The 110,952-nt window shown below is 45.6% G+C and overlaps 1 protein-coding gene across 11 annotated transcripts; it reads right to left on the bottom strand.

Annotated features, from left to right (window-relative positions):
* Positions 1 to 10,830: 10,830 nt before the first annotated feature.
* On the bottom strand, positions 10,831 to 91,699 carry LOC141154049 (death-associated protein kinase 2-like). Of its 11 annotated transcripts, none has more exons than XM_073639458.1 (16): positions 91,452 to 91,699; positions 40,703 to 40,791; positions 40,511 to 40,604; positions 40,277 to 40,361; positions 34,317 to 34,388; positions 27,684 to 27,820; positions 22,983 to 23,204; positions 19,083 to 19,221; positions 16,824 to 16,953; positions 16,084 to 16,132; positions 15,889 to 15,915; positions 15,551 to 15,703; positions 15,099 to 15,144; positions 14,678 to 14,767; positions 14,502 to 14,585; positions 10,831 to 11,841 (listed from the first exon to the last, which is right to left on the bottom strand). In XM_073639458.1, exons 5-16 carry the CDS (start codon positions 34,347 to 34,349, stop codon positions 11,761 to 11,763), a joined length of 1,191 nt encoding a protein of 396 aa, XP_073495559.1. In that variant the 5' UTR covers positions 34,350 to 34,388; positions 40,277 to 40,361; positions 40,511 to 40,604; positions 40,703 to 40,791; positions 91,452 to 91,699; the 3' UTR covers positions 10,831 to 11,760. The 11 variants fall into 11 exon arrangements, with proteins under 11 accessions (XP_073495559.1, XP_073495560.1, XP_073495561.1 ...); XM_073639459.1 differs by having other exon boundaries at positions 40,511 to 40,629; XM_073639460.1 differs by lacking the exon at positions 91,452 to 91,699 and adding an exon at positions 91,147 to 91,379.
* Between the last annotated feature and the right edge of the window lie 19,253 nt (positions 91,700 to 110,952).

Consider the following 110,952-nt stretch of genomic DNA (forward strand, 5'->3'; position numbering starts at 1 on the left):
ATATACCACCTAGTAATAGGCATTTCTCTTGTGCTCCACTTGAACAGCACTTTCTAACTCGAGATCCACTGAGATTTATTTACACATGTGCCTGCTATTTGTATTTTTTGAATCATGTAACATCTTCATAGATAACCCCATGTGGACCTAATGGGTTACCGCTCTGATTATGTGTATTCCCCACCATTGACCTGCTATTTTTAATAACCTGTTTTTTCTTTTATCATGTATGTATAATAAAATTGATGTTTTAGACACACTCAATTTGTCATCTCTTATGACTTCTTTGAGGGTATATTACTCCGTTCTTTTGTAGGCTTCACAACCATACCTGTACCTCTAGACTTCCATCCATCCCATACCCGCATTCACCCTGTGTTGATATCTCACTACACTGCAGTACATCTCCTATACCCATCTCACAGCGTTCCATTGAGTCCCCTGTCAGTCACTGGGGTGCACATTGAGGCACCTCCATTCTCCTGCTGCTATCCCCTGATGAACCCCAAATTGAGGACCTGCAATGACTATTTAGTATCTTATATACATTTTTTTGTTGTGGGCCAGTTGTTTACCCTATTTCTCTCTAAGTTACGAGTGTCATCTGTGTCCATCATGCTTTCACCCTTATATTTCACATGACTAATGGGAAGGGGGATGTGGTGTCACTTATAGTGGGATTAGTTCACTGTTTCGGTCTATCCCCCTTAGCCTTGGTAATCCCTAAGCACTGCAGGACTTTTGTAGGGATTTATAGGGCCAGCCGACGAGGAGCAGGGGTACTAAGAAAAATTAGGGTTTTTACCTCCGCTGTCAGGCAGGGACTCTATTAGGGCCAGAATAAGACCCCAAGAGATAAATCGCTGACTACTCATACATACACTCTCTCTTTCATGTCTTATAAGGTTAATAACTTTTGAGTATACTATTATCAAGTGACACCGCATTGTAGTTATTGTTCATATAGGCAGATGTATATATAGGGTTAAGTAGGGACCAACAAGGTCAGCCTACACGGAGCGGGGGTACCAATCTCGTTCATCAATTAGGGTGCCAACCCCCGCACTCAGGTAGGGGGAAAAATAGGGTCCTGTTAGGGACCCAGTAATTCACCTTATCGCCCCCACTGACCTACTATTGATTTTTTATTTATTTTTCTTTGTTAGTTCATCTGTGTGGTGGTATATGAGTATTTTAAAGGGTGTTTTTCTTATGTTTTGGGTTTACTTGTATATGGGCGCCTTCAAACTATCTATTTCAGTTTGTTTTTTTTATCCATCTCCAGCTGCACCTTAAAATCCACTTCGATACCATACTGTACGTCTAGACTTACATCCATCCCATACCTGCATTCACCCTGTGTTGATATCTCACTACACTGTAGTACATCTCCTATACCCATCTCACACCAGAACCTAAACACCCATATCCAACCTCTACCTACCCTTCAAAACCTATAGTATGCCCATCCTAAACTTGTACCTAATATCCCATATCGATCTTGTATCTACATCTCAAGGCCTACTGGATACTCATCCCATACCTGTACCTAAAAACCCACATCCACCCTGTACCTCGAGAACTACAGGTATATCTTTTCCCAACCTGCACCTCAAGACCTTACATCCATCCCCAACTTGGACAACGAGACCCACATTGTAACGCTGGTGGGTTTGGATCCACTGCGCCACAGGCCGGGCTTACCCCAGAGGGGCGTTACTAGGTGCCTACCGGGTCTTCGCTAGAGCCTGTGATGGTGAGGATAGGCTGGGCCTTCGGTCGACACCAGGTACCACTCCAGGGCAGTTCCTGGGACTGCAGCAGCTGACCAGAGGGTCAGAGGCACAGGTACGATGTACAGGAGAGAGAAGACAAAGACATAGTCAGACGGTCCAAGGTCGGGGCAAACAGAACAGGATCAGTAGATGTAGCCGAGGTCAGGAACAGAGAGGTCAGACAGGATGGGTATACGAGCCAGGTCAATAATGGGAGAAACACTAACTACACACACACAAACAGGACACTAGCAGAGGAACTGACTAGGAACCAACATTTGGACAAGGAGAGCCTGTTGGCATGGGATAGGCCAGAGAACCTACTCTCTTCAGGACACAGCAGGGTTGATTTCCTGCAGAGACCGGCCACGTCCCCTAAAGCCAAATGGAAACACATTCAGATGCAGCACTCCTCAGCACTGCTGCAAGAGGCAAAACTCAGCAAGCCGGCCTGACACGAGGAGAAGCCATGTGGTGACCAAGGTGAGTGGGGCGATGCGGAGTAGGCATGCGGGTTCTTTCACATGCACCTCAAGACCCATATGCATCCCGTGCCTATGTAAGGAGATGGACATACGGCCCACGGTCCCCCTTGACGACATGCATATTGCTGTGATGTGTATTGTGACATGCGTTGTTAGTAATTGATTGTATTTTGCCCGACAGTAGGAACAGATAGGCTTAACGGTTGGGACTAGCCCAGAGTGGGAAGGGCAGGGGCAGATAGTTTCCTGTCAGGAGGTCAGATAGGGCCCAGCGTGTAACAGAAACAGACCTAAGGTCCGACTAGTCAGCAGAGCCACGTGACATGGCAGTGGATAGCGAGATCCAGAGTACAGAAAGGGAAAATGACAGGACAGAGTGATGCACAGAAGACGGGTCCTGCCCGAGTTCGCAAGACAGAGAGGTAATGAGCCTGGATGGAACAGGGAATGTGAAAGGAAGAGAGTGCCCCAGGCGGTAGTTCCAAAGCATCAGCAAGCAAAGAAATTAAGTAACGGCCATAGTGGCAAACTAATTTCCCTAAGGGAAAGGAGTTGAAGTATAGGACTCTCACTTACTGGACTGTAGTACCGGGCTGGATTGTGGTGAAAGCAGAGGAACTTGGAGGCAGAAACAAGTAAGCCTGGAAGAGGTAGAGAGATCATGTGTGAAAATGCTCAATGGTGTAAAAGAAACGTTTGTGACATTATGCAACAGCTATCTATTGTACATAATCCCCAACAAATTGATGCTCAGTAAAAAACTGTTTATTGTTGGCAGGTGGTCTCACTCATTGAACTTGACTCCATCTGGTCCTGGCCAGCCAAGTCACCAGCATCATGCGGCCTGCAAGGGTATAGCACCCCCTTAGACATAAGCCACACACCCAGCAAGGACTCCCATCATCATGTAGCATGACGCAGCGTGACAGACAAGCATCTTGCCCACGTCTACCGCCCAGTGCCACGTTACACCTGTGTAGGGGGTCAGCCCATACATGACATTAAATGACACTGTGACTTTAAAAGACCATGCTCCCCTCTGATTATTGTTCTTGGACTAGTCGCCTCCCCCCCTGTTGTTTTGGTGCGTGCTGTTGAAGGGAGAAGAACCAGGAAGTGAGGAGACCTCGTGTGTCTGAGGTAACAGACAGGACGTTTGCCAGTGTCCTGATAAGGAGAGACAATAAGAGGAACTCATGTTCTCTGGGGAAAAGATAAAGACTGGACTATTGCAAGATTGGTTTCTTAGGACTGTGTCCAAAAGTAAAGAGCCGCATCACTCCTCCAGAACAGCTTCCCTGAAGATTGGTGGCCTGAGGTAACAGATAATACAGAGTGTCAGCCATCCCTCGGCATTGAGAGGGGAATAAGACTTGTCTGACTGGAAGAGAAAAAGAGACCAAACCTATAGGAGAAAGAACTCAAGCACAACTCATCCGGCTCAGCTACAACAGAACCAAGCAGCAGCTGCCTATCTATTCCTGAACTGCACAATTGTGAGTGGAACACCAGTGTTGTACTGTGTGAGGGTGTAGCTCAGTTTTCTCTTTAGTTAGGACGGTGTAGTAGCGTGGCCCGATTAGTGGAAAAGCCAGATAGTGAATTAGCCAAGAGTAGTTTGTAAACCTGATTTATACTGTTTGTATTGTACTGTTATTGCCATAGCTGGAGCATAGTTTTTTTTTACACTTCAGCAATTTCTCCTTATATTCATGTTATTAACATCATTGTTATAAAAACTGTTATTTCTATCTTCCGGCATACATCCTCTCTTACTTAATAAAGCCGGTGTTTTGTTTCTGCCTCCTCGTCTGCTGTGCCATACTTGAATCCTGCCTTGCGGTGTTCTTTTGACACCGCTACACCTGCACCTCAAGAGCTACAACTGCACCTCAAGAGCTACACCCATCCCAATCTGGATATCTAAACTGCACCAGCGCATAACGCTACTGTACTTCAAGACCTGCATCTAACCTGTACCTTCATCAATCTCATACCAATAATCTCAAGACCTCAACCTGGACCTCAAAACCTACTTGTATCCAGCACCTGCACTCATCTTGTGCCTACACCTTAATCCTCAACCTGGACCTCATAACGCACCTCCTTCCTGTTCCTACACCTACCCTAAAACTACACTTCCAACTCACATCCATCGTGTACCTGCCCCCTCCATTCTACAACTGTACCTCAAGATCTGCACTTATTCCAAATGGTCAGAGTGCCCATACTGATCCCTGTGTTCACCACAGAAGATGTCTACAATGGGCACATGAGTATCAGAACTAAACCATGGAGCAATAGAAGAAGGCGTCCTGGTCTGATGAATAACGTAATCAATCATGCATTTGAAGGGCTGGGCACAAGGTGGAACTTACCTTGGGAATAGATGGCACAAGGATGCTATAAAGGAAGAAGGTAGAAAAAGCGGGATGAGGCAATGTTCTGCAGGGAAACCTCAGGTCCTGGCATTGTGTGGATGTGACACGTACCACCTACCTAACATTGTACAGACCAATTACCCCCTTACCTGGCAGCGGGATTATAATGACAGCACTTCTTCAGGATAATAGTCTGTCAGGAATGGTCAGAGGAATGTGACACAGAGATCAAGGTGATGACTTGTCTCCAAACTCTCAGATCTCTGTCCGAACATCCATTGGTCTTGCTGGAAAAATGTTCCTATGCAAGGCGGCCGCACTGAGCTACTTTACTAACTTAATGCATCTTGGTGCCCAATGCCGCAGGACACCTTTAATGGTAGCCAAACCGCAATTAGTGCCACACAGTATTACACAGCTGGGTCTATAGTCATGGCCAATTGTCATGTCTCTATACATATTATAAGTTTGTACATCCATCTCGCAGCACTGCACTCCACTCTGGGTAAAAAAACTCTACACACAATAGTGCTAGCACCATCACACATGGAACGTACAATAGTGATATCACACACAATAGTGATATCACACACAGTCAGGACCGCCATCAGGGCATTACTGCCCTTACTGGCGTATGGGGCCCGGTGAACAAAGAGGTTCTTCTGCTCACCGGGCCCCAGTGACAGGATTCTGCTGGTTCAGTTACTGTGAATGTGCGTCCTCGTACGCACGCTCAATTGAAATCTATTGCCGTGCAGGAAGTTTCGTGCGGCAATAGTTACCAGCCACCAGCAATCACAGGCCGGCAGCTGACGTCAGAGCGCACATTGCTGGCCTATGATATCACTGTCATGCGCCAGTGACCGTGGGAGATCTCGGGTAAGAATTTTTTTTTTTTGTAAAGCTGCATTATGGGGGCAGGATCGAGAGACATGGGGGACGAATGGAGAGACATGGGGGGCAGAATGGAGACACATGGGGGGCAGAGTGGAAACATAAGGCGCAGAATGGAAAGACATTGGGGGCAGAATGGAGACATGGGGGCAGGATGGAGACATTGGGGGCAGGATGGAGACATGGAGGCAAGATGGAGACAATGGGGACAGGACGGAGAGATATTGGGGGCAGGATGGAGACAATGAGGGCAGGATGGAGACATTGGGGCAGAATGGAGACATGGGGGCAGGATGGAGACATTGGGGGCAGAAAGGAGACATGGGGACAGGATGTAGACAATGGGGACAGGATGGAGAGACATTGGGGGCAGAATGGAGACAATGGGGGCAGGATGGAGACATTGGGGCAGAATGGAGACATTGGGAGCAGAATGGAGACAAATTGAGACATGGAGCAGGATGGAGACAAAGGGGGCAGGGTGGAGAGACATGGGGGCATGATGGAGAGACATTGACAGCAGGATGGAGACAAATGGAGACATGGGGCAGGATGGAGACTATGGGGGCAGGATGGAAACAAATGGGGGCAGAATGGAAACAAATGGAGACATGGGGGCAGGATGGAGAGGCATGGGTGGCAGGATGGAGACATTGGGGGCAGGATGGATACAAATTGAGACATAGGGCAGGATGAAAACAATGGGGGCAGGATGGAGATATTGGGGGCAGGATGGGGACATGGGGGCAGAATGGAGACATTGGGGGCAGAATGGAGACAATGGGGACAGGATGGAGACATGGGGGCAGAATGGAGACATGGGGGCAGAATGGAGACATGGGGGCAGGATGGAGGCATGGGGGCAGGATGGAGACATTGGGGCAGAATGGAGACATTGGGGGCAGAATGGAGACATTGGGGGCAGAATGGAGACAAATTGAGACAGGGAGCAGGATGGAGACAAATTGAGACAATGGGGGCAGGATGGAGAGACATGGGGGGGATGGAGAGTCATGGGGGCATGATCGAGAGACATTAGCAGCAGGATGGAGACATTGGCGGCAGGACGGAGACAAATGGAGACATGGACCAGGATGGAGAGGCATGGGTGGCAGGATGGAGACATTGGGGGCAGGATGGATACAAATTGAGACATGGGGCAGGATGGAAACAATGGGGGCAGGATGGAGACATGGGGGCAGAATGGAGACATCGGGGGCAGAATGGAGACAATGGGGGCAGAATGAAGAGACATGGGGGGCAGGATGGAGAGACATGGGGGCATGATGGAGACATTGGCAGCAGGATGGAGACAATGGCGGCAGGATGGAGACAAATGGAGACATGGGGCAGATGGAGACAATGGGGGCAGAATGGAGACAAATGGGGGCAGAAAGGAGACAAATAGAGACATGGAGCAGGATGGAGAGACATGAGGGGCTGGATGGAGACATTGGGGGCAGGATGGATACAAATTGAGACATGGGGCAGGATGGAAACAATGGGGGCAGGATGGAGACATTGGGGGCAGGATGGAGACATTGGGGGCAGAATAGAGACATTGGGGGCAGAATGGAGACATATGGAGACAAGGGGGCAGGATGGAGACATGGGGGCAGAATGGAGACACGGGGGCAGGATGGAGAGACATGGGGCAGCATGCGGACATTGGAGGCAGAATGGATACAAATTGAGACATGGGGCAGGATGGAGACATTGGAGGCAGGATGGAGACATGGGGGCAAAATGGAGACAAATGGAGACATAGGGGCAGGGTGGAGACAATGGGGCAGAATGGAGACAAATGGAGACATGGGGGGCAAGATGGAGACATTAGGGGCAGAATGGAGACATGGGGCAGGATGGAGACAAAATGGGGCAGGGTGGAGGCAATGGGGGCAGGATGGAGACATGGGGCAGGATGGAGACAAATGGAGACATGGGGGCAGGATGAAGACAAATGGAGACATGGGGGCAGAATAGAGTCAAATGGGCACAGGATGGAGACAAAGGGAGCAGGATGGAGACAATGGGGGCAGGATGGAGACATTGGGGGCAGGATGTGGGACATTATTACTGTAGGGGCTAATTATGGAGACAATGAGGGCAGGATGGAGACATGGGGGCAGGATGTGGGATATTATTACTGTAGCTGCTAATTAAAGGAAATTATTACTGCTGTGATGTATTTTATTTTTGAGGATACTGTTTTCAGTGTCGGAGGTCCTGTTATTGTGCAGGGTGGCACTATGTCGCTTTTTTTTTTCTTCATATGGTGTAGTGTAGAAGTTGGGGAAAAATTGAGGAACGTGCTCTGTAAGCGGTGCTCTAGATCACTGTGTTATTTTATGCAGAGATGGGTCCTGGCTGGAAGAAGTGATGGTGGTCTGTGCTGGATGAACAAGAAAAGCAAAGATGAAGGCCTCCACCTAGAGACATCACCGGTGAGTCAGTGTTACCTGTACACTGACACTATACACTGTATACTATGTACAGAGCTCCTGTGTATAATGTCACAGATGATCACTGTATTACATGTATATTATATATTATATACAGAGCTCTTGTGTATAAAGTCACTGGTGATCACTGTATTACCTGTACACTGACACTATATACAGAGCTCCTGTGTATAATGTCACTAGTGAGTCAGTGTGCTACCAGCACACTGACACTATATACTATGTACAGAGCTTCTGTGTATTATGGCACTTATGGTAATACTAGTATTGTGGGGGTTTTTTTATTAATGATCAGTATGGTAGTATTCGGTCACTATGTAGTGGTAATATGTGGTCTGGTCATGGTGTGACAGTATTTGTCCCTTGTATGTGGTATTATTCGGTCACTATGTGGTGGTAATATGCGGTCCGGTCATGGTGTGACGGTATTTGTCCCTTGTATGTGGTATTATTCGATCACTATGTGGTGTTAATATGTGGTCTGGTCATGGTGTGGTGGTATTTGTTCCCTGTATGTGGTATTATTCGGTCACTATGTGGTGGTAATATGTGGTCCAGCCATGGTGTGACGGTATTTGTCCCTTGTACGTGATATTATCGGTCATTTTAAAAAATGTATGTGACACATTCCCTTAAATAAAAATAAATAAAAATATACCTAAAAAGATTATTGGGTATTATAAGAAATGTTTAATAGGTTAGAGTAGAGTAGGGACCGGCCAGAAGAGTCTACCTTGTCCTGGTGGCGGCTTAAAAAAACCTTTTGGCTAAAACAAAAGCTACTGGCTATGTATGTGATATGGTGCTCGATGGGAACTGTCACTGTGTGCAGAAGTGGAGTTTTTCCAAGAGTGGGACTGTGGAAGGTTTGAGAAGTGGAGGCAGAGCTGGGGTGGAGCCTGGGCGGAGTCTCAAGGGGGCCCACAAATTTTGTCAGTATGGGGCCCCGAGATTCCTAGTGGCAGCCTGATCACACACAGTAGCTCTTTACCTACCATAGGTCAGATGAGGTGAGCAGAGTAGATGTGATATTTTGTGTATACAGCCATATGTAAACTTTTGGTGATCTGCAAATTACAGAACCTGAACCACATTCACACAGATATATAGAGATGTCCATACTCCATACATAGAATCCTAGAATGTTAGAGTTGGAAGGGACCTCCAGGATCATCGTGTCCAATCCCCTGTTCAATGCAGGATTCACTAAACCATCTCAGACAGAGGTCTGTCCAGCCTTTGTATGAAGACGTCCATTGGAGGAGAACTCACCACCTCTCGGGGCCGCCTGTTCCACTCATTGATCACCTCACTGTCAAAAAGTTTTTTTCTGATTTCTAATCTGTGTCTCCTCCCTTTCAGTTTCATCCCATTGCTTCTCGTGTTTCCATGTGCAAATGAGAGTAAGGATGACCCTCTACACTGTGACAGCCCTTCAGATATTTGCAGACAGCTATTAAGTCTCCTTTTAATCTTTTTTATAAGCTAAATATTCTCAGATCCTTTAACCGTTCCTCGTAAGGACATAGTTTACAGTCCGCTCACTATTCTGGTCTATCTTCTCTGAACTTGCTCTAGTTCTTAGATTTTTTTTTTTAAATGTGGTGCCCAGAACTGGACACAGTATTCCAGATGAGGTCTGACCAAGCAGGAATAGAGGGATAATTACTTCATGTGATCTAAACTCTATGCTTCTTTTAATACATCCCAGAATTGTGTTTGCCTTTTTTGCTGCTGCATCACACTGTTGACTCATGTGCAGTCTGTGATCTATTAGTATACCTAAGTCTTTTTCACACGTGCTGTTGCTTCGTTCTATTCCTCCCATTCTGTAGATGTCATTTTTGCTTTTCTTGCCCAGATGTAGAATCTTGTATTTCTCCTTGTTAAATACCATTCTGTTAGTCGCTGCCCATTGTTACATTGTCACATTTTACATTGTGTATTATGGGGATGGGGGCCCCCTGACATCTCTGATATGGGGCGCTCTCTCCAGGACTGCGCTTTATGGAAAACCTTCCCTGCTAGCATTATCACATACTTAGACAACTCTCTGATCCCCATCTAATCAGCACCCTTAAAACACTCATCTCCTTAAATGCTCTGTGCTGATGAGGAAACCAACTCTCCTCCATTAATCTATCACTCCTCCGCTGTTGCCCCTTTTACTCGCAGGCCTATCATCTCCATATATGTGGGCAGCTCATAGCTCACAGGATCAATACCCCCATCTCATGAAATACTCTGTGCTGCTGGGTCATCTTGGAACTTCCGTTATCAGTCTGTGACCTCTATAGTAAAGCAAGTATCTGATAGCTGCGCCCTCGTATGGCTTTTTTTCTGGAATTTCCCACAACAAGATTAATGGTAGAATTAAACACCCAAAGCATTCTGTCTTTAAGTCTCCCTCTTGTGGTGACGCTTCATTACTACATGCCCTGGTAAAAAGAACTTTTGCAGTCACTTTTGAATTTCTTTAATGCAAAACAGCAACTTTGCAATGCCGTTTTGAGGATACAGCTACCTCCCTGGTTACAGCTGCAACCCCTCTGTGTACTCTGATGTCTTACTCCACTCCACGTGCAAGAAAAGGGAGCAGGAGGAGTGTAGGAAGCAGGGTTATTATTAACCATCAAAGCACATAAGTCTGCATAGAACCTGCATACACAAAATGGTAAGTAGATGAAAGGGTAGCTGAAGTCTACAAAAGAAATCATCGGATCCAGAAGTGATCGGTAACAGTTTCAGGATCCAGATCCCTTCCAATGAAAAGGGCCCCAAAAAGGGCAGGATAGGCCCCAAAAAGGGCAGGATATAGGGGCCCAAGGACAAGTTTTCAGATTTCTTTCCTTTAATACAAAAGTCAGATGAGTAGATGAGACAAACTCCAAAAAATAGAACTTTATACCATGATTCATAGACTTCACACATAAAGGGGTCCCCCGCTTTTTCCACAGCAGCGTCATATGGGCGCATTTCTGCGTCAGTTTGGGTAATTAGGCCCATATTACGCCCACGTGGGGCACCGCTCATATAAAGTTCTTTTGTGTTTCAAATATTTTTTTTCAAGATCTCTGCTTGCTGTCAGTGAATGGAAGACTATGTCCTGCCCATACAGCTGAAGCTTTGCTACATTGTATCAGTCCTTTGTGAGTATTACTTCCATCCCGACAGTTTGTTATATTGTATCGGTATCATTAATACTTGTCACTGCTGAGACTTTGCTACAATTAAGTCCTTAAGCACAAGAGTCCCCGTTCACTGAGAGCAAGCAGTGATCTTGCAAACTTTAAAGAAAGAGATGAGAAATAGATTAAAAAGTTGATTTAAATCGGAGGACCCCTTTAAAAACACACACTACTATTCAGAATAGCAGAAACCACACAAGGTGACGGCAGCACGATACCACGGGCTTATAGTCGAAGGACATGTCTAAAATTCTGGAAGAGGTGTTAAATATGCCCCCTCCTATAAACGTGCAGCTTTGTATAATAGTAATAACTAAGGAGAAAAAAAACTCGGTAACATAATATTTGCATATCAAGGCGACACTGCCGTGGAGCGATGACGTCCGTGCCGTGCAATGGGCAGCAAAGGGTTAAGCCATGCCACATGCAGGCAGATCAGATGGCGCCAGGGGGGCCACCCGTGCCTCCTCCTAGCGATTCAACCGCATCTCCAGGTTCTCAGGGGTCTCCTTCAGTTTGCATCGTCAGACGACCATCCGTGGACACATGGACCATTCGCTCTTCGTCCATTCGGCTCAGGAGCAGCTGCTAAGGCGTCTACGTAGGAGAGTGACCGGCTTCGTCTTCTCATCCTCCTGGTCGCTTTCGCACTGCCTCTGAAAGGGTCAAAGTTAGAATGAGGTTTGATCACAGTTTAGGCCAAAAAATGTCCAAGTTGGAAATACCCCTTTAAGAGCCAAGTTTCTAGGTCACATGTCTGACAGCGAGCTGGAGACCCCCACTTCCTGTAGAGTGATAGAAGAGCCACCCCCACTTCCTGTAGAGCGATAGAAGAGCCACCCCCACTTCCTGTAGAGCGATAGAAGAGCCACCCCCACTTCCTGTAGAGCAATAAAAGAGCCGCCCCCACTTCCTATGGAAAAACAAAAGACCTACCCCACTTAATGTAGAGAAACAAAGACAAAAGCCCACTTCCTGTAGAGAAACAAATACCTGTTCCCACTTCCTGCTGAGAGACAAAGACCCATTTCCTGTGAGAGACAAAATCCTGCCTCCTGCTATGTAGAGAAACAAAGAACCACACCCAACTCCTGTAGAGAGCAAGACCAGTCCCCACTTCCTGTAGAGACACAAAGACTGACCCTCACTTCCTATAGTTGGACGAAAAAAACACTCCCCCTTCCTGTAAAGATGCAAAGACCCCTCCCTCCCACATACTGTAGAAAGAAAGACCCTCCCATTTTCTATAGAGAAACAAAACCACCCCACATGCTGTACAGAGCAAGACCCATCCTCTCTTGCTATAGAGAAACAAAGACTGACCCCCACCTTCCTAGAGGTTCAAAGATCCACTTCCTGTAAAGATGCAAAGACTTGAAGTCACTTGATGTAGAGAATCAAAGACACGTCCCTACTTTCTGTATATACAAAGACATAAAGACCCCCACTTCCTTTAGAGAAATAAAGAAAGTCTCCCACTTCCTGTTGAAAAACAAAGAAACACTCCCACTTCCTGTAGAGAGACAAAGACTCGCCTCCACTTCCTGTAAAGTGATAAAGACCTGCCTCCACTTCCTGTAAAGAGACAAAGACTGGCCTTCACTTCCTGTAAAGAGACAAAGACCTGCCCCCACTTTCTGTAAAGAGACAAAGACTAGCCTCCACTTCCTGTAAAGAGACAAAGACCGGCCTCCACTTCCTGTAAAGAGACAAAGACTAGCCTCCACTTCCTGTAGAGAGAGAAAGACCCACCCCCACATTCACAGAGAGGCAAAGACCCCCGGCCTGCCGCTCATTCTGGAATAATAATCCTCACTAAGTGGAACTTAGAAATCGGAGTGAATATGTCATCTACATTGTAGATGACATATTCACTCCGATTTCTAAGTTCCGCTGCGTTCGGTGCGTTCCACAGCCTCAGCTTTCGTCTCACGCGCTGCTGCGCTCACTCCACCGGATATGACATCACCGGAAGTGGCCTGCGTTCCACTAGGTGAGTGTGGGTTCCACTAGGTGAGCGTGCGTTCCACTAGGTGAGCCTGCGTTCCACTAGGTGAGCCTGCGTTCCACTAGGTGAGCGTGCGTTCCACTAGGTGAGTGTGCGTTCCACTAGGTGAGTGTGGGTTCCACTAGGTGAGCGTGCGTTCCACTAGGTGAGCGTGCATTTCACTAGGTGAGCGTGCGTTCCACTAGGTGAGCGTGCGTTCCACTAGGTGAGTGTGCGTTTCACTAGGTGAGCGTGCGTTCCACTAGGTGAGCGTGCGTTCCACTAGGTGAGCGTGCATTTCACTAGGTGAGCGTGCGTTCCACTAGGTGAGCCTGCGTTCCACTAGGTGAGTGTGCGTTCCACACACTACCGCATGCCATTGTCCGGAGTGTTATTTACTGTTATGCATTAAGCTGATGGGTTTGACATTATTGGCAATTAGAAGTGGACTCATATCCACCTGATCATTGGAATCTTAGCTTCGTTTATAAACTCCTCCTCTGGGCTATAGCACTGCTTCACCAGTGAAGACAGCTATGCTTTATCATGTTGAGACAGCTTAGCCTTTATGGTGCTACACAATAGGGTCCCCTGATGACTCCGAAAAGGAAGAAACGCGTCGGGACTACAGGGCAAGCACAGGGCTACTAGAGCAGTCTAGATGTGGACTGTCCTTGTTAGGGCAGGAGTAAAGGGGTACAGGGATAGTGCAGTCCATGTAGGGTAATAATAGGGGCAGAAAAATACGCCTCCCCTGGACTATTGCCTATCTACCGGTTTCCCCTTCAGGAAATATTTCGTCCTTATTTCCCGACTGTGACGTGCACTACTCCACCTATTGGGTTGAGGACGTTCCATTACTTTTATTCAACTGTCTAAATGTTATTCTATATGGTTGATAAACATTTTCCATGAATGATGTCATTGTCATATGAACGCATATGAGGTACGTTTTATCAATCATTCTAAGCCGTCTTTTCTTGTTACGAGCAGGATCATCACTCTGATAACTTTCTCCACTTTCTTGTTGGACGTTGCACAGAGACCCGGTTTCATTTAGGTAATATTTAATGATCCTCTCTGATCAGGGTCTGGTACGCCACCCGGGTGACGGGCTTTACTCTCTTACTTAGTTGTTAAGGGAGTATTTGCACATTGTCTCCATTATAATTGTCTTACAAAAATATTTTAAATTTATCTATTAAAAGTTATATTTTATATAGTTAATGCCCTGGCTGTAATTTCTTGATGACTGGGTATGAGATATATATGTGAAAACAAATCTTAATATTGCTACTTATAAGATGTTAGGACGCCATCATCACTTACCAACTCCTCCTCGGGTTTGGCAGGATTACACAGCAGCTTCATTCTACAGAGTCGGTTACAGGCTGAAACCATGTTATACGAGAGCTGGGGAAACGGAGGAATAACATCCAGTAAACCTATAGTCGGACATATAACCGACCACAAACTCCCCCATGCTCATGGTCTAAACTCCTCACCTTCCACTTCCGCCGTGCGTTAAACTTTTTAAAATTCTTTATATTAATGGACGATCGACTCCTGTTGGCCGCCTGCTTTCTGGTCAGTGGCTGTATACAGAATTACATTCATAGTGAGTGTATATACATTGGATAAATTGTACAGGGCTAGACTGCCACCTGCTGGCTGCATGCAGAACAACAGTTCCAATAAAATATATATGTAAAAACTAAAAGAGTTTTTTTTTTATTTTTAAAGTAGTACCAAAATATAATAAATCAGTCATTTTCTTTTTTTTTTGTGGTCTAGTTGTTTTTCATTTTTTTATTCAGTCACACATACTTTTTAACCCTTTATTAAACCCTTGCAGTACCCTCTTGTTTCCAGAAGGTGTCAGAATTGAACCAAAAATTTTAAAAAGGAGACAGAAAATTCACTAACCTTAATCCAGGGGTGAATGAGACATTCCACCGCCGTCATCCTGTCCCTATAAAAGAGGGAGATTATTCTTCATTTGATGCCTGTGCCTTTGAGATCTGCATACAGTAGTACTTGCTGTACAGGGGTGGTCCAATGCTTAAAGCCCCCATCTCCTTCCAATAAGACACATGTACTTTCAAAAATATGGCGAAAGTATCAGAAAATGTAAAAAAAAAAAAGTTGCAAGGTTTTGCACAAACAAAATGTCCACCAAAAATGGAAACTTTTTTTTTTTTACTGCCACTAATCTGATCAAGTGTTTTTTAAGGACCGCCCCCGAGGAGCCCCATTTTTGAATGCAGCATGCAGAAGCCCCGCCCATTTCCAAGTGTAGATCACATGATCATCTCAGCAATATCAGGACTGTTGGCAAATATGGCACCGGAAGCACCAGCAGCTCCATGTTGGCCTACCTGGGCTCTTTGAGTAGCAGCTGCTGGATGAATTCTTTGGCCATATCACTGGTGTCTCTGAAATAGCGGTCATCAAATTCGTAGTTGCCCGACACCACGTTTGTCAGCGTTTCTGAGTCCGTTTCACCTTGAAATGGCGACAAACCGCTGAGTCTGCCATAAAGAAAACGTTACCGCATTAAAGGCCCCCTATGAAGCTCTTAAAGGGGTCTGCCCAGCATAGGGTTGTGGCAATAATAATAAGGGGTGGAAAATGGTTCTGAAAATTTTACAGCCACATGTAATTCTATTTTCCCACAATTTAGGCTACAAATATATACTTGTGACAGTGTACTTACAGTATATATGTAATCACTCCAATACTCCTGGAAAACAAGAGCGCATAAAACAGGTAAGAAAACATTCTAGAAAAATACCTAAAAAATCATTTCAAATTTAAGTCCCTACACTCAGATCATTACGACTTGGGTTTGATACCTGCTGAGATACTGGCATGCTTTGCAGAATATATAGGTCAGGGGTTTAAAACTTACCACATATCAGTCGGTGGTCCTAGGGGTTCATAGTTTATGACTTCCGGTGCTGAAAAAAAAAAAAAAAAAAAAAACTATACAAAACTCATTGGAATTATTTCCTCCTTGGAGTGGTGGTCACAATTATGTTTCCTCATACTCGAATATAAACCATAAAGAACAATGGTCTCTATCAGTAAAACGAAGCTGAACACAAGAGGCGACCTGCTCTATCATTTAATATTAGAAAAAGAAAATGGAAAGAGCAGCTCCAATCAGATTTCATCTACATAGTCCCGCCCCCGAGGAGCACTTGGAAACCTACATTTCTAATACGGTTGATTGTGTCATGTAGAATACCGTCATATATTAGATGTACAATGAAAAGTTATATTGTGGTACCGTATTAGCCAAAAAAATAGATGTGAATACTGTTATGCCCAAAAATGACAACAGTATTCTCGGAGTGATACCTTTATTGGCGAACCAGAAAAAATATATGTGCTCTGAAAGCTTGCATATATATGTATATATATATATATATATATATATATATATATATATATATATTTTTTTTTTTTTTTTTCTTTTTTTTTCTTTCTGGTTAGCCAATAAAGGTATCACACCAAGAATATTTACGTCATATATTAGAATAATTGATCTGAGCTCCTCCACTATTAAATGATAGCAGCGCAGGCTGAAGAATAACCACTATTCTCTTACGTGGGTAATATATACATATGGAGACCACTGTAAATTACCAATATATTGAGGAGTCCCGCACAGGCTCTTAAATACTGCTCCTTCTTCAATTTTCTGGGCTAATCCAAAGTCAATTATTTTGATCTTCGGGTGTGGCACTTCTTTCTCTAGCAGCATAATGTTTTCAGGCTAAAAGGGAGATTGATCCAATTAGGATATATGGAAAATAGAGTCCTGGACTAAAAGGTTTTCAAAGGATGTTAATAAAAAAAAAATGTATATATACGCTGTATATATATATATATATATGTATATATGAAGAGCACATAAGGAGAATAAAGACGATAAAGGGGCCACTAGATTAGAAAAGATTATAGCAAAATAAATAATCAGTCACACAATGAGGGTAAGTAAAGATACAATAGGAAAAGCTTAAAAACAACCCACTCCACATGGCAATCTCCATAGTAAGTCCTATATTATACACAAATGAATCATTAATTACAGACATATAGGAACAAGGAAGATGTCACCATGGGGGAAAAAATCAATAGGTAACATCTCTGTAAAAATTTCCCAAAATGTTATATTGTAATGCCCTTATGACATGGATGGAGTGTTTAATCACTCAATCGCTCTTGCATATACATATTCCCCAGAGCGTTCTCTGTATACATACCAGGGAAGGAAGACCCACGTCACGAGGCAGTCAAAGGGCAGTCAGGAATAGGTGGACCTATTTGGAGAGCGCACACGTGGAGCGGGATGCCCCGACGCGCGTTTCGGTCACCCTTTTATATATATCTATATATATATAGATATATATATATATACTGTATGTGGCACACTTGCAATAGAAAATCTATGTGTTATATTTATGTATGATATATTTTAATAATTTTAATATAACACTGTCCCTTTAAGAGAAAAAAAGTATTTGCTGATCAAAGCTATTGAATTTCTTATTGGCAAAAATCATTCTAGCAAACAGCAGGAAATAAATGATGACAACTGGAAAAAAATTTGATGATTTTATCGCTTTGATTTGGACCCACTTTAGTGAACATATCACATGCTCCGCCATTTAAAGGGACAGCGCCATTTATCACATTTCAGTCCTTAAACTAATGGCAAGTTAAAGAGACCTCCATTTATCTGCAATCTATGTATTGTATACAGGTTCAGGTTCCTTTAAAAACTACCAGTTTACTAAGGGACAGGACATAGTGAGTGTGATCCTGTGATTGGACGAAGCAATTACAGTCAGAGGGGAGGTATGAAGAACTAACCCCGCCCATGAGGAGCATAGTGCTGCCCAGAAACAGGCAGTTGTGACACTTATATGCTCAGCCACCACGCTGTCAGATGGAGCAGCACACTGCATACTTGGCAACTGTCCTGATTTACCCAAGATAGCCTCATGAACCGGTGCCCCCAAAGGGGAGGAGCTTAGTAAAACCACACCCCCAAAGTGTCTTGATGGCATCCTTGGCTGTGTTGAGTATTCTTTTGGGAAAAGGCATAAATGGCCTTATTTTTCTGGTATAGGTGACAGTGGTCTGGTGTGTCTACTTGTGCGCCATTGACTTTGGGACCCACGCTCTCAGGATCGCTGGGAGTACCAAAGGTCACACCCACAAGGATCCTATTACTTCTTACAGCTGCATTTACTACAATAGGATCCGATCCGGTCACCCCCACAAGGATCCCATTACTTCTTACAGCTGCATTTACTACAATAGGATCCGATTCGGTCACACCCACAAGGATCCCATTACTTCTTACAGCTGCATTTACTACAATAGGATCCGATCCGGTCACACCCACAAGGATCCCATTACTTCTTACAGCTGCATTTACTACAATAGGATCCGATCCGGTCACACCCACAAGGATCCTATTACTTCTTACAGTTGCATTTACTACAATAGGATCTGATCCGGTCACACCCACAAGGATCCCATTACTTCTTACAGCTGCATTTACTACAATAGGATCCGATCCGGTCACACCCACAAGGATCCTATTACTTCTTACAGTTGCATTTACTACAATAGGATCTGATCCGGTCACACCCACAAGGATCCTATTACTTCTTACAGCTGCATTTACTACAATAGGATCCGATCCGGTGAGGATATGATTATCAGCAGCACAAATCTCTCTGATAGTTTGCTACAATGTATCAGTACAGCCTTCAGCTCAAGGAGGAATAAGCCCAGAGAGCCCCTTTAAAACGTTTTGGGAATAAAACACTAGAAAACAGAAATTCAAAAAATAGAGGAAATACTGGTGGCAAGTGGCTAAGGAGAGGTCACCTTCAGGTCAAAGTGTGCGATGCTCCTGGAGTGCATGTAAGCGACGCCCTTTAGGATCTGCTCCAGGAACACGATGGCGTCCTCCTCCGACAGCGCTTCCTTCTCAGCGATGAAGTCAAACAGTTCCCCCCCTCTGATCCTGCAAATAGGGGACACCAGGGAGGGGGTGAGACCTTAACGTGCATCGCTCCATGAGGGAGGGAGATGGCGATTTTCATGGAAACTGACAGTTTTTCATGATTTTTTTTTCATTACAAGCAGTGGTGTGTACGGACCACCCAAAGCGCAGGCAGCTGAGTAAACAAGGAGCCGCCCACCTGTGCTCACCCCACGGCCGCACAGCGGAGAGCTCCAGTATAACACAGTATAATCGGCATCAGGCTCCACAGCTGGAGTGTAATAATATGGGAGACAAGTAGACAGATCCATGGAGAACACAGACACAACAGGCCGGCCTGTGGGACGCCAAGGGATTAGGGCACATTGCTTCCTGACAAGATGTCAAGAACAGGATCATCGGCCATGTAATGGGTGATACGTAGAGTTCTATCATCCATCGCTCTATCAGCTAGTTCTGTCTGTTACATAGAGTTCTACAATCTATAGATCTCTATCAGCTAGTTCTGTCTGACGTGTAAAGTGCTACAATCTATGGATCTTTAACAGCTAGTTCTGTCTGATACGTAGAGTGCTACAATCCACAGATCTCTATCAGCTAGTTCTGTCTGTTATGTAGAGTTCTATAATCCATCAATCAGCTAGTTCTGTCTGACGTGTAGCGTTCTACAATCTATGGATCTTTATCAGCTAGTTCTGTCTGGTACGTAGAGTTCTATAATCCATCAATCAGCTAGTTCTGTCTGATGTGTAGAGTTCTACAATCTATGGATCTCTATCAGCTAGTTTTGTCTGGTATGTAGAGTTCTACAATCTATGGATCTCTATCAGTTAGTTCTGTCTGGTACGTAGAGTTCTATCATCTATAGATCTTTATCAGTTAGTTCTGTCTGGTACGTAGAGTTCTATCATCTATAGATCTTTATCAGTTAGTTCTGTCTGGTATGTAGAGTTCTATCATCTATAGATCTTTATCAGCTAGTTCTGTCTGGTACGTAGAGTTCTATCATCTATAGATCTTTATCAGCTAGTTCTGTCTGGTACGTAGAGTTCTATCATCTATAGATCTTTATCAGCTAGTTCTGTCTGGTACGTAGAGTTCTATCATCTATAGATCTTTGTCAGCTAGTTCTGTCTGGTACGTAGAGTTCTATCATCTATAGATCTTTATCAGCTAGTTCTGTCTGGTACGTAGAGTTCTATCATCTATAGATCTTTCTTTATCAGTTAGTTCTGTCTGGTACGTAGAGTTCTATCATCTATAGATCTTTCTTAATCAGCTAGTTCTGTCTGGTACGTAGAGTTCTATCATCTATAGATCTTTCTTTATCAGTTAGTTCTGTCTGGTACGTAGAGTTCTATCATCTATAGATCTTTCTTTATCAGCTAGTTCTGTCTGGTACGTAGAGTTCTATCATCTATAGATCTTTCTTTATCAGTTAGTTCTGTCTGGTACGTAGAGTTCTATCATCTATAGATCTTTATCAGCTAGTTCTGTCTGGTACGTAGAGTTCTATCATCTATAGATCTTTCTTTATCAGCTAGTTCTGTCTGGTACGTAGAGTTCTATCATCTATAGATCTTTATCAGCTAGTTCTGTCTGGTACGTAGAGTTCTATCATCTATAGATCTTTATCAGCTAGTTCTGTCTGGTACGTAGAGTTCTATCATCTATAGATCTTTATCAGCTAGTTCTGTCTGGTATGTAGAGTTCTATCATCTATAGATCTTTATCAGTTAGTTCTGTCTGGTACGTAGAGTTCTATCATCTATAGAGCTTTCTTTATCAGTTAGTTCTGTCTGGTACGTAGAGTTCTATCATCTATAGATCTTTATCAGCTAGTTCTGTCTGGTACGTAGAGTTCTATCATCTATAGATCTTTATCAGCTAGTTCTGTCTGGTACGTAGAGTTCTATCATCTATAGATCTTTATCAGCTAGTTCTGTCTGGTATGTAGAGTTCTATCATCTATAGATCTTTATCAGTTAGTTCTGTCTGGTACGTAAAGTTCTATCATCTATAGAGCTTTCTTTATCAGCTAGTTCTGTCTGGTACGTAGAGTTCTATCATCTAAGATCTTTCTTTATCAGCTAGTTCTGTCTGGTACGTAGAGTTCTATCATCTATAGAGCTTTCTTTATCAGTTAGTTCTGTCTGGTACGTAGAGTTCTATCATCTATAGATCTTTATCAGCTAGTTCTGTCTGGTACGTAGAGTTCTATCATCTATAGATCTTTCTTTATCAGCTAGTTCTGTCTGGTACGTAGAGTTCTATCATCTATAGATCTTTCTTTATCAGCTAGTTCTGTCTGGTACGTAGAGTTCTATCATCTATAGATCTTTCTTTATCAGTTAGTTCTGTCTGGTACGTAGAGTTCTATCATCTATAGATCTTTCTTTATCAGCTAGTTCTGTCTGGTACGTAGAGTTCTATCATCTATAGATCTTTATCAGTTAGTTCTGTCTGGTACGTAGAGTTCTATCATCTATAGATCTTTATCAGTTAGTTCTGTCTGGTACGTAGAGTTCTATCATCTATAGATCTTTATCAGTTAGTTCTGTCTGGTACGTAGAGTTCTATCATCTATAGATCTTTATCAGTTAGTTCTGTCTGGTACGTAGAGTTCTATCATCTATAGATCTTTATCAGTTAGTTCTGTCTGGTACGTAGAGTTCTATCATCTATAGATCTTTATCAGTTAGTTCTGTCTGGTACGTAGAGTTCTATCATCTATAGATCTTTATCAGTTAGTTCTGTCTGGTACGTAGAGTTCTATCATCTATAGATCTTTATCAGTTAGTTCTGTCTGGTACGTAGAGTTCTATCATCTATAGATCTTTATCAGCTAGTTCTGTCTGGTACGTAGAGTTCTATCATCTAAGATCTTTCTTTATCAGCTAGTTCTGTCTGGTACGTAGAGTTCTATCATCTATAGAGCTTTCTTTATCAGTTAGTTCTGTCTGGTACGTAGAGTTCTATCATCTATAGATCTTTATCAGTTAGTTCTGTCTGGTACGTAGAGTTCTATCATCTATAGATCTTTATCAGTTAGTTCTGTCTGGTACGTAGAGTTCTATCATCTATAGATCTTTATCAGTTAGTTCTGTCTGGTACGTAGAGTTCTATCATCTATAGATCTTTATCAGTTAGTTCTGTCTGGTACGTAGAGTTCTATCATCTATAGATCTTTATCAGTTAGTTCTGTCTGGTACGTAGAGTTCTATCATCTATAGATCTTTATCAGTTAGTTCTGTCTGGTACGTAGAGTTCTATCATCTATAGATCTTTATCAGCTAGTTCTGTCTGGTACGTAGAGTTCTATCATCTAAGATCTTTCTTTATCAGCTAGTTCTGTCTGGTACGTAGAGTTCTATCATCTATAGAGCTTTCTTTATCAGTTAGTTCTGTCTGGTACGTAGAGTTCTATCATCTATAGATCTTTATCAGTTAGTTCTGTCTGGTACGTAAAGTTCTATCATCTATAGATCTTTCTTTATCAGTTAGTTCTGTCTGGTACGTAGAGTTCTATCATCTATAGATCTTTCTTTATCAGCTAGTTCTGTCTGGTACGTAGAGTTCTATCATCTATAGATCTTTCTTTATCAGTTAGTTCTGTCTGGTACGTAGAGTTCTATCATCTATAGATCTTTCTTTATCAGCTAGTTCTGTCTGGTACGTAGAGTTCTATCATCTATAGATCTTTATCAGTTAGTTCTGTCTGGTACGTAGAGTTCTATCATCTATAGATCTTTCTTTATCAGTTAGTTCTGGCTGGTACGTACAGTTCCAGGATCAGCACCATTTCTGCTTTGCTGGCGAAGACATCGTGCAGCCTCATGATACTTGGGTGCTCCAGCTGCTGTAGGATGAACACTTCTCTCTCCACCTGCTCGCGGTCCAGCCCCAGTCGGCTTCCTTTGCACTTGCGCGTCTTGATGAACTTCCCGGCATAGAAGGTTCCCGTACTCTTCTCTCTGCATTTCTTCACCTCTCCAAAGTGACCGCTGAAAGACCAAGAGGACTGTATCATGGACTGAGCAATGGGGCGTATCTAATCCTATCATGTGTGACGCTCTCAGCTGAGCCGTGTATCTAAGCCTGCACTGCATACGGCACGATGCACACATGAATACGTCAGGGCCGGATTTATGGGGCAGGTCTTTTCCTTCAGCAGGAAGAACCCGGGGACATGTCCTGCAATCGTGTGATTGAAGGGGCTCATACAGGACATTAGGAAGAGACAAACATTTCCTGTTTATAGGACATTACTGATAGAAGCTCCGCACAGAACACAAAACATATCAGTCCCGCTCAGATACACAAATCTGTCACGGCTGTACGGTAGCAGCCTGACCCTGACCTTACAATGGGACCAGAAAGTCTCCACAAGGCCCTTACCGGTCAGACAACATCATTTACTTTGGGTCAGTTTGGTCCATAAGAGGATCCAACTAATGGGCAATCACAACAGTATCTGTGAGGTTCAGCAGAGGGCGCTGTATGGCAGTATTATCTGCACATTGTATAGCGGTATTATTGGAGCTCTCTATTCAGTACAATGGTGTCATTTGAACACTCTGTATGGTTGTATTACTTGCATAGTATAAGTTGTATATTAGTATTAACTGGGTGCTGTACGGTGGTATTATTTGAGCACTGTATGGTATCATCATTTTGATGATATATAGTATTTGAGCACTGTAGGTAGTACAGTAGTATTATTTGGGCACTCTGTGGTTGTATTATATGCACACTATGTTGTATGATGGTATTGTTTTGGTACAGTTTGGTTGTGTTTTTTTCAGAATATATTTTGTATGATGATATTATTTGGTCGTATTATACATATATATATATAATATTTGAACGCAGTGTGGTGGTGTTATTTGAGCACTTTTCGGCTTCACTATTTTGGTGATATATGGTATTAAAAACTATGTAGTATGATGGTATTATTTGGGCACTATATGGTATTATTTTGATGATATATAGTATTTGAGCACTGTAGGTAGTACGGTAGTATTATTTGGGCACTCTGTGGTTGTATTATATGCACAATATGTTGTAAGATGGTATTGTTTTGGTACAGTTTGGTTGTGTTATTTCCATAATATATTTTGTATGATGGTATTATTTGGGCACTCTGGGCTATAATATTTGAACACAGTATGGTGGTGTTATTTTGGTGATATAGTATTATTTATTATTATAGCGCCATTTATTCCATGGCGCTTTACATGTGATAGGGATATACATAGCAAAAACATTTACATAATCTTAACAAAATGAGTCAGCGACTGGTACAGGAGGAGCGAGGACCCTGCCCGCGAGGGCTCACAGTCTACAAGGGATGGGTGAGGATACAGTAGGTGGGGGTAGAGGAGGTCACGCAGTAATGTGGTGGGGCGGTGGTTACTGCAGGTTGTAGGCTTGTCGGATGAGGTGGGTCTTCAGGTTCCTTTTGAAGGTTTCCACGGTAGGCGAGAGTCTGATATGTTGGGGTAGAGAGATCCAGAGTAGGGGGGAAGCGCGGGAGAAATCTTGTATGCAATTATGGGAAGAGGAGATAAGAGTGGAGTAGAGAAGGAGATCTTGTGAGGATCGGAGGTTGCGTGCAGGTAAGTACCGGGAGACTAGATCACAGATGTATGGAGGAGACAGGTTGTGGATGGCTTTCTATGTCATGGTTAGGGTTTTGAACTTAAGTCTCTGGGCAATGGGGAGCCAGTGAAGGGATTGACAGAGGGGAGAGGCCGGGGAATAGCGGGGGGACAGGTGGATTAGTTGGCAGCAGAGTTTAGGATGGATTGGAGGGGAGCGAGAGTGTTAGAAGGGAGGCCACAGAGCAGGAGGTTGCAGTATTCGAGGCGGGAGATGATGAGGGCGTGCACTAGTGTTTTTGCAGAGTCTTTGCTGAGGAATGAACGGATCTGGGAGATATTTTTGAGTTGGAGTCAGCAGGAAGTGGAAAGGGCTTGGATATGTGATTTGAAGGACATATCAGAGTCCAGGGTTACCCCGAGGCAGCGAGCTTGTGAGACTGGGGAGAGTGAATAGCCATTGACGTTGATGGATAGGTCACATGGGGGGGATGAATGAGATGGTGGAAAGACGATGAGTTCTGTTTTATCCATGTTAGAAATCTGGCAGAGAAGAAGGATGAGATGGCGGACAGACATTGTGGGATTTTGGTTAGTAGGGAAGAGATATCGGGTCCAGCGAGGTAGATCTGTGTGTCATCAGCATTGATGTGATACTGAAAGCCGTGAGACTCTATGAGCTGTCCGAGGCCAAAGGTGTAGATGGAGAAGAGCAGGGGTCCTAGAACTGAACCTTGGGGGACACCGAGAGATAGGGGGCGAGATGAGGAGGTGGTGCGTGAGTGAATGTCCTGTCGGTTAGGTATGAGGAGATCCAAGATAGGGCAAAGTCCGTGATGCCAAGAGATGAGAGAATCTGTAGTAAGAGGGAATGGTCCACTGTGTCGAAGGCAGATGACAGGTCCAGAAGGAGGAGGATGGAGTAGTGTCGCTTGGATTTGGCGGTTAGAAGGTCGTTGGTGACTTTGGTCAGGGCAGTTTCAGTCGAGTGATGCGGTCGGAAGCCAGATTGTAGGCGGTCGAAGAGGGAACATGAGGAGCGGTGGGAGGACAGTTCAAGGTGGATATATGGTATTCAGTTTTGAACACTTTGTGCTGTACGATCATATTATTTGTGCACTAAGTGGTTGTGTTATTTGAATACTGTATATATTTTCATTCATTTGGCGATATAGGGCATTATTATTTAAGCACTTTATGTAGTACAATATATTTGGGCACTGTATGGTTGTATTTGAGAACTGTGTGTTGTATATCGGTATTTTATTTGAGCACTGACTGATTATAATATTTGAGCACTGTATGGTTTTATTATTGAGGTGATATGGTATCATTTAAACACAACATGTAGTATGATAGTAGTATTTGGGCACCGTATGGTTATATTATTTGCACACTGTGTGATGTTTGATGGTATTATTTGGACACCCTGTGGATATATTATTTGAGCATTGTCCAGTCTTATTTGGGGATATATGGTATTATTTGAAGATTGTACATAGTGCTGAAATAATACCACTATGCTATGTATTATTTGCACATTGTCGTATGACGGCATTATTTGTATACTGTGTTATTTTATTATTTGAGAACTGTATGGTGGTGGCTTTTACGTAATGTATGGCTTTATTATTTTGGGGGCATATGGAATTATTAATTAGCAAAGTATAATACTTATTAAATGACCCCTAAAAAAATCTTATACGCATACACTCTAGATTTTGATTATTTTACTGATCCTTCGTGTTTTTCCACGCCGCTTTATATTCTCTTTCATCAGCGTAAAATCACCAAAACATACCTTAAACCTTTATATTTTCCCATGGTGTAATAATAATAAGCACCATGGCTATTAACCAGCCTATGTCCTCAGTCATCGCCTGTCTTTTCGGGTGTTTTAGTGTGAGTTACACGTTTCATGGCTTTCCCCCTCCCCATTACGCACCAAGTTCAGTTTGAGTTTCTGAATAATTGATCAGTTTATACATAATTTAGGGATTCTAGCGCGTAACGAATGTTAAAAAATCAAAGGCCCCAAGAGAATGATGTGATACAGAGCAAAGTAGTGAGCGGATCCTCTGTTCTAAGGGCGGCAAACCGAAATAAGCTCTACTAGAAACTGCCCCGGGGTGAGAATCCGAGGAATAAAACCTGCGGGAGCTCATGCATGTGACAAAGATGCACTGGAATAAATCGGAAGACCTCCTATTCCGGGGAATGGGGGTTGTTTTGCATTGAAAAAAAATGGCACCAGGTGGTAAGACAACAACAGCAACAGCTGGACATTCAAGCCCTGCCCCCCAGGATCACCCAGGAGAAACCACCTAAAACACCACACCTACTTTTCAGTGTGGGTTTTTTGAAGCCCACCTCTGCAAAATTAGGACTCTTAAGAGAGTTGCAAGTGTGATGATGTTTCCCTCTAAGTGCAGCCACACTCTCCTCCCTGACCCCTCCCGAATCGGCACTAGGTAAAAACGTAGGGCAGTAATCAGGTCTTTCTCAATTTCTATTTTCCTCAGTATTGTATGGAGTCCTACTCAGACAACCATGACTCTCACTCCATTCTTTATGGCCATGACTTGGCCACTAATCTGGCTTCACACCTCTTGGCAGCATTATCCACCAAACCACCATGGGATAAATGCTCGCTTGCCCCACCCTACATGAGCCGCGTGGCCACAATTTATCCATCATGTACTCTCAAACAGCTGCCATACCTATTTGTAGAGGCACAGAACCCTCTACAAATAGGTATGGCACCCATGGTGGTTTCTCCTAGTCGCCAACCCAACTATCACATCCGAACAGTAATGTAAAGCAACATTGGCGACCACTACAAACGGCCACAACTCCAGTGCCTATATGGCCTAGACTGCTTACCTGCCCAACTTCTCCAGAAGCTCATAGAGGTCCTCCACATTCTCATGCTTAAACGAGGTCATGTTTGGATTAAAAACTTCGTCTTCAAGGTTTACAAGTTCTTCATCGTCTCCTGAAAACCGTACTTCTTCCGAGGACTGGGAGAAAGAAAGGAGAGGATCATCTACTAAGTGTTACCGTAGCTATAAGAGAAGAATCGGGGTCCTCATATTGTCTTCGTTAACTCGTTGGCATTGAGACAATTCTAGCGTCAGATGACCAAAACACGTGATCTACTCAGATCCTCGCTCTGTACACGTCGCTGAGAAACTGAGGTATTTTATACTGATTTTCTACCAACTGCTAAGAACATTACAACATTTATTTTTAACTCTTTTTAGATCTAGTTCTTCTCAGCATCTGTGGGACATCTTCCAAATTACCACCAGTACCACATAGATAGATGCATCTTACCCTGGTTCCTTTGTTGGTGGTGGATGGGTAGGTTTTATAGATATTAAGGTCCTGGGTAGCAGGCAAATTAGGGAAACTGACACCTCAATAATTGCTTTTTTTGGACAGTTATTCTTGTATTTTTTCCCCTGGTGGTCTAGAGTAGTAGAATGGGTTCTCTTTACACTCCTTTGTGATCTAGAGTAGTGTATGAGATTTATACTATATTCCCTGGCTGGTGGTCTAGAGTAGTGTATGAGATTTATACTATATTCCCTGGCTGGTGGTCTAGAGTAGTGTATGAGATTTATACTATATTCCCTGGCTGGTGGTCTAGAGTAGTGTATGAGATTTATACTATATTCCCTGGCTGGTGGTCTAGAGTAGTGTATGAGATTTATACTATATTCCCTGGCTGGTGGTCTAGAGTAGTGTATGAGATTTATACTATATTCCCTGGCTGGTGGTCTAGAGTAGTGTATGAGGGATTATTTTACATTCACTCATTTAGAGAAGAGCAGAGTTGTACTTTATACCCCCTGCTAACCTAGAGTACTGGAGGATTATATTTTACATTCCCTGGTGGTCTAGAGTAGTGGAGGATTATATTTTACAATCCCTGGTGGTCTAGAGTAGTGGAGGATTTTATTTTACATTCCCTGGTGGTCTAGAGTAGTAGAGGATTATATTTTACATTCCCTGGTGGTCTAGAGTACTGGATGATTTTGTTTTACATTCCCTGGTGGTCTAGAGTAGTAGAGGATTATATTTTACATTCCCTGGTGGTCTAGAGTAGTAGAGGATTATATTTTACATTCCCTGGTGGTCTAGAGTAGTAGAGGATTATATTTTACATTCCCTGGTGGTCTAGAGTAGTGGAGGATTATATTTTACATTCCCTGGTGGTCTAGAGTAATAGAGGATTATATTTTACATTCCCTGGTGGTCTAGAGTAGTAGAGGATTATATTTTACATTCCCTGGTGGTCTAGAGTAGTGGAGGATTATATTTTACATTCCCTGGTGGTCTAGAGTAGTAGAGGATTATATTTTACATTCCCTGGTGGTCTAGAGTAGTGGAGGATTTTATTTTACATTCCCTGGTGGTCTAGAGTAGTGGAGGATTATATTTTACATTCCCTGGTGGTCTAGAGTAGTGGAGGATTATATTTTACATTCCCTGGTGGTCTAGAGTAGTGGAGAATTATATTTTACATTCCCTGGTGGTCTAGAGTAGTGGAGGATTTTATTTTACATTCCCTGGTGGTCTAGAGTAGTGGAGGATTATATTTTACATTCCCTGGTGGTCTAGAGTAGTGGAGGATTTAATTTTACATTCCCTGGTGGTCTAGAGTAGTGGAGGATTATATTTTACATTCCCTGGTGGTCTAGAGTAGTGGAGGATTTTATTTTACATTCCCTGGTGGTCTAGAGTAGTGGAGGATTATATTTTACATTCCCTGGTGGTCTAGAGTAGTGGAGGATTATATTTTACATTCCCTGGTGGTCTAGAGTAGTAGAGGATTATATTTTACATTCCCTGGTGGTCTAGAGTAGTGGAGGATTTTATTTTACATTCCCTGGTGGTCTAGAGTAGTGGAGGATTATATTTTACATTCCCTGGTGGTCTAGAGTAGTGGAGGATTATATTTTACATTCCCTGGTGGTCTAGAGTAGTGGAGAATTATATTTTACATTCCCTGGTGGTCTAGAGTAGTGGAGGATTTTATTTTACATTCCCTGGTGGTCTAGAGTAGTGGAGGATTATATTTTACATTCCCTGGTGGTCTAGAGTAGTGGAGGATTTAATTTTACATTCCCTGGTGGTCTAGAGTAGTGGAGGATTATATTTTACATTCCCTGGTGGTCTAGAGTAGTGGAGGATTTTATTTTACATTCCCTGGTGGTCTAGAGTAGTGGAGTGGTTTATTTTACTTTCCATAGTAGTCTACAGCAGTGTTGATGGTGTAACTTTCAGCTGCAACCAGCTCAGCCACATTTACAAGACGTTGGGCTCAATGGACCAAGCCAAAGTCAAGAGAATTCAGCTGCTATCTTAGTAAAGCCGATGTACTAGACCTCCCTATCAGAGGGTTGGTGGGAGCAAGATCCTTTATTGGATCGGGGCTGCGTTTTCTTTTTTTTATGTGCCATGAGGCCCCCGTTCTTCTGTATGTACATTCAAGATTAATCACGAATAACGCTAATAATTAAAAATGACAGAAGTTTTCCCACACTTGGAACAAGCTGGTAATTGTGCCGTGTCCTGGACATATACACTGAGAACGGGTGATATCTAGCTAGATGTCATGGAGAAGCTAAAACGACATTTTCAAAAAAGTCATAAAAATTTCCAAAGAAGATATATACTCGTAATGTAAAAGAAAATCTACAGCATCCCTCATCCAAATAATATAATACCCAATAATTAATTCTTCTAGTGTCCCGCCCCCGAAGAGTAATAATTAATTCCTCTAGTGTCCCGCCTCCAAAGAGCAATAATTAATTCCTCTAGCGTCCCGCCCCCGAAGAGCAATAATTAATTCCTCTAGCGTCCCGCCCCCAAAGAGCAATAATTAATTCCTCTAGCGTCCCGCCCCCAAAGAGCAATAATTAATTCCTCTAGTGTCTCGCCCCCGAAGAGCAATAATTCCTCTAGTGTCCCGCCCCCGAAGAGCAATAATTAATCCCTCTAGTGTCACGCCCCCGAAGAGCAATAATTAATTCCTCTAGCGTCCCGCCCCCGAAGAGCAATAATTAATTCCTCTAGTGTCCCGCCCCCGAAGAGCAATAATTAATTCCTCTAGTGTTCCGCCCCCGAAGAGCAATAATTAATCCCTCTAGTGTCACGCCCCCGAAGAGCAATAATTAATTCCTCCAGTGTCCCGACCCCGAAGAGCAATAATTAGTTCTTCCAGTGTCCCGCCCCCGAAGAGCAATAATTAATTCTAGTGTCCCGCCCCCGAAGAGCAATAATTAATCCCTCTAGTGTCCCGCCCCCGAAGAGCAATTAATTCCTCTAGTGTCCCGCCCCCAAAGAGCAGTAATTAATCCCTCTAGTGTCCCGCCCCCGAAGAGCAATAATTAATTCCTCTAGTGTCCCGCCCCCGAAGAGCAATAATTAATTCCTCTAGTGTCCCGCCCCCAAAGAGCAGTAATTAATCCCTCTAGTGTCCCGCCCCCGAAGAGCAATAATTAATTCCTCTAGTGTCCCGCCCCCGAAGAGTAATAATTAATTCCTCTAGTGTCCCGCCCCCGAAGAGCAATAATTAATTCCTCTAGTGTCCCGCCCCCAAAGAGCAGTAATTAATCCCTCTAGTGTCCCGCCCCCGAAGAGCAATAATTAATTCCTCTAGTGTCCCGCCCCCGAAGAGCAATAATTAATTCCTCTAGTGTCCCGCCCCCGAAGAGCAATAATTAATTCCTCTAGTGTCCCGCCCCCGAAGAGCAATAATTAATTCCTCTAGTGTCCCGCCCCCGAAGAGCAATAATGAATTCCTCTAGTGTCCCGCCCCCGAAGAGCAATAATGAATTCCTCTAGTGTCCCGCCCCCGAAGAGCAATAATTAATTCCTCTAGTGTCCCGCCCCCGAAGAGCAATAATTAATTCTAGTGTCCCGCCCCCGAAGAGCAATAATTAATTCCTCTAGTGTCCCGCCCCCGAAGAGCAATAATTAATTTCTCTAGTGTCCCGCCCCCGAAGAGCAATAATTAATTCCTCTAGTGTCCCGCCCACGAAGAGCAATAATTAATTCCTCTAGTGTCCCGCCCCCGAAGAGCAATAATTAATTCCTCTAGTGTCCCGCCCCCGAAGAGCAATAATTAATTCCTCTAGTGTCCCGCCCCCGAAGAGCAATAATTAATTCCTCTAGTGTCCCGCCTCTGAAGAGCAATAATTAATTCCTCTAGTGTCCCGCTCACGAAGAGCAATAATTAATTTTTCCAGTGTCCCGCCCCCGAAGAGCAATAATTAATTTCTCTAGTGTCCCACCCCCGAAGAGCAGTAATTAATTCCTCTAGTGTCCCGCCCCCGAAGAGCGTATATGAAAGATATTTATTGATTGCACCTTGTATTAGAAGTATTATTTCTGTTCTCTGCCCTATTATTTTTTAGGATATCAGCCCTTAGATCTATTCCATGTGTGATCCAGAAATCAGTGAAACAGATATATATGAAGAATTTGTGCAGCATGCATATGGCAAATGACGGTGTGCGCTGACTGATCAGATGGCAATCACGCCAATAATGTGGAGAAGCCAAGCTGAACATACAAGGTGTAAGACTGAGGCCATGCAGAAAACCCATACATTACACCTTACTTATGATGTACCAGTTTTAGTTGCGTCAGGTTTTCTTCTCTAGTTATGGTTAAAGGTAAACCCAGTATTTTGCATTGGGGATCCCGGGTACTAGCTGGAGAGCCATAATACTAGGGGGAGTAAGGTTCTCATAGGTAAAAGTTTAGCCTTCCCAAATTTCATAAGCTGTTAACTTCCAGTATGTGGTGAACTTGTACCTACTCATAGAAGCCTACATGAGAAGGAAGATCTGCAGAAAAGAGGGACAGCAGCTGTCTGAACAACTGATGGAGGAGGATTTAAGACCACCACAAACTCCCATTTAGCAGCGAACCTTAGCTGGAGGCACCGATCCTAGCTTGGCGTAAAGGCCCAAAGCAAAACAAAGAGCATCCAGCGCTTCCGGCTAAGAAAAGCCAATGGCCAAACTAATATTGGTCAAGCATATGACATACCTTTCTCAGGATGGGTGGGAATATGAGCCATCATTGGATGGGGGGGGCTATCTTTTTTTTTGTGTGTGCCATGGAGCCCCCCATTTTTCTATATATACAGGTGCTTAAATGGCACAAGGGAGGTTTACAAACTCCTTTCGGGAGCTGCCTAACAAGTGAATTTGTGGTGAAGTTGTACTAAAGGCCTACAAGAGCAGGAAGAGCTACAGAGAAGAGGGACAGCAGCTGCCTGAACCACTAATGGAGGAGAAGGATTTCAGACCACCACAGAGTCCTTTTTATCAGTGAAGCGAAGCTGGAGTCACCAATCATAGCTGGGTGTAAAGGCCCAAACCAAAACCTAGAGCATCCAGTGCTTCTGGCTTAGAAAGCCAATGGCTACATGGATTTTGGTCAAGAGTCCAACTTACCATTCCTAGGATAGGTGGCACGGCACATGAGCCATCATTGGATGGGGGAAGTCTTTTTTCCTCTGTGTGTGCCACGGGGCCCCCGTTTTCTATATACACAGATGCTTAGATGGCACCTGGGAGGTTTACAAACGCCTCTCGGGAGCTCTACTCGTTTTACCAGGAGCCTCCCAGATATATCATTTGCCCAAGAGCCACCATACACATTCATGTTCAACCCGAACGAATGCACATGTGTTCTTAATAGGGACAGAAAAACAATGAAAACATCTCAGGGGCCCGAATATTTCACCTCTCTGATCTGGACCACAGGCCCGCTCTCGAGACAGATGGAGGTCAGTGTGGTGAGACATTTTTTGATAGAGGGACAAAACTTCTAATTTTTTGTATTTTTTTATATTTGACCTTGATGAATGAATCAGTTTCCGCGCTCTCTCTCTCTCTCTCGGTTTGACGCTTTGCTTTATCAGTAATCCTGTGTGATGGATGACGTGGGAGAGATGCAGATAAGTTCAAAGCCAATGGTAGAAAATGTGGCTCTGTGGGTGGAAATCTGAAACCACAACTCAATGTAAAAATGAACGTCTTTGACTCCAGGTTATATCCCTGGAAGGTAAACCATCAGGACACGCAGAATCAAGCCACAGAGGAATGTAAGGCTGACGGCCCCACGGAAAGCCTAGAAACTCTCACACAAATGGAGACATCACAATCTATGAGGAAACCATCACTCACAAGGCCCAAGAATAAACCCGTCAACCCTCCTGGGACTTGGGGCCACCGAAAAACCTCTGCATGTTAAAGTTATATAAATGTATGATGTGACAAAGCAGCGAACAGATCATGTGGCAATCAGTCATAGCAAGCGGAAATACTGTGATTAGAGCAAGAAAACCAATGTAATGCCCACAGGGACACACCTGCCCCCGGATTAAAGAAAGCAGAGCCATGATCAGCCGTTCCCAGCCAATGATTATGATCAGCAATGCCCAGCCACCTATAGCATCAGAGGATTTGCTCCATGAAGGAACAATCTCACCTTTGGCCCTCCTGAAGGGCCCCTTTCCCCCATACTGGCAAGATATGGTATCCTGCCAATCTGTGCCAACAGCTGAAAATACAAAACATTAATAGTTAGCCTGAAATTCCAGGAAAAATACTTGGGATGTATTATAGTAGTTATATTCTTGTACATAGGGTCAGTATTATAGTAGATATATTCTTGCACATAGGGAGCAGTATTATAGTAGATATATTCTTGTACATAGGGGGCAGTATTATAGAAGTTATATTCTTGTGCATAGGGGCAGTATTATAGTAGTTATATTCTTGTACATAGGGGGCAGTATTATAGTAGTTATATTCTTCTACATAGGGGCAGTATTATAGTAGTTATATTCCTGTACAAAGGGAGCAGTATTATAGTAGTTATATTCTTGTACATAGGGGGCAGTATTATAGTAGTTACATTCCTGCACATAGGGGGCAGTATTATAGTAGTTATATTCTTGTACATAGGAGCAGTATTATAGTAGTTATATTCTTGTACTTAGGGTCAGTATTATAGTAGATATATTCTTGTACATAGGGGGCAGTATTATAGAAGTTATATTCTTGTGCATAGGGGCAGTATTATAGTAGTTATATTCTTGTACATAGGGGGCAGTATTATAGTAGTTATATTCTTCTACATAGGGGCAGTATTATAGTAGTTATATTACTGTACAAAGGGAGCAGTATTATAGTAGTTATATTCTTGTACATAGGGGGCAGTATTATAGTAGTTACATTCCTGCACATAGGGAGCAGTATTATAGTAGTTATATTCTTGTACATAGGAGCAGTATTATAGTAGTTATATTCTTGTACTTAGGGTCAGTATTATAGTAGATATATTCTTGTACATAGGGTCAGTATTATAGTAGATATATTCTTGTACATAGGGGGCAGTATTATAGTAGTTATATTCTTGTGCATAGGGGCAGTATTATAGTAGTTATATTCTTGTACATAGGGGGCAGTATTATAGTAGTTATATTCTTGTACATGGGGCAGTATTATAGTAGTTATATTCTTCTACATAGGGGCAGTATTATAGTAGTTATATTCTTGTACATAGGGAGCAGTATTATAGTAGTTATATTCTTGTACATAGGGGGCAGTATTATAGTAGTTATATTCTTGTACATAGGAGCAGTATTATAGTAGTTATATTCTTGTACATAGGGTCAGTATTATAGTAGATATATTCTTGTACATAGGGGGCAGTATTATAGTAGTTATATTCTTGTACATAGGGGCAGTATTATAGTAGTTATATTCTTGTACATAGGGGGCAGTATTATAGTAGTTATATTCTTGTACATAGGGAGCAGTATTATAGTAGTTATATTCTTGTACATAGGGAGCAGCATTATAGTAGTTATATTCTTGTACATAGGAGCAGTATTATAGTAGTTATATTCTTGTACATGGGGCAGTATTATAGTAGTTATATTCTTCTACATAGGGGCAGTATTATAGTAGTTATATTCTTTTACATAGGGAGCAGTATTATAGTAGTTATATTCTTGTACATAGGGGCAGTATTATAGTAGTTATATTCTTGTACATAGGGGCAGTATTATAGTAGTTATATTCTTGTATATGGGAGCAGTATTATAGTAGTTATATTTGTGTATATAGGGGGCAGTATTATAGTAGTTATATTCTTGTACATGGGGCAGTATTACAGTAGTTATATTCTTGTACATAGGGGGCAGTATTATAGTAGTTATATTCTTGTACATAGGGAGCAGTATTATAGTAGTTATATTCTTGTACATAGGGAGCAGTATTATAGTAGTTATATTCTTGTATATGGGAGCAGTATTATATTAGTTGTATTCTTGTACATAGGGGGCAGTATTATAGTAGTTATATTCTTGTACATAGGGAGCAGTATTATAGTAGTTATATTCTTGTACATAGGGAGCAGTATTATAGTAGTTATATTCTTGTACATAGGAGCAGTATTGTAGTAGTTATATTCTTGTATATGGGAGCAGTATTATAGTAGTTATATTCTTGTACATAGGGGGCAGTATTATAGTAGTTATATTCTTGTACATAGGGAGCAGTATTATAGTAGTTATATTCTTGTACATAGGGAGCAGTATTATAGTAGTTATATTCTTGTACATAGGGGGCAGTATTATAGTAGTTATATTCTTGCATATGGGAGCAGTATTATAGTAGTTATATTCTTGTACATAGGGGGCAGTATTATAGTAGTTATATTCTTGTACATAGGGAGCAGTATTATAGTAGTTATATTCTTGTACATAGGAGCAGTATTGTAGTAGTTATATTCTTGTACATAGGAGCAGTATTGTAGTAGTTATATTCTTGTATATAGGGGGCAGTATTATAGTAGTTATATTCTTGTACATAGGGAGCAGTATTATAGTAGTTATATTCTTGTACATAGGGAGCAGTATTATAGTAGTTATATTCTTGTACATAGGAGCAGTATTGTAGTAGTTATATTCTTGTACATAGGGGCAGTATTATAGTAGTTATATTCTTGTACATAGGGGCAGTATTATAGTAGTTATATTCTTGTACATAGGGAGCAGTATTATAGTAGTTATATTCTTGTACATGGGGCAGTATTAGAGTAGTTATATTCTTGTATATAAGAGCAGTATTATAGTAGTTATATTCTTGCACATGGGGCAGTATTATAGTAGTTATATTCTTGTACATGGGGCAGTATTATAGCAGTTATATTCTTGTACATAGTGGGCAGTATTATAGTAGTTATATTCTTGTACATAGGAGGCAGTATTATAGTAGTTATATTCTTGTACATAGGAGCAGTATTATAGTAGTTATATTCTTGTACATAGGGGCAGTATTATAGTAGTTATATTCTTGTACATAGGGGGCAGTATTATAGTAGTTATATTCTTGTACATAGTGGGCAGTATTATAGTAGTTATATTCTTGTACATAGGAGGCAGTATTATAGTAGTTATATTCTTGTACATAGGAGCAGTATTATAGTAGTTATATTCTTGTACATAGGGGCAGTATTATAGTAGTTATATTCTTGTACATAGTGGGCAGTATTATAGTAGTTATATTCTTGTACATAGGAGGCAGTATTATAGTAGTTATATTCTTGTACATAGGAGCAGTATTATAGTAGTTATATTCTTGTACATAGGGGGCAGTATTATAGTAGTTATATTCTTGTACATAGGGGCAGTATTATAGCAGTTATATTCTTGTATATAGGGGCAGTATTATAGCAGTTATATTCTTGTATATAGGGGCAGTATTATAGTAGTTATATTCATGTACATAGGAGAAGTATTATAGCAGTTATATTCTTGTATATAGGGGCAGTATTATAGTAGTTATATTCATGTACATAGGAGAAGTATTATAGTAGTTATATTCTTGTATATAGGAGCAGTATTATAGTAGTTATATTCTTGTACATAAGGGGCAGTATTATAGTAGTTATATTCTTGTACATAGGAGCAGTATTATAGTAGTTATATTCTTGTACATAGGAGCAGTATTATAGTAGCTATATTCTTGTACATAGGGGGCAGTATTATAGTAGTTATATTCTTGTACATAGGAGCAGTATTATAGTAGTTATATTCTTGTACATAGGAGCAGTATTATAGTAGTTATATTCTTGTACATAGGGAGCAGTATTATAGTAGTTATATTCATGTACATAGGAGGCAGTATTATAGTAGTTATATTCTTGTACATAGGGGCAGTATTATAGTAGTTATATTCTTGTACATAGGGGCAGTATTATAGTAGTTATATTCTTGTACATAGGGGCAGTATTATAGTAGTTATATTCTTGTACATAGGAGCAGTATTATAGTAGTTATATTCTTGTACATAGGAGCAGTATTATAGTTGTTATATTCTTGTACATAGGGGGCAGTATTATAGTAGTTATATTCTTGTACATAGGAGCAGTATTATAGTAGTTGTATTCTTGTATATAGGGGCAGTATTATAGTAGTTATATTCATGTACATAGGAGAAGTATTATAGTAGTTATATTCTTGTATATAGGAGCAGTATTATAGTAGTTATATTCTTGTACATAGGGGGCAGTATTATAGTAGTTATATTCTTGTACATAGGAGCAGTATTATAGTAGTTATATTCTTGTACATAGGAGCAGTATTATAGTAGCTATATTCTTGTACATAGGGGGCAGTATTATAGTAGTTATATTCTTGTACATAGGAGCAGTATTATAGTAGTTATATTCTTGTACATAGGAGCAGTATTATAGTAGTTATATTCTTGTACATAGGGAGCAGTATTATAGTAGTTATATTCATGTACATAGGAGGCAGTATTATAGTAGTTATATTCTTGTACATAGGGGCAGTATTATAGTAGTTATATTCTTGTACATAGGGGGGCAGTATTATAGTAGTTATATTCTTGTTCATAGGGGGGCAGTATTATAGTAGTTATATTCATGTACATAGGAGAAGTATTATAGTAGTTATATTCTTGTATATAGGAGCAGTATTATAGTAGTTATATTCTTGTACATAAGGGGCAGTATTATAGTAGTTATATTCTTGTACATAGGAGCAGTATTATAGTAGTTATATTCTTGTACATAGGAGCAGTATTATAGTAGCTATATTCTTGTACATAGGGGGCAGTATTATAGTAGTTATATTCTTGTACATAGGAGCAGTATTATAGTAGTTATATTCTTGTACATAGGAGCAGTATTATAGTAGTTATATTCTTGTACATAGGGAGCAGTATTATAGTAGTTATATTCATGTACATAGGAGGCAGTATTATAGTAGTTATATTCTTGTACATAGGGGCAGTATTATAGTAGTTATATTCTTGTACATAGGGGCAGTATTATAGTAGTTATATTCTTGTACATAGGGGCAGTATTATAGTAGTTATATTCTTGTACATAGGAGCAGTATTATAGTAGTTATATTCTTGTACATAGGAGCAGTATTATAGTTGTTATATTCTTGTACATAGGGGGCAGTATTATAGTAGTTATATTCTTGTACATAGGAGCAGTATTATAGTAGTTGTATTCTTGTATATAGGGGCAGTATTATAGTAGTTATATTCATGTACATAGGAGAAGTATTATAGTAGTTATATTCTTGTATATAGGAGCAGTATTATAGTAGTTATATTCTTGTACATAGGGGGCAGTATTATAGTAGTTATATTCTTGTACATAGGAGCAGTATTATAGTAGTTATATTCTTGTACATAGGAGCAGTATTATAGTAGCTATATTCTTGTACATAGGGGGCAGTATTATAGTAGTTATATTCTTGTACATAGGAGCAGTATTATAGTAGTTATATTCTTGTACATAGGAGCAGTATTATAGTAGTTATATTCTTGTACATAGGGAGCAGTATTATAGTAGTTATATTCTTGTACATAGGAGCAGTATTATAGTAGTTATATTCTTGTACATAGGGAGCAGTATTATAGTAGTTATATTCATGTACATAGGAGGCAGTATTATAGTAGTTATATTCTTGTACATAGGGGCAGTATTATAGTAGTTATATTCTTGTACATAGGGGCAGTATTATAGTAGTTATATTCTTGTACATAGGGGGCAGTATTATAGTAGTTATATTCTTGTACATAGGGGACAGTATTATAGTAGTTATATTCTTGTACATAGGGGGCAGTATTATAGTAGTTATATTCTTGTACATAGGGAGCAGTATTATAGTAGTTACCGTATATTAGTAGGAACAAAAGCAAAACGTCGCTAGATTCAGGAGGACAGCGGCATTTACACCAGGTAAAAACAATTACATATTTATGAGAACTCCTCCTGACCACGATCTTCAGGAAATCAGGGAAGAACAATGGACGGTTATCAGCTACATATAACACAATATAGAAAAGAACAAATATGACACAACCTGAACCACGCTCGGCTCAGCAATCACTTACACCTTCACGATCTCTTCAATCTTTAAAACATGACGTCTGACAACCTTCTTCTCCTAATGTCGGTTTTCGTCATCAAACCCAAGATCTGGAAAGAAAAAGACCTCTTCAGTCAGGAGAGAAACCTTCAGAGACTGGGCAGAGGTGACCGCTGGGTGCGGGAACAAAAGTTTACAGCAAAAAAGCAATGACCTATTTTTTTCTTTATAATAGATAAAGATGATTGAGGAATAATACCGTATAATTATAAGATGATAATAGACTTCCGGGAGAGGAGATTATATGGAAGGACAGGGCTGGGAACAGGCCGGGGGTATGACAGGTACGGTTTCTACAGGTGGAAAGGAAGAAAGAGCCTAAGAACAAAAGAGGAAAGAGCCGCGAGCCCGGGCGGCGGGGACAAAGACTGAACATATGGAATCAGGTCACCTTCTCTTGGTATCCGTAGAACAATGGAAGTCACCTACTCCAGACCAGGTAGCAGCAAATTGAGCTTCAGATCCACAGACCAAGATGTTCTGTAATGAGAAAAGGCACATCAGCTGCTGCAGAACCTCTTTGTTTAAGACAAAAAAAAAATGTTCCCTGCTTTATTTTTTTTTCCGTTTTTTTTTTTTTCTTTTACTTATTTGGCATGTCCTCATCTTTTTTTTTTTCCACAAAGCAGTTCTGCTGCAGCAGGGCCACAGAAATGTTTAATACACACTGCAGAGAAATCAAGAACTGCATAGCACAGGAGAAGGAACTTTCTGTAAAAGTTTTGAGCTATATTTGTCCAGTTCTGAGGGTGGGCACGTAATCGCATCCTACTTATATTACCTGACTGTGAGGAAATGGTAAAAGATCCGACAGGATGATCAAAGCAAAAGGATGATGGAATAATGATCTGGAAATCATAGGAGTGTTGTGTCATATGCAATAAATATGTGATTATTTTTACCTGGTGTAAATGCCGCCGTTCTCCTGAATCCGGCGATGTTTTCCTTTTCCTCCTGCTCCTCTCTGTTCCTGAGATATGGCCTTGTCATCCCTGTATGTGAATCTAGTCTTGTTAGCCAAGTAGGCGAGGCCCATAAGGACACGCCCACAAAAGAGTTAGAGTTCTGCCCCCACTTGGCTAACAAGACTAGAGTTTTACACATGGATTACAAGGCCATATTTCAGGAATGGAGAGGCGCAGAAACAAAAGAAAAACATCACCGGATTCAGGAGAACAGCAGCATTTACACCAGGTAAAAATAATTACATATTTATGGCAAGTGACAAATTTACAAACAATTTTTATAATCTTGTAATTTAGTTGATAGCTGTATTGTGATAGGGAAGAAGGACTGGAGAACAGATAGTGATTACTCCGAGATCATTCCAGTGACCTCCTTCTCTCACAGTGACGCGCGTCAGTGCCCCCCTCTTATCTAGGCACCGCCATCAGGAGTCAGAGTCTGTGAAGAGGAGCATCTTGTCTCCAATACATGGACACTTGACTCCCTCTTTGCTCACCCAAGGGAGCTGGAATAGGTCCAAAACTGGCACTTCAGAGAACAAAGCTCAGTGTAAAAATACATTGTAAGTCCGCGAAGCCTGGCGGAAACCTAGTGCACTATGGCATGTGTGCCAAGCCTAGGATCCTCCTTTCACCTCCTTACATATACAAGGGGGCAAGGTGCACCCCTAATACACCAGGACACAAACTGACTTCTGTGCAGAGGCACACGTACATGATGTAATGAATAATTTCATCCAAATTGTTCATTTTTCTTGCCGTCAGCTTCATTGAATTGATTAAACAGTCGATGTCTAACACAGCGAGGACCTGCCCTATGTGGAGCAGGTTCAGCTCCTGAGACCACACCATACTTTCACGTAGTAGGACACCTTGGAGCATAAGGGGTTAACGTATACCTTTAAGACCTGTACGTGCCATTTTTGAGTATCAGGGTAATAAACCCCAATCTATTGCTAAAACAAAGTGGCAGAAGGTTTGCTCGGCAGCACTTATAGACACTGGATTGTCTACAGCAGGGGTGGGAAACCTTTCTTCTGCCAGGGGCCATTTGGATATGTACGCCATCACTCAGGGGGCCACACAAAATTATCAACTTGAAAATGATCCTGCTATATGTGGATAAACATTTAATAACTTTCTTCCCTAATGTGACGGCTGTAGCTGCTTCTCTTTGGTGAGGTGTGATGTTACGTGGTATGGATGATGTTGCTACTTGTAACTGCTTTTCCAGATTTGTGTCGGTCTGGAGCGCAGGTGACTCTGAGAAGTTTTGTAAAGAACTCGCAGCAGTAAGTCGTACCCAACACAGATGTATATTACACTGCAGGTCTCGTCACAGGGGGAAATTCATCACTGCTCACGTTACATATATAGAACTCAAGCTGCAAGGGGTCTGCAGTATATACATCACATAGGAGACACCGAGACTACAGTATATACATCACATAGGGGACACCGAGACTGCTGTATATACATCACATAGGGGACACCGAGACTACTGTATACACATCACATAGGAGACACCGAGACTACAGTATATACATCACATAGGGGACACCGAGACTGCTGTATATACATCACATAGGGGACACCGAGACTACTGTATACACATCACATAGGAGACACCGAGACTACTGTATATACATCACATACCGAGACTGTTGTATATACATCACATAGGGGATACAGAGACTACTGTGTATACATCACATAGGAGACACCGAGACTGCCCTATATACATCACATAGGAGACACCGAGACTACTGTATACACATCACATAGGAGACACCGAGACTACAGTATATACATCACATAGGGGACACCGAGACTGCTGTATATACATCACATAGGGGGCACCGAGACTACAGTATACACATCACACAGGGGACACCGAGACTACTGTATATACATCACACAGGGGACACCGAGACTACTGTATATACATCACATAGGGGGCACCGAGACTACTGTATATACATCACATAGGGGACACCGAGGCTACAGTATATACATCACATGGGGGACACAGACTACAGTATATACATCACATAGGTGACACCGAGACTGCTGTATATAAATCACATAGGGGACACAGAGACTGCTGTATATACATCACATAGGGGACACCAGGACTGCGGCATAGACATCACAGGAGACATGGGGTTGCAGCATGTACATCACAGGAGACATTGGGGCTGCAGTATAATCATCAGAGGAGACATTGGGCTGCAGTATAATCATCACAGGAGACGCTGGGGCTGCAGTACAGACATCACAGGAGAGGCTGGGGCTGCAGTACAGTAATCACAGGAGACGCTGGGCCTGTGGTATTGACATCACAGGAGACGCTGGGGCTGCAGTACAGACATCACAGGAGAGGCTGGGGCTGCAGTACAGTCATCACAGGAGACGCTGGGGCTGCAGTATAGACATCACAGGAGACGCTGGGGCTGCAGTACAGTCATCACAGGAGACGCTGGGGCTGTGGTATAGACATCACAGGAGACGCTGGGGCTGCAGTATAGACATCACAGGAGACGCTGGGGCTGCAGTATAATCATCACAGGAGATGCTGGGTCTGTGGTATAGACATCACAGGAGACGGTGGGGCTGCAGTATAGACATCACAGGAGACGCTGGGGCTGCGGTATAGACATCACAGGAGACACTGGGGCTGCGGTATAGTCATCACAGGAGACACTGGGGCTGCAGTATAGACATCACAGGAGACATTGGGGCTGCAGTATAGACATCACAGGAGATGCTGGGGCTGCAGTATAGATGAAGCACCCTGAGGATTCGGCTGCTACAGGGGTATTGCACCTCAAGCCAGAGGTGTGATATTCCACTCCCGGGTAAGGATGGAGTGTGGAACTGAGCTCAGTAGGCTGCATGCACTACATACATCCCATTTCCGGGGGACAGATCAATGGTACTCCCACTAGGTATATGTGCAGGTACGACAGTGTCTGTCCCTGGCTGGAGTGGGAAGGGGGTGGAACATCCCAGTAGTGTAGGGGCAGATAGGGGGAGCAGTCTGGGTAATGCTAGGAGCTCATTGGGTGCTGGTCACCTGAGCTCACACATAGAGGGAGTATATAAGGTGGGAACCATCTTAGATCAGGGTCAGACAGGCAGACAGTTACCAGTCAGTCTTTTGTAGAGGGTCAAGCAGTCCTGAAAGAAGAGAGAGAGGAGAAGAAAAGGACCCAGAGGGGAAGAAGAGGGAACCCCAAGAGCCCAAATACAACCAGAAGGGTGAAGGGTTGGCACAAGGGTACCGGATCCCAAGCTGGTGGAGGGCACTAATCCTCAGCCAGAGACCGGAGGTTGTGGGCAGGATCTGCCACGACCCCCCACTAAATCCACTGCGAAGGCACACCGAGTATAGGGTCAGGGAACCCAGAGACAAGGGTTTTACCAACAAGAGGCCCGAGGGAGCCGGACATAAGTGGATCCCGGGTGGGGAAGGCCAGAGAAAAGGAACGTCAGAAAGGGAGCTCAGGATCACGCTCCAAAATTACCTGGGGGTTGGCCGAGTCCAGGACCTGGTGGACGCAGCACGGCTCGGGCGGTCACTCAAGGCCGGAGTGACCAGCACAACAGCAGTAAGTAAAAACCCTGAACTGCACAGCCCGACTCTGAGTCTTATTACCATCCTCACTGCACCACCACAACCACCACCCTCTACAACTGACCCCCTGAGGCTATACCCCTCCCGTTGGGGGTTATACTACCAGAAGCTGCACACATACCACCAGCCTCAGCGGACCCTGCTGCAGCGGCGGCCGTATTGACCGCAAATCAACGGGTGGCGTAGTCGACACTAAAGAACATCCAGCAACATCTGTAGGACTGCCACACACTGAGCTTGACACCCTGGGCACGGACCGGGTCACCGCCACTCGGAGACTACAACCCCCATCTGATCCGGCTCCGGGTATCCCCCAAACAACACTGGCCCAGGGGGCGCGTCAACTTTGGCGTAGTCGGCAGGATTACGTGCCTGCAACAACCGGGTACTGCGTGCCTGAAGAAAAGTTCACCGTTACCTCAAAAAGAAGTCTCCCGCCGGTTCCGGAGGGTCCCCGCCAACGGACCCCATCACAGGTCGTTTCCCGCCGGTTGTCCGCCATTTGCAGCTTTTTCCCGCCATCCATGGAGTTTCCCGCCACTGGGAGACGATTCCCGCCATTTCCAAAGATTTCCCGCCTTGGAAGAGCGGACGCCATTATGGGCGTGCCAGAGGGTGGCAAAAGGCCACCTCCCATCGTGGGCCAGGTCGAAGAATGGCGCCAAAAGCGGAAACCGCGCCCACCAACAGAGACTGTGATGCTGGAAGTGTCCATCAGCGTGAGAGAACTGCCCCTGGAACTGACAATCACAAAGTTGCCCCGGGACCACCCTCAATTTGGGCGGAGACAGAACAAAAGAGAGAAGATGGGTGCAGCCTGGAGGAGTCTGGAGAGAGCGCACCCGGACACAAGAAGTCTGGAGAGGAGTCCAGAGAAAGCGTACCCGGAGATGGAGGGAGAGACAGGCAGCACCGACCCAGTGGTCAGGAGCCTGCTGCAAGCAACAACCCCACTAGGCTTAGTGGAGATCCTAGCACAGCTCCCCCGAGACCGGGAGTGTGCACAGACTGCGCTGGAGGGCCTCGCACGGAGGATGGCCCAGGTGCAGCAAGACACGCTGACGGAGTGGAGCCGTGAGATGGCCCAGCAGACCGGAACCCGTCAGCGGAGCACGCCACCCGAGACGAGGAGACAGACCGCCTCTGAGGATGGTGCAGGAGGAGTGAAGGCCGGAGACGGCGCCGAGGAGGGAGCTGAACGGACGGAGGCAGGTAAAGGGGACGTCTCTACCCCGAGCCGAGAAACCGTGTACCTGTCCCAGCTCCCCGTCGCAGAGCCCGAAATTCCCCCTGCCGTGCCCGTCGCTGCATCGTCACCGTGCCGGACTAGGCCTCAAGCAGAAGCCGCGGCCGCGACCCCTGTGACGTCACACGCCTCGACCCTGAGCGCGACCAAACAGGAAATACCATCGGCCTGGTCGCAAGGTCTAGTACCTCCGGGCGCCGCAATTCCAACAGCGCCCCCTACCTCCGCGGAGCCACCGGCCTGGTCGCAGGGCCGAGTACCCCTGGGCGCCGCCGTCCTTACGGTGCCCTTTACCTTTAGGGTGCCCCAAGCCTGGTCGCAAGGCCTGGTCAACCCGGGCGCCGCTACCATCAACGCGCCCTCAACATCTCGAGTGCCGCACCTGGGCGAAGATCTATTTGCCCAGCACACGTGCCCGGATGGGCAGCCCTTTGTATGGCCCCAGGAGCACTACCAACTGTAACTCCAAAGAGCAAGGCCCCTGTGCGAGCCCCTGATTCCGGCTCCGAAGCCCGTCAGGAGAACCCCGCTCCCGCTAGAAGAAGCACAATTCAAGTGGGACCCCACCGGAGAAGACCTCATGGGGTTCACTCAAGAAACGCGGGCAGCCGCAGCAGAGCGAGTGGAGTGCTGCCGCCAGCAGTTGGCAGCCTTCGAGCAAGAGCGGAAAGAGAGGCGGATCCGTGAGCAGCGGCTGCAGGAACAGAGCGCAGGGCAGAAGAGCCGGACCAGGAGGAACCCCCGTGCAGCTCATGGTCCCCGTACCACCGGGACTGTGATTAAATTCAACCTGCAGCATGGGTGGGGCTTCATAAGAGACCATCATACCCCCGGCGACGTCTTTGTCACCCGCAGAGACGTAGAGAGCCATCTGCCGGAGGGACACAGAGGTCGTGACCTGTACGTAGGGGACGAGGTCACGTTCACCCGGCACAAGTGTGCCAAAGGACCCTACGCCCTCCATGTGCATCGCCTGACGGAGGAGGAGCTGCGGTGTGAGGAGGAGCAGGAGGACCCGGACGGGTCTGAATCCAAAGAAGGAGCAGGAGGACGCCGTCGTTAAAGTACGGTAAAGAGACTGTAAATAGTTACCCATCGGGGTACAGTGAACTGTTGCTGCTTTAAATATGTCCCCGTTGGGACAAGTGTGAACTGTTAACCCGTGTGTCCCTTAATCCCACTGACCGAGGACTGAGAGCGGTCATTCCTTCCTTATACCTGGCCGAGGACTGAGAGCGGCCACTTTCCCCCTGTATATAGTTGCGCTTTCTAAGGCGCCCCCTACTGGTTTTATAAGGAAACCGTTTTTCTACAAGAGACTGTCGCACTTTACCCGGTCACAAGTCGCACCGTGGCCGGAGGAGCAAGAGTGTTAATATATATATAATGTTTTATATGTTATTGTTGTTATGAAAATTTGTATGTTTGATGTTTTTATTCTCTTGCAGCCCGAGGACGTGCTGTGATTTACCAGGGGGGAATGTAGCACCCTGAGGATTCGGCTGCTACAGGGGTATTGCACCTCAAGCCAGAGGTGTGATATTCCACTCCCGGGTAAGGATGGAGTGTGGAACTGAGCTCAGTAGGCTGCATGCACTACATACATCCCATTTCCGGGGGACAGATCAATGGTACTCCCACTAGGTATATGTGCAGGTACGACAGTGTCTGTCCCTGGCTGGAGTGGGAAGGGGGTGGAACATCCCAGTAGTGTAGGGGCAGATAGGGGGAGCAGTCTGGGTAATGCTAGGAGCTCATTGGGTGCTGGTCACCTGAGCTCACACATAGAGGGAGTATATAAGGTGGGAACCATCTTAGATCAGGGTCAGACAGGCAGACAGTTACCAGTCAGTCTTTTGTAGAGGGTCAAGCAGTCCTGAAAGAAGAGAGAGAGGAGAAGAAAAGGACCCAGAGGGGAAGAAGAGGGAACCCCAAGAGCCCAAATACAACCAGAAGGGTGAAGGGTTGGCACAAGGGTACCGGATCCCAAGCTGGTGGAGGGCACTAATCCTCAGCCAGAGACCGGAGGTTGTGGGCAGGATCTGCCACGACCCCCCACTAAATCCACTGCGAAGGCACACCGAGTATAGGGTCAGGGAACCCAGAGACAAGGGTTTTACCAACAAGAGGCCCGAGGGAGCCGGACATAAGTGGATCCCTGGTGGGGAAGGCCAGAGAAAAGGAACGTCAGAAAGGGAGCTCAGGATCACGCTCCAGAATTACCTGGGGGTTGGCCTAGTCCAGGACCTGGTGGACGCAGCACGGCTCGGGCGGTCACTCAAGGCCGGAGTGACCAGCACAACAGCAGTAAGTAAAAACCCTGAACTGCACAGCCCGACTCTGAGTCTTATTACCATCCTCACTGCACCACCACAACCACCACCCTCTACAACTGACCCCCTGAGGCTATACCCCTCCCGTTGGGGGTTATACTACCAGAAGCTGCACACATACCACCAGCCTCAGTGGACCCTGCTGCAGCGGCGGCCGTATTGACCGCAAATCAACGGGTGGCGTAGTCGACACTAAAGAACATCCAGCAACATCTGTAGGACTGCCACACACTGAGCTTGACACCCTGGGCACGGACCGGGTCACCGCCACTCGGAGACTACAACCCCCATCTGATCCGGCTCCGGGTATCCCCCAAACAACACTGGCCCAGGGGGCGCGTCATAGACATCACAGGAGATGCTGGGGCTGCAGTATAGACATCACAGGAGAGGCTGGGGCTGCAGTATAATCATCACAGGAGACGCTGGGGCTGCAGTATAGACATCACAGGAGACGCTGGGGCTGCAGTATAGACATCACAGGAGACACTGGGGCTGTAGTATAGACATCACAGGAGAGGCTGGGGCTGCAGTACAGACATCACAGGAGACACTGGGGCTGCAGTATAGACATCACAGGAGAGGCTGGGGCTGCAGTACAGACATCACAGGAGAGGCTGGGGCTGCAGTACAGACATCACAGGAGAGGCTGGGGCTGCAGTATAGTCATCACAGGAGACGCTGGGGCTGCAGTACAGACATCACAGGAGACGCTGGAGCTGCAGTATAGACATCACAGGAGACGCTGGGGCTGCAGTATAGACATCACAGGAGACGCTGGAGCTGCAGTATAGACATCACAGGACAGGCTGGGGCTGCAGTACAGACATCACAGGAGAGGCTGGGGCTGCAGTATAGACATCACAGGAGACGCTGGGGCTGCAGTATAGACATCACAGGAGAGGCTGGGGCTGCAATACACACATCACAGGAGATGCTGGGGCTGCAGTACAGACATCACAGGAGACACTGGGGCTGTGGTATAGACATCACAGGAGACAATGGGGCTGCAGAACAGACATCACAGGAGACACTGGGGCTGCAGTATAGTCATCACAGGAGACGCTGGGGCTGCGGTATAGTTATCACAGGAGATGCTGGGGCTGCATTATAGACATCACAGGAGACACTGGGGCTGTGGTATAGACATCACAGGAGACGCTGGGGCTGCAGTACAGACATCACAGGAGACACTGGGGCTGCGGTATAGTCATCACAGGAGACGCTGGGGCTGCATTATAGACATCACAGGAGACGCTGGGGCTGCAATACAGACATCACAGGAGACACTGGGGCTGTGGTATAGACATCACAGGAGACGCTGGGGCTGCAGTACAGACATCACAGGAGACACTGGGGCTGCGGTATAATCATCAGAGGAGACATTGGGCTGCAGTATAATCATCACAGGAGACGCTGGGGCTGCAGTACAGTCATCACAGGAGACGCTGGGGCTGCAGTATAGTCATCACAGGAGACGCTGGGGCTGCAGTATAGACATCACAGGAGACGCTGGAGCTGCAGTATAGACATCACAGGACAGGCTGGGGCCGCAGTACAGACATCACAGGAGAGGCTGGGGCTGCAGTATAGACATCACAGGAGACGCTGGGGCTGCAGTATAGACATCACAGGAGAGGCTGGGGCTGCAATACACACATCACAGGAGATGCTGGGGCTGCAGTACAGACATCACAGGAGACACTGGGGCTGTGGTATAGACATCACAGGAGACAATGGGGCTGCAGTACAGACATCACAGGAGACGCTGGGGCTGCGGTATAGTTATCACAGGAGATGCTGGGGCTGCATTATAGACATCACAGGAGACACTGGGGCTGTGGTATAGACATCACAGGAGACGCTGGGGCTGCAGTACAGACATCACAGGAGACACTGGGGCTGCGGTATAGTTGTAGCACCCTGAGGATTCGGCTGCTACAGGGGTATTACACCTCAAGCCAGAGGTGTGGTATTCCACTCCCGGGTAAGGATGGAGTGTGGAACTGAGCTCAGTTAGCTGCATGCACTACACACATCCCATTTCCGAGGAACAGACCGACGGTACTCCCACCAGTTTATGTGCAGGTACGACAGTGTCTGTTCCTGGCTGGAGTGGGAGGGGGGTGGAACATCCCAGTAGTGTAGGGGCAGATAGGGGGAGCAGCCTGGGTAAAGCTAGGAGCTCATTGGGTGCTGGTCACCTGAGCTCACACATAGAGGGAGTATATAAGGTGGGAACCATCTTAGATCAGGGTCAGTCTGTCAGAGTTTAGTCAGAGGAGCAGAGCAGAGAAGCTCAGCCAGAAGGGCTGACAGGGAGTTGTGGTTCCGGCTGGGCCCAGCTCCAAGGCCAAGAGAGAGAGAGGAGTCAGAAGGACCCAGAGAAAACAAGCAGGAACCCCAAGACCCCAGAATACAAACAACAGGGTGAAGGGTTGGCACCTAGGGTACCGGATCCCAAGCTGGCAGAGAGAAAAGCACACCTTAGCCAGAGACCGGAGGTCGTGGGCAGGATCTGCCACGACCCTCACCAAATCCACCAGGAAGGCAGACCAAGTATAGGGTCAGGGAACCCAGAGGAGGTGTACCCACCAAGAGACCCGAGGGAGCCGGACATAGGTGGATCCCTGGTGAGAACGGCCAGAAGAGAGGGAAAGTCAGACAGGAGCTCAGGACCACGCTCCAGAACTGCCTGGGGGTTAGCCGAGTCCAGGACCTGGTGGACGCAGCACGGCTCGGGTGGTCGCTTCAGGCCAGAGTGACCATAAGAACACCCGTAAGTAAAAACCCCTGAACTGCACAGCCCGACTCTGAGTCTTCTTGCTGATTCATCCTGCACCTTCACAACCACCATCCTCTACATCTGACCCCCTGAGGCTATACCCCTCCCGTTGGGGGTTATACTACCAAAGCTGCACACATACCAACAGCCTCAGCGGACCCTGCTGCAGCAGCGGCCGTATTGACCGCAAATCAACGGGTGGCGTAGTTGACACGAAAGAACATCCAGCAACATCTTAGGACTGCCACACACTGAGCTTGACACCCTGGGCACGGACCGGGTCACCGCCACTCGGAGACTACAACCCCCATCTGATCCGGCTCCGGGTAATCCCCTAACAGCACTGGCCCAGGGGGCGCGTCAACTTTGGCGTAGTCGGCAGGATAACGTGCCCGCAACAACCGGGTACTGCGTGCCTGAAGAAAAGTTCACCGTTACCTCAAAAAGAAGTCTCCCGCCGGTTCCGGAGGGTCCCCGCCAACGGACGCCATCACAGGTCGTTTCCCGCCGGTTGTCCGCCATTTGCAGCTTTTTCCCGCCATCCATGGAGTTTCCCGCCACTGGGAGACGATTCCCGCCATTTCCAAAGATTTCCCGCCTTGGAAGAGCGGACGCCATTATGGGCGTGCCAGAGGGTGGCAAGAGGCCACCTCCCATCGTGGGCCAGGTCGAAGAATGGCGCCAAAAGCGGAAACCGCCCCCACCAACAGAGACTGTGATGCTGGAAGTGTCCATCAGCGTAAGAGAACTGCCCCTGGAACTGAAGTTGCCCCGGGACCACCTTCGATGTGGGCGGAGACAGAAGAAGAGAGCAAAGATGGGTGTCGCTTGGAGCAGTCTGGAGAGAGCACACCCGGAGACAAGAAGCCTGGAGCAGAGTCCAGAAAGAGCCTACCCGGAGATGGAGGGAGAGCCAGGCAGCACCGACCCAGTGGTCAGGAGCCTGATGCGGGCCGCCACTCCAGGCAGCACCGACCCAGTGGTCAGGAGCCTGTTGCCGGTCGCCACTCCAGAAGGCCTGCTGGAGACAACGAGAGGAGAGCAGAGCAGCACCGACCCGTTGGTCAGGAGCCTGCTAGAAGCAACGACCCCACTAGGCTTAGTGGAGGTCCTGGCACAGCTCCCCCGAGATCGGGAGTGTGCACAGACTGCGCTGGAGGGCCTCGCACGGAGGATGGCCCGGGTGCAGCGAGAGACGTTAGCGGAGTGGAGCCGAGAGATGGCCCAGCAGACAAGAACCCGTCAGCGGAGCACGCCACCCGAGACGAGGAGACAGACCGCCTCTGAGGATGGCGCAGGAGGACTGAAGGCCGGAGACGGCGCCGAGAAGGGAGCCGAACGAGAGGAGGCAGGTAAAGGGGACGTCTCTACCCCAAACCGGGAAACCGCGCATCTGCCCCAGCTCCCCGTCGCAGAGCCCGAAGTACCCCCTGCCGTGCCCGTAACCGCAACGTCACCGCCACAGACTAGGCCTCAACCGGAAGCCGCAGTCGCGACCCCTGTGACGTCACACGCCTCGACCCCGAGCGTGACCAAGCAGGAAGAACTACCAGCCTGGTCGCAGGGCCTAGTACCCCCGGGCGCCGCAATACCAACAGCGCCCCCTACCTCCGCGGAGCCACCGGCCTGGTCGCAGGGCCAAGTAGCCCAGGGCGCCGCCGTCCTTACGGTGCCCTTCACTTTCCAGGTGCCCCAGGCCTGGCCGCAAGGCCTGGGCAACCCGGGCGCCACCACCACCGCGCCCATAAAACCAAGAGTGCCGCATCTGGGAGAAGATCTGTTCGCCCAACATACGTGCCCGGATGGGCAGCCCTTCATATGGCCACCGGAGTTTCACCATCCTCGACTCCGGAAAGAGAGACCCCTAGACGAACCCCTGATCCCGGCTCCAAAGCCCATAAAGAGGATCTCGCCCCCGCTAGAGGAGGCACAGTTTGAGTGGGACCCCACCGGAGAAGATCTCATGGGGTTCACTCAGGAGACTCGGGCAGCCGCAGCGGAGCGTGCAGAGTGCTGCCGCCAGCAGCTCGAGGTCTTTGAGAGGGAGCGGAGAGAGAGGCGGGTCCGGGAACAACAAGCCCAAATAAGGAGCGCGGAGCAGAAGAGCCGGACCAGGAGAAACCCCCGTGCAGCGCATGGTCCCCGTACCATCGGGACTGTGATAAAGTTCAATCTGCAGCATGGGTGGGGTTTCATCAGGGATCACCGCACCCCAGGCGACGTCTTCGTGACCAGGAGAGACGTTGAGTCCCACCTACCGGAGGGACACAGAGGTCGTGACCTGTATTTAGGGGACGAGGTCACCTTCACCCGGCACAAGTGTGCCAAAGGACCCTACGCCCTCCATGTGCATCGCCTGACGGAGGAGGAGCTGCAGTGTGAGGAGGAGCAAGAGGACCCGGACGGGTCTGAAACTGAAACCAACCAACAAGAAAGAGCAGGAGGACGCCGTCGTTGAAGTACGGTAGACAGAGACTGTATAAAGTTGCCCGTCGGGGTACCAAGAACTGTTACTTATTTAAAATATAGTCCCCGTTGGGACCAGCAGATTGAACTGAAACCCGTGTGTCCCTAATCCCACTGACCGAGGACTGAGAGCGGCCATATTTCCCTTGTATATAGTTGCGCTTCCTAAAGCGCCCCCTACCGGTTTTATAGGGAACTGTTTTATTCCAAGAGAGACTGTCGCACTTTACCCGGTCACAAGTTGCACCGTGACCGGAGGAACCAGGAACAAGAATGTTATTTATGAAAAGTTTTATATGAAAAGTTTATTGCTGATGATATCTATATGATGTTTTCTATGTTGATGTTTATGAAAAAAAAAATTGTATGTTTGGATGTTTTTTATATCTTACAGCCCGAGGACGTGCTGTGATTTACCAGGGGGGAATGTAGCACCCTGAGGATTCGGCTGCTACAGGGGTATTACACCTCAAGCCAGAGGTGTGGTATTCCACTCCCGGGTAAGGATGGAGTGTGGAACTGAGCTCAGTTAGCTGCATGCACTACACACATCCCATTTCCGAGGAACAGACCGACGGTACTCCCACCAGTTTATGTGCAGGTACGACAGTGTCTGTTCCTGGCTGGAGTGGGAGGGGGGTGGAACATCCCAGTAGTGTAGGGGCAGATAGGGGGAGCAGCCTGGGTAAAGCTAGGAGCTCATTGGGTGCTGGTCACCTGAGCTCACACATAGAGGGAGTATATAAGGTGGGAACCATCTTAGATCAGGGTCAGTCTGTCAGAGTTTAGTCAGAGGAGCAGAGCAGAGAAGCTCAGCCAGAAGGGCTGACAGGGAGTTGTGGTTCCGGCTGGGCCCAGCTCCAAGGCCAAGAGAGAGAGAGGAGTCAGAAGGACCCAGAGAAAACAAGCAGGAACCCCAAGACCCCAGAATACAAACAACAGGGTGAAGGGTTGGCACCTAGGGTACCGGATCCCAGCTGAGGCTGGTGGTGTGTGTGCAGCTTCGGGTAGTATAACCCCCAACGGGAGGGGTATAGCCTCAGGGGACCCTGCTGCAGCGGCGGCCGTAGTGACCGCAAATCAACGGGTGGCGTAGTCGACACTAAAGAACATCCAGTAACATCTGTAGGACTGCCACACACTGAGTTTGACACCCTGGGCACGGACCGGGTCACCGCCACTCGGAGACTACAACCCCCATTTGATCCGGCTCCGGGTATCCCCCAAACAACACTGGCCCAGGGGGCGCGTCATAGTCATCACAGGAGACGCTGGGGCTGCATTATAGACATCACAGGAGACGCTGGGGCTGCAATACAGACATCACAGGAGACACTGGGGCTGTGGTATAGACATCACAGGAGACGCTGGGGCTGCAGTACAGACATCACAGGAGACACTGGGGCTGCGGTATAGTCATCACAGGAGACGCTGGGGCAGCATTATAGACATCACAGGAGACGCTGGGGCTGCAGTATAGTCATCACAGGAGACGCTGGGGCTGCAGTACAGACATCACAGGAGAGGCCGGGGCTGCATTATAGACATCACAGGAGATGCTGGGGCTGCATTATAGACATCACAGGAGACACTGGGGCTGCAATACAGACATCACAGGAGACACTGGGGCTGTGGTATAGACATCACAGGAGACGCTGGGGCAGCAGTATAGACATCACAGGAGACACTGGGGCTGTGGTATAGACATCACAGGAGACGCTGGGGCAACAGTATAGACATCACAGGAGACACTGGGGCTGTGGTATAGACATCACTGGAGACGCTGGGGCTGCAGTATAGACATCACATGAGACGCTGGGGCTGCAGTATAGACATCACAGGAGACGCTGGGGCTGCAGTATAGACATCACAGGAGAGGCTGGGGCTGCAGTACAGACATCACAGGAGAGGCCGGGGCTGCAGTACAGACATCACAGGAGAGGCCGGGGCTGCAGTACAGACATCACAGGAGAGGCCGGGGCTGCAGTATAATCATCACAGGAGACACTGGGGCTGCAGTATAGACATCACAGGAGACGCTGGAGCTGCGGTATAGACATCACAGGAGATGCTGGGGCTGCAGTATAGACATCACAGGAGACGCTGGGGCTGCAGTATAGTCATCACAGGAGACGCTGGGGCTGCAGTATAGACATCACAGGAGAGGCTGGGGCTGTAGTATAGTCATCACAGGAGACGCTGGAGCTGTGGTATAGACATCACAGGAGATGCTGGGGCTGCAGTATAGACATCACAGGAGACACTGGGGCTGCGGTATAGTCATCACAGGAGACTCTGGGGCTGCGGTATAATCATCACAGGAGATGCTGGGGCTGTGGTATAATCATCACAGGAGATGCTGGGGCTGCGGTATAATCATCACAGGAGACGCTGGGGTTGCGGTATAATCATCACAGGAGACGCTGGGGCTGCGGTATAATCATCACAGGAGACACTGGGGCTGCAGTATAGACATCACAGGAGACACTGGGGCTGCAGTATAGACATCACAGGAGATGCTGGAGCTGTGGTATAGACATCACAGGAGACGCTGGGGCTGCAGTACAGACATCACAGGAGACGCTGGGGCTGCGGTATAATCATCACAGGAGACACTGGGGCTGCGGTATAATCATCACAGGAGACACTGGGGCTGCGGTATAATCATCACAGGAGACGCTGGGGCTGCGGTATAATCATCACAGGAGATGCTGGGGCTGCGGTATAATCATCACAGGAGACGCTGGGGCTGTGGTATAATCATCACAGTAGACGCTGGGGCTGCGGTATAATCATCACAGGAGACGCTGGGGCTGCAGTATAGACATCACAGGAGACACTGGGGCTGCAGTATAGACATCACAGGAGATGCTGGAGCTGTGGTATAGACATCACAGGAGACGCTGGGGCTGCAGTACAGACATCACAGGAGACGCTGGGGCTGCGGTATAATCATCACAGGAGACGCTGGGGCTGCGGTATAATCATCACAGGAGACGCTGGGGCTGCGGTATAATCATCACAGGAGATGCTGGGGCTGCAGTATAATCATCACAGGAGACGCTGGGGCTGTGGTATAATCATCACAGGAGACGCTGGGGCTGCGGTATAATCATCACAGGAGACGCTGGGGCTGCGGTATAATCATCACAGGAGATGCTGGGGCTGCGGTATAATCATCACAGGAGACGCTGGGGCTGCAGTATAATCATCACAGGAGACGCTGGGGCTGCGGTATAATCATCACAGGAGACGCTGGGGCTGCAGTATAATTATCACAGGAGACGCTGGGGCTGCGGTATAATCATCACAGGAGACGCTGGGGCTGCAGTATAATCATCACAGGAGACGCTGGGGCTGCAGTATAGACATCACAGGAGACGCTGGGGCTGCGGTATAATCATCACAGGAGACGCTGGGGCTGCAGTATAATTATCACAGGAGACACTGGGGCTGTGGTATAATCATCACAGGAGATGCTGAGGCTGCGGTATAATCATCACAGGAGATGCTGGGGCTGCCGCTGCCGTCTACTTCTGTGGGGTGGGAGCTCATCGAGCACTAACTCCGCCAATAGATTAAGTCCAGGTACAGGACGCAATCTTTCATTGAACGTGGCTCAGCTTTCAGTAGTGAATCCTGCGTATGTGCGCTTGCAGAACAAGAAGAGATTAAAAGAGTCGGGAGCCGTCAAAATGCAGCTGCCGGCCTGAGCACTGTGGTCCCCAGAAATGTTCCCGGGGGCCGGAGAGAAGGTCATCGCGGACTGTAAATGGCCTGCGGTTCCCCACCCCTGGAATATAGGGTGCCACACCCCCAGAGATTAAGGCCACACCCCCAGAGCTAAAGGCCACGCCCCTAGACATTAAGGCCACGCCCTGGATCTTAATGCCACACCTCGAAGATCAAGGCCACGCCCCAGAGCTCAAGGCCACGCCCCCAGGCAAATATAACATGGCATTTGGAGCAGCAGACGGTTTTCTTAGCCTTAGAGTTGCAGGAACTTCTAAGGTTTTTTCTTGGTATCGTCTAAAAATAGTAACTGGAAGGGTGTAAAATAAAAGTACAAACCATAAAAAAAGGTAAAAATAGGTCACGGTTCCATAGACACAAACCTGACATGATTTCCCGTGTTACTACACTCAAATGTTAACAGCATTAAAAAAATAAACAATTTTTTTTAGTTTTACCTCTAAATTAAGAAAAAAAATTGTTAAAAAACAAAAACTATATTGGAAATCCAAAAAGCAAATAAAATGTTGTCAATTTACTAAGATGAACTGTGAGTTAAGATCACCCCATCCATGTAATATCACACACCGGATATTCCACTAATGTTATTGATTCCTCCGAAAGGAAACAGTCAGCAGTTGAACCGGTCTTTCTACTTTTACCAGCATTTGATAAAACACAGACAACATAAAGGTGGAATATTAGACCGCTCCCTGCTATTCTACAACCAGGAAACCAGCAGCGGCCATGCTTTCATAAGGCAGTTTATGCAGGTGTACTAGGGGGCTCGTCCAAAGGGGAAATTCTCCGACTGGCACCAGCAGGGAATCTTACTCCAGCGCACCCTGGATCAGGACTGGAGTACACAACACCAGTTTGATTTATCAGCCCCATAGTGCCTAAATATTACAATACAGTGCTATAATATTAGTCACATCTACTTCCTAAATTATAATGCCATACAGTGCCCTAATAATAGTACCATCTACTTCCTAAATTATAATGCCATACAGTGCCCTAATAATAGTACCATCTACTTCCTAAATTATAATGCCATACAGTGCCCTAATAATAGTACCATCTACTTCCTAAATTATAATGCCATACAGTGCCCTAATAATAGTACCATCTACTTCCTAAATTATAATGCCATACAATGCCCTAATAGTACCATATACTTCCTAAATTATAATGCCATACAGTGCCCTAATAATAGTACCATTTACTTCCTAAATTATAATGCCATACAGTGCTCTAATAATAGTACCATCTACTTCCTAAATTATAATGCTATACAGTGCACTAATAATACCATTTACTTCCTAAATTATAATGCCATACAATGCCCTAATAATAGTACCATCTACTTCCTAAATTATAATGCCATACAATGCCCTAATAATAGTACCATCTACTTCCTAAATTATAATGCTGTACAGTGCCCTAATAATAGTACCATTTACTTCCTAAATTATAATGCCATACAGTGCCCTAATAGTACCATCTACTTCCTAAATTATAATGCCATACAATGCCCTAATAATAGTACCATCTACTTCCTAAATTATAATGCTGTACAGTGCCCTAATAATAGTACCATATACTTCCTAAATTATAATGCCATACAGTGCCCTAATAATAGTACCATTTACTTCCTAAATTATAATGCCATACAGTGCTCTAATAATAGTACCATCTACTTCCTAAATTATAATGCTATACAGTGCACTAATAATACCATTTACTTCCTAAATTATAATGCCATACAATGCCCTAATAATAGTACCATCTACTTCCTAAATTATAATGCCATACAATGCCCTAATAATAGTACCATCTACTTCCTAAATTATAATGCTGTACAGTGCCCTAATAATAGTACCATTTACTTCCTAAATTATAATGCCATACAGTGCCCTAATAGTACCATCTACTTCCTAAATTATAATGCCATACAATGCCCTAATAATAGTACCATCTACTTCCTAAATTATAATGCTGTACAGTGCCCTAATAATAGTACCATATACTTCCTATATTATAATGCCATACAGTGCCCTAATAATAGTACCATATACTTCCTAAATTATAATGCCATACAGTGCCATAATAATAGTACCATCTACTTCCTAAATTATAATGCTGTACAGTGCGCTTACTATAGTACCACATACTTCCTATATTATAATGCCATACAGTGCCCTAATAATAGTAACATAAACTTTGTCATAGAAAATATTAAAATCTCTACTCAGGGGCAAAAATAGCTGACAGTCAAAGTCAGATTGATACCAGCCACATTCACGCCCCACCTCCCTCCTCTCCTCTCTGGTGCAGTAGCACAAAGGGCTTGCAGTCCACAAATCTCTTTTATTAGCTGAATTACACAGTTCAACATATAGGAATTTGAATGTGTCCGAAGTGAACCAGCTTAGTTAACATGCAAGAGCTCCTTTTGGGACAATAGACCCTGGCAATACTAATGCAGATGTCTATTGGGCATAGACAAAGAGCTATAGATTGGATAGGTAATTAGGTCAGGAAGCCAATTAAGATATGAATAGTTAACCATTGAAGCCCTTTTGAAGCCCAAGTGCCAATGAAGATGCCTTTTGTGTCACAGACTGAGATGTATAGAATAGGCAGGAAAAGCCTCTTCAGTTCTGAAAGGAATGAAGCGAGTATCAGATGGCTGGTAGAGATAGCCATTGTCCATGCAGGATGCACATTTCCTTCATAAACACATCTCTGGCAGGCATAATGTCTCCGAAAGAAAATATTGAATATCGAAGTTTGAATGAATCCGATATTGATAAGACATACCATATTACCGCCAGGGCGACCCAGGGAAGAATATGCATGTTTTCTCATAACTGTAACCCCTGCCTATAAGCCACAAATCAATAGTAGGCAGACCGCTGACAATAGCCAGGTCATGTTTGGTGTCTGGGTAATGGTAAAATCCCAATAAAAATATGGTGGCGATCTCGATCTTCTGTGATCATTTGGAGAGGACCTTTCACATAAGTTAGGATTTTCAGCCTACAACCCGCCCCACGTGAGGTCTTCATGGGGGGGTGGGGGTGTAACTTAGGTGCTCATAGAAGATCAAGGCAAATTATAGTCTGTGTTCAATGCTAAGGAAGATGTATTTCGGTGTAGGCTTGATCTCGTTAACCAGACATTTTCAACAGATTGCTTCCATCCACTAAGTTGACTCATGTCTGTGAGCGGCGTAGTAAGTTCTTTGTTAATCCCTTTTAATTTTCTGTAACTATATACGCTGAATTGTTTTGTCCCCTTTGTAAAATATTTTGTATATTTTTTTTTCATAAACACTGCCTCCTTTTGGAGCCATACGCTACCAGAAATTAGGAATCCAGTCAGCCTGTATATAAAACGACTGGTGGTGGCAGCTAATAATTTTTCTTGGGTTATCATGGAGTTAGCAGGGACCGTATGGGGGTATATAGATATATTCCATGTGTTGGAATTAGAGGTGTATATACCATACGCTCACTGTTAGTTTCCCAATAACCAGTCTAGTAGTGGGGACTGCCTGTGGCCTCCTCCGTTAATCGTCAGCCAATTGTGTAATTGTCGGGGCGATAGGGGGAAGCAGAGAGCTGTTCGTCACAAAGATCACAGAGGGTGGTTCTGCGTGACCTTCCCGGGCTGCGATATTTTGACAGACTTCCTATTGCAGTAGTACCTTAAAGTAAAAACATGGCCACGAACTCTACCTTGTTGGCTACTTCTTGCCATTCAAAACAAGTTATAAAAAACCTACCAGTTGGGGAATTCATACGGATAAGAAGAAATACTACATCAGAAGAGAGACAGAAGATCTCGAGGAACAAAAATAAAAATAAGACCATAAACCAACATAATAATAAAGCAATTACATTTGTATCTACATATAGTCCCCCATTAAGAATATCATAAAAAAAAAGTTTCATCAATTGCAATTCATCAGATGTAATTTACTTAATAACATACAAAATGTGTGGAATTCAGTAGGTAGGTTGCACTACTAATACTCTGAAAACTTACATTAGGAGACATTTGTCGGATGCGGTAAAAAAAAAAAAAAAATTTTGCCCAATTTTTCGGACTGACTGACCTTCATTTCTTAAAGTAATGATGGCCACTCGTTTTTCTTTACTTAGAATTTTTATTATGGCAAGAAAAAAGCAGCTAACAGTCTATTCAGTAGGACTATCAGCTGTGTATCCGCCTGACTTCTGCACAACACAACTGATGGTCCCAACCCCATTTATAAGGCAGGAAATCCCACTTATTAAACCTGACAGGGCACACCTGTGAAGTGAAATCCATTTCCGGTGACTACCTCTTGAAGCTCATCAAGAGAATGCCAAGAGTGTGCAAAGCAGTCATCAAAGCAAAAGGTGGCTACTTTGAAGAACCTAGAATATCAGACATATTTTCAGTTATTTCACACTTTTTTGTTAAGTATATAATTCCACATGTGTTAATTCATAGTTTTGATGCCTTCAGTGTGAATGTACAATTTTCATAGTCATGAAAATACAGAAAAATCTTTAAATGAGAAGGTGTGTCCAAACTTTTGGTCTGTACTATATATTTTTTAAGTTTTCAGCTGGTTATAAATTACTATTTAACCTTTTTTACTTGCTCAGGATTGGAGTACCTGTATCACGTGTCCTGACAGGACGTGACATAAGACGTCAAAACAACAGGAGGTAGTAGTATGTAATGATTAAGGATTCTACTCCGAAACGCGTTTGCCCACGTCTATGATCCCTGGAGAGGGGTTGTGACTTTGTACTGTATGATCCCTTTGTATGACAATTGAACTATTAAACTATATTTTTTACGGATGATCCGGAAGCTGAAATTATTCCCCCTAATATTAGCACCATACACCGTCTAAATAACAAAGCCATACAGTGTCCCAATAATAGCACCAAAACAGTGGCATGTAAAAGTTTGGGCACCTCTGGTGAAAATTACTTTTATTGTGAACAGTTGAAGATGAAATGATCTCTAAAAGGCCTAAAGTTAAAGATGACACATTTCCTTTGTATTTTAGGCAAAAAAAAAAGAAGTAATTTTTTACATTGTAAAAATTACAAAATGAACTGATGCAAAAGTTTGGGCTCCCTGCATGGTTAGTACACACGTGGTCAAAATTGTTGGTGCCCCTCGTTTAATGAAAGAAAAACCCACAATGGTCACAGAAATAACTTGAATCTGACAAAAGTAATAATAAATTAAAAATCTATGAAAATGAACAAATGAAAGTCAGACATTGCTTTTCTGCTTCCACAGAATTTTTTTGAAAATTAACCTCATGAAATCGGCCTGGACAGAAATGATGGTTCTTCTTAACTTAATATTTTGTTGAACAACCTTTTGAGGCAATCACTGCAATCAAACGATTCCTGTAACTGTCAATGAGACTTCTGCACCTCTCGACAGGTATTTTGGCCCACTCCTCATGAGCAAACTGCTCCAGCTGTCTCGTGTTTGAAGGTTGCCTTTTCCAGACGTCATGTTTCAGCTCTTTCCAAAGATGCTCAATAGGATTTAGGTCAGGGCTCATAGAAGCCACTTCAGAATAGTCCAATGTTTTCCTCTAACCATTCTTGGGTGCTTTTAGCTGTGTGTTTTCGGTCATTATCCTATTGCAAGACCCATGACCTGCGACTGAGACCAAGCTTTCTGACACTGGGCAGCACATTTCTCTCTAGAATCCCTTGATAGCCTTGAGATTTCATTGTACCCTGCACAGATTCAAGACACCCTGTGTAAGATGCAGCAAAGCAGCCCCAGAACATAACAGAACCTCCTCCATGTTTCACAGTAGGGACAGTGTTCTTTTCTTGATATGCTTCATTTTTCCGTCTGTGAACATAGAGCTGATGTGCCTTGCCAAAAACTTCCATTTTTGTCTCATCTGTCCATAGGACATTCTCCCAGAAGCTTTGTGGCTTGTCAACATGCAGTTTGGCAAATTCCAGTCTGGCTTTTTTATGATTTTTTTTCAACAATGGTGTTCTCCTTGGTCGTCTCCCATGAAGTCCACTTTGGATCAAACAACGAGGGATGGTGCGATCTGACACTGATGTTCCTTGAGCTTGAAGTTCACCTTTAATCTCTTTAGAAGTTATCCTGAGCTCTTTTGTTACCATTCGTATTATCCGTCTCTTTGATTTCTCATCAATTTTCCTCCTGCGGCCAAGTCCAGGGAGGTTGGCTACAGTCCCATGGATCTTAAATTTCTGAATAATATGTGCAACTGTATTCACAGGAACATCAAGCTGCTTGGAGATGGTCTTATAACCTTTACCTTTAACATTCCTCTCTGTAATTTTCTTTCTAATCTCCTGAGACAACTCTTTCCTTTGCTTCCTCTGTTCGCTGTTGAGTGTGGTACACACCATGTCACCAAACAGCACAGTGAGTATCTGTAGCCCTATATACAGGCCCACTGACTGATTACAAGATTGTAGACACCTGTGATGCTAATTAGTGGACACAACGTGATTTAACATGTCCCTTTTGTCACATTATTTTCAGGGGTCCCATCATTTCTGTCCAGGCCAATTTCATGAGCTTAATTTTTTTTTTTTATTCTGTGGAAGCAGAAAAGCAATGTCTGACTTTCATTTGTTCATTTTCATAGATTTTTAATTTATTATTACTTTTGTCAGATTCAAGTTATTTCTGTGACCATTGTGGGTTTTTCTTTCATAAAACGAGGGGTACCAACAATTTTGACCACATGTGTACCTAGTAGCGCCCCCTTTTGAAAGTATCACAGCTTGTAAACGCTTTTTGTAGCCAGACAAGAGTCTTTCAGTTCTTGTTTGAGGGCTTTTCATCCATTCTTCTTTGGAGAATTCTTCCAGTTCTGTGAGATTCCTGGGTCGTCTTGCATGCTCTGCTATTTTGAGGTCTAGCCACAGATTTTCAATGATGTTCAGTTCAGGGCACTGTGAGGGCCATTGTAAAACCTTCAGCTTGCGCCTTTTGAGGTCGTCTACTGTGGATTTTGACGTGTGTTTAGGATCATTATCCATTTGTAGAATCCTCTCTTCAACGTCAGCTTTTTTACAGATGGTGTTATGTTTGCATCAAGAATTTGTTGAAATTTCATTGAATCCATTCTTCCCTCGACCCGTGAAATGTTCCCAGTGCCACTGGCTGCAACACAACCCCAAAAGTATGATTGATCCACCCCCATGCTTAATGGTTGGCGGGATGTTCTTTTCCTGAAATTCTGTGCCCTTTTTTCTCCACACATACCTTTCATCATTGTGGCCAAAGAGTTCTATTTTAATCTCATCGGTCCACAGGACTTGTTTCCAAAATGCATCAGGCTTGTTTAGATGTTCTTTTGCAGACTTCTGATGCTGAATTTTTATGATGAGGCTGCAGGAAAGGTTTTCTTCTGATGACTCTTCCATGAAGGTCATATTTGTGCAGGTGTCTCTGAACAATAGAACAATGTACCACAGCTCCTGCTAAATCTTTCTGAAGGTCTTTTGCAGTCAAGCGGGGTTTCTGGTTTGCCTCTCTAGCAATCCTAACAGCAGCTGTCACTGAATTTTGCTTGGTCTTCCAGACCTTATCTTGACCTCCACTTTTCCTGTTAACTGCCATTTATTAATTACATTTTGAACTGAGGAAAAGGCAACGTGAAAACGCTTTGCTGTCTTCTTATGGCCTTCTCCTGCTTTGTGGGTCTCCACCATTTTCATTTTCAGAGTGCTAGGCAGCTGCTTAGAAGAACCCATGGCTGCTGTTTTTGGCACAAGGTTAGAGGAAGCTGGGTATTTATAAAGTTGGGAAATTTGCATTACCTGGACTTTCCTAACGATGATAGTGAACAAGCCATAACCCTAACAGGCTAATTAAGGTCCGAAACCTGGGTCAAGGTTATCTGAGAACAAAAAAATCCAAGGGTGCAACTTTTGCATCGGCCTATTTTCCTTTTTGTACTTTTTACAAAGTAAAAAATGACTAAATAAATGTATATATTATATATATATAATTACCGGAAATACAAAGGAAATGTGTCATCTTTAACTTTAGGCCTTCTAGAGATTATTTCATCTTCAAGTTGCTTATCTGTTCACAATAACAGTACCGTCATTTTGACCAGGGGTGCCCAAACTTTTACATGCCACTGCACATTGCCTAAAAGCTCCTGCACACCTGGCTGTGAGATCAGCAATTCCTTTGGGGTGTATGATCTATGGACATCCAGCCCTCGCCTCCCTGCCACCAACCAACATGACAGATGTAGCTTAGATAAGGTTAAACCCTCAGAAAGGGGGTGAAGGGCCCAAAATCAATTGGATGACATAGTTTACATGTCAGTATGACAGTTATTTTACTTATAGCCTGATGCGGCATTACTTTTACATTGCAGCTGACATTTTGGTGAAACAAAAAGCAGACGCCTGATTGGTCGATGTGAGTAACACCCCGGCGTTTCCTTTGCATTAATTACAACCCCATTCCCCTTCTTTTCTAACGCAAAAGCATTTATGCATAATTTATACATAGGTGGCGCTGTTTTATTTAATAGTTAAAACAAATGAAAACTGCTCTATAAAAGAAACACTAAATCACAGGCATAAAACAAAACCTCTGGTCCTACAAAGTGTTACAAAAAAAGTGCTACAATAGATAAAGGATACCACAGAGATGTGCTGTATCTGAGACCTGAAGTGAAGGACATGGAGGATGACTAAGCAATTACATCACCGCGAAAATATCTAAGAGGAAACGGCATCAGTAACATACAAACACTCCAACCTAAGAATAATACCGATATACACTTCCTTACAGCCTGGTGACTTCTTACTGCACCAATTCCTGCAGACACTTCCTTCCAAATACTGTATATCTGCAAGTATGTGAAGTATAGAAGACATGTTCCTATTTATGGGGCAGTATTATAGTAGTTATATTCTTGTACATAGGGGGCAGTATTATAGTAGTTATATTCTTGTACATAGAGGGCAGTATTATAGTAGTTATATTCTTGTACATAGGGGGCAGTATTATAGTAGTTATATTCTTGTACATAGGTGGCAGTATTATAGTAGTTATATTCTTGTACATAGGCAGCAGTATTATAGTAGTTATATTCTTGTACATAGGGAGCAGTATTATAGTAGTTATATTCTTGTACATAGGAGGCAGTATTATAGTAGTTATATTCTTGTACATAGGGGCAGTATTATAGTAGTTATATTCTCATACATATTATAGTAGTTATATTGTACATATGGGGCAGTATTATAGCAGTTATATTCTTGTACATAGGGTGCAGTATTATAGTAGTTATATTCTTGTACATAGGAGTAGTATTATAGTAGTAATATTCTTGTACATAGGGGGCAGTATTATAGTAGTTATATTCTTGTACATAGGGGCAGTATTATAGTAGTTATATTCATGTACATAGGGGGCAGTATTATAGTAGTTATATTCTTGTACATAGGAGCAGTATTATAGTAGTTATATTCTTGTACATAGGAGCAGTATTATAGTAGTTATATTCTTGTACATAGGGGGCAGTATTATAGTAGTTATATTCTTGTACATAGGAGCAGTATTATAGTAGTTATATTCTTGTACATAGGGGGCAGTATTATAGTAGTTATATTCTTGTACATAGGGGCAGTATTATAGTAGTTATATTCTTGTACATAGGAGCAGTATTATAGTAGATATATTCTTGTACATAGGGGGCAGTATTATAGTAGTTATATTCTTGTACATAGGGGCAGTATTATAGTAGTTATATTCTTGTACATAGGGAGCAGTATTATAGTAGTTATATTCTTGTACATAGGAGGCAGTATTATAGTAGTTATATTCTTGTACATAGGGGCAGTATTATAGTAGTTATATTCTCATACATATTATAGTAGTTATATTGTACATATGGGGCAGTATTATAGCAGTTATATTCTTGTACATAGGGTGCAGTATTATAGTAGTTATATTCTTGTACATAGGAGTAGTATTATAGTAGTTATATTCTTGTACATAGGAGTAGTATTATAGTAGTTATATTCTTGTACATAGGAGCAGTATTATAGTAGTTATATTCTTGTACATAGGGGCAGTATTATAGTAGTTATATTCTTGTACATAGGGGCAGTATTATAGTAGTTATATTCTTGTACATAGGGGCAGTATTATAGTAGTTATATTCTTGTACATAGGGGCTGTATTATAGTAGTTATATTCTTGTACATAGGGGCAGTATTATAGTAGTTATATTCTTGTACATAGGGGCAGTATTATAGTAGTTATATTCTTGTACATAGGGGCAGTATTATAATAGATATATTCTTGTACATAGGAGCAGTATTATAGTAGTTATATTCTTGTACACAGGGGGCAGTATTATAGTAGTTATATTCTTGTACATAGGGGGCAGTATTATAGTAGTTATATTCTTGTACACAGGGGGCAGTATTATAGTAGTTATATTCTTGTACATAGGAGCAGTATTATAGTAGTTATATTCTTGTACATAGGGGCAGTATTATAGTAGTTATATTTATGTACATAGGGGGCAGTATTATAGTAGTTATATTCTTGCTTCTCACAAAATTAGAATATCATCAAAAAGTTAGTTTATTTCAGTTCTTTAATACAAAAAGTGAAACTCCTATATTATATAGAGTCATTACACACAGAGTGATCTATTTCACGTGTTTATTTCTGTTAATGTTGAGGATTATGGCTTACAGCCAATGAAAACACTAAAGTCATTATCTCACTAAATTAAAATAATTAACAAAAAACACCTGCAGAGGTTTCCTAAACACTTAAAAAGGTCCCTTAGTCTGTTTCCGTAGGCTCCACAATCATGGGGAAGACTGCTGACTTGACAGATGTCCAGAAGGCAGTCATTGACACACTCTACAAGGAGGGTAAGCCACAAAAGGTCATTGCTAAAGAAGCTGGCTGTTCAAAGAGTGCTGTATCCAAGCATATTAATGGAAAGTTGAGTGGAAGGAAAAAGTGTGGTAAAAAAAAGGTGCACAAGCAACCGGGATAACCGCAGCCATGAAAGGATTGTTAAGAAAAGGCCATTCAAAAATTTGTGGGAGATTCACAAGGAGAGGACTGCTGCTGGAGTCATTGCTTCAAGAGCTCTCATACACGGCTCATGTTTAAGTGATAAATTTACTGTAGCACAGATTCATCTCAGCTAAAAGTCCAGACCCTTAGATCAGGAATAGGACCGACATTTATAGGACATTTCAGGACTTTCTTAAATTCTTATGAAAAAAATATTCCCCACAAACTGCATTGAACTACTGCACCCAATTTATTAGATATTTTATAAGCTGGAGTCGGTCCATTTTATACAGACTCCACCAAAATGGGCTCTAACTCCACAGCCCTGCTGAGAACATGTACCTGTACCTCGCCCCCAGCTCCAGTGTTTGCATTGTGACAACATGGATATGTAGTAATCCAGGCATCGCTGTAATTCTATGGTAAATTGTAAGTTCCCTACAGACTGGCACAGGGTGTATCTGCATCTGGCAGACTGGCACAGGGTGTATCGGCATCTGGCAGACTGGCACAGGGTGTATCGGCATCTGGCAGACTGGCACAGGGTGTATCTGCATCTGGCAGACTGGCACAGGGTGTATCTGCATCTGGCAGACTGGCACAGGGTGTATCGGCATCTGGCAGACTGGCACAGGGTGTATCTGCATCTGGCAGACTGGCACAGGGTGTATCGGCATCTGGCAGACTGGCACAGGGTGTATCTGCATCTGGCAGACTGGCACAGGGTGTATCGGCATCTGGCAGACTGGCACAGGGTGTATCTGCATCTGGCAGGCTGGCACAGGGTGTATCTGCATCTGGCAGGCTGGCACAGCGTCCCATGGGCTAATGACTAATGCAGCAGGCTTGTCACAATGCCACAGGCTGAGACAGTTATTTCGGGTTGGGGTGTATTTCTAGGCATTATAGGGTGGCACAATGTGTGGTTATGTTAGCATGGAGCAGGGGGTCATAGGTTGTTACGATAGGTCTCCATCGCCGTGTGGTGCTTCCTACCCTGGCAGCCTGGCACAGGGCAGTTTGCAGATTGGCACAGGTGCACAATTGCTGCATTTTTGCAGACCATCTCTCCACGAGATGCTCTGCAGACTGTTCGCCATCTCATTATAAATCCGCTACTTCTCGGAGAAGCTTCTCCTGGCCTGGACTGTAGAGGAGAAAAAAATGTAACGTGAAAATAAAAGAGAAGACGCCACGAGACGTGCCCGCATTATTAATGGCCGCAGCTGACTCACACCTCCTCATCCTCACCTTGTGTACAGGAGATAGAGATGGGGGGATGAATCACCAGCTACATGGAGAGAACGGACCTGAGGGATGGAGAGGAGGGGAGGGGGGAGAGACAGCTGCAGGTGTCTGATGTACAATATGGAGGAGACAGCAATTCAGTTTCCGGCAGTAAAGCTCTGATTGCTTCTTACACGGACATGTAATAAAAAGATAAAATGGAAAACGAGTCTTCTCACAGTGCAGCAGCAGACAACACGGGGAGGCTGAGCCCCCGCAGGAAGCGACCTCCACCACCGCACAGGAAGGGTCCGCCGCACCGGTCAGAGAGGACATAATACACCGTCTGCAGTCACCATGAAAATAACATAATGGAGGAAGCTGTGCGGCTATTTCATCATTTATCTTCTTATGGGCCATACATTTACTTAATTAAAATTGTAATATTTTTTCTGTCTGCTGACACCACTAGAGGGAGCACACATTCAAGTGACGGAATAAATCAGAATGCCGTGAGCTCCCTCTAAGGGTGAATATAGGAAAATTGTATTTTGTTATTATTCATCATCAATCATCATCATCATCAAAATAAGCAGCTATAGTTTTTCTGCCTGAAACCTCCACTACAGGGAGCACCCACTGATTATACAAGTCTGTATGCAGTCGGCTCCCTCTAATGGTGGGTGTAGGTGTAGCAGAATTCTATTAAGAGTAACAACTGGACTTTTTTTGACAGTGGTCACCATTAGGGGGAGCACTCCTTAAACTAACTGTATACGTCTGTATGCAGTGTGCTGCCTCTAATAGTGAGTGAAGGAAAATTGTATTATTAAAAGAAGCAGCTGGAGTTCTTCTGACTGCGGCCACCACTAGGGGGAGCACTCATTGAACTGACTGTAAAAATCTGTATGCAGTGAGATCCCTCTACTGATGGGTGTAGGTGTAGCAGAATTGTACAAAGAGAAGCAGATGGAGTTTTTCTGCCAGCATTGACTGTATAAATCTCTATATAGTGAGCTCCCTCTAGTGGTGGGTGTAGGTCTAGCAGCAGAATTGCATTGTTAACAGAAGCAAACGGAATTGTTCTCCTTTTGGTCACCACCAGGGGGAACATATATTGAACTGCTTGTATAAGTCAATATGCAGTGAGCTCCCTCTAGTGGTGGGTGTAGATGTAACAGAATTGCATTAAGAGCTGGAGTTTTTCCTGACTGTGGCCACCACTAGGAGGAACACTCATATAACTCACTGTATAAATCTATCTCTATTCAGTGAGCTTCCTCTAATGGTGAATATAGGAGAATTGTATTTTTTATTTATTATTATTCAGAGAAGCAGCTGTTTTTTTCTGCCTGAAACCTACATTAGAGAGAGCACCCACTGATTGTATAAGTCTGTATGCAGTCAGCTCCCTCTAGTGGTGGGAGTAGGTGTAGCAGAATTGTATTAAGACAAACAGCTGGAGTTTTTCTGCCTGTGGCCACCACTAGAGGGAGCACTCATTAAACGCACTGTATAAATCTGTGTGCAGTGTGCTCCCTCCAATGGTGCGTGAAGGAAAATTTTATTATTAAAAGAAGCAGCTGGAGTTTTTCTGACTGCGGCCACCACTAGGGGGAGCACTCATTGAACTGACTGTATAGATCTGTATGCAGTGAGCTCCCTCTAATGGTGGGTTTAGGTGTAGCAGAATTGTATTGTTAAGAGATACCGCTGGAGTAGTTTAGCGCCACGTCCTCCTCAGCACATAGTAGGGGGCATCTTTATAAGAGAGAGTTTGTCCGGAACAAATTATCCTAATAATATGAGAAAAGTCAGCAGTGCATTACCATCATACACTGGCATCACCGTCCCATCACCCAGGGACAGACCCAGCACAAGGACAGTACAGAAGGATTCTTGGTGCCACCAAAATCTCCCAGAAAGCAGATTTTCCGTACAGCTCCTTGTGCAGGATCCTGGGCTGCCGGGTGTCACCGGGGCCCCGCGAGAAGCTTCTTCTCCATAGCAAAAAATATATTCCATCCAAACTACTATACAAGGCCAGCGCAGGGACGAGAGCGATCAATGTGGGATTATGTGACAGACACCAGAGACGGCGCCCAACATCAGCACAGATTTCCTCCAAGTTTGGTATTTTCCAGAGACGCGCTCAGTTTGGCCACAGACCGAGGTGGGAGACAGGTTTTTAGTTTGTTTTTTTATCTCTATAATAGGAATAGACTAGAAAATCTCTGACCTAATGCAAAAAATATATCAAAAACTCCTGCAGGGCAGCTCACGAAAAATACTCTATAGGTGGCGCTGTGGCCCATGCACAGCTGCTGGTTTCATCGCTGATCGGTGGAAAGTTGGGGTTAATCTACAAGTAATGGGATGAATGCGGCGTAATAGAGCGGGATAATGGATCCATCATCATAACGAGCACAGGGTTCACGCACTAAATATTGATTACAGCAATGAAGAGCAGCGCAGATCACACAGCAAGCGAGTAAATCAACGGATGAGGAGAGAGCCAAGGACGCGGACACCAGCCAGGAGCCCGGATCTGTCCATCCTCCATCAGTCACTACAAGGGGGAAACAGTGACATGGCGTCACACAGGTCTACGGGGCCACAGGGGCAGGCATGGACGCCGTGCACCGACCGCACCCGGATCAGCCATCAGCCGGAGACGTGGGAAAAAGAAACTAATAACCAACACTACACAAAGCACACCCGAATAACAAACACGGGAGCACCGCAGAGGAGAGCGCAGCCGTACACCCTGACCGCAAACAGGAGGGATCCCACAGATCTATATACTAGTCATAGCGTACCCCCAGTGTCAGTATCCTGTACCCCGAGTGTCATTATCCTGTACCCCGAGTGTCAGTGCCATTATCCTTTACCCCAAGTGACAGTGTCATTATCCTGTACCCCGAGTGTCAGTGCCATTATCCTGTACCCCAAGTGACAGTGTCATTATCCTGTACCCCGAGTGTCAGTGTCATTATCCTGTACCCCGAGTGTCAGTGTCATTATCCTGTACCCCGAGTGTCAGTGTCATTATCCTGTACCCCGAGTGTCAGTGCCATTATCCTGTACCCCAAGTGACAGTGTCATTATCCTGTACCCCGAGTGTCAGTGTCATTATCCTGTACCCCACGTGTCAGTGTCATTATCCTGTACCCCAAGTGTCAGTGACATTATCCTGTACCCCGAGTGTCGGTGACATTATCCTGTACCCCAAGTGTCAGTGTCATTATCCTGTACCTCTAGTGTCAGCGTCATTATCCTGTAGCCCGAGTGTCGGTGACATTATCCTGTACCCCAAGTGTCAGTGTCATAATCCTGTACCCCGAGTGTCAGTGACATTATCCTGTACCCCGAGTGTCGGTGACATTATCCTGTACCCCGAGTGTCAGTGTCATTATCCTGTACCCCAGTGTCAGTGTCATTATCCTGTACCCCAAGTGTGTCATTATCCTGTACCCCCAGTGTCATTATCCTGTACCCGGAGTGTCAGTGTCATTATCCTGTACCCCGAGTGTCATTATCCTGTACCCCCAGTGTCATTATCCTGTACCCGGAGTGTCAGTGACATTATCCTGTACCCCGAGTGTCAGTGTCATTATCCTTTACCCCGAGTGTCAGTGTCATTATCCTGTACCCCGAGTGTCAGTGTCATTATCCTGTATTCCAAGTGCAAGTGTCATTATCCTGTACCCCGAGTGTCAGTGTCATTATCCTGTACCCCCAGTGTCATTATCCTGTACCCGGAGTGTCAGTGTCATTATCCTGTACCCCAAGTGTCAGTGTCATTATCCTGTACCCAGAGTGTCAGTGTCATTATCCTGTATTCCAAGTGCAAGTGTCATTATCCTGTACCCCAAGTGTCATTGTCATTATCCTGTACCCCGAGTGTCAGCGTTATTACCCTGTACCCCGAGTGTCAGTGTCATTATCCTGTAACCCAAATGTCAGCATCATTATCCTGTACCCCGAGTGTCAGTGTCATTATCTTATACCCCGAGTGTCGGTGACATTATCCTGTACCCCAAGTGTCAGTGTCATTATCCTGTACCCCGAGTGTCAGTGTCATTATCCTGTACCCCAAGTATCAGCGTCATTATCCTGTACCCCGAGTGTCAGCGTTATTACCCTGCACCCCAAGTGTCAGTGTCATTATCCTGTACACCGAGTGTCAGTGTCATTATCCTGTACACCGAGTGTCAGTGTCATTATCCTGTAACCCAAATGTCAGCATCATTATCCTGTACCCCGAGTGTCGGTGACATTATCCTGTACCCCAAGTGTCAGTGTCATTATCCTGTAACCCAAATGTCAGCATCATTATCCTGTACCCCGAGTGTCGGTGACATTATCCTGTACCCCGAGTGTCAGTGTCATTATCCCGTACCCCGAGTGTCAGCGTCATTATCCTGTACCCCATGTGTCATTATCCTGTACGCCGAGTGTCAGTGTCATTATCCTGTAACCCAAATGTCAGCATCATTATCCTGTACCCCGAGTGTCAGTGTCATTATCTTATACCCCGAGTGTCGGTGACATTATCCTGTACCCCAAGTGTCAGTGTCATTATCCTGTACCCCAAGTGTCAGTGTCATTATCCTGTACACCGAGTGTCAGTGTCATTATCCTGTACACCGAGTGTCAGTGTCATTATCCTGTACCCCGAGTGTCGGTGACATTATCCTGTACCCCAAGTGTCAGTGTCATTATCCTGTAACCCAAATGTCAGCATCATTATCTTGTACCCCGAGTGTCGGTGACATTATCCTGTACCCCGAGTGTCAGTGTCATTATCCCGTACCCCGAGTGTCAGCGTCATTATCCTGTACCCCGAGTGTCATTATCCTGTACCCCATGTGTCATTATCCTGTACGCCGAGTGTCAGTGCCATTATCCTGTACCCCGAGTGTCAGTGTCATTATCCTGTACCCCGAGTGTCAGTGTCATTATCCCGTACCCCGAGTGTCAGTGTCATTATCCTGTACCCCAGTGTCAGTGTCATTATCCCATACCCCGAGTGTCAGTGTCATTATCCTGTACCCCAGTGTCAGTGTCATTATCCTGTACCCCGAGTGTCAGCGTCATTATCCTGTAACCCAAGTGTCAGTGTCATTATCCTGTACCCCAGTGTCAGTGTCATTATCCTGTAACCCAAGAATCAGTGTCATTATCCTGTACCCCGAGTGTCAGCGTCATTATCCTGTACCCCGAGTGTCATTATCCTGTACCCCGAGTGTCAGTGTCATTATCCTGTACCCCGAGTGTCAGCGTCATTATCCTGTAACCCAAGTGTCATTATCCTGTACCCCAAGTGTCGGTGACATTATGCTGGAGCGGAGGGGTACAGTATTTTGCTATATGTGTATCTCAGCATTACTTCTGAGGGTGGGACGCTTCCCCTGTGTGATGTCACTGATAATGGTGACATCGTCTCATCCATCACACAACACAATGGCTAGGATGTGTCACAGTCACCAGGACCACCCTGTAGGGTCGGTAATTGCATGGACTTGAAAGGGTTAATATTTTACCATCGGATGACACCTTAACATTTTGGAGAAACTTTGCCTCAGATCCCATTCCTTCCCGCGGATCCCCCCTTTACGCCTCCATCCACACTGCAGCGGCTGAGGAGACGAGGAAAATAATCAAGTGTATCCGCGTCTCGCTGAAGACTGAGGGCCCCAGGGTTTCATCACTCGGCTGCGGGGGAGGAGAGGAGCAGCACAAGTCTAAGACGGATCCATCCACCAAGGATGAAAGAGGGAGACCAGCTGTGTATCAGCAAAGCTTCATGGGTAACAATATGCAAATTAGTTCTCTCCCAGTGAGCGTGTGCAACCACCACTCTTATAACGGTGACTGGGGACCCCATGATCAGAGGTGGCCATCAGTGATCGTACATCTGTGAGGTTTCTATGGGGTTAACCCATTTCAGTAACAGTTAAAGACAAAGTACATATAGCACATACAGGGGTACACGGCCTTACAATCTCATACATTCCCTTTATGGGGTTATTCCCATCTTCATATTAATGGATACTATCGGATTATTCCTGCAAATACAAGCACTTTTGCAATTTGCTGCTTATTAAAATTTTCAGCCGTTCTTGAGATATTCACACTTTTCTTTTGTTTACAGCTGGTTACCTAAGAAACCGACCACCGCTGCTGTCTAGCTTGTAAGCACTGCACTGAAGCTGGTAGAGATTAAGAGGTAATGGCGCTCTCCAGCGATCCTGGCCAGCTTCAAAAACAGTGCTTACAAGATGAATAGAAAAGATATTGTAAACACTGTGCAAGTTCTGATATCTAGCTGCAGTGGTCGGTCTCCAAGGCAACGAGCTGTAAACAAAAGAAAAAGTGTTAATATCTCAAGAACGGATGAAAATTTTTAAAAGCAGTAAATTACAAAATTGCTTGTATTTACAAGGATTATCCGACAATATCCATTTATAAAGATGAAAAAAAACACTTTCAATCACTGGAGAAGCCATACTTATTTTTCAAGGTGACTGTACCTAGGACAGATAATAGGAAGAGAAAAGGAGGAGCGGCTGACAGAAAGCAGAGAGAGTACAGAACAGCTGGATCTTATAAGCCTTTAATATGGAAACAATCAGCAGTTCTAAGAAATGGTGGAAAGATCAGAGGACTGGGAGCGTCTGAGCAGCCGGACAACCCGGGGGAACGGATAACCCGAGGGAACGGACAAGCAGGGGCAACGGACAAGCAGGGGCAACGGACAAGCAGGGGCAACGGACAAGCAGGGGCAACGGACAAGCAGGGGCAACGGACAAGCAGGGGCAACGGACAAGCAGGGGGACCGGACAAGCAGGGGGACCGGACAAGCAGGGGGACCGGACAACCCGGGGGACCGGACCACCCGGGGGAACGGACCACCCGGGGGAACGGACAACCTGGGGCAACGGACAACCCGGGGCAACGAACAAGCCGGGAGAACGGACAAGCAGGGGCAACGGACAAGCAGGGGCAACGGACAAGCAGGGGCAACGGACAAGCAGGGGCAACGGGCAACCCGGGGGAATGGACCACCCGGGGGAACGGACAACCCGGGGGAATGGATCAGTAAAGTTACTGCGGAGGATAAGAATTAAGAAAAGTGGAGAGTGACTCATCCCAATGTCATCCTGTCCTTACACAGGACCTGGCCCTTCTGTCATTAAAGCAGACACTAAGCAATTCGACGTGAAGCCATAAGAGCCTGAAGGTTAGATAAACCCCAGGAGTTGAGCTTTTGGCCCAGGAGTCCCCAAAAATCCAGGACAGTTTCATCTTCTTCACTAACCAGCAACTTGTAGTTCCCACTTCTTGTAGACCCTCTATTTTTTTCCTAAAATAATGATTTTAAAGCTGCAGCTGCATCCCCCTCCTCTCCCTCAACCCGTTTTCTATTACACTAGATATATTTTTTGGGGGGTGGGGAGCTGTGGAGGTTTCTAAATATTTAAGCTGGTGTCACACATTCTTGTATCACAGACCATGTATAGGTCTCCTGAGCTAAACTCAACAGCATCACATACGCCCATGAGGCTGCTAAGCTCAGGAGACCCGTGTCCGGTCTGTATATCACGGTCCATGCTCGTACTGTGATACACGATGTGTGAAGCCGGCTTAACCCATTATCTACCAATGTCCTTTTTTTGGGGAAGCCTAATTTTTTGCTTCTAGCAACTAAGATTTTCTAATTAGGTCCAATTAGGTCCAAAAAATGAAAATTGCTAATTTGGCAAGTAATGGGTTAATTGTTCAGAAACCTACTCAGTCGCCACCAGAAAAAAAAATCTATCTAGTTTAATAAAAAAACAGGGAGAGGAGGGGGATGCAGCTGCAGATTTAAAGTTGGTATTTTAGTGAAATAACCGGATATTTAAATCAATCAAAGCAATTAGTTGTTCAGAAAAACATTTGGATATCTGTTCTTTTTTGAAAACTATCAATAAGCTGATGCTGGAAAGACCACGGGGGTAAATTAAATTAGGTATGGTGGTGAAATAAGTAAAAAATAAAAAAAAAAATCTGTAAAAATTATATAAAAAAGAAAAATTCCTACAATTCAGGACTGTCAGTTCAATTAAAACATGGTAATAATCAAGTTCTCAAATATAATGTAATAAAACTTCGGCTTTTTTAGTAAATTAGATTTTTTAAAAAATGACAGAGAACAGATTTATTTTCACTCCTGGGTTAAGCTGACCCTGAGAAAACTAAATATTACTAACAATATAAACTTTCAGGCAACGCCGGTGACCCAACCTGAAGAACGTGTTACCTGACAATGGGCCTTAAGGAATGAATGTCATCGCCACTTGTACTATATAACCAACATACTTCACATCATCATCCTCCGTAACGCAGGATTTACACACAGGAAAAAACAAACATAACTGACCCAAAAATAGTAGAGCGCCCTTAAAGAAAATCAGGTTTTTTGTTTTCTTCTAAGAGGCTGTGACCTAACCCTAAGCGATTTGGGGAAGTGATAAGGTGCGCTGGTAGCAGTGCCGAGAACAAGATAGTAAGGGCGTGTTCATACAGAGGGGGGGTTTTTAGGACATTTTTTGAACAGATCCTCTTCAAACTCCTCCCTAATACCTCTTAGAAAACTCTTACAATGTATTTCTATGCAGTTTTTTTGAGGATTTTTTTGAGCTTTTTATTCCTTTAGTTATTTTGTTGTGATTTTGGGGAAGAAACTAAGCAGAAACTCCTCCTTTGAGGAGGATTTGAAGAATTTCCGCACCAAAAACTCCTCAGATGCCCTCAAAAAAATACTTGGTGGACAAAAAGTGCCCCCCTCCCAACCCCCAAAAAAATCTCTCCATGAAAATAGCCTAAGGCTATGTGCACATGGAGACTTTTTGATGTGCTTTTAGAGCAGAAACTCCACCACCTTTCTGAATTTTGAGGTTTTGGAGAGTTTCCATTCAGTTTCTGTTCAGTTATTGCTCTAAAAACTCCTCCAAAAAGTCTGTGCGCACATAGACTAAGGGAATGTGCATAATGAGTCTTTTTGCTGAGTTTTTGGAGCTGAAAATGAGCAGTTTTTGTGGAGTTCTGCACTTCTAAGGAGGATTTGGAGTGTTTTCTCTCAGTTTATGCCCCAAAAACTCCTAAAAAAACCTGTAAGATTATAAAAAAAAAGCTCTAAAAAGTGCTGTTCAAACAGCAGGAAATTCATAGAAAATCCAGCAAAAAAAAAAAAAACTAAAAACTTTTGAATAAAGGAATCCTGTGGCCATTGATTATCTGAACTGGCCAAGTGCCATCTCTAGAAGATGAGGCAAGGAGATCAGCAGAAGACTCATCTGGACTCAGCAACAAGACAGAGGAACAACAGGAGATCGGGAGATGAATATATATTTTTTATGCTGGGACCATTTAAAAAAAAATAAACTGAAAGTAATACATTGGAGGATACGGAGGGCCGATAACTCATGGGAAAAGGTATCCATAGAATGTATAGAATTACTGTGACATTTTGAGTTGATTTTCAGCAAATCATCTTATTGTAGAAAGAGAGGAAACTCTCACTAGCACCACCCATGAGGAAGCTAATTTGCATGTTGTACCCATAAAGCATTGCTATTCTTACCTGGTCTCTATAAGGAGTGTCAGCTTCTCCTTAAAGTCAATAAATTAAAAAAAAAAAAAAAAAGATAACCATCAACCTCCTCGCTCCTTTCATTATGTTCTTACCTCGGAGTTCACTTCATTCCGGGCAGGAGGTATAGAAAAGGTAGATCAGATTTGATCTCTTAAACAAGTGACGTTATCGGTTCCGGCTTTTCCCACAGAATTTCTGGCTCTATTCTTTCTTATTGACTTTCCTTGCTGGATTATTACAGAGATCGGTCTACAACAGGCAGAATTCCTGGCCAAGTCTCGACCTGCTCTGAGGAACAGAAAGGACACCACAAGGAGTTCAGAAACTTCTCACCGGGGAACGCCCATGTTATCTGTCATCAGGAATTCACGCGACCAAGTCTCTCAGTGTTTCTCCAGATGTAGCCGCCAATTATGGGTGATAAAGAAATCAATTAAAGAAATCCGATCATTCTTGGACCTGGCGTCATGGCCTCTGTCTCTCCTCGTTAATGATGATAATTAGCGGTGTGACACATCGGGGTGATATGTAGAATATCTGTATCCATATACCTCGAAAACTTCATTACCTTCCTATGAACATGGCTTCATTGCTCACTTGAGGCATTTAGCCTTTTTTTCTACGGCAATGTACAATAATGCCGCCATCTCGTGCCATATCACTCTACTGCATTTAGTCCACAACTATGATACCAAAAGGGTGGAGGCCAAGGCTGAAAACATCTGCTACTCACTAGTGGTGCCGCCAGTTCCGGTGGCCCAGTCCTAACCTAGTAGGCGCTATAGTTCTGGATAGAAAAGTCCCGAAATCTAAGGGAAGACTAATTAAAAAAACAAAAAAAACACAACAACAATGCTGTATTCATCAAAAACACACCAAAAATGTCACCATATTTTATTTTTGCTAACAATCCCAGGATTCTGGCTCCCTCGGGGGCTGTCCTGGATTAAAAAGGGGTGGGTTTTTTATTTAAACCCTGCCCAAAAAAGTGGGCCATCCTGCTTCATTTGGGGGCATTCTCCAATAAATGTGGAGGCACGACTTAAAATTCTCTACTCTCCCAACGCTAACGATGGTAAGTAGCATTTTTTTGCCCAAAAAAGCACTTGTGAAACCAGGTTTAAAGAGTACCTGAAACCACACCAAAAGTGGGCAGTTTTTATTCTTTCTTTTTTTCCCGTTGCCCCCTAAGTATTCAACTTTCTTTTTTTTTTTTGATTCTAGAGATAAGGACATTTTTTTCTTTAAAAAGTACCCAAAGCACCCATCTTCCGTCATTTTCTTTTTCCTTCCGTGTATAATCCTTTTTTACAGGTCTATCTAATAAAATTAAAGTAAAGGGAACCGTCTACCATTTCCATTCAGCACACAGCCATGCCCACAATAGATTAGATCGGTTCCTCCTCTGAAGATTCATTTCTCCTTCCTCACCCGACTTCTGATTAATCACCGCAGCGGCTTCATCACCAGTTGTGACAATTCCTCTAAATGCATGCATGTTAATGATATTCGCAGCTCACTTTATGACTTTAGCTATACTGGCCCTTTAAGAGGTAGGGCACATGCCAACCTTTTGATCTGTGTAACACTAGTCATCTAAACTGAGTGAGATCTGCTTACTATCTGATGACAACGTGATCAAACACATAGAATTCTCAGAAAAATAAACTGGATCTGCCAATGACCTGCAGATAAAAATATCATGGATATGGCCAGCTCTAGAGTGATAAGACACAGATCTCAGGATTTGGCACTTAAAGGGTTATTGGCATCTTCATATAAATGTACACTGTCAGATAGAGCTTGTAAAACAAAGCATTTTTGCAATTTACCGCTTATTAAAATTCTCAGCCGTTCTTGAGATATTTAACACTTTTGTTTTGTTCACAACTCGTTGCCTAAGAGACCGACCACCGCTGCTGTCTAGTTTGTAAGCACTGCGCTGAAGCTGGTCGGGGGTTAGGAAGTAACAGTGCACTCCAGCGATCCTGGCCAGCTTCAAAACAGTGCATATAAGCTTAATAGAAAAAAATTGTAAGGGTTGAGCATGTTCTTCTGTCTAGAAGCGGTGGTCGGTCTCCAAGGCAACGAACTGTAAACAAAACAAAAAAGGTGTGAATATCCCAAGAACGAAGGAAGATTTTAAAAAGCTGTAAATTGCAAAATTGCTTGTTTTTACACTCACAATCCAACAAAATCCATTTATGAATATGGGAATAAACCCTCTAAGTCCCCACACATGAACGATGGGTTGGTCCACAGCTATCTAATGTGTATGGGCAGATTTAAGCTATTCCTCTGGAACCCATTCCTATACACATGCATGTGTTCATAACAGGTAGAGGGGAATAAGCGGCTTCTAGACCAGACACCTCTTGTATCATCTTATCTTCCTTGTAAATTAAAGGATTAGGCATATTAAAGTTCAACATGCCCAGTCCTTCTTTTTCCCCCAATATTTCTAAAATTAGCAAACCCCCTTTATATATTGGAAGGTTGACTGGTCCCACAGTAATCACAGGTTTGGCTGCGTCGCACCCAAGCCCATGGGGGGGCTCGGAAATAGCAGTTTTGGCTGGTTTGGCTTGGGTGTGGCTGCTACCTCTGCACCCACTGTAGCTCCTGACAGGCCTGAATAATCTGAGTGGACTGTAGACATCTGGATAAGCTCTCTGCTATTTCCATCACCGGCCCTTCTGGTTTTGATCAATGGGGAATTTTTTTAGGGGTTTCTGGAGGGAAGATTATCTAACAGATGTTACCAGCATCGATACAACGAGCCTTTCATCCTGCAACATAAACACGTTGTGTAATCCACAGAATGCTAAAAACTCCATTCACTGCGGAGATAAATGTCGCACTGTCCAGCCATAAAAGCCCAAAATGACATTATTTCCACTGGAAATGCCGTAAACTCACAAGCGTTCCTGGAATGAAAGCATCAGGAGGTTTGATATTTTTCTTGTGACAGCGTAAAAACAAAAGTATTTCAGCATGCTAAAATAGTTCCCTGAAAGACTCAATATAGGGGTCATTATAGCCCCTGTGGGTCATCAACATGAACACCGTCCATAAACACAAAAAAAGAATACAGGTCAATTTGCCTCTTGTCCCAACATCAACTCACATTTTTTTACAAGCGGACAACTCATATTTAAAAGGGAACACCTTCCAAGATATCAGGACTATAAGAAAGAATTTCTATTCCGCATGGTCACTAAAAAAAGCTGCTTTCACACTTTCTGTCAAGTAACTGACCTGCTGTATATTTTTCGTCAGGCGAGGGAACCCTTGCCTGATCTATGGGCACCATGTTGTAGAGCAGGAGGAGCTGAGTAAGCCGATATATCATATCATGGGAAAAATATTTCGAAAGACTTGTAATTTGTTTCATTTCAATTTTAAACTTCCAAGAGTCCAATGGGTGGTTCTACTCGCTAGGTAAGACCGCCCACTGGACTCATTAGTCGAAAACTAAAAAAAGGACAAGTTGTACTAAATATTTTCCCATATCAGTATGTATCAATCTGCTCAGCTCCTCCTGCTCTACAACATGGTGCCCACGGATGGGACCGCATTTTCATGGTGACAGGTTCCCTTCCCTGATAAAAATGATAAAGCAAGTCAATGAGTGAAGAAATCAATTAGGCAACCCATTTCCATATTATCTTAGATTGTAAAGATCACCCCCGTTCTGGCAGACTGGACACAACCATGTATCACAGTCATCCTAGACTGGAACCCATTTTTGCCGGTCCTATAAGGACTCACACATTTGTATTGTCTTCTATTGGCTCCTGACCGTATTGAACGTTATATAGTCCAAATAGGCAACATCAAGTCCTAGAACGAAGGTAAGTAAATTCTGAGATGTCAGCCGAAGGAAGGAAAAGGCCAAAACATATCTGATCCTATTCTGCACTGGCAGAAATATTGTATTCTCCGACTGTGCTGGAAATGGTTAAAGGGCTTTGTAGGAGAGTAAAAAGCAATATGGGTACAAATGGCTGAAGAGAAAGCTCACATCTTGTGAAGTATTGTTCTCTGTACTCGGATTACTTCCTTTACTCTTTAGTCTTATTGTAGTAGGAAACTTTATGATCCTCCATTTCGGCTGCCAAGGTCCTTGTCCTAAAAGCGCCAAATCCCTCAGGCTGTCTCCAGCCTCTCCCGCCCCGAGGAGTCTCCTAGTAGGCTCTATTCTCTTTGAAGACCTGTTTAATAAGGTCAAGATGTCAAAAGGGAACATTCCTGAGAATGCCTTCTCTGCAGCAGGATCCTCCCCCGCAGGGATGCTAGAAGTGTCATATCAGATCCATACAACCCTGGTGAGAAAGCCACAGATGGAGAAAGATGGCACAACCAGGGTAGGAGGTCGGAGAGGACCATATAAATGTCATACCCATGTCAACCAGAAGCTCTTCACCTCCCAAACACAACCTGGTAATGTAAAGCTGGGCATAATACCACAAAGAGTTTTTCCAACTAGTGCCACTACAGTCCGCCGGCACAGGCGCCCCGCCGCTACAGTCCGCCGGCACAGGCGCCCCGCCGCTGCAGTCCGCCGGCTCAGGCGCCCCGCCGCTGCAGTCCGCCAGCTCAGGCGCCCCGCCGCTGCAGTCCGCCGGCTCAGGCGCCCCGCCGCTACAGTCCGCCGGCTCAGGCGCCCCGCCGCTACAGTCCGCCGGCTCAGGCGCCCCGCCGCTACAGTCCGCCGGCTCAGGCGCCCCGCCGCTACAGTTCGCCGGCTCAGGCGGCCCGCCGCTACAGTCCCCCGGCACAGGCGCCCCGCCGCTACAGTCCGCCGGCATAGGCGCCCCACCGCTACAGTCCACTGGCACAGGCGCTTGTCTGTTATTACTATTTCCTGTTGCTTATATAGCAGTAACATATTCCGCAGTGTTGTACAGAGATTGTCACGATGGGCATCAAATCATAGCTTACAGTATTGCAACTTGCAAACATTGGCGGGCACACTGTAGGCTCGGCTCAGTTTTGGTTGTCTCTGGCCACACTTGCAAGCAGGGGTGATGAAGCTTCAGCCCACACAGCAGAGGTGGTGGAAGTGGTCCGCAATCATTTAGCCAGGAAACACACAGACTTTGCTGTTTTTAATGATGTGTGCTGCCAGGCCCCAGTACTCTCCAGAGATCACTGCTACAGATATAATAGCCAACTATGTAGCCATCCGGCATTAGGCTACTGCATTTACACACACACACATGACCAGAGACCAACCTTTGTCTTCATGTTCAAAATATTCATCTTCAAGAAGTAAAGATACCCATCGGCAGGACCCGCGATCTTGGGTGCCATCGGCAGGACCCGCTATCTTGGGTGCCATCAGCAGGACCAGCGATCTTGGGTGCCATCAGCAGGACCAGCGATCTTGGGTGCCATAGGCAGGACCCGCGATCTTGGGTGCCATTGTCAGGACCCGCGATCTCAATGTGACCCCTTCGCCACTAGAACCAGCCCGTGGAGGGCAGCTTGATGATAGACCCCCATCTACACCTACAGATACAAACATCTGGAAAATATTAACTTATAAACAAGAAGTGATGTTGGAAGTCCATCTATTTCTCAACCTGAACAGCCAGTAACAAGTCAGTCCACATTTTGGCCGCCTCCACCCCGCGCTGTCAACAAGTCCAATATAACCTCCAATCGTAGCCTCCAATTCCCAAATATCCAAACAATGGGCCTCTGAGGACAGCAGCCCGCACCCTCCAACGTGCCAGAATGTGAAATAGAAGTATTTCTGGTCTTCAGCGCATTCCTCGGATAGTCCTCGGGGCGTGTAGTGGGATAAATGGACCATAGTAGGAACCTGGCAGGAATCATCCATGTAATCATTAATCAGAATGGAAAATCCAACCGTTTCATCCCTGCGCAGCTCCTACATCTGCAGAGTGTAAATGTGGAGGAGACCCAGCCCGGAAATTCTCCAAATTAGTTATTGATCCTAATAATTCCTTAAGATGTCATTTTCTGGCAAGGAGAAGTCAGTATGTTCTTCTCATATCTAGAGGGACACAAAACACTTCCATTCCAGCTGCGCAGCGACACAATTATGACTGAGCCCCCCATTACCTCCAACGCTGCAGTTCTTGGAGCAAGGGATCTCATGCCTTCCTGCTGGAGTTCCCCTTTAAGTAAAGCACTTAGACAATTGCTATCTGTGCCAAACTTTTTGAGTATGTCTATGATGTCAGAGCAAGCATGAGAGCTGACATATATTCCCCGGAGGACCCCTTTAACTAATGATACAATAAGTGATAGAGATTAAATTAAGCATTACACTGGTTATTACACAGAATACTGCCAGCCCCAGAGCTTGCAATCTAATTTCCACATGCATATAATTACACGTTACAGTCAATTTAATCAGAAACCAATTAATAAGATGGTACACAGGCCTGTAATATACAGACAACTACCCGGGATGTGTCATCGGAAAGCACACGGATTGTGGCCGCAGAGCCTTTCCTATGGCAGAACTGAACATTAGACATCTGTGCAGCCGCTGTCATTGTAAATCGCTTAACTAGCAATTCCCAATCAGTTCATTATAGCGCCCCCAGTGGACACAGGCTGAAATTACACTATCACAAAGCTGGAGAAGTACATGATATTTCTCCTAAGCAAACCTTGTATAAAATCTCCAATATGTCTATGTGGTGTCACTAAATAAGAAGTAGGAACTTGTGCTGCCCCCTGTATAGGCAGAATCCTTCTTGTTTTGTTAAGTGTTAATCTGTCACAAAGTAACTGCAATAATGGGTCATACGCACACACACGTTCTATCTATAGATAGATAGATAGATAGATAGATATATTACACACACTGCTCAAAAAAATAAAAGGAACACTTAAACAACAGAATATAACTCCAAGTAAATCAAACTTCTGTGAAATCAAACTGTCCACTTAGGAAGCAACACTGATTGACAATCAATTTCACATGCTGTTGTGCAAATGGAATAGAGGATAGATGGAAATTATTGGCAATTATCAAGACACCCTCAATAAAGGAGTGGTTCTGTAGGTGGGGACCACAGACCACATCTCAGTACCAATGCTTTCTGGCTGATGTTTTGGTCACTTTTGAATGTTGGTTGTGCTTTCACACTCGTGGTAGCATGAGACGGACTCTACAACCCACAGAAGTTGCTCAGGTAGTGCAGCTCATCCAGGATGGCACATCAATGCGAGCCGTGGCAAGAAGGTTTGCTGTGTCTGTCAGCGTAGTGTCCAGAGGCTGGAGGCGCTACCAGGAGACAGGCCAGTACACCAGGAGACTAGGAGGGCAACAACCCAGCAGCAGGACCGCTACCTCCGCCTTTGTGCAAGGAGGAACAGGAGGAGCACTGCCAGAGCCCTGCAAAATGACCTCCAGCAGGCCACAAATGTGCATGTGTCTGCACAAACAGTTAGAAACCGACTCCATGAGGGAGGTATGAGGGCCCGACGTCCACAGATGGGGGTTGTGCTCACAGCCCAACACCGTGCAGGACGCTTGGCATTTGCCACAGAACACCAGGATTGGCAAAGTCACCACTCGCGCCCTGTGCTCTTCACAGATGAAAGCAGGTTCACACTGAGCACATGTGACAGACGTGACAGAGTCTGGAGACGCCGTGGAGAGCGATCTGCTGCCTGCAGCATCCTTCAGCATGACCGGTTTGGGAGTGGGTCAGTAATGGTGTGGGGTGGCATTTCTTTGGAGGGCCGCACAGCCCTCCCTGTGCTCGCCAGAGGTAGCCTGACTGCCATTAGGTACCGAGGTGAGATCCTCAGACCCCTTGTGAGACCATATGCTGGTGCGGTTGGCCCTGGGTTCCTCCTAATGCAGGACAATGCCAGACCTCATGTGGCTGGAGTGTGTCAGCAGTTCCTGCAAGATGAAGGAATTGAAGCTATGGACTGGCCGCTCGTTCCCCAGACCTGAATCCGATTGAGCACATCTGGGACATCATGTCTCGCTCCATCCACCAACGTCACGTTGCACCACAGACTGTCCAGGAGTTGGCGGATGCTTTAGTCCAGGTCTGGGAGGAGATCCCACAGGAGACCATCCGCAACCTCATCAGGAGCATGCCCAGGCATTGTAGGGAGGTCATACAGGCACGTGGAGGCCACACACAATACTCAACCTCATCAGGAGCATGCCCAGGCGTTGTAGGGAGGTCATACAGGCACGTGGAGGCCACACACAATACTGAGCCTCATCAGGAGCATGTCCAGGCGTTGTAGGGAGGTCATACAGGCACGTGGAGGCCACACACAATACTCAGCCTCATCAGGAGCATGCCCAGGCGTTGTAGGGAGGTCATACAGGCACGTGGAGGCCACACACAATACTCAGCCTCATCAGGAGCATGCCCAGGCATTGTAGGGAGGTCATACAGGCACGTGGAGGCCACACACAATATTGAGACTCATTTTGACTTGTTTTAAGGACATTACATTAAAGTTGGATCAGCCTGTAGTGTGTTTTTCCACTTTAATTTTGGGGGTGACTCCAAATCCAGGCCTCCATTGGTTAATAAATGTGATTTCCATTGATGATTTTTGTGTGATTTTGTTGTCAGCACATTCAACTTTGTACAGAACAAAGTATTCAATGAGAATATTTCATTCATTCAGATCTAGGATGTGTTATTTGAGTGTTTCCTTTATTTTTTGAGCAGTGTATATATATATATACATACATACATACACATATATATTACACACACACACACATGTATATACAGTGCCTTGTGAAAGTATTTGGCTCCCTTTAACTTTTCTACCTTTTGCCACATTTCTGTCTTCAAACATAAAGATATAAAATTCAAATTTTTTGGGGAAGAATCAACAACAAGTGGGACACAATCGTGAAGTGGAACGAAATTATTGGATATTTTAAACTTTTTTAACAAATTAAAAACTGAAAAGTGGGGCGTGCAATATTATTCCGCCCCTTTACTTTCAGTGCAGAAGTTCAGTGCGGATCTCTGAAGGATCCAATGTTGTCCTAAATGACTGGTAATGATAAATAGAATCCACCTGTGTGTAATCAAGTCTCCGTATAAATGCACCTGCTCTGTGATGGTCTATAAGGGTGCGTGCCCACGTAGCGTTTTTTCAAGCGTATTTGATGCGGAATTTCCGCAGCGGAAACGCTTGTAAAACGCTTGTCAAACTGCACCCCATGGTCCCCAATGAGAATCTGCAAGTTCTATGCCCATGCTGCGGATTTTTCCGCAGCGTTTTTGATGCGCAAAAAAATCCGCAGCATGTCATTTAATTTTGCGTTTCTGCATAATTGCCTTTGCAATGCAATAACAAACGCAAGGCAATTCCGCATGTCGAAAACGCGCGATAAACGCTTGAGAAATTCCGCATGCGTTTTTCCGGGAGAGGACATGCAGAAACGAAGCAGAAATTTTCTGCTTCATTTCCGCAACGTGGGCACATAGCCTCGGTTCTGTTTCAAGTGCAGAGAGCATCATGAAGACCAAGGAACACACCAGGCAGGTCCGAGATACTGTTGTGGCGAAGTTTAAACCCAGATTTGGATACACAGAGATTGCCCAAGTTTTAAACATCTCAAGGAGCACTGTGCAAGCGATCATATTGAAATGGAAGGAGTATCAGACCACTGCAAATCTACCAAGACCCGGCCGTCCCTCTAAACTTTCATCTGGAACAAGGAGAAGACTGATCAGAGATGCAGCCAAAAGGCCCATGATCACTCTGGATGAACTGCAGAGATCTACAGCTGAGGTGGGAGAGTCTGTCCATAGGACAACAATCAGTCATACACTGCACAAATCTGGCCTTTATGGAAGAGTGGCAAGAAGAAAGCCATTTCTCAAAGATATCCACAAAAAGTCTCGTTTGAAGTTTGCCACAAGACACCTGGGAGACACACCAAAAACATGTGGAATAAGGTGCTCTGGTCAGATGAAACCAAAATTGAACTTTTTGGCCACAATGCAAAACGATATGTTTGGCATAAAAGCAACACAGCTCATCTCCCTCAAAACACCATCCCCACTGTCAAACATGGTGGTGTCAGCATCATGGTTTGGGCCTGCTTTTCTTCAGCAGGGACAGGGAAGATGGTTAAAATTGATGGGAAGATGGACGGAGCCAAACACAGGACCATTCTGGAAGAAAACCTGTTGGAGTCTGCAAAAGACCTTAGACTGGGACGGAGATTTATCTTCCAACAAGACAATGATCCCAAACATAAAGCAAAATCTACAATGGAATGGTTCAAAAATAAACGTGTTAATAAAGGTGTTAGAACGGCCAAGTCAAAGTCCAGACCAGAATCCAATCGAGAATCTGTGGAAAGAGCTGAAAACTGCTGTTCACAAACGCCCTCCATCCAACCTCAATGAGCTCGAGCTGTTTTGCAAGGAAGAATGGGCAAGAATTTCAGCCTCTCGATGTGCAAAACTGATGGAGACATACCCCAAGCGACTTGCAGCTGTAATCGCAGCAAAAGGTGGCGCTACAAAGTATTAACTCAAGGGGGCCGAATAATATTGCACGCCCCACTTTTCAGTTTTTAATTTGTTAAAAAAGTTTAAAATATCCAATAAATTTCGTTCCACTTCACGATTGTGTCCCACTTGTTGTTGATTCTTCCCAAAAAAATTTGAATTTTATATCTTTATGTTTGAAGCCAGAAATGTGGCAAAAGGTAGAAAAGTTCAAGGGGGCCAAATACTTTCACAATGCACTGTATACAAGTGCTTCTCACAAAATTAGAACATCATCAAAAAGTTAATTTATTTCAGTTCTTCAACACAAAAAGTGACACTCCTATATTATATAGAGTCATTACACACAGAGGGATCTATTTCAAGTGTTTATTTCTATTAATGTTGATTATTATGGCTTACAGCCAATGAAAGCACAAAAGTCATTATCTCAGTAAATTAGAATAATTAACAAAAAACACCTGCAGAGGCTTCCTAAGCATTTAAAAAGGTCCCTTAGTCTGTTTCAGTAGGCTCCACAATCCCAAAACATACATATTACACACACATGCTATATGGCATCCTGCATATCTTCTAAAGCCAGAATGAGCCATTTGGATTGCTGGAAGTTGTCTTTCTTCACAGTACACATCAATCTTTACCTGAGATCAGCTATTTTAGCTGTAATAATTCCCATATGGTATCAGTAAATCCCCCCGGTTATATATGCACCATGTTACCTAATAACTCAGCAGTACAACTGGGAATTACTTTGCAGTTTGCTGCCCAGCAAAAGTTTTCGATTGCAATGTTGTGGCTGACATAGATCACAGATCCCATAGTCCCTGAACCTATAGAGATCAATCCTAAAAAGTGCTTCCAAATCCAGCACAGTTCAACTGTGTCCACACTTTGCTTTTTTTGTCACAGTTACAGAAAATATATATTTTTTTTTTTCAGCAATTTTGGAAAAAGTGCAAAAAAAGCCAAAAATACAATGCCTGATGCACTCAGCTACCTGAAAGCTATTCTTAAATCATGGAGCCCCCACTTTTTCCTGGAGAACACAACTGCCAGGGCAAGAAACAGTTAAATGTTTCGCCTCCAGGTTGCTACATTGTAACATTCCAAACACAAACATTCTAAAATGTTACAAAACAAACAGAAGACAAATGTAACCAGAGAGCAGGGGAAGGGTATAAAGGGGCAGGGGCACTTACCAGCAGACTGCCAGCTCCTCCGCACTGTGGGGGGCTCCAGATAATCGCCCCCTCTTCTGCCCTAATTCTCTGCAGTTTTTGCTGAAGCCAAACTGCCTGCAGCTAATCTGTTGGTGAAAGTTTTCATATTCCAGCCTCCAAATGAGGAGTCAGGGTGGGGAGGGGGGAATGGAGCTCCTGTTTAGCTATTGTGCAAACCCAATGTCATGGGGTTCTGGGGTTTTGGAACTCCAAGGGGGGCAGGTAGCAATCCTGGCAAGAAGGGGTTACAGCAGTGCCTAGATGGAGGGTAGAGAGGAGCCTACCTTGCCCAGGCTGGAGCTCTGCTCCCTGCAGATGGAGGTCACAGGGCATCCTGCATGGTGGATCCTCATCTGCTGTGAAGTTATGAGCAGGGATGGATCACATTTGATCTCCAGGGCTGGGGCCTTGCAGAGCAAGGGAAGGGGGAGGTCAGGAAGCTGTTGTAACAGATAGTAATAGGCAGACTTGAATGCAATGTGTTTTTGCTGGGGAAGCAGTATGGTGATAGTATGCAGCAACCAGGAAGGGACTTGGCTCTTAAAGGTGCAGCCCTGCAATAATAATCAGGATGTAGGATGAATCACATCCATTACCTGCAGAGGAGAGAACACACAACAGTCACTGGGAAAGCTGCCCTCAGACTGAGATATGCTCTTCAAGGGATATTCCAAAGTAACTTTGCAATTTACCTCTTATTAAAAAAAAATCAAGATTTTTTTTTATAGTTTACTGCTTGTTGCCTAGATTACCAGCCACCTCTGGGGCTTTAAAGATATCATCACTGTCCCCAATGGGGCTCATAATCTATATTCCCTATCAATATATCTATGGAGTGTGGGATTTGAACTCAAGACCCCAGCACTGCAAGGTTAAATTGCTAACCACTGAGCCACTATGCTTCCCTATCATCACAAGCTCTTTGAAGGTGGCCCTGATCGCTCTTCCGATGCTGCTGCTCTGCCTCTGCTTGCTACATGGGAGAGCGTCCAAACTGTCAGAAAACAAAGCTGCACGTCCCCCAGGAAGCCGAGAGGCAGAGGAGCGGCATGTTCCTGATCAAAGAACATGAGAACAGCCCCTTTAAGTGATGTTAGATATTTCCGACATGGGGGATGGCAGTATATTAAAACCAGGTGACATGCATCAGTAGGTCCATCAATTCTGCATGTCCTAACCCCGCTCCAGTACCCGTTCTGTAACATCTGGATTGCCCAAGTCTTACATAATGTTTTCAGACAATTATAGGGATAGTCTGCTTGATGCCCCCCCATATTATCCCAAGTATGTGTCTGTACATGAAAGGAAATGGATTTCTGGGAGTAGAATCCTACTTTTCTGGGGAGAGTCACCACTTCTCCTTCACACTCATCCAATCCATCATTTCTTGATGCCACATCGTGGACCATCCACTGTCCCCACCCTGCGGGGTCTCAGGGTGAGCCCACCTAGGCACTGTTTTAGAAAGGCGGAGTCTACAAACCCTCCCGACCTCTTTCCACATGACTGTGGTGTCCAGCAAACGTGTAACCACATGAGGACATTTCGCTACCTTGCAGTGCTGCCTTCACAGATCTGTCAGACAGAACTCTGCTGATGGGCTGCAGTGGTCACGTAATATGACAATGTCTGATGAGCGTTGACATCGCTGAAACAGCACCGGTCAGGAGTTGAGGATACTTTTTTTTTTTTTTTTATCATTTTTACATGGTGTTTCATATCAAATCCCCACAGCCAAGATTTCGCCCTACAGAAGTAAACCTCATTTGCCACAATGTATCAGTTCCTCGTATTTATTTTCGGCTTCGCTCTGCCTCTGTGTTCAGCCCTATTTCTTTGCTCTTTATGGAGCCCTGTAACGGGATCCGAGAATATACACAGCTCAAAAAAATAAAGGGAGCGCTCAACACATCCTAGATCTGAATGAATGAAATATTCTCATTGAATACTTTGTTCTGTATAAAGTTGAATGTGCTGACAACAAAATCACACAAAAATCATCAATGGAAATCACATTTATTAACCAATGGAGGCCTGGATTTGGAGTCACCCCCTAAATTAAAGTGGAAAAACACACTACAGGCTGATCCAACTTTAATGTAATGTCCTTAAAACAAGTCAAAATGAGGCTCAGTATTGTGTGTGGCCTCCACGTGTCTGTATGACCTCCCTACAACGCCTGGGCATGCTCCTGATGAGGCTGAGTATTGTATGTGGCCTCCACGTGCCTGTATGACCCCCTACAACGCCTGGGCATGCTCCTGATGAGGCTGAGTATTGTGTGTGGCCTCCACGTGCCTGTATGACCTCCCTACAACGCCTGGGCATGCTCCTGATGAGGCTGAGTATTGTGTGTGGCCTCCACGTGCCTGTATGACCTCCCTACAACGCCTGGGCATGCTCCTGATGAGGCTCAGTATTGTGTGTGGCCTCCACGTGCCTGTATGACCTCCCTACAACGCCTGGGCATGCTCCTGATGAGGCTCAGTATTGTGTGTGGCCTCCACGTGCCTGTATGACCTCCCTACAACGCCTGGGCATGCTCCTGATGAGGCTGAGTATTGTGTGTGGCCTCCACGTGCCTGTATGACCTCCCTACAACGCCTGGGCATGCTCCTGATGAGGCTGAGTATTGTGTGTGGCCTCCACGTGCCTGTATGACCTCCCTACAACGCCTGGGCATGCTCCTGATGAGGCTCAGTATTGTGTGTGGCCTTCACGTGCCTGTGTGACCTCCCTACAACGCCTGGGCATGCTCCTGATGAGGCTGAGTATTGTGTGTGGCCTCCACGTGTCTGTATGACCTCCCTACAACGCCTGGGTATGCTCCTGATGAGGCTGAGTATTGTGTGTGGCCTCCACGTGCCTGTATGACCTCCCTACAATGCCTGGGCATGCTCCTGATGAGGCTGAGTATTGTGTGTGGCCTCCACGTGCCTGTATGACCTCCCTACAACGCCTGGCCATGGTCCTGATGAGGCTGAGTATTGTGTGTGGCCTCCACGTGCCTGTATGACCTCCCTACAACGCCTGGGCATGGTCCTGATGAGGCTGAGTATTGTGTGTGGCCTCCACGTGCCTGTATGACCTCCCTACAACGCCTGGGCATGCTCCTGATGAGGCTCAGTATTGTGTGTGGCCTCCACGTGCCTGTATGACCTCCCTACAACGCCTGGGCATGCTCCTGATGAGGCTCAGTATTGTGTGTGGCCTCCACGTGCCTGTATGACCTCCCTACAATGCCTGGGCATGCTCCTGATGAGGCTGAGTATTGTGTGTGGCCTCCACGTGCCTGTATGACCTCCCTACAACGCCTGGGCATGGTCCTGATGAGGCTGAGTATTGTGTGTGGCCTCCACGTGCCTGTATGACCTCCCTACAACGCCTGGGCATGCTCCTGATGAGGTTGAGTATTGTATGTGGCCTCCACGTGCCTGTATGACCTCCCTACAATGCCTGGGCATGCTCCTGATGAGGTTGCGGATGGTCTCCTGTGGGATCTCCTCCCAGACCTGGACTAAAGCATCCGCCAACTCCTGGACAGTCTGTGGTGCAACGTGACGTTGGTGGATGGAGCGAGACATGATGTCCCAGATGTGCTCAATGGGATTCAGGTCTGGGGAACGGGCGGGCCAGTCCATAGCTTCAATGCCTTCATCTTGCAGGAACTGCTGACACACTCCAGCCACATGAGGTCTGGCATTGTCCTGCATAAGGAGGAACCCAGGGCCAACCGCACCAGCATATGGCCTCACAAGGGGTCTGAGGATCTCATCTCGGTACCTAATGGCAGTCAGGCTACCTCTGGCGAGCACATGGAAGGCTGGGCGGCCCTCCAAAGAAATCCCACCCCACACCATTACTGATCCACTGCCAAACCGGTCATGCTGAAGGATGTTGCAGGCAGCAGATCGCTCTCCACGGCGTCTCCAGACTCTGTCACGTCTGTCACATGTGCTCAGTGTGAACCTGCTTTCATCTGTGAAGAGCACAGGGCGCCAGTGGCGACTTTGCCAGTCCTGGTGTTCTGTGGCAAATGCCAAGCGTCCTGCACGGTGTTGGGCTGTGAGCACAAACCCCATCTGTGGACATCGGGCCCTCATACCCCCCTCATGGAGTCGGTTTCTAACATTTTGTGCAGACACATGCACATTTGTGGCCTGCTGGAGGTCATTTTGCAGGGCTCTGGCAGTGCTCCTCCTGTTCCTCCTTGCACAAAGGCGGAGGTAGCGGTTCTGCTGCTGGGTTGTTGCCCTCCTATGGCCCCCTCCACGTCTCCTGGTGTACTGGCCTGTCTCCTGGTAGCGCCTCCAGACTCTGGACACTACGCTGGCAGACACAGCAAACCTTCTTGCCACAGCTCGCATTGATGTGCCTTTCTGGATGAGCTGCACTACCTGAGCAACTTCTGTGGGTTGTAGAGTCCGTCTCATGCTACCATGAGTGTGAAAGCACAACCAACATTCAAAAGTGACCAAAACATCAGCCAGAAAGCATTGGTACTGAGATGTGGTCTGTGGTCCCCACCTGCAGAACCACTCCTTTATTGAGGGTGTCTTGATAATTGCCAATAATTTCCATCTATTGTCTATTCCATTTGCACAACAGCATGTGAAATTGATTGTCAATCAGTGTTGCTTCCTAAGTGGACAGTTTGATTTCACAGAAGTTTGATTTGCTTGGAGTTATATTCTGTTAAGTGTTCCCTGTATTTGTTTTGAGCAGTGTATATACAGATCAGACACCGCACAATCCTGCGACTTCTAACAACCGACAAACCTGGATCCGTTGTGTTCTATCACCAAGAGTTTCGCCGAGAACAACTTCGATTTAATGTTTTCTCATGGTCATCAGTTCTTTGCTTTGAGAATATCTGTGCAACCTTTTCCTAAGGAACACTAGAGATAATGATAGCACCGTCCTATGTTCCTTTCGTGTCTGGCCTTTTTTATGGTTTCCTTTTTTCCCCCATCCTTATGCTAACTTTTTTTTTATTTTATTATTAAAATCAAAACAATAATGATGTAAATGTGATTTTTCAATCAATTAACTTCACTTGGAATTTTTTTCCCTTTTTTTTTTTTACTACATTACGCTGTGTTCCAGAGATGAGTTTTTGGTGAGTTTTTTTTACGCTGCGTATATTTGAAAAAATGCAAGTAACCTATTTTACCTAATGGGTTCAGAAATGGTGCAGAAAATCTGCAACATCGAAAATTCACCAAAAGCTCATTGTGGGAGCGTAGCTTAATGTGGTAAAATGAATGGTGTGAGTCAACACTACAATTTGTCCCATTAAAAAAAAAAAAAGCTCTCATACGGCTATGTGGACAGAAAAAAAAAAAGGTATGGCTTTCTGAAGAAAGGGAAGGAAAAAACTAAAATGCAAAAAAATAAAAATTGCAGTACCTGGCCTGATCACATGGTGTGCTATTAAGGGAAATCAGTCTTTCAAGGGCCTATACAATGTCCTGTATTATATAATTATAATCTGCCATCTAGTGGTAAAAATAAGTAGTGCAGTAAATGAAATTCTCCCTGCAAATCACATAAACGGCAAAAAATTATAGTAATAAATGGAGTAATAACTGAAGAATTACATCAATTTTACAAAATCACCAAATGGGTTCACATGAATCATTACTTCGTAGGATAGTGCCCAAAACTGTTCTGTCTCCTTTTCTAATTGGCCAAGAGGGCATAATGAGGGATGGTGAGATATTTGGATGCAGCCCCAGGTCTGGTCCACCCTGGGGTGATTATTAGTCTCGGCTACGTCTGGTTTCGGCAATGACCATGTCCTTCTGTCCGATACAACTTGACCTGAAATCGCTGGTTCAAGAGTGAGAAGATCCTAAGGACACAAATATAGTTTAACCCCTTCACCCCCAGCCTGTTTGCACAATAATGACCAAGCCACAATTCACAATTCTGACCACTGTCACTTTGAGATAATAACTCTGGAGCTTTAACGGATCCCCCTGATTCTAAGATTGTTTTTTTTTCGCGACATATTGTACTTCAGGATAGTGTTAAAATTTCTTCGATAAGACTTTATCTTTAGTGTTTATTTGTGAAAAAATGGAAATTTGACTAAAATTTGGAAAATTTTGCAATTTTCAAACTTTCAATTTTTATGCCCTTAAATCAGAGCTATGTCACACAAATAGTTAATAAATAACATTTCTCACATGTTTACTTTACATCAGCACAATTTTGGAAACATTATTTTTTTGTTATAAGGGTTAAAAGTTGATCAGCAATGCCAAATATATGGACACTAAATGTGGTTTAGGCACACTGGGGCTTTTGGATTTGGGAGTGCAGAATTAGTTGGATTTCTTTTGGGGGGTGAGGAGCCATTTCATTTTTCCAGAGCCTTTGTGCTACCAGTAATGTGAAAGCTCCCTATATTTCCATTGACAAATGACGGACCTGAGTTTACTCTGGACTCCATCTGGCCTCTGTTCAGCGTTGTCCTTCTTTTCAGAGGTTCAGAAAACTGTGGGCGACAGCACTTTTATGCACGCCTAATAAAAAAGATGGACACCACTGGATCATATGTCAGACGGCATCCACGGTGCCTCCATCTGCCTCATTACAGGGAATTTTCCGCCGATGGTTCAGTCTGAACCACATATTTCAGAGATTTACACAGAAACCTGGTGTAAGCGCTCAGCGCAGAGCGCAGGATAAGTGTACGCCGATCCTTACTGCGATCTTTGGGAGACAGAATGAACAAATCAGCAGCAGGTGAAGAATTGGTTTTATTTTTTTTTTTTTACGCCGTTCCTCGTGTGGTATAAGTGATTAGACGACTTTATTCTTTGGGTTGGTGCAATTACAGCGATACCAGATTCATATCGGGTTTTTATGATTGACAGCAGTCACACACTAAAAGACGTTTTTTGCTGTTGCAAAGACTAGTTTTTGCATCGCCATATTTTGAGAGCTATAATTTTTCCATATTTCGTCCGACAGAGTCATGTGATGGCTTGGTTTTTGCGGGACGAGTTGATGTTTTATTGGTACCATTTTCAGGCACGTGAAATTTTTTGATCGCTTTCTTTTCCAATTTTTGAGAGGCAGAATGAACAAAAACCAACAATTCCGGAATTGTTTGTTTTTTTATGCCTTTCCGCGTGTGGTAAAATGGATAAGGCAGCTTTATTCTTCAGTACGATTACAGCTATACCAAATTTACATTTTTTTTATGTTTTGGCGCTTTTATGCAATAAAAACTATTTTATAGAAAAAATAATTATTTTTGCATCTCTTTATTCTGAGAGTTATAACTTTTTATTTTTCCGCTGATGGAGCTGAATGGAGGCTTGTTTTTTTGCAGGACAAGATGACGTTTTCAGTGGTACCATTTTTATTTACATTCGTCTTTTTGATCACGTTTCATTCCACTTTTGGTTCAGCGATATGATGATAAAGCATCGGTTTTGCATTGTTTTTTTTTTGTTTGTTTTTTTACAGTGTTCACTGAAGGGGTTAACTAGTGGGACAGTTTTATAGGTCGGGTCGTTCCGGATGCGGCGATACCAAATGTGTGTATTTTTTTTGTTAATTTTTTTTTTTTTTTCATACAAATATTTATTTATGGGAACAATATATTTTTATTTTTTTTTATTATTTTGTGATTTTTTTTATATTTTTACAATTTTTTTTTCACTTTTTCTTACTTTTTACTTTGTCCCACTATGGAATTTTCACTTTTTTCAGCCTGATCACTTATAAAGCATAGGGATGCAGCAGCATTCCTATGTCTTATCAACTGTCAGTGCTGCACTGACACACAAAGTTGCTAGATCATGCACTGTGCATGATCTAGCAACTTTGCTAGCTCTGGTGACCTGGATGTCATCGTGACAACATCAGGTCACCATGGCCACGATGGAAGCCCCGCGATGACGGTCTCCGATCCAAGGGCAGAGGGGCTTTCTTCCCTCTACCAGCACGCTGAATGCTGTGATCGCAGCATTTAGCAGGTTAAGCAGTGCGGGCACTGCTCCTGGCATTGAGTCCTGGGTGTCAGCTATCAGAACCAGCTGACATCCCGCAGCTATCGCCCACGCACAGCCCCCTGTGCGCCCGTGATCGCCATGACGTACATATACTGCATTGGTCGGGAAGAGGTTAATGCTAGATATGCCAACAACCTCCTGGGACAGAGGGCCAGTCCTTTAAATTCAGGGCTAACCTGCCAGATTTGGGGCAGACGGGAGACATGTACTGTGTATGTGGGACAGTTGAGAGGCAGATCCTGTATGTTTAATACCAGTATCTTCTATTAGGCCTACATTTAGAACTGGTAGCTCCTCAGGGGCGGGGGCCAAGTTCCTGACAGGTTATAAGTGGGTTGGGTATTTCACTGGAAAGCCTACTGACTGTAGAGTTCAAAAAGGTATTGAGGTATCTGTGACACCTCTCGCCCTCCCTGGAAAATGGGGTTACTCGGAGCCGGGTCAGTGTAGGTGTTACGGGGGATGCAGTCGTGGCCTGGACCCGTTCCGTGACCAGGGCAGTCACATAAAAGATGTAATGGGCTTTCAATTAAGAGTGGTATTGTTCGACTACGCCACCTGCGGTTTCTGGTGATGGGCACCAGCGCAGCTTCAGTCCACTGAGGCCGGAGTTACGGGCAGCTAAGATGGAACGGCTCCCCGCAGGCGGAGCAAGCCTCAGGGCAGTGTGAGGAGGAATGGTGGGTGCAGTGCCGTGCAGGAAATAACAGGCTGAGGCGGTGTGTGAAGTCATCCGGGTCTTTACTCACTTGGGATGAACTTTCAGCCGCAAAGCTTCTCTCTGCTTCTCACGGTGTACTGCGGCCACCGGGAAGGGGGTCCAGCACTTTCCAGGTAGATTAGGAGCACCTGTCGAGACCCCGCTGGTGTGTGCTCCTCTCCTTGGTAGGTTCTCCCACTAAGTCTTCTCCTGACTGTGTGTGGTACGAACGTGGTGTAAAGCCGGGTCCCACTGGATAAACGCAGTGTAAGGGATACAGGTGGCGACTCCGCTCCGTCCGTATCCCCTGGGATCCTTTTGCCTGTGGAGCCTATCTCCTATGCTCCCCTCCAGGCCTTCTTAGGTCAGGACCTTGACCGGGTAGAGACAGTGGTTAACTCTGACCCGCTCCTTGTCTCAAGGCCAGAGTACGAGGACCGTGTATCTTCAGTCAGCTGCAGCCTTTTGCTGGACTTTGGCAGAAGACCACAATCCAAGATGAGGACCACAATCAATGACGAAGATCACAATGAAAGACCTTGAACTTAAGATGGCCGTAGATTAAATATGAAACAATAAGTGTTTCTTAAAAGTGTGTCCTCCACCCTCACCCACTACATGGTTCCCCCTATCTTTGGTTCCCCCCATCTCCTCTATCCCGGGCCGGGGCAGCACCCTGGTGCATTTAGGCCCCCTTCAGGACAGGAGTGGTGTAGTGTTGAATGGTGAAGTGGTGTCCTGAGAGATGCTCCATCCTTACCTGGAAGAGGAGATGCTACACCTCTACTGAGGTGCAGTACCCCCCTGTGGCGACTGAACCCTCAGGGGCGCCACATTCCCCCCCGGTGAAACACAGCACGTCCAAGGGCTGCAATAGAGTAAAGAGTTGGTACAGACATTCAAACGTTAAAAGTTTTTGTAAACAGTAAAACATTCTTCCCTTTATGGGAGGTTAGGATACTTTTAACGTTGCAGGATATATATAAATAATATAAATATAGAAAACATCAAAGAAACATTATGCATGTATGAAAAACATTAAAGAGACATTATGCAAGTAGACAGTTCTGTAGAAAATACGGTAGAAAGTGTCAGTTCAGCAGCATGAGGGACCTGTCCGAGCCCTCAACGTAGGCCCTGGGGTGGCTGCAGGGCATGAAGATCCCGAGTTGGACCTCCATTAGAGCCACTCCAGACAGGTTTTACTTCTGAGGTCTGAGGTAGAAGTGGTTTTGCATAAAACCAATAGGGAGCACCTAAATAGATGCAAAACTATATACAAGGATGAGTCTGTCTACTGCCAGTGTCCGCAGCGACAAATGTCTCTCTCAACAAAAATCCGGGTGTAGAAAAGAAAACCAAAAACAGTTCAAATCAACTGGGAGATGCATCTCCCGGGGCTGCTTAGAAGTGGTATCCCCACCGGGAAATGGCTCATCTTTCCCGACGGAGCCTGACCGGTCCTCAGTGGGCTGGTGAGTGGGGGCATCTTCCTTGAACACCCTGTGGACGTCCAGGGCATACCACCCACGCTCCACGGGGTGGGAGGTGTAGGACACCAAATCGCCCGGGTAGAGGTTCCGGCCAGTGTGGCCCTGCTCCAGCTGCGGCTCGACGTCCTGCCGGTTAACAAACATGTCCCGGTTGAACTGTGGACTGAAGATGAAGCCCCATCCTGCCACCTGGTGGAAGCGCACAATAACGCCTTCTTCCCGGGGGCTTGGACGGGTGGCCTCCGCCTGGCGGGCCTGCGACTTAGCAGCCTTGGCGCGCTCCTCCAGTCGCTCACAGCGGACCCGCTTCTCCCGTCGCTCCTTCTCATACTGAAGGAGTTCTTTGTGGCAGGTCTCCTCCCACCTCCGCGCTTCGGTCTTGGTTTCCCGGGGGAAGCCCATCAGGTCGCCCCCCCGGTTATCCCAGGCAAACTCTTCTGCCGCCGGGCAAGCGACAGGTGGCGCGGGCAGCGGCAGTAACGGGGGTTGCTGCGTGTGCTCTGTGGATGCAGCCCAGTCCGGGTTGGGGCAGGTGGACACCCAGGTTAATGCAGGCGATTCCGGATCGGGGGTCGGGAGGCATAACAATTCCCCGACTGTGGCGGTGGCTTGGGCCTCGGCCTCTGGAGCCAGGAGCTGCTCCCATACGACGGCGCCCGAGGATAGGGGTGCTGGCAGGATACTTAGGAGGGCTTAAGTGCGTCCCGCGCCTGGGATAGTGGTTTTTGCCTTACCCGCACTTGTGTTGCACGGGGCCTCCTGGGCTTCCTCCGCCTGGGCTGGAGCCTCACTTGTTAGGCGCAATGAGCTCTGGCGGCGGTCCCTGATCCTCCGCAACAGATCCTCTCTCCACTCTGCAGCGGCCAGTCGCTGGGCCTCTGCGACCCTCCGAGTCAGGTCCTGCGATTCAGCACGGAGGAACTCGGCCTCCTCCGCGGTCAGGTGGATTCCCTCCATACCGAGGGAGGTAGCAGCAGGTGGGCCAGCGATGGAGGACATCTCCTTTGCTGCTTCGATCTTTGCTGCTGGGTGCGGTCTGTTTCTCCTCCTTCTTTTGGGGCGGCTCCAGGGCGGCTGGCTGACGGGCTCTCCTTGGGACGTCCCATCCGTCTTGACGGACACTACTATGTGAACTGTCTCTGCTGGAGGGGGCGGTCTGCACTTTTGGCGCCATTGGGGAGCCAGGCCCACGATGGGAGGACTTTGGTTGCTGTTGTTTTTGCACATAATGGCATCCGTTCTTCTTGGGTGGGCGCCACATTGAGCGTAAAACGACAGTCTTTTTGTGAAAAGGCGCACAGTACCCGTCGGCAATGGGGATTATCTTTTTCCGTTGCTGCGGGCACGATATCCTGCCGACTACGCCAAGTTGTGACACCTCTCGCCCTCCCTGGGAAATGGGGTTACTCGGAGCCGGGTCAGTGTAGGTGTTAAGGGGGATGCAGTCGTGGCCTGGACCCGTTCCGTGCCCAGGTCAGTCACATAAAAGATGTAATGGGCTTTCAAATAAGAGTGGTATTTCGACTACGCCACCTGCGGTTTCCGGTGATGGGCACCAGCGCTGCTTCAGTCCACTGAGGCCGGTGTTACGGGCAGCTAAGATGGAACGGCTCCCCGCAGGCAGAGCAGGCCTCAGGGCAGTGTGTGAAGAGATGGTGGGTGCAGTGCCGCGCAGGAAATAACGAGCTGAGACTTTGTATTAAGTCATCTGGGTCTTTACTCACTTGGGATGAACTTTCAGCCGCAAAGCTTCTCTCTGCTTCTCACGGTGTACTGCGGCCACCGGGAAGGGGGTCCAGCACTTTCCGGGTAGATCAGGAGCACCTGTCGAGACCCCGCTGGTGTGTGTTCCTCTCCTTGGTAGGTTCTCCCACTAAGTCTTCTCCTGACTGTGTGTGGTACGAACTTGTAGTAAGGCCGGGTCCCACTGGATAAACGCAGTGTAAGGGATACAGGTGGCGTATGCCACTCCGTCCGTATCCCTCTGGGATCCACTAAGCCTCCGGGCTTTTCTGACTGAGACGTGAAGTAACAAAGTCAGATATCGGGGGCCGGTCACCCCTCTTGCAGCAGGAATCCCTCTGACTAGGCCAGAGTAAAGAATACAGGTGGCGACTCCGCTCCATCCGTATCCCCCTGGGATCCTTTTGCCTGTGGAGCCTATCTCCTCTGCTCCCCTCCAGGCCTTTTTAGGTCAGGACCTTGACCGGGTAGAGACAGTGGTTACCTCTGACCCGCTCCTCGTCTCAAGGCCAGAGTACGAGGACCGTGTATCTTCAGTCAGCTGCAGCCCTTTGCTGGACTTTGGCAGAAGACCACAATCCAAGACGAGGACCACAATCAATGACGAAGATCACAATCAAAGACCTTGAACTTAAGATGGCCATAGATTAAATATGAAACAATAAGTGTTTCTTAAAAGTGTGTCCTCCACCTTCACCCACTACATGGTTCCCCCTATCTTTGGTTCCCCCCATCTCCTCTATCCCAGCCCGGGGCAGCACCCTGGTGCATTTAGGCCCCCTTCAGGACAGGAGTGGTGTAGTGTTGAATGGTGAAGTGGTGTCCTGAGAGATGCTCCATCCTTACCTGGAAGAGGAGATACCACACCTCTACTGAGGTGCAGTACCCCTGTGGCGACTGAACCCTCAGGGGCGCCACATATCTACTGTTACGCTCGCGCCCGGACTGACTGGCGTGAGTGTGACGCTCGCAGCCCTACCCTGGGAGATGGGGGACTCGGAGCCTGGTCAGATGTTGGGGGGAGCAGTCGTGGCCTGGACCCGCTCCGTGCCCAGGGCCGTCACATTAAAAAAAGGTGGTACGGGCTATCAGGGTTGAGTGGTTGCTATCGACTACGCTACCTGTGGTACCTAGTGAAGGCCACCAGCGCTGCTGCAGTCCTCTGAGGCGGGATGTTTTGGCAGCCGTCGTTGATACTACTCCCCACAGGCGGAGCAGGGCCTTAGGGCAGAGACGAGGATGGAGGGAGTTGTAGTGTAGGAGGTCTGGTGCTACGTGGCGCGGTGCAGCGCAGAAACAAAGAGTCCGGAGGCCATAGGGGTTGCCTTCCAGGGTTTTTACTCACGTTGGAGAGAACAGCTGCAAGGCTTCTCCCTGCTCCTCGCAGAGTTCTGTGGTCACCAGGGACGGGGGTCCAACAACCTCCGAGTAATTCAAGTGCTTAATCAGGACCCCGCACCAGAGTGTTCCTAAACTTCAGACTGAGTCCTTTCCTGTCTGTGTGTGTGTAGATAGACCGGGTCTCCCTCTGGACTATGCTCAGAAAAAGGGTACGAGTGGCAGCTCCGCTCCGTCCGTTACCCAGTGGGGTCCTCAGGGCCTGCCGGGCTTCCCTGACTAGGACGTAGAGCAGCAAAGTCAGGTGTCGGGGGCCGGTACCCCTCTTGCAGGCGGAATCCCTCTGACTAGATCAGAACAGCGAGGACAGGTGGCGTATACCGCTCTGTCTGCATCCCCCTGGGATCCTTTTGTGGTGGAGCTACACTCCTAAGCTCCAGGCCTTCTTGGTTATGGTCCTTGACCGGGTTTGAGACATTTGTTTACTCCAACCTGCCCCTCGACTCAAGGCCAGGGTACGAGGGCCGTGTCTCCATCCGCTGAAGGTTCACCCAGAAGCCACGTTCAGGGATGGAGATCACAATCAAAGAACCATGAGCCCAAGATGGCTGTTTATTAAATATGAAATATTAAGTGTAACTAAATGTGAGTCCTCCACCCTCACCCACTAATTGGTTCCCCCTATCTCTTGGTTCCCCAGTCTCCCATTTCCCGTAGGGGCAGCACGCTAGTGCCTATTAGCCCCCTCTGGTGGGAGAAGTGTGGTGTTGGATGTGGAGGTGGGGTCCTGACCATTGCACCGTTCTTACCTCGAAGAAGGAACACCACACCCCATTGAAGAGGTGCAGCATCCCTGTGGCGGTCGAACCCTCAGGGGCGCCACATAAGCGTGATTAGTGATCCCACTGGACCATGAACCGAGGAGTTACTGGAGGGGCGTAACTAAGTATCAACCCGGTCCGACCAAGGTCGCACGGCGGCTCAGTCGACTCCGTGAACCAGGGAGGAACCGAGCAGAGGGATCAGGTGCTACTCCAGGTCAGACCCCGGTCACAGCTGTTGACCCACACCGGGGAATGCAGAAACAGGCAGGTTAGCTGGTATGCAGAGAGGAGGGTACTGGCAGGCACGGCTGGTATGGCGGCAGGTGGGTACTTAGCAGGCACGGCTGGTATGAAGGCAGGTGGGTACTGGCAGGCACGGCTGGTATGAAGGCAGGCGGGTGCTGACAGGCACGGCTGGAATGCAGACAGGCAGATACTGGCAGGTATGAACGCAGGCTGGATAGGGACCAGTACAGACTGGGATACAGGAACAGAGCCGCAGGTGCGGTGGACTAGCAGAGCAAAACCGCAGGAGCGGTGAACAAGCAGACCGGAGCAAAACCGCAGGTGCAGTGAACAAGCAGAGCGGAGCAAAACCACAGGTGCGGTGAACAAGCAGAGCGGAGCAAAACCGCAGGTGCGGTGAACAAGCAGAGCGGAGCAAAACCGCAGGTGCTGTGAACAAGCAGAGCGGAGCAAAACTACAGGTGCGGTGAACAAGCAGAGCGGTGCAAAACCGCAGGTGCGGTGAACAAGCAGAGCGGAGCAAAACCGCAGGTGCGGTGAACAAGCGGAGCAAAACCGCAGGTGCGGTGAACAAGCAGAGCAAAACCGCAGGTGCGGTAAACAAGCGGAGCAGAGCGGAACCGCCGGAGCGATGAACAAGCAGAGCAGAACAGAACCGCAGGTGCGGTAAACAAGCGGAGCAGAGCGGAACCGCCGGAGCGGTGAACAAGCAGAGCAGAACAGAGCAGAAGGTGAAGGCAGACAGGACAGGGCTCTGTTCACATGGAACAGACTGGAAAATGCAGGAAGATGGTTAGAACACAGGAGGTAGATACGGAGGCAGGGAAAGGGGACAAGCAAAGCCAGATACACACAAGGTACTTACAATGAAGTAGCGAGTGGACACAAAACTCACAAACAAAAGTACAGAGACAACGAGTTGGAGTTAGGTGCAGGTTTAGACACTGCAGGTAAAGGGAAGGCACGGACATAGAGAGAAACAAGTAACTTGCTAGGACACTGTTCAGACAGGAACTGAACCGGGATCAAGATACAGGAACGAGCCTGGGAACTCAGCCCCCAGGGTGGCGGAAACAGACTAGAAGCCAGAGATACAGGTAGTGGCCCTGGGTACTCAGCCCCCAGGGTGGCAGAAACAGACTAGAAGCCAGAGATACAGGTAGCGTCCCTGGGTACTCAGCCCCCAGGGTGGCAGAACAGACTAGATACAGGACAGGACCTGGCAACTCAGTTGCAAAAGACAAACTGAGTGAAAGTGTTGCTCAGGCACCTCCTACTGGGTGGAGGGGGTTTAAGTATCCAGTGACTCACAGCAATAAGCTGGGGACGCATTAGGACTGTGCACACAGTAGCTATAAGAGACAAGCAGAAAGCCGCACCGACGCCCTAAGCAATCAGACAAGAGACATGGACACAGCAGGTACTGGAGCAAAGCGTGCAGCATGGACTGACAGGTAAGATTGCGGTCTTGCATGGTGGGAGGTGGCGCACCATGCAAGCACGCCGCCAGGGATGTTACATCTACCACATCTGGTCACACCCCAGATTTCTTCTAGATCATTAAATCTATCATTTATTATTACCATTTGCTATCTGGTTAAACATAATTGTCACGCACACAGGTGGCACACGAGGTTCGTGGACCCACTGTGCCAAGGGCCGGGCTTACCTAGGAGGGACGTAGCTAAGCGGCTACCTAGTGTTCACTGGAGCTCCTGATGGTGGAGTGAGGCTTGAGCTGCAGGTAGCCACCTGGCACCACTCCTAGGCAGTTCCCGATACTGCAACTGCTGGGGTCAGGTACGTAGACATAGAAAGGACTAGGGTTCCATTTAGACTACTATGTTCAGGATCCACTGCAGAACGGTTACTGACACAGAGTCTCCGACAGGGCTGATTCGGACACTGTTAGGGCAGTCTGGGTACACGGAATCCTCAGATAGGCACACGTTCAGACACACAGGTCTTAGATACTGATTCAGGGACCGGCCCCATACGGACCAGGGGATTGGCCGTCCTAGATGCAGGGACTAAGGATTCATGACTGGCCACATACGGACCGGGAGAGGAAGTTCAGGCACTGGCCGCACTAGGACCAGGGACTAAGGGCTCAGGACTGGCTGCACTAGGACTAGGGACTAAGGGTTCAGGACTGGCCGCACAAGGACCAGGCACTAAGGGTTCAGGACTGGCCACACAATGACCGGGGACTAAGGGTTCAGGACTGGCCACACAATGACCGGGGACTAAGGGTTCAGGACTGGCCACACAATGACCGGGGACTAAGGGTTCAGGACAGTGGCCACACAGGGACCAGGGACTAAAGGTTCAGGGCTGGCCGTACAAGGACCAGGGACTACAGGTTCAGGACTGGCTGCACAAGAACAAGAGACTTTGGGTTCAGCACACTGTCCACACCAGGACCAGGAGACCTCACAACTCATTAATAGGCTGCACACTACCTAATGATTCATGGTTGCTTGGCACCTCCCTATAGGGGAGGGTGCCTTCTAAACAAGATGCCTCCCAACTATTAGCTGGGAGCCATCTTGCAGGTGTACTCTATACTAAAAGCATCCCAGCCATTGCCTCGGGGCATTTAACTATTTGCATGCAATGCCCCTTAACCACCAGTGGGGCGCACAATTGGGAACAGAGGTGTTCACAACACCAGGAGGCAGGGAGCACGCCGGGGACCACGCCGTGCGGCCGGGGAGGTGAGTATGCCAGTGTCCCTGCATGGAGGGGGAAGAAGAACTAGGAAGGGGTGCAAGCAAATAGCGTTACGTTACCACCCCCTTTATGTCCCCCCTCTTCTTCAAGCCCGCAAGGACTCTCTGCAGAGAAGTTGGAGGCCGACACCTCTTCACGGACTCCCATGACTTCTCTTCAGGACCACGACTTCTCCTGTCTACTGGAAGAAAAGTGACACCTCTCACCATCTTCACGACTAGGATGCTTCTCTCCATCAAGCCATCCTCAGCATAAGGTGAAGCGGGCGTAGTACCAGGAACTAGGCATTGGGAAGTCTCTCTCCATACATTGAGATCAGCTACCACCCTGGAGGATTCAAGGGCCCACTGGAGTTCCTCCGCATGGTTAGTGGATTGCAGAGACTTGGAAGATATCACCGCCTTGATGTTCTCGTCACCAGGCCACCTAGAAACTGAAAATACCTCTTCTGGGTCCATCTTCCGCTTGGTCTCCAAGACAACACGTCCACTAGGCGGGGTGGTTTCTGGGGATAGATCATTGGAACAATTGTCGGGACTGTGTGGGGACATCGCCTCCACTTTCCTTCCTTCGTAGACACCAGCACACACTGAGTCGGTGACTAGCAGACCTGGCAGAGATGATGGCGACACAGCTGACTGACCAAGACGTATGGGAACCAGACACCTCTTGTGACCTGACTGTCCCCAACGAAGCTCCACACAAGGTCTCCAGACCAGAACGGACACCTAAGTTCTCAGCCCTGGACGACCTATGGGAAAACCAGAAAGCACATGGAAGGCGATCTTCTCCGTATACAATGTTCCAATCTGGAGCTGTAGTTGCTTAGAAGTGTCATGACTGTGTTTCGGTAGGGCTCGTCCTTCACCTGACAACACCCTCACCAGATTCTAGAGCTGTCGGACGGGAAGAATGTGACACCGACTCTTTACGGTTTGCAACACAAACTTTCCCTCCAAACAGAAGCTTCCACTTGCCACGGATACAGTCACAGTCATGGTGGAGAGGGAATACTCCTGCCAAGGACAGCCTCTCCTAGTGGCCCAAGGCTTTGGAGTTTTTTAGACTTCTCAGGACAAAGACCATCAGGATGCTCCACACAACCGCAGTGATACCGCAATCCCTTCTCACGACTGACTTCCTGAGTGTGCTCAGCCAGCCCAACACTGTTGACTTTTATGGATTCCATATGGGTAGCTGCCTCAATAGGCTGGGGAACGGGGATGTCTCTGGAAGGACAGTCAGCCGTGACGGTCTCCCACACGTGTCACCTGTCTGGTCTTCTCCTGGAAGCCATCTTGCAGGTGTACTCTATACTAAGTGCCTCCCAGCTATTGGCTGGGGGCATTTAACTATATGCGCACGCGCCCCTTTAAAAGCAGGGGAGCGTGCAGCGCGCACAACACCAGAAGGCAGGGATCACGCCGGGGACCACAACGCGCGGTCGGGTTGGTGAGTATGCCGGAGTCCCTGCATGGAGGGGGGGGAGAGGAACCATGCAGGGGCCTCGGTAAATAGCGTTACAATAATCTTGTGTTCTCTGTTATCAGCCATATTATTAATTTTCTCCAGTTCTGCTATGAGAAGCAGTAGTTTTGCACCAGATTTAAGTCATTGTCAGACTTTCCTTTAATGTCATAAACTTGGACGTGCCCACTTTGTGATAACCATGCCCACTTTACTAACCACTTGTAAAAAAAAAAAAAAAAAACTTTACAAAAGTTGATTTTTTTTGTGAATTGTTTCTTTTTTTTATGCCAAAAACTGCCATTAATTTGTTAAAAAAAATGGCTAATATGTATAATTGATAGGTTGTGTAAATCCTTCAGGGGCTGTCCCCATAGATCGTATATAATATATACGACCCACTGCCAGAAGAACACAGCATACTGTGTGAAAATCATGTTACTGAGCGCCCCCTAGTGTCCAAACATAAAATAGCATCCAGTATGTATTGATCTTACTTATCTCTGGGTCACAATGTGTGGCTCATTACAGTGCTAGCCATATTGCCATGTTACACTGCCAGCCTCACAGTGCCAACCATTAATGCCAGCCCCACTGTGTCCTCAAAACAGCACCAGATACACACACACATAGTACCTACTTCAATGCCAGTCATACAGAGCCAATTAGTGCCCCCCACTGTGCCCCATCCCATTACCTGCCTTTCAGTGACAATCATTAGTGCCAGGTACATTGTGACCGACCCCCCCATAAGTGCCAGGTGCACACCCCCACTTGTCGCCCTTCTCTCTGACATTGAAGATACAGGTGGGCAAACAACAGAGGGCGCTCTGTACAATCTACAGTCAGTGCATGGAGGAGGGCGATGCCCTCTAACCTTGGCACTATTGACAGTGTGTCTATGTCCTGCTGGCTTGAGGCCACACAGAATGCATTGCGGACCCCCTGACTGCAGGTCGTGATCCCCCCGATCCTTCAGTATTGTACACAGGCATTCCTATTAAGCTTTTATTCGCCAGGCACATGTATTGTAATTGGTTTAAAATACTCAAGTAATTGTAGTTTACGCTTTGACCTTGAGTTTTACGCTTTTTGTTAAAATAAATAAAATAATAAAAAAAAATTAAAATAATAAATAAAATTAGAAGGAAAAAAAAGTTACAAATTGTTATATTTGTTTTACTTTTTATTATATATTTTTTTTTTATTTA

Source organism: Phyllobates terribilis, unplaced genomic scaffold (genome assembly GCF_046119375.1).
Source record: "Phyllobates terribilis strain yellow unplaced genomic scaffold, ASM4611937v1 Scaffold_7__3_contigs__length_470593459, whole genome shotgun sequence".
Lineage (NCBI taxonomy): Eukaryota > Metazoa > Chordata > Amphibia > Anura > Dendrobatidae > Phyllobates > Phyllobates terribilis.

Excerpts from the sequence above, each read along its gene's own strand:
- LOC141154049 (XM_073639455.1), bottom strand. The coding sequence starts at position 34,349 with ATGGGGGAAAGGGGCCCTTCAGGAGGGCCAAAG. Across the intron at positions 23,205-27,683 it reads CTTCTGGAGAAGTTGGGCAG|CGGTCACTTTGGAGAGGTGA; the intron begins GTAAGCAGTCTA and ends TTGGTCTTTCAG. Across the intron at positions 14,768-15,098 it reads TCATTCACCCCTGGATTAAG|CCACTGACCAGAAAGCAGGC; the intron begins GTTAGTGAATTT and ends TTCTGTATACAG.